Below are 144,179 nucleotides of genomic sequence, written 5' to 3' on the forward strand. Positions count from 1 at the left end.
TGTGGTGTGTGTGTATATTGTGGGGTCACAGTACGCATTAGTTGGTTGACTGTTAAGATTAAGTATTGATAAGGGAAATGGAACTCGTGACAAACCGAATCCCCGACCCCGGATTTGGGGGTGTTACATGGCTCCTCGATTTTCTCTTCTTCTTCTACTTTCTCTTCGTCCTCAAAAACTTCCCTTCGAACCACTAGATCTTCTTCCTCGGCTTGATCCAGAGTTCTCTTATGAGCCCGCGAACGCATATGTATACATGCTCACTAGCGGCGCCAAAAACTTGTTAGTCTCTAAGCACGCGCTAATAATTCACGCAAGTATACGCGATCGCAAGTAATACAGAATTATTTCTAGTTCATTCCCACAGAGACTAGTTAGATTAACTTTGTGATTTATACAATTATGCAACAATGATATAGCTATTATTCAATGCTAAGATCATAACAAATTGGGTTTTGATTATACTATGATTAACTATTGAGAATTATACTAGAGAACATTAAATAAGAGATTAAAGAGAGTTGAAAAATATATGACACAAACATGAGATTCTAACTTCATTAAATACTTCATTCAATAGCCTTGTTGTAATATCTGGAATATATCGTGTAATTATGTTATTAATAAATAATTAATATATGTGTTCAGTATCCATTATGTGAATTAATTGTTAAGTGTTAAATGCGTTTGGATGTTTGAAAATATTATTAATTGAGTATTTTAATTTTTATATGTCCAAAATAAAATATAGATAATTGTCATATCTTCCTAATTATTTTTATGTTGATTTATGGATTTATAAGGATCATATGAAATTTATAAAATCTTTTTTCTGGGTATTTAAAATCTATTTTATAAAAACGGGAACCAACCGACGTCATCCATTGCATTTTTGGAACCCGAAACTCTTCCGAGAACTCTTTCTTAACCTAATTGTAATATTCCGAGCATATTCCATGTTTCGGCTTTTTCGATCCGGCGTACGGTTTGTCCTGCGCGGGTCCCGGCGCAATATTTTCGATACAATATTCGTTTCGGTAAATCAGTAAAACTCGTATTTTCGATAAACGAGAGCTTTTTATTAAACTATCCCAATTATCACCTCGTAGTACGTGTAACCAGGCGCTGAGACCAAGACCGCAGTACAAATTGTACTGATTTGGATAATTATCCCGAAAACCGATACCGTTTGGATCAGTTTTTATAAATAAACGTACCATTTTATATCCGGAATGATCCAACGGGATACTAATTTTCCGTAAATATAAATAGCCTTTTTCTGTATTTTATTTCGTATCAAAATCATTTGCAGACAGATAATTATATAATTTTCCAGAGAAAAATCTTATATTCATATAATTTTCCAAGAATCAAACCAACTTTTGGAGGTTTTATTTATCTTTGTTTGGAAAGCTCGAGTAACCGATTTGAAGGTCTTGAAGAGCTCTATCAGATTCTGTGATCCATACAACTGCATAAATCAAGGTTTATTTTCTATATTTTTATTTATTTTCGAATTAATTTTACTAAAAATATGAATTTCTGTTCAGATGATTGTTTGTATGATTTGATGATTGAATGTTGTGTAGCTTGTTTTCCTGATGATTTTGATATATTATACGTCTGATTTGGAGTTCAATAACATGTTCAAAATTGAGTTTGATTTTCGAATTGTGAAATTAGGGTTTATAACCCGTATGAATGTTCTTAATTGAAATTTGGGGGTTTCTTATTTTGGGATAGATAGATGTTGTGGTATAGTGGGTTGTGTTCTCTGTGAAATTTGCAATCCAGTCATACAACTTTCACAAATCAACGAGGACCGTAGAGAAGGGAGTTGTCGTTTGAAGTTTACGTCGAGTTCGCCGGAAACCGGCGAACTTCTCGGCTATTTTCCGGCCTATTCAGGGGTTGTCTGTGTGATTAAAGAGTATGGTTAGATTCCTGGTAAATTGTAGATGTAATCTGGAGTTTGTGGTGGTGGGAGGATGCCGGAGTCGACTTCTCCGGCGAACCCCAACTGTTTTCCGGCGAGGGCTGGAAAAAAATTACAGTTTAGTACCCTGACTTTTGAAAACGATAAAGTTCAGTCCCTGAACTTTTCAGAGTTTGCAAAAGTTGGATTCCTGTTTTAAAAATATTCAAAAATCATATTTCCTATTTATTTTTATTATAAAAATTCGTTTTAATTTCTGAAAATTCTGAAAATTATTATTTTAATTCCAAAAATTATTTTTAATTCAAAAATAAATCTGAATTAATTAGTTAATTAATTTCAATTAATTTTTAATTGATTAATTGGTCAATTAATTCAAAATTAATTGATTAATTGATTTAATTAATTTTTAATTGATTTTAATTAATTATTTAATTAAATTTAATTATTTAAAAATTAATTAAAAATTCCGAAAAATAGTTTCGAGCTTTAAAATATTAATCTAAATTATTTCCAAGGCTCAATAATTATTATAAAATTGTTTTGAAGCCAGAATTGGCCAACCGAACCATATTTATTACGCCGAAATCGATCCAACGATCCGTTTTAATTCTGAAAAATGTTTTAAAAATCATTTTAAGTACCCGAAAGTCTATTTATGACCTGAGACTTCTTTATAAATGAGATATCATTGATTATGTGACGTGTTATGTGTTATATGTGACTTGTTGGTTGACCGTCAGTCCGTATATTCGATGTTTACATGTTTATTGCGTAACTTTCAATCCGTTAATCGGATTTGGGTAAAACGAAGGGTAAATAGGAGTATGTGTTGAATAGAATCATATGAGTTGAATATTGATAGATGCTTATGATATGTGAGTAGAAGAGGCAAGACGTAGGAAATGGAAACAGGTAGTTGAAGAGTAAGACGATTGTGATTGGAAGCGAGTGTAGTGTAGTAAGCCAATACCAGGCAAGTGTTCTGAACTTTCTCGAGATATTATAGTGATTGATAGTCCTGTTTTATATTACAAGTGATTTGAAGCACTGAACCCTAACCATGAATCCAGCTATTGATCTTGAGCCGTAAACCTGATTCTTTCTAAACCATTGATTGTTATAGATACTACTCCACAAATACATACCAACTAAATACCATACAGTGAATCGAATTACCTACATACTCAAACCATTGTATCTTATGCTTTGAAAGACCAAATCCTTGAAACCCTGAAACATTGATTCATTGTTATCCAATTCTTTCATTACCTAGCATCCAAACTTTGAAAATGCTCTTTTGATCCTTATGTTGATTAAAACCATTTCATTATTGAACGTCCAATGTTGTTAATGATTCTGGTTATTGTTTATTATTGCTTATTCTGTTATTATGTTAGAATTGGATTGTTTTTATAAAATTGTGGACCAGATTCGTGGCCAGACCATATAATGGTCAAGTTAGGCCAATGTGTGCCTTGGATCCAGTAGTTAGAGCAGTGCTGTGTGCTTTGCTCGGGGTTAGTGCGTGATTGATCAGCAGCCTAACCTTAGTTTTTAACATGAAAATATAATATACAATTCTAAATCATAATCCATTGTTCACTTGATATCATAACCATATTTACCTGATGATCATTATTCTCAGTTTTGTCATTGTGACTTGCTGAGCTAGTTAGCTCATTTGTGCGATATTGTTTATGTTCTTTTCCAGTTAAGAAGGAACCGGTTGGTACCGAGGATCCCCAGCCCAGCGCAAGAGCTAGGGGTTCAGGTTGATCGAGTTAAGCTAGTAGGCTTCTTTTGGGATAATTTGAGTTTGTAAAAGTTTGTAATACTGTTTAATACTCAGTTCTGAGTTTGGAATAGTTGGGATTTGAACGGTTTGTAATATAAGTAGATGTGTTTGACTTGTATGCATACTTTAACCTGTTGCGATCCATGGTAGTTGGTAAGTAGGGTCACTGCATATTATTATTATCTTTATTATTGTTATAAGCAGGTTATAAATAAGGTGTGTGTGTGGACCCCAAACTTCTGACCCGGGTTTGGAGGGCGCCACACTTGTTGTCCTTAACCTTAGAATGTAATGGTGATGACACTAATCAAATAACACGAAACTGCTAAACGCCAACTTTTGTTGCACGAATAACATACTGCTAGACATCCACAAAAGAGATAGAAGCTAAACAGACACAAATTATATTGAGACCCTATATGTCTATAGAATTTGACAACATAAAGGCTTAATGCACAAGTTATCTATCATGATTACATAGGGCAAGTAAGATGGTTAAAATTACCTAAGAATCATGCATAATAATAACACATGAACCTATGCTAGCATGGCAAGTTCTAAACCCTTAAATTCACTTTTGCTTCATTAAAGATTAACACGTTATCTTATAAGTTCGCGACGCTCATAAGATGAATAAGCACAACCAATACTAGATTATCATAAAATCACCACACACTAAGGCATCGAAATAAATTAAATAAGGAAATCCATAAATAAATCCGTTAGAACCCCACGATAACGATTAGCCCATAATCGGACTCATCATCAATGTGGGTTCCGATGAAAGCATGGTATAATAAACATAGTCTTTATACTGAATAAATAATAAACCAAGTACGAATGAATTGTCTAGGTTCACGAGTAAGAAAACTAGCATCCAAAGTTACAACTTAGAACAAAGAATCACAAGTATAAACTAGGTCTTCTTCGCCTTCGTTGAATTGTTCTAAAATGGTCTTCTTACGCCTTCCCCTTGTGCTCTCGTACGTCTCCTTTTGAAAAACGACCTTTATTTAGGTATATATAGCAGCCCATGCATAGTAGAAGTCCTCGAATTACAAGCCAAATAGAATCAGGATTTAAATTTCCGGACTCGGCACGGCCGCGCGCTTGATCAACGCGGCGCGCCGTGTCTCTGTGCTTTGGGCGCGACGCGCCCGCGCTGCGCTGGCCTTCTGGAGAAAATTCCATTTTCTTCTTTTCTTGCTGCAATGAGTTGGTCTTCACGAGCTTTATTCCTTGGACACCATCCTAACACCATATTAGCATCAAATCAATGCTAATTCACCTGAATTCCGGATTAATGCCTGAAATACAAAAACACTGGAAAACACATTAAAACACCAACAACTTGAGTAAAATAACACCAATTCAAAGCTTAATGGAGCATTATAAAGTGTCATAATTGCAAACGACTCTATAATTATGCACAAAAATCAGCCTTAATTATACTGAATTAAATTAAATATCAATTAAGAAGAATAAGTGTACAAAATAACAAAATACGCACAGTCAGTATTCAGCGTATCAGGAATTGGTTACCTCATCAGGATTTTATCATATCATGATTTGTCATACCTTGTCATACCTCATCAGAATAATTGCTTCTAGTAATTGCTTGGTAAAGATGTCAGCTGTAACACCCCCAAATCTGGGGTCAGGGATCCGGGTTGTCATGAGTTCCATTTCCATTAATCAACACTTAATCTTGAATCAACAGCTAACTACTGCGTACTGACCCCACAATACACACACACACCACAAGTTATAGTCTCAGAGATAAAACCAAAATTGTGCAAGTCATATGATCCACAAATTATAAGTTATTACACCTCAAAAGAATTTCTAAATAAATCTACATATTCCTTGCCATTATAACAATTCATAGGTTTACATAAGTCTGGTACATCAAAAGTTGAAAGCCTATCATATTGGTAGTTCCTACCTCAGCCACAACGGCATTAACGCCTACATGAAACCGTAGAACGTTTCCTATCCGTTCGCGAATTGGGAGCTTGGTCTTGTCCATCTACCCTAGTTGTTGTTGTGATAGATAAAATAAGCAAGGGTGAGCAACACAGCCCACCAAAATAGCATATAATTGTTCAGCAGTATATGTACATTTTTATAGTATTTATGAAAGTCCTGGTTAAACAAATATGAACCAAGTTTGATATTTTAACGCGACGAAGTCTCAAAATATTCAATATAATTACTTTTCATAAATATTTGAAATTCTCTTCCATACATAATATACACAGAGTTCCATTATATAAACTGTATAAAATAATGTTACAAGGTGATCTCATATATCTAACCTTACCTTAACGTTTTTCTAAAAATATTTACCATGCATAATGTACAATGCTTTGATATATGTTTTGAAAGATGAAGTTACGAGATACTTCAATATATTTATATATCTTTTCAGAAAACTACTTGAGATCACTACTGTTCAAAGTATTATCAGTTTTCAAAAGTTTATTATAAAGATGAATTTACAAGGTAAAACTTGTATAAAACATTTTCGCAAAGACTCTTGAGGGCTTTTATCCTCTCAAGGAAACTCAATCCTCAGGTCATTGTCAAAATATGAAGTTACGAGATACTTCATTATCAAAATACCATTTTGAACACTTGACCCTGCCAGCACTCATCGGTCACTCAGCCATACCCTTTCTATCGGGGAGCTCTGGATAATGTTGTAAAAATATCCAAACTGGATGATTAACTCATTTCAGGAGTATACCGTGCCAGGAAGTCCACCTACGATGATCAGTCACCGTCGTACAACCCACCAATTACCTATATGTAGGGGATAACAGTCGTAAGTACTTGTCTACCACACCCTGAACTCTTAAGGAATGAACCACCACAGCGGAATTTCTGAGCCATTTGGGCCAATAATAAAAATAGGGTTGGGCCCTCGTCACTAGGCCACTTATGTAATATTCGGGAAAATTATGTATCTATTTTGTGATAAATAAATAAATATTATGTATTTATATACGTTTAAAATGATTATTTCCACGATATAACATGCAGTAGTTGTTATCTATAGTCCTGTACGGACCAAGGAATTTTTTTCGATTATATTTTACGTGTTTAAAATGCATTCGTATAAAAGAATACGCGATCTGGACGCGTTTTTATTTGCATTTTTTTAGGTACTTCTTTTATCTCATTTTGTGTGTATTTGCATGCATTATATGTGTTTTCGTGGTTTATTGTTAATTTAGGAAATATTTCGGTTTCACAAAAATCAACGGACCGGGACCCTACCACGACATCAAAGGCCACAAAATTCTTATTTTTATTTTTATAAAATCATGCATATTTCAAAGATCCATTATTTTTACATTTTGGGATTATTAATAATTTTTGTGGAATTTTAGCATAAATTTTATATTTATTCGATTAAAAATTATTCCCCATAATTATCATTTTTGGGCCTAATTAATTTAATTAAGGGATAAAAACACCCTTAATTGAATTTGGGGTATTTATTTTTTAAAAAATATAAATGGCTGATTTTCTATTATTATTTTTCATAATTATCAAAATATTAAAAAAAAAATTAAAAAAAATCAGAAATTTGTTCTTGGGGGTGTGATTTGTTCTTAAACACAAATCTGATGAAATTAGGAGCTCTAGGAATTTTTTGTTGACGCTCTTATAACCAAATCGAAGCTTGAATCATCCTCTTTCGATTGGTACGAAGATCATCAACCGAGGTTAGGTAAATTGTGAATTTGTTTTTCTTCTTCTTGAGCTCAAATTGGGGTTCTTGATTTCTGTGAACTTTTGATTGTTCTTGATGTTGTAATTAGCTTTATCATGATCATTATAATCGATTTGAACATGTTTTGTTGATGTTGTAGTTCGGTATTACATTAGACGGGTTTTATGTTTTTTTTTCATTTTTAATCTTGATTTTCCGGATTATCTATGGTTTGATTGTTAGTGTTGATCATGTATATGAATTGTGTGTAGTCAGAGCTTCATTTTGGTATAAGACGCATTAATTTTATCAGAATAAATCACGTAATCACTGTTCGTAAGAAAATTGGCCAAGTTCGCCGGATTTTTTTTGCAGAGATCGTCAGAGAAGACAACATATTCATCTTTTTGCTGTTATTTCTGTGCGTACATCGTTGCTGGATTGTTGTTGAGTGTTTTGGGATAAAAATGCAAATTGAAACCATTGTTTTGGGGTTAATCGAGGTTGCAGCTTGTTCGTTGGAACCTGCCGAATTTCTCTGCAGCTCGCCAGAAACTGAAGATTTTCCGGCGGTTCTTGGTCGACCCGATCTGTTCGTGGGCAACCCATCTACCCTTTTTCAACCCGGTACACAACCCGGTTTTAATCCGAAAATTCCTAAATCCTTTTTTCGAAACTTGTTTCTACCATTTATTTTAGAAAATTAATTCAAATTCATTTTAAATTTCAAAAATTATTTTTAAATTCCAAAATTATTTAGTTAATTATTTTAAATAATTAACTAAATTATTTTAAATCCAAAAATTATTTTATTTTATTATTTTCAAAAATCCAAATTTGACTTAATTATTATAATTTATTTTAATTAATTATTTATGAATTTAATTAATTAATTAATTCATGTAATTAATTAATTTTATTTACAAATAGTTAAATATAATAAAATTATTTATAATTAAGCCAAATAATTCCTAAAAAAATTAGCTTTTATAATTATATTAAGGTATTTAATAATCAATTAATATTATTATTATTAATTTATTCTTATTTTATTAGTAATATATAGACCGTTTGTCCGTTTAATACAAAACGAACGCGTCTTGACTCAGAAAAATATTCTGCTTCGAATAAAAATACTTTTAAGACATAAATTCTTTTGTATAGAAAGGTCGCTTGTTTTGCGAGTCGTCTGACTCGGATAATTGATCGATAAATCAGTTTTTTACCCGATTCCAGTTTTAAAAGTACCGACCGTGGCTTTTGATGATTTGATTTATATGTTACATAGAATTATAGAATTATGTGTTTACGTGTTATATGAATAACATGATTATGTGCTATGTGATAGGCATACTATTTGTTTACAAATTTCGATGCCATGATTAAATATAAACGATCAGGTAGACGTGGAGACATATTGTTATGTCGATTGAGTTTCATTTTGTTAATTGAAATAACAATTTTGTTTTTAGAAGCGAGTAGCAAAGAGTGCATTTAGGTGTTAGACTAAGTTGATAGCTCGCAGTTATAAGCTAAGATTATAGTAATGAATTATTGTGCATACCATGCAAGTATCTCTACGTTATTCTAATTTTAGAATAGTTTATCGTTTTACATATCAGATTGTTTAATTATAATAATGCAAGTATTCCTTATCTATTCTAATTCCAGAACAGTTTATTGTTTTACATATTCAAAATATTAGAATTGTTTATGAATATCTCATAATGCATTACATATAGACGGTCAATGATTTATTGAAATCCTTTTATTTTAGCAATTGTTATGCTAGAATAAATCATCCATTTGATGGATAGTGAATAATAATACTATCCAGATATATTCTATACAGTGAAACTTTGTTAGTGAATACCTATTTATTCTAGTTATCTCGCCATCAGTTGTTGCGGTTACTCCGAACCTTGTGAAATAGGGAGTTGTATTGTTAAGGATATTGTTAGGAATATGTTGTGTACTTGATGATAAATTGAACAAAACACTTAGTAGATTTTATTTAAGTGAAGTTGTAGCTTTCAACGGATGATCAATGCAATATACGGTGAAGAGTAGCTTATGTAACAATAAGATTAGTAGCATATTTCTGCATACTTAAAGTAACTTAGTGAACTAAATGTTGTAGAATGTTTAAGTCATGTTGACTACTAGATTGATATGCAAGATAGGATGGTTAATTGTAAATATTAAATGCCTTGTAATCTTGTATAAATGAAATGGAGTCAAATGTCAAGAAGACAGTCTCAACGGATGATTAACAAAGTTTCAACGGATGATCAACATAAGTCTCGACGGATGATTAACCTGAATTTCAACGGATGATCAATCTGAGTTTCAACGGATGATCAAATTCAAAAGAGTAGTTGATAGTGACTTGATAGTCACATGCGTTCGTTGTATGCAAATGGAATGTGGCAGCCTAATTCAGGTTTTAGAGAACAAAAGAAACATTTCCATTTCCATGCTAAACAAAAGATATTCAAAAATACTGGAAAGAGAAGTGTAACAACATGTAATTAGACTAGATATAGTTTTTCTTATAATCTTGTCTTTTTATCATGTAACTTGGTGATATATAAACCAAGGGTAACAAGTTGAATAAAATAGAAGTTAGAAAACATTTTACCAGAGAAATAGATAAGGTAAAATATGTAAAGAATTTCTCTGTTCTTGTTGTTCAACTTGTAAGCAGCTGTGTACATTTTGTAACACAGAGTTCTCTGCTTAATATATATCTCTGGTGAAAAAGTTCAATCCACCAGAAAGTTTTTAAATACTTGTATTTATTTACTTTGTGCTTTGATTTCAACATTACTCTCATTCCGCACCATTGCTAAATCAAACAAAGTTATATATTTATAGAAGAATAGTTCTTAAAATAAAAAAAAAGCCAGAATTACATTCAACCCCCTTTTGTAATTCTTGTTTAGTTTGTTTGGGAATAACAATTGGTATCAGAGCAAGCTATAATGACTCATATATTTTATATTATTTTGAAAGTGTAATCGTTGAATAATTAGCTTAAATAAAATATGTGTATTGGTTTTGGCAGCGGTGCTGTATTTATTATTTATCTGTGATTTATTGGTGAATAGGTTGGAATGGTGTAATTTATTATTAAGTTAAATTGTTTTGTTTCGTGTTTAAAAGTGATTTTATTGCATTTTTATTTTCATAAATATTTGGATGGTCTCTAAAATTGGATTTATAATTTTATAATTTCAATAATTAGTTTTAGGATTTATAAAATTGAGAAATCAATATTTCATTAATTATTTATCTTTTAATGATTTTCTGATTACAATTATTTGTAAAATCCGTATTTAATTCCAGAATTCTTCAAAAATTACGACACTCATATTTTATGAAGATTAAAATATTCTGAAAATTTTAAAATTATCTCGGAAATTTTTGGGATTAATTTCACCCGAGCGTTGATTCGTTTAATTGTTAAAAGCGGGTACAAATTGCGTTTCAATAACTGTCTTAAAATTACGAAATTTATGTTTTAATAAACTTCGGGATATTTATGAAATTTTAAGATTATTTTGGTACGGTTTTGAGTAATATTATTCGTAGATTGTATTATCAAAATAGATTAAAATAATACGAAGCGGCTTGCAATCTTTCTCTTTTGTTTTCTTTTCTCTTCCTCTCAGTTTCTTCCTCTCCTCTTGCTTCCCGGTGATTGCCGCCGTTTGTGTTCGATTTCTCCGGCTTGTTTCTCAGTAACTTCTCCGATTTGGCTCATGTTTATGTATATATATGTATACACCTGTGTGTATATGTGTGTGTGCAAGTAGAGTTGTGTCTAGTTGCCATTTTTTTCCTATTCCCCATCGCCGCCCTTCCCCGATTCCGATGGGGTGGTGGCGCGTGGGTTGTGTGCGGTTGTGTGTTCAGTTGGGTGATGTTCGGTTCTGTGTTGTTTTTGCTCTTCCTCTCATGTTTTGCAGATTTCCAATTAGAATATTATAATAATTTTAATTGTTATTCTGCATGAAATTTATTTGAATATAATTCGTGAAATAAAACATTTCGTTGCGGAAAATTATTTTTAATCGGTGTAATTTATTCGAAAACCCGTATTATATCGGGCACCAAGAAATTGTACCCCCGTTGACGATGAACTTCGGTGAGCCAACGGTGGACGGTGATGAATTGATTCTGAGTCCTAATTTGATAAAATAAATAAAATAAATTGAATATTGGAGATGTACGTAAATAATTGCGTGATTGTGGAATTTGTTTTATGACGAGACTTGTGGATTGTTATGAATAATAACGTCGATTTTGATCGACGGGTATGCTTATAAACAAAAAAGTTGCTGCCAAAATTTTCTAAAAATTTATTTTAAATACGAGAAACGTACTTTTTTATACAAAACGTTTTATCCTTTTGTGACTACAGACTTTGTGATTATGTGTATAATTATTATACGAGTCGGGTTATCGAATTGGGTTATTAGGATTTGAGGAATCAAGCATGTTGATATAACTGATTAGGATGTTCAGTTATTGTAGATCCCAGTCGAGTATCGCCAGGACCGAAGTCAGCGTAAAAGCTACTTAGGGTTTTAGAAAGTGTTGCAAGGCAAGTACCCCTGGCCATTCTTTTATGGTTCAGTGTATATGAATATATCGTTGTTTTATTCTCGTAAAGGAACATAAATGTTTTAAGTTACATATTCCCTATAGTTATAAATCACTGTTTTAAACCTATTTTCGGGAAAAGTAACTTCGAAAGGTACCTATCTCGAATGGAAATGATTTGTGAACTGGTTTTAGGTGTGCTGTTAAAATGAATGGTTTTGAAATGAGATAGGTATAAATGTTTTGAAAAACTGGATAAAACGATCAGATATGGGATGCATAGGGGCCAAAGTAGGCCTATTGAGGTGGCATAAGAGGCTAATTCGGTTGCGCGCAATTCATAACCGATTAGTCCAGCAGGTCAGAGACCTAGCTAGTCTCTGAGTTTCGGAACAGGTATATGGGATGGCAGTTAGAGCCGTCTGGTGTTGATAGCCTGATCAGTTATCTTCACATATCTATTACGTATCTGATTTGGCTTTGTGATTCCCGTAAGGGAATAAGTAATTGATACCATGGATTTTTAAATGTGAATAGCATGCTAAAATTGGACTCTGGTACTTACACAACACACTACTGCGTTGTTTTGTTAAAAGCATGTTAGTCGGTGATATCCAGTTATCTCAGCTTTTCTTTATTTACTGTTGTTCAAAATGATCTACAGATTTCAGATTTCATGATTATAATTCTATTCCCTTAACTGTTTATATTACTATTTTTATTTTAATATTAATATGTCGGTACTGCTGAGCGATTATGCTCACCCTTGCAACCTGTTATATATAAATCGCAAATGCCTAGAAGACCAATCAGACCTTGGCAGAACCGTGTCTCCGCCCCTTCAGGACCCAGCTCCTCAGAGGTAGTTAGTATTAGACCACATGCGGTCTGATAAGTTACTGAATAAGTTAGTGTGTTAGACTTTTAAATAAATGGTTTGTAATAATGTGTGGCTTGGATAGCTCTAACTCCGAGAGGACCATGGACGTTATAGTTGAGGAGACTCATTTGCCTCCCCCACTAGTTCCTTCATTCTTACCGAGAGATATCCCTGGATCTAGTGCCCGTCCTTGCTTGGTACATAGGTTTGTGTCTTCTGTTAGAGACTTTCCTCCCGGTTGTGGTCCTAGTTCTTCCTCTTCGAGACCTCCGATTCCTCCATCTTCCCCTAGAGGTACCTCTTCCTCGATTCCCTACCATGTTCACCAAGCGATGAATAGGTCTTTCATTAGAGAGCAGAGCCCAGGGCTGGCTGCACAGCTTGACAGATACCAGTTGGACCTTTCTAGGGCATCCCTGCCCCTTCACTTGGGGTGCAGGCCCGTGTGCGATCTTTGACCCAGACTGCTGTTGAGGGGGCTAGATCCATTGACCGTTTTATTAGCTCAGAGCTCAGGGCCATTTAGTACCAGGACTTGGTGAACTGGTTGGTGTTTGAGTTAAGTTCTATCGGTGGCAGTGGCAGTTGCAGTGGTTAGACCAGCGCTGCAGCAGTGAGATACAGAGCTCAACGTTGGCTTCCAGAAGTTCTGTAGTTGTTTTCTTTATATATGTACATTATGTTGTGGTAGTTTTTAGTAGGCGGAGGCTTGTATGATAATAAGTTTTGTTGTGTATTTGAATGGTTTCTTTTCAGTTGGATTTCAGTTGTATCAGTTGGATTTCTGTTGATTGCTTTACAGTAGCTACTTTATTTTGTTGTTCAGTTTTTATATATCCTTGTGCGTTGTTATTATTGTTGTTATTATCATTGTTTCTTCTGTTTCTGGCATTTCTAGATTATGATCATTCACTCATGGTGGATCCACACTAGTAGAAAAAGTACTTTCTGCAACGTAGTTTTAACATCTGTTCTTTAAAGAACCGACGCCTAAAGGTATTTCCTGCGTCGGTTGCAAGATTGACCGACGCAAATAGGTATATGTGCACGACATTTGGTGTCGGTTATTAATTTAACCGACGCTAAAAGTGTTAATAGCGTCGGTTTTGTAAGTAACCATCGCTTAATAGTATTTATGGCGTCGCCGTTTACAACAGATGCTAAAAAGTATGCTTTGTGCTACAGGCTTCTAGTTGGCGACGCTATAAATTTCTGTTTTATGCTACGGGCTTTAATTTAACCGACGCTAAAAGTATTAGAGTAAAAAATTAATTGGACCAGGGATGTCATGACACTGAAGGTGTTCTTTTAAATTTTTTATTTTTGTATAATTATTTTTTAATCACATATTTATCTATTTATCATATGTATCTCACAATCTTTTTTAATTTGAGTTATGATATATTTGCTAAAGTTAAAAGACTTCCAAAAATAATATTTTTTTTTGTTTTTTTACATTGAAATGTTAAATAAAATAAAAGTAATAATATTTCTATATTGTTGAAATTCACACAATATTGAATTTTGTTTACTCCGTTTCAAAAATAAATGTCCACTTTTATGAAAAAAAAATATTTCAAATTAGTTGGCTACTTCAACTTTTCAATTAATTTTCAAACACTAATCTCTAGTTTTATTTTCCAAAATCTATTCCATGTCATACATCTTCAATTTATATTATTTATATTTTTAATATCAACTTTGTTTCACAAAATATATTTTTTTAGTACAATTTTTTTGATTGGGTATTTAATAAAATTAAAATTGATATAAGTATTACTTTTATATAAACATTGACTTTCTTAATATACAGAATTTTATGTAACTCAAACTTAAAAAAAATTATGAAGAAAAAAATAATGATTAATCTCAAAATAATCAAACAAAAAACATAATTAAAAGAAGAGTAAAATAAGTTTTAAAACTTATGAAAAAGAAAAAAAGAGGGTGAAATAGTGAGGATGTCCTGTGTCTGTTCAATTTCAAACTAAGAGATGTACTCCACTCTGCTCCACTCCGATAGATACCCATCTTTACGTGCCCCAGTTCTCTACTCATGTATTCACCACTCTGATAGATACCCATCTTTACGTGCCCTAGTTCTCTGTGATAGTTCCCAATTGAAGAGCTTGAAACTTCCGCACTCCTTCTCAGGTCTCTCTCTCCCGTACTTGTGACGCCCTCCAAACCCGGGGTCTAGATTTGGGGGTCACTTGCCACTAAATTATAATAAAATAATCACAGCGGAATAATATAATAAATACGACCCCTTTTCCTGCACTGGATCGATCACAGGTTATAGTATAGAACAGGCATTACTACAAATCAAGTGTTATTACAAACCATAAGTCTAATTAGTTTTACAGATTATTCAAATTTTATTACAAACCTCTAGACTATCCAAGCGTCCCAAAACAGTCTACCTGGAATACACACCACTATTTACAAGCACTCGACTTCTGACCAAACCTGGATCTCAAGCTTGCTCTGGCTTAGCTAAAAGATTAGATTGATAAACAAGTATGAGCGAAAGAAATGCTCAGCAAGCAATATAAAATGTACTTGAAATGATAAACCACATTCCAATAATAACTGAACAAAAGAATAAAAGCAGTAATATTTGATCATTAATAAAAGCTTCACAAACTATCAACAATAAACGATAACTTTTAGATTGGAATCTAACTCCGACGGACGTACTATCACATGCTGATCAGCCCGTGTGATAGCACAAGGTCATGATTCATAGAAACATGTCCCCAAAATACGAGTACTCAATTAAAAAGGCAATATACCTGCCTGTGGCAAAATGGTGTCATAGTATTTCATATAACACTTAGAAATAGCCCTCCGCTGGACCGTCCGTCCCGGTCACTTACGCATTCATCCAATCCATAAAACATTTTGATCAAAGGAGCCGAATCAAAGGACATCCTTAACCATATAACTCCCCATTTCTCATGGTCCAGAGTTATTTCAACAATCGATGGCGAAATAGCTAGAACAATTAGTTATTCGCTAATCTCAATTCAATGTTCCACTGTATAGAGTGATTTATAGCGAAATATATAAAACATTTAACTATTCTGAACTTAGAATAGTATGGAAATCGAAAGAATAAAGTTCAGAGTCAATATCAATTGAATGATAAATGAAGATAGAGGTACTTGCATAATATAATTCAAAATAAACGTCACTTGAACGATAAGTGAAGTTAGGGGTACTTGCCTGGTATGCTCAATAACCTCTTACTTTAACTCTGCTTCTAACTGATGGGTATTATCTTCGTCTAACACTTGACTGCAGTCCTTGCTACTCGATTCTATAAACAAAAGGACTATCTTAATTGATAGAACTAAACTCAATCGACGTAACTATACGTCTTGACATCTATCCGATCGTTTATAACTAGCATGGCATTTTAAAACTGAAACAGATAGCATGTATATCACGTATCACGTAATCATGGCATTTATATAACACGTACTCACATATTTTATGTAACACATAAGTCAAATCATTAAAAGATACGTCTCAGTGCATTCAGAATGAAAATTAGGTCAATATTAGCATTTACCGATTAAATACCGACTTAAACTGATACACAAATCAAATGACATTGCAATATAAAAGAAATTAGGTCTCAAAAGTATTTTTATTGGAAGCGCAATATTTTTCTGAGTCTGTACGCGTTCGTTTCGTATTAAACGGACGAACGGTTTAATTATTATGAATAAAATAAGGAATAAATAGATTTAAATCAATTAATAATAATGTTAATTGATTTTTAAATACCAAAATATAATTTTTAAAACCTAAAAATAATTTTTAGGAATTATTTGAATTAATTATAAATAATTTACATTTATTTAACTATTTATAAATAAAATTAATTGATTAATTGATTTTTAATCAATTAATTAAATTCATAAATAATTAACTAAAATTAATTATAAATAATTAAATCAAATTGTATTTTTGAAAATAATTCAAGAAAATAATTTTAGGAATTTAAAATAATTCAGAAAATAATTTTTTAGAGTTAAAAATAATAAGTAAATGATTTTTAAATATAAATTAAATGATTTTTGTAATTTAGAAAATGATTTTTAAAAATAAATTATAAAAAGTAAATGCAGAAACAGATTACAGCAATGGGATTTGGGAAATAATGGATCAAAAACGGGTCGGGTACAAAAACTAAACGGGTCGTCAAGAAACCGGTCGGGTCGCCAAGAACAACCCGCCGGATTTCTGGAAAACCCAGAAATCGGTGAGTTCTCCGGCGGCCGCGATGGAAGTCCGGCTAAACCCAGAACGGCCTCAACGCGACCGTTTCAATCGGTTTTTACATCAAATGTAACACCCCCAGATCCGGGGTCGGGGATCCGGGTCGTCACGGTCTTTCTTTCCCCAATATCACTTCACTTAATTAATAATAAATAACCTTATGCTGTGACCCCACGCTAACACACACCACAACCCGTTATAGTCTCAGAGATGAAATTTAAATAAGTACAAGTCTCTGAATCCACAATTTAAAAGTTATTACAACCCGAAATGATTACTTGATAAATTTACAGTTAATTGCCATTATCTGCCACAAGTTATAATTATACATAATTGATTCTCAAAAGTAGATGGTCTGATCTACAATAGATCTACCTCTGCAGCTATAGCAGCTACAACATCAACGGGAAGACGCGGGACGCTTCCCACGCGCTTGCGCTGGGTCTGCTGGAGTCTGGCCATCTTTCCTAACTGTTGTTGTGTGATGAAGAAATAAAGCAAGGGTGAGCAGCAAGCCCACCAAAATAATATGTATAATGATTTACAATATATGAGCCTACTCATAATACTCATGAAAGTCTTGGTCAAAAGAAATGAACCAAGTTTGATATCTTAATGCGATGAAGTCGCAAAATATTCAGTATATATACATATATACTTTTCAAAATATTGGAAGTCCTCTTCCATGCATAATATACACAAAGTCCCAGTGTATAACTGTATAAAAAAATATCGTTGCAAGGTGATCTCATATATCTAACCTTGTCTCAACGTTTTTCTGAAAATCTTTGTCATTCATAAGACAAATATTAATTAGATATAAGTTTAAAAGATGAGGTTACCAAATACCCCAATATACTTATATCTTCCCAAATCTTCCCAAATACTACTTGAACTACCACCGTTCAAGTTATAATCAGTTTCAAAAGTTCATCACATAGATGAGACTACAAGACAAGATTTGAATAGATTCAATCTTTGAAATATTATTGAATGAAATAAAGTTACGAGATACTTTATTTAGTCTCGATATATATATATCCACATATATATATCTCTTAAACATTTCCTGGAACCTCTGTTATGTAAAGTATGAACAGAGTTTGAACCATCCAATGAATTTTGGAAAGGAAAAGAATTTTGGCATAAACCCGATATCTCGCTGATCAGGCAAAGATACCAATAAGTAACCTTTTCTACTGTAGATGGATGAATTCCTCACCGGTCATCACCCTGGCCGCATTAGGACCTCGCGCTAGACCGTACCCCGGCCCCTCACGCGTTGATGGACTGCCACCCAGCCACTTACACAATAATAGACCGTACCCCGGCCTGTCGCTTATGCCGACTCAATGAGATGGGCTTACTTCCCGAACGTTGGGCAAGTAATCAATTCATTTACCAAATCCGCAACCTCGTTGCGAATATAAAATACACCACAGAGCCTGATTCCCCAGGTTTTGAGCGAGTATTTAAATCCCCTTTAAAAAGGAAGATCTTAAATATAAAAATGAGTTTTGGGATCCGCTCTGACTTTTAAAAATCATTTTGAAGACTCGAAAACACTTTAAAGAGTGTTTGGAGTAAGGCTGATTTAATGAAGTAAATCAGTCCCCAGAATATTAGAAAATATCTGAATATTATTAATTAAATAATATTCCCATAAAGAATAGTCTTTCTAAAAATAATTGAAGTAGAAGTATTAAAATTTATACTTGAAACGAGTATTAAATAACCAAAGATATACTTATATGAAAGTATTATCTTTATTTGAATAATCGAAAATAAGTTTGATTATTAACAGTTTATTCTCTAATGAAATAAAGAATATATTTCAGCAAATAATCGGAGTCATAGATCCTCAAATGAATATTCAAATAATATTCATTAAATAATATAAACTGAGTCATAAGCCCTCGAATAAATATTCAAATAATATTCAATAATAATATATAAAAGAGTCATAAGCCCTCGAATGAATATTCAAATAATATTCAATAATAATATAAAAGAGTCATAAGCCCTCGAATAATATTCGAAATAATATTCAAATAAATAAATAAAGTTAAAGTTATCGAATAAACCTTATTCGATTAATAGTTTGGAAAACTATAACCATATATATATAAATATATATATATATATCCATATCCATATATACAAAATCTACTCGGGATCCTCGACTCCCGGTTTTAGAAAATATTTTCACCTTTGGGTCCCTATACTAAGGGTATATGCAAGTTACCGCTATCCTCTAGCATAGGTATTATCAACTGAACCAACAGATATATTTCAAGAATATGAAACAGGCATGCATATATACCATATCACATGCTACAATATATCGCAAGAATTTGCTAAATAACCAATATGCATTTATCGCAAGATTATGCATATACAAATGTATACATCACAACAACAGTATAACGGATAGAATACTTGCCTGAGCGACTGGGGGTTACGAATGGCTCGGGACGAGTCTGGTAACCTATAAGCAACAAGTAAGTTGGAATTAAACCAAAGTCACTTGTAAATCTATACTTTAACTAACTTAGACTCTAACGCTTGTTTTGCGCTCACTGATTCGCTTAAGTCACTCGGGTACCCTCGGCTCCACCATTTTTAATAATTTAACCTTTACGAGTTTTAAAGCGATTCCTTCGCGAGTGTCTTACCAACTGCCTAACACACTTACCATAAATGTTTCATACATTAATTAACCCTTTTCGGTCTTTAACCTATGTTTCAAAGTAAGGCGAGGGGAAAAGTTTCGTTCGCGAAACGCCGTTACTTGAAACGGTCGTTTCTCCTAAACCGTTCATCAGAATCAAACGAACCACATATCAAAACGAAGCTCGTAACATGAACTATCTAAACATGACAATGGTCAAAACATAGCAGTGAGTTCAAGGGTTCTGATGTTAAGAACAAAAACAGTCTACGGTAAATCGGACATTACGACGGCTATGTTTACGCGATTTCCCAAATTTAAACCACTCGATACCAACCACAAATCAACCCCAAATCAATCATACAACCAATATCCATCCTTATCACATCATAACAACCCCAACAAATCCATATTAACCATTTATACTTATTCCTCACATGAACTAAAAGCTTTACTTAGGTTCTTTAACTAATTACCAAGATTTACAACTCCAACAATACAACAAAACCAGCTAATCTCTACAAACTCAACCAAACTTCAACCAATCAAGCATCATGCCTCACATATGCTATATCAAACACATTCAATCCTAATTACTCAAAACTAAAGCTAGGGTTTGTAGTTTATACCTTCCTTGGAGAGTGGAGAATCAAGAGAATGGCTTGGAATCACCCTTAAAGTCCTTATCCAAGCTTAATCTAAACAAAACTTCAAGAACACAAATTTTAGTTCTTGAAAACACTATTCACCATCTTCTTTCATGATTTATAGAAAAAGATTGGCTTGGAATTAGAAGCTTAAACTTATAGGAAGTATGTAACTATCCATGGGGAAGCTTAGATAATTACCTTGCTAAATAGTAAGTGGAGGAGCTTGGACTTCCATTTTCTAAGAAAAGCACCCGAGAGCTTCAAGGAGAAGAAGAGAGATTTTTTTTTGTGTTTTGTGATTTGTTTTGCTTGGTTGCTATATTTTTTGTTTTGTTTTAGGCCAATTACCCATTTACCCTTGATTTTGTGTGGTTAACAATCCACCACATTTCCTTCCCTTCTATGTCATGCTTGCATCACTTTGCTATGTCATCCTCCCTTCCTTGTCCTCTTCTCATTGGTTGGGTGACATCACTTCCTCTAATCCCTTTGCTTAACTTCCTAATTGTTTGCCTAATGACCGCTGATCTGTTATACGGTTCGCTTAACTTTCGTTTTCATTTATCGTTTGAAGGATCATACCCGGGATCTTATTACTTAGGTTCCCTTAACCTTTCTCAATACATTGTATTCCTTTTATGATCCTCTCTTATAATCCTTTAATTTAAATCCTTTTTATCCTGTTACCTTATACTCAATTCTCTCCGTATCTAGTGGATTTCCGGGAAAAATCAAAGTGTTCGGAATTGGATTCTGACGATCTTTACATACACTTATATCCCATATAAAGTACTAATAAAATCTCAGAATATCCATATCAGAACCCCTACATAGTGTGGCATGAAAAGTTTTCTCGATCAGCAAAAACACTATTCATAAGGGTTTCAAAATTTCTCAAAAATTGGGGTTATTACAGTCTCCCCTCCTTAAAAGGATTCCGTCCCGGAATCAGATAGAAAACAAATGGGGATACTTTCTTAGCATTACATTTTCTAACTCTCAAGTAAATTTTCCCACATTGTGGTTCTTCCATCAAACTCTGAATAGTTTGATAACCCTTCTCCTAAGCACTCGTTCCTTTTTACTCTATACCCTTCCTGGTTGCTCCATATAGGTTACGTCTGGTTGCATGTCTATGCGCTCATATGCCCCTATTTGTCTGGCATCCGAATTACACTTCCTTAACATTGATACGTGGAACACGTTACGACCTGCTACATGTTCGGGGTTAGGGCTAGCTCATATGCTAACTTCCCAAACGTCTTAATATATCCAAGGGTCCAACAAATTGTAGACTTAGCTTTCCTTCCTTTCCGAACCTCATCAATCCTTTCCAAGGGATACCTATAACATTATAGGTCCCTTATTTCATACTCTTTATCCTTTCGTGTCAAATCAACATACTTGTCATGTCCATCTTGGGCTACTACCAGCCGTCCTCTGATTAGATCTATCATACCCTTGGTCCTTTGGACTACTGCGGGTCCGAGCATCTTGCGCTCTACAACTTCATCCTAACATAAGGGAGATCGACATTGTCTTCCTCCAAGGATCTCATAAGGCGACATCTCGATAATGACATATGATCTATTGTCGTAAGATAACTCAATCCGAATTAAGTGATCATTCCAAATTCTTTCAAGTCTATTACACAGACTCTCATCATAGCTTCCAATCATTAGAGCTCTTGCTTTTCAATACCCATTCTTTTCCAGTTCGTAATCGCTATCACCTTCTGTTCCTAATATTATACTGGTTATACTTTTGCTCGTTAGCGTTCTATAACCTTTTAATAACCACGTCAACCTTAGTATCACGAACGTGTTCCCATTCCGCATACTACCACCACTTTATTACTCCTTTTTTCAGTTGTTTCTATTTTCCGGAATTTGATCAATCAAATAGAAGTAAAGGAATTTGTTGAGAGATCACTATGATCACGAACACTTGTTATATCGCATAGTTAGTACAGAAGGTGGCCAGCCTTTAGTACTTGACAAACAATTAAATAATAGATGGTATCCTACTAGGCTTCTATCACGCAGATAGATAGTCATTCGGCAATACCTCCCCTTCTGGAAGGGTTGTTCTTCTCAGCTTACATGAAATGAAAAGAAGAGAAAAGAACAAATTGAAGAGAATTGTATATATATAAAATATATATATATATATATATATATATATATATACTGCCACAAAATATCTGGCTTGGAACCTACCTCTGAATTATAGAGGTTTGTCATAGGAGAACGAATCATATGAGTATTTATATCAACATCAAGTATTATAGCATCGTATTTCCCATGCCTAAATATTTCTATTCCGTCCATCATTCTATGGACCCATGCTCTTCATCGAGCTTATACACAATCACCTTTGAAACTCCCTCGACATCGAAAATCGAATCTGGGATCTCATTCTATACATCATCGTTACTAGAATTCTATGCTCGCACCGCAACCTTCCTCGTATAATAATACGACTCTCTTATTGATAAGAAAGAATAATTATTCACTAGGTAGATACTCTACTTAATTAGTCTATCAATGATAACTTATACACTACCACGACCCGATTAGTGGTACTCAATCTCAACACCCATTCTAATACAACTCTCACGGTTGTAATCATCTCACTACTCGCAGAATCATTGCTGCCTTACTATGGTCCACCACTGACCCACTGTAGTCATTCATTTTCCATGAAGTCTTAATAGCTAACCATACGGAGTCCATACATGTCGTATCAAATCCTTCTAAGGAGGTAACATAATCACCATTCATGATTCATGGAGTACACTCCTGATTCTGACATACATACATGACATTAAGCAGATAAAATTGCAGAAGAGTTTCAATCAAAGCAACGATAGCAGGTTAATACCATTCTTAATCATATGCCTTAAATAGAAGACTTACTCAAAGGTTCGTTTAGTCCTTTTGAAATATGGTCCAGGCTCATTCTCAAGATAGTACCTTCTAAGATAGATAGCCCACTCATGGCGATTACACGAATTAAACCTTTACTAACTACTATTACGGTGGGGTATTGCACAGTCATCAGAAGGAATGACAATCTTCCAACCCAAAATACTACCATCACAACTTTAACCATCATCACTGTATTCTTTTGGCACACGCGCCTATAATTATCCACTTACCTTTAAAGTGTCGGCCACCTCTTTGGCCTTTCCTGATAGTAATAGTTCCTTACAGTCAATGTCTTTTAACCACCTTCAACTAAATTTTCTACCTCATTTCAATCACAGCTTATGTGAAAATGCTTTCCTTAAAATCTGATGAGTAAAAAAAAAATCACTATTTTTCCATAAGTTATTGCCTCAGTCTTTTAGAGATTAATCACTGTCATGACTGACTCTCAATCATAATTAGAACATCTTTTATCTTAAGTCCTAATTGCCCTGAATAATTTCGACCATTACTGGTTCGATCCATACTTTCTCGTGGTTTAACACGTGCCCCACTTGGCATCATTATAATTATGTCATATTTCCTTTATCAACATTTCTATTCTTGAGAATTTTGAATATTACCTTTCTCCTTGTAAAACCTCTAAGGTTATCCTTCAATCGTTCCTCCTGTATTCCCTAGATACAGGGCATATCACAATACCATTTACTAATAGTAGAACCATTGTCTATATACTTCTGCAAAATTTCTCCACTGATTCTTAAAGGTTGTTGTTACCTTAACCCTTTCCCAATCATACTGTCAAAACTCATACTGTCCCTATTAAGGGTGACATGCCAACCTTTATGCAGTCCCCTAGGATTCATTTTAAGTTACCAATGTTCTATCCTTAATTCCACCTTTAAAAGGTACCTGCATCCTTCCACGAATAAATCAAGTCATATTTCCTTGATAGATTATCATATTCATCATTCCCACCTCGATAGTCTATACCTAACTTCATAATAGCATCCTTATTCAAATTGAGGTCAATCCATATGGCCTCCAAAAGATAACAACGGTTATCCGCTTGTCTTGCCTAATTTGGTAACGATAACAAGGATGTTCTGGAAGATATTGGTCGTGTTCAACGTGAACTTCTTCTTAATAATTCCTTATTTACTTCTGTTGTTTATCTCAACAGTCACCTCAATGTTGGGATATCTTTCATACCTGGCGTCTCCCTTTCTGGGTATCAAGCCACCGGTCTTACATTTCCTTCTTGAAGGTCACTTCTTTTATCCAATTTTCCTAATTTCTTACTTCCTTGTCTCCTTAGTCTATCCGCGTCTCATTATTTATCCTTCGAATTATCTCAAGGTTTCCTCGAATCCTCCCAACTTAAAGGGGGTACAATATATGTATCTCTTATGCCTTCAACCATCAATTTTAACTCATGGTGGATCATCATCATCCTGACGATTACATACTTTTCTATTTCTATTGCTATGAGTCTTTAGGGTTTCCTCATACCCGACTCCCTTATCATACCTCAAACTCTTTTGCCTTTATATCCCTTTCCACTTCAGTCCCTTTTTATTTCCCTTTCTCTTATCATTAATTCATGAACCAACACAACATAAGCATAGATTTCAAACGTCCCGTCATTCTGGATTCGTGTCCTTAGAACGAATCTTGACAACTTTTTACAACTTAGATTCACAATTCATCATACTCGTCCGCCTTTGTTCTGGCTCTAAAGCTTTTACACTATCTCCATAACTTTGGGCAGTACCTTCCTGAAAACAATTGACTGAACTTTAATCAGTTTATTATAATCTCTTGCTCCGTGCCTTCCTTGGCCTTTCACCAGCGGGTGGCCTCTCTCTTAGGAGGGTAAGTGATAAAAATAGTCTTTTGTGATTCGTCAATCATTTAGAATCTCAAATGATTCCTCTATTTCCTTTAGCCAGGCTCTTGCCTCGACTGGGTCAACCTGTTCCTTGGAACTCTGAGAGCTTAGCGACTTAAAGGTCATGAAAGAATTTCCTACCGCATTGTTTCCTCAAGGTGGTGGTTGGGGATAATAGTCTAAGTTCTTTTTAGACAGGTCCATGAATTTCCGTATAGGAGTACCGTCTCGGGTCTCCTTATCTCGCTCGACTTTTGTTTTCTCAGTCTAAATATTTCTTCCTACTCCCCATACTTGGGGTTATCTTATACGTTAAAATCCTCATTTTCCACTTCATTATGTTATGGGTTCTTTCTTTCTTGATGGCAACCTCCCTGACTATCACACTTTGGGTTTGCCCTAAATCCTATTCCTCAAACTAGCTTTCATCTAAGATTTCATCTTTAAGCTCTTAAACATTTGGAACCCCAAATTCTATAGGAATACCTCATTATTCCCTTACCATCTTTCTCGATATTAATCTTTTATCTAATTGTTGGCTCTCTGCCTTCATTCATAACTTTTTCTGGCACAATATGATCTTTTCCAATAATTCGGGCTGTATTGCAATCTCAAACAGCTTTTCGGTACCGGCTCCGGTTACCTTCACTTTTATTTCCATTTTCTCAAAATCTCTTATAAACTCTCCGAAAGACATTATCATCTTGAGTCTCTCCTTTTTACTAAGGGCATCAGCCACCATATTGGCTTTCCCCGAATGATAAAGAATCTCCCAATCATTATTCTTGATTAGCTCTAACTGCCTCCTCTGGCATATATTGAGCTCTTTCTACGTAAAAAGGTACTAGAGCTCCTATGGTTTGTGTAAATCTTGCACTTCTCTCCATACAAGTAGTGCCTCCAATCTTTAGGGTAAAACTATTGCCACGAGCCTAAGCTCATGGGCGGTGATATCAAATTTCATATTACCTTAATTGTCTTGACGCAGACGCGATTATCTTGCTGTGCTAAGAAGCACCCTAATTCCTTATGCGAAGCGTCACTTACAAATCACAAAATCTCCTTTTTCCCTCCGGCAACGCCAACATAGGGGCCGTCACCAACCTTTGCTTCAGTTCTTAAAAGTTGTTCTCACATTTCTCTGCCTATTCGAACTTCTCAGTCTTATGAGTAAGCCGCGTTAAAGGGGCTACTGTCTTTACAAACTTGAACGAACCTCTGGTAGTGACCGACCAATCCTACCTCTGGTAGTCGACCTAACCATGGTCATCAATTCATCAGTGGTCCTTTATTCATTCTTGTCAGGATCCTCCACAGGATCCTCCTCAGCAACAATCCCTTCTAGGACAACATCCTCAACCGCTACATCCTCAATATCAACATCATCCGGTCCTGCATTAGGACGCTCTATTGGATCCACAATCTGATCTCCAATTAGTAATAAAACATCATCGCGTTGATGTTCCTCAACTTCAGGGTTCGGAGTCCCGCTACCATATACGATAACGAACTACGCTTCTATCGCTACATTTATAAGGGTTCCCATAAGGGTTTTAACTGTCAGTACTACGTTAGGTAGTCCGACTATGAACTTGGCAAGAGTTCTTATTATCTTAGTGAACTTATTATCTTAACGTCCCATCATCTCTGAGGTTTATAACGCTTAGCTCTGATACCATTTCTGTAACACCCCCAGATCCGGGGTCGGGGATCCGGGTCGTCACGGTCTTTCTTTCCACAATATCACTTCACTTAATTAATAATAAATAACCTTATGCTGTGACCCCACGCTAACACACACCACAACCCGTTATAGTCTCAGAGATGAAATTTAAATAAGTACAAGTCTTTGAATCCACAATTTAAAAGTTATTACAACCCGAAATGATTACTTGATAAATTTACAGTTAATTGCCATTATCTGCCACAAGTTATAATTATACATAATTGATTCTCAAAAGTAGATGGTCTGATCTACAATAGATCTACCTCTGCAGCTATAGCAGCTACAACATCAACGGGAAGACGCGGGACGCTTCCCACGCGCTTGCGCTGGGTCTGCTGGAGTCTGGCCATCTTTCCTAACCGTTGTTGTGTGATGAAGAAATAAAGCAAGGGTGAGCAGCAAGCCCACCAAAATAATATGTATAATGATTTAATGCGATGAAGTCGCAAAATATTCAGTATATATACATATATACTTTTCAAAATATTGGAAGTCCTCTTCCATGCATAATATACACAAAGTCCCAGTATATAACTGTATAAAAAAATATCGTTGCAAGGTGATCTCATATATCTAACCTTGTCTCAACGTTTTTCTGAAAATCTTTGTCATTCATAAGACAAATATTAATTAGATATAAGTTTAAAAGATGAGGTTACCAAATACCCCAATATACTTATATCTTCCCAAATACTACTTGAACTACCACCGTTCAAGTTATAATCAGTTTCAAAAGTTCATCACATAGATGAGACTACAAGACAAGATTTGAATAGATTCAATCTTTGAAATATTATTGAATGAAATAAAGTTACGAGATACTTTATTTAGTCTCGATATATATATATCCACATATATATATATATCTCTTAAACATTTCCTGGAACCTCTGTTATGTAAAGTATGAACAGAGTTTGAACCATCCAATGAATTTTGGAAAGGAAAAGAATTTTGGCATAAACCCGATATCTCGCTGATCAGGCAAAGATACCAATAAGTAACCTTTTCTACTGTAGATGGATGAATTCCTCACCGGTCATCACCCTGGCCGCATTAGGACCTCGCGCTAGACCGTACCCCGGCCCCTCACGCGTTGATGGACTGCCACCCAGCCACTTACACAATAATAGACCGTACCCCGGCCTGTCGCTTATGCCGACTGAATGAGATGGGCTTACTTCCCGAACGTTGGGCAAGTAATCAATTCATTTACCAAATCTGCAACCTCGTTGCGAATATAAAATACACCACAGAGCCGGATTCCCCAGGTTTTGAGCGAGTATTTAAATCCCCTTTAAAAAGGAAGATCTTAAATATAAAAATGAGTTTTGGGATCCGCTCTGACTTTTAAAAATCATTTTGAAGACTCGAAAACACTTTAAAGAGTGTTTGGAGTAAGGCTGATTTAATGAAGTAAATCAGTCCCCAGAATATTAGAAAATATCTGAATATTATTAATTAAATAATATTCCCATAAAGAATAGTCTTTCTAAAAATAATTGAAGTAGAAGTATTAAAATTTATACTTGAAACGAGTATTAAATAACCAAAGATATACTTATATGAAAGTATTATCTTTATTTGAATAATCGAAAATAAGTTTGATTATTAACAGTTTATTCTCTAATGAAATAAAGAATATATTTCAGCAAATAATCGGAGTCATAGATCCTCAAATGAATATTCAAATAATATTCATTAAATAATATAAACTGAGTCATAAGCCCTCGAATAAATATTCAAATAATATTCAATAATAATATATAAAAGAGTCATAAGCCCTCGAATGAATATTCAAATAATATTCAATAATAATATAAAAGAGTCATAAGCCCTCGAATAATATTCGAAATAATATTCAAATAAATAAATAAAGTTAAAGTTATCGAATAAACCTTATTCGATTAATAGTTTGGAAAACTATAACAATATATATAAATATATATATATATATATATATCCATATCCATATATACAAAATCTACTCGGGATCCTCGACTCCCGGTTTTAGAAAATATTTTCACCTTTGGGTCCCTATACTAAGGGTATATGCAAGTTACCGCTATCCTCTAGCATAGGTATTATCAACTGAACCAACAGATATATTTCAAGAATATGAAACAGGCATGCATATATACCATATCACATGCTACAATATATCGCAAGAATTTGCTAAATAACCAATATGCATTTATCGCAAGATCATGCATATACAAATGTATACATCACAACAACAGTATAACAGATAGAATACTTGCCTGAGCGACTGGGGGTTACGAATGGCTCGGGACGAGTCTGGTAACCTATAAGCAACAAGTAAGTTGGAATTAAACCAAAGTCACTTGTAAATCTATACTTTAACTAACTTAGACTCTAACGCTTGTTTTGCGCTCACTGATTCGCTTAAGTCACTCGGGTACCCTCGGCTCCACCATTTTTAATAATTTAACCTTTACGAGTTTTAAAGCGATTCCTTCGCGAGTGTCTTACCAACTGCCTAACACACTTACCATAAATGTTTCATACATTAATTAACCCTTTTCGGTCTTTAACCTATGTTTCAAAGTAAGGCGAGGGGAAAAGTTTCGTTCGCGAAACGCCGTTACTTGAAACGGTCGTTTCTCCTAAACCGTTCATCGGAATCAAACGAACCACATATCAAAACGAAGCTCGTAACATGAACTATCTAAACATGACAATGGTCAAAACCTAGCAGTGAGTTCAAGGGTTCTGATGTTAAGAACAAAAACAGTCTACGGTAAATCGGACATTACGACGGCTATGTTTACGCGATTTCCCAAATTTAAACCACTCGATACCAACCACAAATCAACCCCAAATCAATCATACAACCAATATCCATCCTTATCACATCATAACAACCCCAACAAATCCATATTAACCATTTATACTTATTCCTCACATGAACTAAAAGCTTTACTTAGGTTCTTTAACTAATTACCAAGATTTACAACTCCAACAATACAACAAAACCAACTAATCTCTACAAACTCAACCAAACTTCAACCAATCAAGCATCATGCCTCACATATGCTATATCAAACACATTCAATCCTAATTACTCAAAACTAAAGCTAGGGTTTGTAGTTTATACCTTCCTTGGAGAGTGGAGAATCAAGAGAATGGCTTGGAATCACCCTTAAAGTCCTTATCCAAGCTTAATCTAAACAAAACTTCAAGAACACAAATTTTAGTTCTTGAAAACATTATTCACCATCTTCTTTCATGATTTATAGAAAAAGATTGGCTTGGAATTAGAAGCTTAAACTTATAGGAAGTATGTAACTATCCATGGGGAAGCTTAGATAATTACCTTGCTAAATAGTAAGTGGAGGAGCTTGGACTTCCATTTTCTAAGAAAAGCACCCGAGAGCTTCAAGGAGAAGAAGAGAGATTTTTTTTTGTGTTTTGTGATTTGTTTTGCTTGGTTGCTAGATTTTTTGTTTTGTTTTAGGCCAATTACCCATTTACCCTTGATTTTGTGTGGTTAATAATCCACCACATTTCCTTCCCTTCTATGTCATGCTTGCATCACTTTGCTATGTCATCCTCCCTTCCTTGTCCTCTTCTCATTGGTTGGGTGACATCACTTCCTCTAATCCCTTTGCTTAACTTCCTAATTGTTTGCCTAATGACCGCTGATCTGTTATACGGTTCGCTTAACTTTCGTTTTCATTTATCGTTTGAAGGATCATACCCGGGATCTTATTACTTAGGTTCCCTTAACCTTTCTCAATACATTGTATTCCTTTTATGATCCTCTCTTATAATCCTTTAATTTAAATCCTTTTTATCCTGTTACCTTATACTCAATTCTCTCCGTATCTAGTGGATTTCCGGGAAAAATCAAAGTGTTCGGAATTGGATTCTGACGATCTTTACATACACTTATATCCCATATAAAGTACTAATAAAATCTCAGAATATCCATATCAGAACCCCTACATAGTGTGGCATGAAAAGTTTTCTCGATCAGCAAAAACACTATTCATAAGGGTTTCAAAATTTCTCAAAAATTGGGGTTATTACATCAAACTTAATCCAAATCACGATACAATTCACCATGTGAACCCAGAATCAACAAACAACACCGGAGTTGTGATCTCCGGTCAAAAACTCGAGTTCTCCGATGGATAAATCGGAAAAATCGAATTCGCTCGATTCTAAACCAAATCGACTGTTCTACATACCAATACGAAGCTCAGACAACATACATTCCATCTACATAACTCTAAACATTCACAACAGTCCATATAATTCCAGAAATCCAAAATTAAAATATCAAAACTCAAGGACGCGGTTTCAATAGTCCGGGACTAAAACGATGCAACTAAATACATAAATCGATCATAAACATCATTCTAAAGCTGTCTATAACATCAAAATCAACCCAGAATCATCCAAAAACAAAAACGATTTTCAAGATTAAAAAGATAAAAATCGACTTTTCGATTTACTGTACCTCAGATCAAAATATGGGTATCAATGGAAAGCTCTCTTCGAGAGGAAGATTTTGGTTACTAATATGTCTGATTTGGTTTCCAGAATCGATCAAAAACCGTGTTGGAAGTTGAGAGAAAAGATTTCACCCCCAAGAACTTGTTCTTGGTGTTTATGAATTTTCTGGATTTTTAATAAAATAAAATGAATAAATTAATCCTGTCCAGCTATTTATATTAATTCTGAAATTATATCCCCAAAATAAATTAAGGGTGTTTTTATCCCTAAATTACAATAATTAAGCCCCAAATAATAATTACGGGGAATAATTTTAAAAACGATAAAATACAATATTAATGTCAAAATTCCCCGAAAATTGCAAATAATAAAAAAAAATACAAAAATAAAGGGTATTTGAAACTCAAATAATTTTATAAAAATGAAAACACAGATTTTGTGGGGTTTGACGTCCCGGTGGGGTCCCGGTTCGATAATTTTTGAAAAACAGGAACGATCCCTAAATTACTAGAAAATCTCGAAAACACGTAATACATTGAAACAAGCGTAAAACGAAATAAAACGAGTATCTTAATAAAGACGCCAATAAATACGCGTCCCGATTGCAGATAGGTTCATATAATTGCAATTTAAACATATTTTAATCAACCGAAAAATTTTCTGGCCCGTACAGAAACATACATAACAGTTATAACATCTCATATCATAGCAACAATTACTCTAAATTTATAAAACACACAATATTTATTTATTTAACATATAATATTCACATAATTTTCCCGGATATTACATCCTCCCCCCCTTAACAGGATTCTGTCCTCAGAATCAGCCTAGGAAAATAAATGAGGATACTTGGATTACATTTCGCTTTCCAATTCCCAAGTCGACTCTTCAACCTTGGGATTCCTCCACAAGACTCGCACTAAAGATACAGATTTATTCCTAAGCACTCTTTCTTTCTTATCTAAAATCTGCACTGGTTGCTCTACAAAAGACAAATCTGGCTGGATCTCTATTGGCTCGTATTCTATCACATGATTCGAATCAGGCAAATAACGCTTCAACATTGACACGTGGAACACGTTGTGAATATGCTGCATGTGAGGGGGTAACGCTAATTCATAAGCAACCTTTCCCACACGCTTCAAAATCTCAAAAGGGCCAACATAACGCGGACTCAGCTTTCCTTTCTTTCCAAATCTTGATAAACCTTTCCAAGGAGAAACTTTTAATAACACTGCCTCTCCAACTTCAAATTCCATATCTTTTCTGGTAGGATTAGCATATTTGCGTTGACGATCTTGAGTTGCTGTTAATCTTTTCCGAATGAGTTCTATTTTCTCCTTCGTCTGTTGGATCAATTCTGGACCCAAAATCTTTCTTTCACCAACTTCTTCCCAACATATTGGAGATCTGCATCTTCTACCGTACAAAGCTTCGTAAGGCGGCATTCCAATACTGGCATGATAACTGTTATTGTAGGAGAATTCAACTAATGGCAAATGCTCGTCCCAACTCCCTTCAAAATCTAGTGTACATACCCTTAGCATATCTTCAATAGTCTGAATCGTTCTTTCACTTTGACCGTCTGTCTGCGGATGATACGCGGTACTCATGTTCAGCTTCATTCCGAGACAATCTTGAAAACTTCTCCAAAATCTTGAGTTAAATCGAGGATCTCTGTCTGAAACTATGGATACTGGAACTCCGTGTCTTGTCACAATTTCTTTAAGATATAACCGTACCAATTTATCCATTGAGAATCTCTCGTTGATAGGAAGAAAATGCGCTGACTTCGTCAGTCTGTCGATAATAACCCAAATAGCATCATGATTCGCCCTGGTCCTCGGTAATCTAACTACGAAATCCATCGCTATATGCTCCCATTTCCATTCTGGAATGTCCAATGGTTGTATCAGTCCACTGGGCCTTTGATGTTCCGCTTTGACTCGCTGGCAAGTGTAACACTTACTTACCCATTCTGCAATTTCTTTCTTCATGCTTGGCCACCAAAAGTTTTCTCTTAAGTCTCTATACATCTTCATACTCCCGGGATGAATTGAATATCTAGAGTTGTGAGCGTCTTGAAGAATTTCATCTTTCAGCTCGGCTATGTTGGGTATCCATATTCTGGAAGAAAATCTTAATATCCCTTTATCATCCTTTTGACTCCCTATCTCTTCTCCTATCAAACTGTCTCGTTCATGGCTCATTACTTCTTCCTGACATCTTCTTATTTTCTCTAATAATTCTGGTTGAAAAGACATTGCACATAACACCTCTATAGACATACTTGGAATACTGACCTCTAGTTCTAGCTTCTCAAATTCCCTGATCAATTCCTCTGATGAAATTATCATATTTAACCTTTCTTTTCTGCTCAGAGCGTCGGCCACCACATTTGCTTTGCCTGGATGATAGTTAATAGTACAGTCGTAATCCTTGATTAGTTCTAACCATCTTCTCTGCCTCATGTTCAATTCCTTCTGGGTGAAGATATACTTCAAACTCTTGTGGTCCGTGTAGATCTCGCACTTTTCCCCATAAAGATAATGCCTCCAAATCTTCAATGCAAATACTATAGCTGCCAATTCCAGATCATGCGTTGGATACTTTTCTTCATGTGGTTTCAACTGTCTTGAAGCGTAGGCTATCACCTTGTCATGCTACATCAAAACACATCCCAGTCCTTTGTACGATGCGTCACTATAAATTACAAAATTTCCTTGATCATCTGGCAAGACTAGCACTGGAGAAGATACTAATCTATTCTTTAATTCCTAGAAACTTTCTTCGCATTTCTCATCCCATTCAAATTTCTGATTCTTCCTGGTGAGCTTTGTCAATGGCGTAGCTATCTTCACAAAATCTTGCACGAATCTTCTATAGTAACCTGCCAATCCCATGAAACTTCTTACTTCCGTTGGTGTTTTTGGCCTCTCCCAGTTAATTATGGCTTCAATCTTTGCTGGATCCACTTCCACTCCTTTATTGCTGATCACGTGCCCAAGAAATCGTACTTCTTTTAACCAAAATTCACACTTGGAAAATTTTGCGTATAACTTCTCATGTCGCAGTATCTCCAGAATTATCCTCAAATGCTCTACATGCTCCTCTTCTGTTTTGGAATAGATCAAGATGTCGTCTATGAACACGATCACGAATTTATCCAAATACTTCTTAAATACTCGATTCATTAGATCCATGAAAGCTGCTGGTGCGTTGGTTAATCCAAATGCCATCACTAGAAACTCATAATGCCCATATCTGGTTCTAAATGCGGTCTTCGGAATGTCTTCAGGCTTGATCTTTAGTTGATGATATCCGGATCTTAAATCAATCTTAGAAAACCATACAGCGCCTCTCAATTGGTCAAACAAATCATCGATCCTTGGTAACGGATACTTGTTCTTAATGGTTAGTTTATTCAGTTCTCGATAGTCGATACACAGTCGCATACTCCCATCCTTCTTTTTGACAAACAGTACTGGTGCGCCCCATGGGGATACACTGGGTCTTATAACTCCTTTCTCCAAAAGATCTTGCAACTGAGATGCCAATTCTTTCATTTCCACTGGTGCCATCCGGTACGGGGCTTTAGAAACTGGTTCTGTTCCGGGTGCTAGATCAATTGCAAACTCAATTTCTCTGTCGGGAGGTAATCCTGGTAGATCGTCTGGAAAGACATCTGAAAATTCGTTGACAATTGGAATCGCTTCTAGTGTTGGAACTTCCTTGCTGGTGTCTATCACATGGGCCAAATATGCTTCGCAATTCTGACGCAATAACTTCTTCACTTGAGCGATCGTTAAGAACTTCTTCTCTTGCTTATTTCCTCGGAATATCACCTTCTTCTTATTATCCAAGGTCTGAAGTCTTACTTTCCTATTCTTACAATCAATCTGGGCGTTATTTTCTGACAACCAATCCATTCCTAAAATAACATCAAATTCTCCCAACTTAAAAGGTATTAAGTCGGCATAGAAATGATGTCCTCCTATCTTAATATCGCACTTCGGACACACTCGGTCGACGGAAACTTGATCCTTATTAGCTAACTCTATCATTAATGCTTGTTCTAACAACTTAACTTCGCAATGCAGTTTATCGACAAAACTTTGAGAAATAAATGATCTTATAGCTCCAGAATCAAATAAAACTTTAGCATCTATGGAGTTGACTGGAAGCATACCTGCAACCACGTCTGAACTCTGAACAGCATCCTTCATAGTCAAGTTAAATGTCCTGGCCTTTGGTTGGTCCTTTGCTCTTGGTCCTTCAATTCTTGGCACATTCTGAGATGGAGCACCTATAAGCCTTGGGGTGTTGCTCGTCGTACCCTGAGTTGGGCAATTCCTGGAAATATGCCCTGGCTTTCCACACTTATAACATCCAGTTCCCACATTCTGACCTTGAGTCGGATTCTGACACACATTAGCAAAGTGTCCCTTCCTGCTGCACTTGAAACACGTCACATTAGCATTACAATTCCCAAAGTGCTTCCTACCACAAAACTGACAATCTGGTATTGGTGGACGATTGGGCCTCTGCTGATTTAAATTCTGAAAACGGTTGCCTTGTCCTCCATTTCCTGATTGTGGTCTTCTGAATCCCATATTCCTATTACCCTGAAACTCTGGCCTTCTGTTGAAACGACCCGGAAAATTACTTGACTGCTGACCTCCCTCTGAGGTTTCCATTTTCCTTTTCTTCCCATCTTTTCCTTTCTGAGACATATCACTCTTACTCTCAATCACCATTGCCTTCTGAACCACTGCCACATATGAAGTCAACTCAAACATGGCCACTCTGTTCTGAATCCAAAATTTCAATCCCTGTTCAAACCTTCTGGCTTTCTTTTCATCGGTATCAACCTGGTCTGGCACGAACCTTGCTAACTCAGTAAACTTAGCCTCGTATTCGGCCACGGTAAGATCACCCTGGGTCAGGTTCAAGAACTTAATCTCCATTTGATTCTTCATATACCTCGGGAAATACTTCTCCAGGAACAACTCTGTGAATCTCTCCCAAGTTATAAACTCACCTCCTTCCAATGCTCGCGCGGATTCCCACCAATAGTTCGCCTCACCCTTCAGAAAGTAACTTGCAAACTTGGTCTTCTGCTCAGTTCCTGCTCCGACTAATTCAAAAGCCTTTTCCATTTCTTTGAGCCATGCATTAGCTTCCACAGGATCAGCACTTCCCTTGAACTCAGGTGGCTTCACTGCTTGAAACTGCTTAAAAGTCACTGCTGGTGGTGCTGTTGCTTGCTGCTGTTGTTGTTGTTGTTGCTGCTGTGTAAGATGTAACATCTGCTGCTGCATCAGTCCCAACATCTGGATAATCGCTGGATCTGTACGACTATCGGTACGATCCTCTCCTAAATTATTTCTTCTCTTTGGTGCCATTATTCTGGTAAGAAACAAGCAATATATATATAATAATCTGTCAAGCATTGTGTCAAATATGTAGCAATTCCTTAGCATATTAAAGTTCGCAAACACTATCTCTTCTCAAATATCATAAACTTGCTACCATATTAACACAAGCGACATGATTATCACATAATCCTGCTTATTATCTCGAGAATAATAACACAAAGAAAATTTACTCCGAATTATCCAAACCTTTTAAATCCTTGCTCGATATCTTAACTAAACCAACAAAATAGCAGGGCAATGACACAAGGCCTAAAGCTAAACGCAAAACAGGAAACCTAAACAACTTAACTATAACCCAGCCCAATATCCTAAATTTAATCCTATAAAAGCTAAATTACACGCGCCTATCTTATGTGATCTTCCTATGACTCATCTATGACAATCCTACGCCTGTTTCAGTGACCATAACCTGTAGCTCTGATACCAACCTGTGACGCCCTCCAAACCCGGGGTCTAGATTTGGGGGTCACTTGCCACTAAATTATAATAAAATAATCACAGCGGAATAATATAATAAATACGACCCCTTTTCCTGCACTGGATCGATCACAGGTTATAGTATGGAACAGGCATTACTACAAATCAAGTGTTATTACAAACCATAAGTCTAATTAGTTTTACAGATTATTCAAATTTTATTACAAACCTCTAGACTATCCAAGCGTCCCAAAACAGTCTACCTGGAATACACACCACTATTTACAAGCACTCGACTTCTGACCAAACCTGGATCTCAAGCTTGCTCTGGCTTAGCTGAAAGATTAGATTGATAAACAAGTATGAGCGAAAGAAATGCTCAGCAAGCAATATAAAATGTACTTGAAATGATAAACCACATTCCAATAATAACTGAACAAAAGAATAAAAGCAGTAATATTTGATCATTAATAAAAGCTTCACAAACTATCAACAATAAACGATAACTTTTAGATTGGAATCTAACTCCGACGGACGTACTATCACATGCTGATCAGCCCGTGTGATAGCACAAGGTCATGATTCATAGAAACATGTCCCCAAAATACGAGTACTCAATTAAAAAGGCAATATACCTGCCTGTGGCAAAATGGTGTCATAGTATTTCATATAACACTTAGAAATAGCCCTCCGCTGGACCGTCCGTCCCGGTCACTTACGCATTCATCCAATCCATAAAACATTTTGATCAAAGGAGCCGAATCAAAGGACATCCTTAACCATATAACTCCCCATTTCTCATGGTCCAGAGTTATTTCAACAATCGATGGCGAAATAGCTAGAACAATTAGTTATTCGCTAATCTCAATTCAATGTTCCACTGTATAGAGTGATTTATAGCGAAATATATAAAACGTTTAACTATTCTGAACTTAGAATAGTATGGAAATCGAAAGAATAAAGTTCAGAGTCAATATCAATTGAATGATAAATGAAGATAGAGGTACTTGCATAATATAATTCAAAATAAACGTCACTTGAACGATAAGTGAAGTTAGGGGTACTTGCCTGGTATGCTCAATAACCTCTTACTTTAACTCTGCTTCTAACTGATGGCTATTATCTTCGTCTAACACTTGACTGCACTCCTTGCTACTCGATTCTATAAACAAAAGGACTATCTTAATTGACAGAACTAAACTCAATCGACGTAACTATACGTCTTGACATCTATCCGATCGTTTATAACTAGCATGGCATTTTAAAACTGAAACAGATAGCATGTATATCACGTATCACGTAATCATGGCATTTATATAACACGTACTCACATATTTTATGTAACACATAAGTCAAATCATTAAAAGATACGTCTCAGTGCATTCAGAATGAAAATTAGGTCAATATTAGCATTTACCGATTAAATACCGACTTAAACTGATACACAAATCAAATGACATTGCAATATAAAAGAAATCAGGTCTCAAAAGTATTTTTATTGGAAGCGCAATATTTTTCTGAGTCTGTACGCGTTCGTTTCGTATTAAACGGACGAACGGTTTAATTATTATGAATAAAATAAGGAATAAATAGATTTAAATCAATTAATAATAATGTTAATTGATTTTTAAATACCAAAATATAATTTTTAAAACCTAAAAATAATTTTTAGGAATTATTTGAATTAATTATAAATAATTTACATTTATTTAACTATTTATAAATAAAATTAATTGATTAATTGATTTTTAATCAATTAATTAAATTCATAAATAATTAACTAAAATTAATTATAAATAATTAAATCAAATTGTATTTTTGAAAATAATTCAAGAAAATAATTTTAGGAATTTAAAATAATTCAGAAAATAATTTTTTAGAATTAAAAATAATAAGTAAATGATTTTTATATATAAATTAAATGATTTTTGTAATTTAGAAAATGATTTTTAAAAATAAATTATAAAAAGTAAATGCAGAAACAGATTACAGCAATGGGATTTGGGAAATAATGGATCAAAAACGGGTCGGGTACAAAAACTAAACGGGTCGTCAAGAAACCGGTCGGGTCGCCAAGAACAACCCGCCGGATTTCTGGAAAACCCAGAAATCGGTGAGTTCTCCGGCGGCCGCGATGGAAGTCCGGCTAAACCCAGAACGGCCTCAACGCGACCGTTTCAATCGGTTTTTACATCAAACTTAATCCAAATCACGATACAATTCACCATGTGAACCCAGAATCAACAAACAACACCGGAGTTGTGATCTCCGGTCAAAAACTCGAGTTCTCCGATGGATAAATCGGAAAAATCGAATTCGCTCGATTCTAAACCAAATCGACTGTTCTACATACCAATACGAAGCTCAGACAACATACAATCCATCTACATAACTGTAAACATTCACAACAGTCCATATAATTCCAGAAATCCAAAATTAAAATATCAAAACTCAAGGACGCGGTTTCAATAGTCCGGGACTAAAACGATGCAACTAAATACATAAATCGATCATAAACATCATTCTAAAGCTGTCTATAACATCAAAATCAACCCAGAATCATCCAAAAACAAAAACGATTTTCAAGATTAAAAAGATAAAAATCGACTTTTCGATTTACTGTACCTCAGATCAAAATATGGGTATCAATGGAAAGCTCTCTTCAAGAGGAAGATTTTGGTTACTAATATGTCCGATTTGGTTTCCAGAATCGATCAAAAACCGTGTTGGAAGTTGAGAGAAAAGATTTCACCCCCAAGAACTTGTTCTTGGTGTTTATGAATTTTCTGGATTTTTAATAAAATAAAATGAATAAATTAATCCTGTCCAGCTATTTATATTAATTCTGAAATTATATCCCCAAAATAAATTAAGGGTGTTTTTATCCCTAAATTACAATAATTAAGCCCCAAAATAATAATTACGGGGAATAATTTTAAAAACGATAAAATACAATATTAATGTCAAAATTCCCCGAAAATTGCAAATAATAAAAAAAAATACAAAAATAAAGGGTATTTGAAACTCAAATAATTTTATAAAAATGAAAACACAGATTTTGTGGGGTTTGACGTCCCGGTGGGGTCCCGGTTCGATAATTTTTGAAAAACAGGAACGATCCCTAAATTACTAGAAAATCCCGAAAACACGTAAAATACATTGAAACAAGCGTAAAACGAAATAAAACGAGTATCTTAATAAAGACGCCAATAAATACGCGTCCCGATTGCAGATAGGTTCATATAATTGCAATTTAAACATATTTTAATCAACCGAAAAATTTTCTGGCCCGTACAGAAACATACATAACAGTTATAACATCTCATATCATAGCAACAATTACTCTAAATTTATAAAACACACAATATTTATTTATTTAACATATAATATTCACATAATTTTCCCGGATATTACAGTACTCTCCCTCTCTCTCGCACTCTCCCTCTCTGGCACTCCCCTATATATACGTATATACACGTTCATATTACTTTTTTGTTCATTTTCACAACCTATTTATCTAATTGAATTCGTATCTTCTCCTGTGTTAGCCCTGCTTCACTGTAATCGGTAATCTCCTCCCTCTCTCCCGGTCTGTCTCTCCTTCTTCTCTCCCTCTCATTTTTTATTTTCATTTTTTAATTTATTTATTTTCATTAACAATATAAATTTTGAGATTTGTTATTATTTTAGTCTACAATATATATATTGTAGACTATTTGAAATTGTATTGATAACGATTTTTTAGGGCATATTTTTAGGTATAGTGTTAGGAGCAGAGATACTTATGATACGATTGCGAATACGATTTATTCGAATTTGACTACGAGTGCTTGGTTGCAGAAGTTTAATTCGTTTGATGCTAATAGAATTCCCAGTGTTGCTGTTTTGAATGTTACTGTTAATTGTTCTTGTGGTGATAAGAAGGTTTCTAAGGATTATGGATTGTTCCTTATGTATCCGCTTCGGCCCGGGGATAGTTTGGGATCTATTGTGAGTGATGTGAAATTTGGAGCAGGATCAGGGGTGGATGGTGCATATTTGTTGAGGAGGTATAATCCTGGTGTTGATTTTAATGCAGGGAGAGGAATTGTTTATATTCCTGGCAAATATGATATTTCGGTTTTTGGGAGCTTGAATTTTGTTTTATATTAATGTTGATAGAATTAAGCATCCGTTTTAGAATTATAGGGCTTTGGATTAACATATGGTTAACTTTTAATTTTTGTTGCTAATTTGTGACTAAGTTTTCTATATATAAATTTGATGATTTTCCGCATCTTAGACTTATATTTTTCGCAAATCAAGTGTTTTACCAACTCTCTTGACTAATCTATTCATTTTACTCAATTCCTCTATGTGTGTATTTGTTTAAGAGTATTATTGAACTTCTTGCTGATTTCTTTTCATATCCAGTTATTTTCCTATGATGCAGATTTTTCATTGTATTTACATCCTTGTAAGTGCAATTGTCTAGTACTATACAAGTAGCTGTAGTCTAATCTACCTTCTTCTGACTGTAGCTCCAGGTGGAACTTTGCTTAAAGGTGAAGAGAACTCAGTTGGGGCTTCTCCACGCCTGACATGCATAAGTGTAGATAAGTCGGTGGAGTTCTTATTGGAAGAGCTAGCAAAAGCTACAAATGACTTCAACATTAGTTATAAGATTGGTCAAGGTGGCTTTGGTGTTGTTTACTATGCTGAACTCAGAGGCGAGGTTTGTGAACTTCGGCTGTGATTTATGTATGATAAAAATTAATGATGTACAACTTATTTAGACTATTATTATTCATTATTTGTCATAATCAAGTTCTAATAATAGTAATTCTATATATATATATATATCTTCCGACATGATCTGCTCCATATGTCTTCCCAAATGATCTGCCACATATGTATACTCTACCTAAATAATCTGCTACTTCACTCATCGTAGCTTAAGATTTTTTTTAAACTGGCAGCTAATATATTTTTTTAGGTCTTCTATTGACATTTATTAATGTGATATATAAGTTTGCCCTGCTTGTTCCTTGTAAGTAGATTTAAAATCTATTGGGTCATGTTTAAGGGGTGCTGATCATTATATTGGAAATGTGTAATGCTCTATGATTATATATCTATGTATAATGGTATAATTTATTTATAGATTTCTAAAATCTATATTCTATAGACAAGTGTGTTTATCTTGAGCTTGGGAAGGCTGCTAAGCTAGCTAAAGTGGGTATGATATTGTGTTCTACGCCTTGTTTCGGTGAAGTTGATATATTTGCAAATTTGTAATTGCAAGTGAACTTTTTTGATAGGCGTATTTATATAATGGTAAATGAAATTTGTGGAACACTAATAGTGTTATTTATGCATAAAGCCACAATTAAGAAGATGGATATGCAAGCTTCAAAAGAATTTCTTGCTGAATTAAAGGTTTTAACGAATGTTCATCACCTGCACTTGGTAATGTCCCTCTCCATAATTTATGCTCCATCAGATTCTAATCAACCATGAACTTTTTATGCTATATTGCTACTTAATCCCTTCTCACTGCTTCATGCTGATGGTAGTGAAATACTTGCATGTGGCAGATTTTGGATTGACCAAATGAACAGAAGTTGGAAGTACATCATTGCCCACACGTCTACTTGGTACATTTGGATACATGCCACCAGAGTAATATGGTCCTTCCCTTTTTTTTAATGTTAATAATTTTATTAAGTTTAATGTTAGTAGGAATGCTGGTAGGAGGACTGATTTATAATTTGATTTCTCAGCTAATTTTCCTGGAATCTTGTTTTGCTGATAAATACATAACTAAACTTTCTTTTTCAAACTAAGACACTTTGATATAGAACTAGTAGAACTGAACTTACGCTTTAATTCAAATAGTCTACAATATATATAGATATATCCTTGTTTCTAAGATTTTTGAATTATGTACTGACATATTCCTATTACGCAGGGCATTTAAGTTGTATGTACCAGGAGGCGGAAAGAGGAATAACATAAAAGAATTTCTTTGGATTCATACGGAGGTTGAGGTATAACTTGTTTAATTCATATTTTAATTTTGTTTTTGTTATATTTATTTATATATAATCGAACTTAGTGTTTTATGTATAGTGTCCTCAATAAGAAGGAGGCACAGAGTGTGGTTTTTTTGTTATGAAGTACATGCATGACATAGTCATGCTTTGTCAAAAAGATCTTAACACGAACTGGAAAGTGGTAAGAAAAAAAATATTTGATATTGTTTTACAAACATCTAAACTCAAGATTTGTCTAAATATTTTATCATTTCCATTTGAAAGGGTCTTGGTTCAAAAAGATATACTAAGAAGGAAATCAATGAGATTCGAGAGCTTTGGGCAAAAAAATTTATTGTCGAATGTCTATAATTAGGTACGATAATAACTTTAGACAAATCTAGAAAAATGAGACATACAATCTTATATATGTTGCTAATTATGTACCAAAATATTACTAACTAATATTGTATATGTGTGACTATATTATGTAGGTGCTGGACTTTGCTGAGATTCTTGAGTGTTGGACCTCCCAAGCTAAATGATGATTTGCTGGATTTTTCAACGTCGATATTGCTAATTCGATGATGCCAAACGAACATTAATATTTTTTGGGAACACATTATCATTTATTACTTTACCAAAAATATTTTGATTGTATTTAAAATTGAATGTATCATACTTTTTGTTCAATGTGTGTATGAAAAGATAGCTTGAGACCTACTTTAATTTCAATTTGATTCCTAGTTAATTTGATTATTAGTTAATTTGATTATTCAGTTATATTTGTGGGAATGCTGGTATTTGTAAAAAGCAGGTTCAGAATATCAATAAAAACGAAAAAAGTATTTTTTTTACAGTACTTTAGGTGTCGGTTTTATTGAAAAACCGACGCCTATAACATACACATATAGCGTAGGCTTTTTCAACGACCGACGCCTTTAACATAAACATATAGTGTCGGCAATTTTAACATCCGACGCCTTTAATATTAACTTTCAGTGTCAGAAACCGGCGCATTTAATTACAACTTTCAGCGTCGGCACTTTATTGGACCGACACAATTGTCCAAGCAAGAGCGTCGGTTAAATGGAAATTTTGAGTTGGTCATCTAACCGACGCTAAAAACTTTTAGTGTCGTCTAATTACCCAACGCAAAAAGAATATACCTTTAGCGTCCCCTGCATATACCACGCTGAAAAACCGACGCTAAAGGCCTATTTTAACCGTGGCTAAAAGTCATTTTTGTACTAGTGCCAATTAAACTGAGGATGAGGATATTGTCTTAGTGGCAACACTCGCTTGATGCATATGAATAAACTGCTTGGAGCAATCCATTTTCTTATATATGACTGCTATATTTCAGGTGAATGCAACTAAAGAAGAATTCTCAACCCAATAACGGATCTACTGGGGATCCCTCCATGAGTGAATTGATAGATTTGTTGCGTCAGCAGTCTACTCAGCTGGCCCAACAACAACAACAATTCCAGCAGCAACAATAACAATTCCAGCAACAATAACAACATCAACAACAGCTCATACAACAACAACGGCAGCAAATCCAACAGCAACAGCTGCAGATCCAATAGCAGCATGAGATGAGGGGAACAAACCAAGTTGTTAGTTTTAAGTCTTTCCAGGCTGTGAAACCCCCAGAATTTAAAGGTGAAATGGATCCTGTTGCTTCCAGGATATGGTTAAAAAAAATAGAGAAGGCTTTTACACTCTCCAAGGTGAGTGAAAATTTAAAGACAGATTATGCTAGTTATTTTCTGAAAAATGATTTAAACTATTGGTGAGAGTCTACACGAGCATTAGAAGGAGAAGGTCCTATTCCATGCACCCGATTTACAGAACTGTTCTTGGAAAAATACTTTCCGGATTTTCTCCAGAGTTAGATGGAGATGAAGTACTTGGAGTTGAAGCAAGGAGATATGAGTGTCACTGAGTATGAATCCAAGTTCACGGAATTGGCCCGTATAGCACCAGAGTATGTGAGTTCGGAAGCTCAGTGAGTGAAGCGGTTTCAACAAGGGTTCAAGCAAGAGATTAGGAGTGGAGTTGTAGCTTTACAACTCAAGATGTATACTTCGGTAGTTCAGGATGCTTTAGTGATAGAAAGTGACGAGAGGTTAGCTGCTAAGGAGCAGGGCGAGAAGAAAAGAAAGTTTGAAGGTGGACCTGCTAGGTCAGAACCAGGAGGAGTAAGTCCGAAGTTTTGGCGCCGGTTTGGAAAGAATAAGGATAGGAAGTTCAGGAGACAGAGTTTCCCCCAGGCTAGGACCAGTACTACCTCAGTTAGTTCTACTCCAATAAAGTTCAATAAGCCAGTGATCGACTATAAGACATACAGAAAGAAGTACAGTGGTCAGTGCAGAGAAAATGTCAATTGTTTTAAGTGTGGCCAGAAGGGTCATTATTCCACTGAGTGCAAGTCTGAGACCCAAGGAGTAACCTGTTTTAGTTATGGAAAAGTGGGGCATATTGCTAGGAATTGCAGATCAGTCACTCAGGGTAGTGTTGGAAGAAGTGTGTCCCAATGACCAGCAACAAGTACCGCTAGAGCTAGAACCTTTAAGATGACTAACAAATCTCCGGCTCGGGATTCTGATGTAGTTGCAGGTACGCTTTCTCTTAATTTCATACCTGTTAACGTTTTATTTGATTCGACAGCGTCCAAATATTTTATATCCATGAATTGTGTGAATAAAATGCAAATAATGTTGGAAGACCTAGATGAACCTGTGACCATAGAGGTGGCTAATAAAGACAAAGTGCTCGTAAGTCAATTCTGTCCTAAGTATTTCATAAAAATTTCAGGACATACTTTCCCTGCCGACCTAATACCTTTTGAGTTAGGAGAATTCGATGTTATTCTAGGCATGGATTGGTTGTCCCTATATAAGGCAAATATTGACTGCAAGAAAAAGAAAATTATTATGTATACCACAGATAATGTAAGGATAAGCTACCAAGGACAGAGGCAGGACAAAAAGTTTCTTTTAGTATTACAAGCAAAGAAATTATTACGGCAAGGGTGTGAAGCATATTTGGCTCATATGGTGGATACGAAGAAAGAGACCCCTACCTTGGATGAGATCCCTATAGTAAGAGAATTTCCCGACATTTTTCCAGAAGAATTGCCAGGATTACCACCTGATCGAGAGATAGAGTTCTCCATTGATTTGATACCAGGAGCCGAACCAGTGTCCAAAGCTTCATATAAAATGCCTTTAATGGAAATGAAAGAATTGGCCAAGCAACTTTAGGAACTATTGGATAAGGGAGCTATTCGACCCAGTGTTTCTCTGTGGGGTGCTCCAGTGTTATTCGTAAAGAAGAAGGATGGAAGTATGAGGTTATGCTTTGGCTATAGAGAATTAAACAAGTTGACAATAAAGAACAAGTATCCTTTGCCGAGGATTGATGATTTATTTGACCAGCTAAAAGGAGCATGCTATTTTTCAAAGATTGATTTAAGGTCTGGCTACCACCAATTGAAGATTAAGCCCGAAGATATCCCCAAGACTGCATTCAGGACAAGGTATGGCCATTATGAGTTCTTAGTTATGTCATTTGGATTGACTAATGCACCAACATCTTTTATGGATTAAATGAATTGGGTGTATAAGGAGTACTTGGATAAGTTTATTATTGTATTTATTGATGACATCCTCATATATTCAAAGACTCCAGAAGATCACGCAACGCATCTATGGATTGCCGCTCAGAGGTTAAGAGAAAAATAACTATATGCGAAGTTTTCTAAGTGTGAGTTTTGGTTGTCAGAAGTACAGTTTCTTGGACACGTGGTAAGTAAGGAAGGTATCAAGGTAGACCCTGTAAAGATTGAAGCTTTGTCCAAGTGGGAGCAACCGAAGACTCCGACGGAAATAAGAAGTTTTCTTGGACTAGTAGGTTATTACCGAAGGTTTGTAAAGGATTCTCTAAGATCGCATCTCCATTAACCAAGTGAACTAGGAATAATGAGAAATTTATTAGGATGGAAAAGTGTGAAGAAAGTTTCCAGGAATTGAAGAGGAGACTAGTATCAGCTCCTGTACTAGCATTGCCAGATGAGACGGGAAACTTTATGATTTTTAGTGACGCTTCTTTGAAAGGTTTGGGTTGTGTATTGATGCAACACGATAAAGTCATCACCTACGCCTCCAGACAACTAAAGCCTCATGAGCAGAAGTATCCAGTCCATGATCTTGAGTTGGCAGCTATAGTATTTGCTTCGAAATTGTGGAGACATTACTTGTATGGAGAGAAGTGCGAGATTTACATGGATCATAAAAGCCTGAAGTACATATTCACACAGAAGGATTTGAACATGAGACAAAGAAGGTGGTTGGAATTGATCAAGGTCTTTGATTGTTCAATTAATTATCATCCAGGCAAAGCCAATGTGGTGGCTGATGTCTTGAGTAGAAAAGAGAAGCTAAATATGGTTCAGATTGTGGATGAACTAGCACGAGACTTAGAAGAGATGGATATTGAAGTTCGAGTACCAGGTGGAAGTCCGGAGCAACTGTACGAGATTACCTTCCAACCAGCATTGATGGAAAAGATCAAAACATGTCAAGAGGGAGTTATGGAACAAGAATTAGACACTATGACAGGAGAAGAATTATGTACCCAAAAGGATAGTCAAGGTATGTTGAGATTCTCTTCCAGAGTTTGGATTCCTAATGTAACGGAACTGAATAATGAAGTGTTACACAAAGCGCACAACTCTCGATTTTTTATCCACCCTGATAGCACTAAGATGTACCAAGATTTGAAGAAGAACTTTTGTTGGCCAGAAATGAAGAAGGATATTGCCAACTTGGTTAGCAAATGTCACATGTGTTAGACGGTAAAAGAGGAACATCAACGGCCAAGTGGATTATTACAACCCTTGGAGATTCCCTAGTGGAAGTGGGAAGAGATTGCAATGGATTTTGTAGTGGGATTGCCAATGACGAGGGCAAATCACGATGCCTTTGGGTAATCATTGATAGGTTGACCAAGTCAACACATTTTCTTCTGATCAACGAAAGGTATTCTTTGGAAAAGCTAGTTAAACTGTATTTGGACGAGATAGTGACCAAGCATGGAGTTCCTGTATCCATTGTGTCGGATCGAGACCCGAGATTCAATTCGAGATTTTGGACCAAGTTCCAATAATGTCTAGGAACCAAGCTGAATATGAGTACCGCCTATCATCCTCAGACGGATGGTCAAAGTGAGAGAAAAATTCAGACCATAGAGGATATGTTAAGAGTTTGTGTCTTGGCTTTTAAAGGAAATTGGGACGAACACTTACCTTTAATTGAATTTTTGTACAACAACAACTACTATGCCAGCATTGGAATGCTGCCTTACAAAGTTTTGTATGGACATAAGTGTAGATAACCGATATATATGGATGAAGTAGGAGAGAAGAAAGTGTTAGGCCCCAAGTTGGTTCAACAAACCAAAGATGCAGTGGCATTGATTCGAAAAAGGTTAGAAGCAGCCCAGGATAGGCAGAGAAAGAATGTAGATTTGCATAGAAATGATATGAACTTCGATATAGGAGCACAGGTTTTACTAAAGGTATCACCTTGGAAAGGATTAGTACGGTTTGGTTAGAAAAGTAAACTTAGCCCCATATTTATAGGACCATTCGAAATTTTGAAGAAAATAGGGAAAGTTGCCTACAAAATAGCGTTGCCACCGCAGTTACAACACATCCATAATATGTTCCACGTATCCATATTAAAGCCCTATGTTCCTGATTCAAATCAAGTTATAGAATATGAACCGATTGAGCTTCAGCCAGATTTGTCCTACGTGGAACAACCAATCCAAATATTAGACCATAAAGAGCGAGTCCTTAAGAATAAGTCGATCCCCATAGTGAAAGTTCTATGGAGAAATCCTAGAGTAGAAGAGTCTACTTGGGAATTAGAGTCAGACATGCTTGATAAATATCCTCATTTGTTTAATTAAGTCAGATTCTGGAGACAGAATCTTTTTAAGGGGGGAATGATATAACGACTCGTATATTTTATATTATTTTGAAAGTGTAATCGTTGAATAATTAGCTTAAACAAAGAAGGTGTATTGGTTTTGACAGTGGTGTGTTGTTTTTATTATTTATCTGTGATTTATTGGTGAATAGGTTGGAATGGTGTAATTTATTATTAAGTTATATTATTTTGTTTCGCGTTTAAAAGTGATTTTATTACATTTTTATTTTCATAAATATTTGGATGGTCTGTAAAATTGGTTTTATAATTTTATAATTTCAATAATTAGTCTTAGGATTTTATAAAATTGAGAAATCAATATTTCATTAAATATTTATCTTTTAATAATTTTGTGATTGTAGTTATTTGCAAAATCCTTATTTAATTCCAGAATTCTTCAAAAATTACAAAACTCATATTTTATGAAGATTATAATATTCTGAAAATTTTAAAATTATCTCGGAAATTTTTGGGATTAATTTCACCCGCGCGTTGATTCGTTTAATTGTTAATAGCGGGTACAAATTGCGTTTCAAAAATTGTCTTAAAATTACGAAATTTATGTTTTAATAAACTTTGGGATATTTATGAAATTTTAAGATTATTTTGGTATGGTTTTGAACAATATTATTCGTAGATTGTATTATCAAAATAGATTAAAATAATACGAAGCGGCTTGCAGTCAGTCAGAAAATGACACGTATCCATTTGATTTGGATACGTGCCGTGTAATTGAGTAGTAGGATGGGAGAGTCACTTGTTTTAACATCAATCTCAATCTCTCTCTCTTTCTAGTCTCTCTCGATCGTTCTCTTTCATTTTCTTTTCTCATCCTCTTGGTTTCTTCCTCTCCTCTTGCTTCCCAGTGATTGTCGTCGTTTGTGTTCGATTTCTCCTGCTTGTTTTTCGGTAACTTCTATGATTTGGCTCCTGTTTATGTATATATATGTATAAACCTGTGTGTATATATATGTGTGCAAGTAAAGTATTGTCTGTTAGCCTTCTTTTTCCCTATTCCCCATCGCCGCCCTTCCCAAATTCTGGTGGGGGTGGTGGCGCGTGGGCTGCGTGCAGTTGTGTGTTCAGTTCGGTGATGTTCGGTTTTGTGTTGTTTTTGGTGTTCCTCTCCTATTTTGCAGATTTCAAATTGGAATATTATAATAATTTTAATTGTTATTCTGTAGGAAATTTATTTGAATAATATTCGTAAAATAAAAGATTTCGTTGCGGGAAAATATTTTTAATTGGTGTAATTTATTCGGAAACCCGTATTATGTCGGGCACCAATAAAATGTACCAACGTTGACGATGAACTTCGGTGAGTCCTAATTTGATAAAATAAATAAAATAAAACGTATATTGGAGTTGTACATAAATAATTGTGTGATTGTGGAATTTGTGTTGTGATGTCGATTGTGATCGACGGGTAGGCTTATAAACAGAAAAGTTGCTGCCAAAATTTTTAAAAATTTATTTTAAATACGAGAAACGTACTTTATTATACAAAACATTGTATCCTTATGTGACTACAGACTATATGATTATGTGTATAATTATTATACGAGTCGGGTTATCGAATTGGGTTATTGGGATTCGAGGATATAAAGCATGTCGGTATAACTGATTAGGATGTTCTATTATTGTAGATCCCAGTCGAGTATCGCCAAGACGTAGTGTGAAAGCTACTTAGGGTTTCCGAAAGCATTGCAAGGCAAGTATTCCTGACCATTCTTTTAGGGTTCAGTGTATATGAATAGACTGTTGTTTTATTCTCGTAAAGGAACATAAACGTTTTAAGTTACGTATCCCCTGTAGTTATAAATCAATGTTTTAAAGCTGTTTTGGGGAAAAGTAACTTCGAAAGGTACCTATCTCGAATGGAAATGATTTGTGAACCGGTTTTACGTGTGTTGTTAAAATGAATGGTTTTGAAATGAGATAGGTACAAATGTTTTGAAAAACTGGATAAAACTGAGATAGCTGTGGATGATTTCTCAAAGTTCTCTTGGATATATTTTCTAAAATCCAAAGATGAAGCTAGTGAAATAATCATCAATCACATAAGGAAAGTCAACAATCATCTTGATTTCAAAGTTAGAAAAATCAGGAATGATAATGGAACTGAGTTTAAGAATTCTGTGATGAGATCATTTTGTGAAAAGAATGGGATCATGCATAAATTCTCAGCAGCAAGAACCCCACAATAAAATGGTGTGGTGGAAAGGGAAAACAAATTTCTTATTGAAGCTACAAGGACAATGCTAGAAGAATCAAAGTTACCAACATATTTTTGGGCTGAATCTGTAAATACTGCATGCTACACTCATAATATTTCTTTGGTTAATCAAGCAAAATGCATGACACCCTACCAATTGTTCAAAAACAAGAAGCACACACTAAACTTTCTTCATGTCTTTGGCTATAAATGCTATATCTTAAGGAATCAAACTGATCAGCATGGGAAGTTTGATGCCAAAGCAGATGAAGATATTTTTGTTGGATATGCAGTAAGAAAAGCATATAGAGTCTATAATCTCAGAACCAACATTGTTATGGAATCTGTACATGTTATGTTTGATGATAAAAAGATTAAAGGACTGCAAGATGGAGATTTCCATGAAAGCCTCAAATTTAACAATGTTGAGATGATTTGTGAAGAGAGTGATGATGAGAGTGATCAAGAACAAATATCTAAGGACAATGCAGAAAAGTCTACAATCAATGAAGTAAATAACTCAATATCTGTTGAGAGATCAAGTGCATCATCCGTTGAAAGATATAATGCATCATCCGTTGAGAGGCAAAACTCAACATCCGTTGAACCGACAATAGAAATTGAGGGCCAATACAGATCATAATCAGAAAGGACCCCAACTACAAGTCAAAGATCCACTAACTCAGGGGGAGTTTCTTCTAATCAAAACTCTATCACACATCAGGACAACAATGAGGCCTCTTTATCTAGAGCTAATCTACCTCAACAGAGAAAATGAACTAGAGATCTCCAATTTGAACTGATCATTTGTGATGCATCTTCAAGAGTGCAAACAAGAAAAGAAACTCAAGAGGAATATCTATATAGTAGCTTTCTATCTCAGGAAGAGCCTAAAAAGGTAGAAGAAGCTCTGTTGGATCCTGATTGGGTTTTAGCTATGCAGGAGGAGCTAAACCAATTTGAAAGGAATAAAGTATGGAAGTTGGTACCCAAGCCTAAAGGAAATAACTCTATTGACACTCAGTGAGTATTCAAAAACAAGATGGATGAAAATGAAATAGTAGTCAGCAACAAAGCTAGATTGGTTGCTAAGGGCTACTTTCAACAAGAAGGAATTGATTTTGATGACACCTTTGCACCTGTTGCAAGACTTGAAGCCATCAGAATCTTCTTAGCCTATGCAGCCCATGCCAATTTCAAGGTTTATCAAATGGATGTTAAAAGTGCTTTTCTAAATGGAGATTTGGAAGAGGATGTCTATGTCAGTCAGCCTCCTGGTTTTGAAGACCCAAATTTTCCAGAATATGTCTACTATATTTTGAAAGCACTTTATGGATTGAAGCAAGCACCTAGAGCCTGGTATGATACTTTTTCAAAGTTTCTATTAGAAAATCACTTCACAAGAGGTACTATTGACAAAACCCTATTCTTTAGAAATGTTAATGGCTCTAGTATACTTGTTCAAATTTATGTAGATGATATTATATTTGGTTCTACAGATGAAAAACTTTGAATTTTTTTTTTGCCAAACTAATGCAAAGTAAATATGAAATGAGTATGATGGGAGAACCAACTTACTTTCTTGGTTTACAAGTTAAGCAAGTTAGTGATGAAATATTCATTAGTCAAACCAAATATATTTATGATCTTTTGAAGAAGTTTGACTTAATAGATTGCACATCTGCAAAAACTCCCATGGCCACTACAACTAAACTTGAATTAAACACTATTAAAAAGTCTGTGGATATTTCAAGTTATAGAGGCATGGTTGGCTCACTTTTATATTTAACAGCTAGTAGGCTAGATATAATGTTTGCTACATGTCTTTGTGCTAGATTTCAGGCTGATCCTAGAGAATCTCATTTAATAGCTATTAAGAGAATTTTTAGATATCTCAAAGGAACACCAAAACTTGGCATTTGGAATCCTAGAGATTCTGGTTTTCATCTAACTGGTTATTCAGATGTAGATTATGCAGGTTGTAAAACTGATAGAAAGAGTACAACAGGAACCTGTCAATTTCTGGGAAATAAGCTAGTATCTTGGTTCAGTAAAAAGCAAAATTCAGTTTCTACTTCTACAACTGAAGATGAATATATTCCAGCTGGTAGTTGTTGTGCTCAGATTTTATGGATGAAAAATCAACTGTTGGACTATGTTCTACAGGTGAATAGGATTCCCATTTTCTGTGACAACACAAGTGTTATTGCAATTACTGAAAATCCAGTACAACATTCAAGGACCAAGCACATTGACATCAAGTACCACTTCATTAGAGAGCATATTATGAATGGTACTGTGGGACTTCATTTTGTTCCAAGTGAGAAGCAACTTGCAGACATCTTTACCAAGCCACTTGATAAATCCACCTTCACTAGGTTGGTAAGTGAGTTAGTTATGCTTAATTACTCTTAATAAATATTGATGTCTAAGCAAATTGAAATGCAGCCTGAGTAAAAGTTGATATTTCCTGTCAAAGATAAAATTTTGGCTAAGTCAAAATTTATATCTTGACGGATGTTTATTATCCATTGAAAGAGAACATTCGTTGAATTTTATTATCCGTAGAAATATCAATTATTACTCTGGGTATATTTCATTATCCGTCGAATTACACTCAATCTAAGCCGTTAATTTTAAGCATCATCCGTCGAATTTACTTACAGGCTATATGTATATTTCAACGTATAATTTTAGAATTTTGACAGTTTTCTTTATTTTTGAAACGGCTATTTTGGGCTAATATGATTGGTTACTTTATTTACTTTTTAATTTTTGACAGTTTATTTTTGAGTAAGTATAAAAGCTAATTTCATTTCTATTTTTCACTTTTATCTTTCTCAAGCAATTTATCTAACTCTCTTCTTCCCAAAAGCCAAAAATCTCTTCTGCAACTAATCACAGCAATGACACCTGTAGTCAAAATCATGTCCTCAACTGGGTTTGTTTATAAGAAGAACAACTTTGTGGCTCTGGTTAACAAGCAAATTCTGGCATCTGGAGACTATCACAAAATGATGGACTTCATCCAAAACTGCAAACTGAGTTATGCCATGCTTGAGTCTCCAACCATTTACTATGAGGTTGTCGAGGAAATTTGGTCTACAACAGTATTCAAATCAAAGGACAAAACTATTACCTTCACTCTCAAAGGTAATGAATACTGTGTTAATTGTGATACTATTGAAAAGTGCTTTAAATTACCTGAAAATAACACACTTGCTCCACACACAGACACTGATGTGAGTAACATGTTAGTCTCTATGAACTATGCTCTAACTGCCACTAAGTTAAGTGAAGTTAGTAGATTAGGCCTTAGAAAAGAATGGAGTTTCTTGTGTGATTCTTTTATCAAAGTATTTTCTGGCAAAGTCAGTAATTTTGATGTTGTCTCTTACTCACTTGTTCATATGCTTTATATGCTCCTTAATGATAAGTACTTCAATTTTAGCACATATGTTATGTATGAGTTAGGGAGTAAATTAGGGGATATTAAGAAGAGGTCTAAGAATATTTATTATGCTAGATTCTTTATGGTGCTATCTAATTTTGTTTCTTAGAATCTCTCAATCGAGAACCTAACAAACAAGTTAGCTTGTTGGGGAGAGAAGAGTTATTGCTGATCTTAATAGGTCAAATCACCACAATGATGTACCCCTTGTGTACATGTCATTCATGGAACAACCAGAGGTAAGTGAGGTAACACTTCTGTCCCTACTACTTCTCAACATATCACTTCTTTGCAATCAACTTTGGCAATGGCAACTGTGACCATGACCAAACAGATGCCTATCCAAGCCACAAAACCAAAAATCTCCAAATCCAAATCAAAGAAAGCCCCCTCTAGTTTCTTCCTAAAGAAACTAGTTGTAAAATCCACACAATGCCAATAGGGGAGTATGAAGTGAAGTGAGGCTGGTGAGGGACAGGGTGAACATCAAAGAAGCCCTAAGAATAAGGATGGAGAGGTGAGTGCATCCCAGCCTAGCCACACTACAGTTTCCCAACAAATTGTAGTGCTTAATAAGGATATTAGCTCATTGCTAGTTGCATCCTCCCAAAAGGATGTAACTATTGAACAAAGCTCACAGCCAAGAGCACAGGCCAAAAGGGTTAGGGACACAAGATCACCCCAAAATTATGTCAGAAAGAAGAAATAAAAAACCATTGGGGATACACAGGGTGCACACACTGTGCTTACTGCAGTCAAAGACTCAGTCCATGCACCTTCTCAAAGTCAGATTGATGTGGCTCCAATAAATGTGGAGGCACAACCAAAATCTTTAACTATAGAAGCACCTAACATATCAAACTCACCCATAAATTCTCTGAATGTTGATATGATTCATACATCAATTCCTGATTCTCCATCTCTAACTCTCATGGAGAAGCTAAAATCTACAGCAAGTGAGCATCATCTTTAAGATGATTTGTTGGCTCACTTGCCTTTTCTTTCTGATTTTACTGAGAATGTTGTGCAAAATCTAAAATCAATCATCATAGATTCTACAGTAGTCTTTACTCCAAACTCTGTCATTTATCTCGATGGATATTTTTCATCTGTCTACTAGTGACTGTATCTCGACGGATGTGCTTAACAGCAGTCATCCGTTGAAACTTTAAACTATTATTTCGACGGATGTTTCTCATCCGTTAAATATCACTACACCACTCCAAATTTCAAATTTAGTTACAAGTGCAAATGATCTAGTGGTTGTGCAGTTACTCTTAGGATTAAGGGAAGGAATGAACAGAGTGAGAGGCTGAGTTGCTCTCAGGAAAAAAGAAGAGGAAATTAGTGAAACTCTGCAAGCTATTTCTTCCAGCTTGGCAAAAGTGAGTGAGTGGAGTCCCACCTTAGTAGGTGAAGGTGAGGGTGTGATGGTAGGAAGTCAAGGGGAGCCCTTGATGCAAAAATAGGGAGAAAATGAGAGAAAAGCAGGTACATGAGAGATAAGGGTGGAAACAATTGCTAGTGAGTCAATGAATGTCAGTGATGCAGAAAAAGAAAAACTATCAGCAAGAATATCAAGCTGTGATGAATTCTATCTCTTTGGATGCTAAGACATTTACTCATCCTATTCCAATATATCAAATTATGGTTGGCATCTAAAGCAGCTTGCTTTTGTTATTGTTTGAGCCTCACCCTTTCTTCTTTCTTAGCTTCTTCAAACTGTGGATGTCCAACCACAACACAGATATTGGAGTTGTCTGAAAAGTTCTGATTGATCCTCATTTGTTAGATCTAGCTTTTCTTCCATCTCCTTGAGAGTTTAATTGCTTGCAATCTTTAGCTGGTCCAGTGTTAGCTATGTACTAAACTTGGTTATATTACCTTGCTAGGCCAATCTGTGCCTTGGGTGCCCCTTTGTTTAGTTGGCTATGCTTTGACATACCGGTGTTACTTCGCGGCTAATCACTGGTGGCAACACACCGTCGTTCGAGGACTCCAATCTAAAATATAAAAGTGTGTTTATCATCAAAGCTTAGATTAGCTTTTGATTTTGTTGAAACTTGATGTTCGGTTTTATTCTTTGGATATATTGTTGTTGTTGTTTCAAGCATAAGTTATATATTGCTTTCTGAGCATTTCTTTCGCTTATACTTATTTATTATTCTGATCTTTCAGCTAGGCTAGAGCAGGCCTAAGTTCCAGGTTTGATCAGGAGTCGTGTGCTTATAATTAGTTTTCGGTGTGCCTTCCAGGTAGACTGTTTTGGGATGCTTAACTAGTTTAGTGGTTTGTAATAAAATCTAAATAGTTTGTAAAATTAAATAGACTTATGAGTTGTAATAACATTTTTTTGTAGTTGTTCCTGTTCCATACTATAACCTGTGATTAATCCAGTTACATACAAGGGGTCATATTTATTATTTTATTCAGCTATGCATATTATACTATTGTTTATCAGTTAGTGACTCCCAAATCTAGACCCCGGATTTGGAGGGCATTATAGGTTGGCATTCGAGTTACATGTTATGGTCACTGAAACAGGCATATGTGTTGTCTTTGAAAGAGATGTGTCCTAAGTCCAATCATGTATGATGATTTAGGAATAACTTTTATGTAATCTGTTTTGATTTCATTGATATTAATAAAAGACTTGTTTTGGTTTTATTGCGGGCTTTATCTATTTAAGTGTTTAAATAAGATATACCATAGTTTAGAGTAAAGCTTTTTATGGATTATGATCAGATCATAATAATGAGACCTAAAAGATGATAACTCTAAACTTAAATATTTCTTGGTCATAGGATTACTAACTGGTAATTAGTAATCCGCAAAGATCGGTACATACTATGCTTGCTTCATTATGAAAGATGTCTGTTCTCATAGACATTTGTGTGGTGACACTATAGCTAGTATGTAAGTGCTTATAATAGAATAAGTTCACACTACATGACTCACACAGCTGAACAACTGATGGAGTTCACTCACGTGTCAACAGTTGTTCACATAGTGATAGTTGTACAAGTATCCTTAGACTTGAGGTCATCATAGTCATCTTGTGTACACTGAACTATGCTTTGGTTTAGTTCTTAGTCTCCAGGGACAATTATAAGGGATCTACTGGGTATAGGAATTCGTACACGAAGATAGTGTATGATCAATAAAGGATCTACCCCTTCCAGTGAAGGAAGAGAATGTTCAATGCTGATCCACTTATGCTAGTTTAGGAATCTCTGGCCAGAGTGAATGAAATTAGAAAGGAGTTTCTAATTTACATTAAATAGAACTAAGCATAGTGAACGGGAAAGCAAATGATTAAATAAGATAGGCTTGACACAAGTTCCATGCCTTGTATTTAATCGTGACATTGCAGGGTAGAAGGAATTAATTGTACGGTAACTAGTCACTGAATAGGTTCTTGGTATTCTAAGCAGTGAATTCGTATTATCCGGATAGTCGCGATATGCTGAGAAGTATCTCTCACGATGTAGAATAAATATAATTAATTTATTAAATAATCATATTTAATGAATTAGAGAATTTATATAAATAATGATAAAATAGTTTTTTTATTATTTATTTCTACTACCGACTTAATATTGAACCTACAGGGTCACACCATAAAAGAGAATGATTTAATGGTGGAGGATTTAATTAATAATGGCTGGTAATTATTTATTTATGAAATAAGTAATTAATTAGCAGATTTAATAATTGATTAAATGAGATTTAATTAATTCTTAATATTATAAATTAAGAATTTAATTTTGGAAATTAAATCAAGTGAGAGAATTATTTTTTAAAGTGTTTAGAAAAGGGATTAATGATTAAAAGGTGTTTTAATTATTAGTTAATTGGTTAATAAGAATAATCAATTAAAGGGTTAATAATAATAATATTTTATGGAAAATTTTCAGCTGAAAATTTTGCCTATAAATATACTATTATAAACCCTATTTGCCTCAACCCAAATAATTAACCCTAATTCTAAAGTAGAACAAGAGGGAGGCAACTAATTCTCTCAACCTCTTCCTCCTCCATCACATTGTACTCTTGGTGGATACCGGTGGAGTGCTTCACACTTGAGGAGCAGCTGCTAGGGATTTTCGTTCATCGTTCTTGGATCGCTATTAAAGACCTCCGTTTTTTCATTAACATAAAGCTTTTTAAGGTAAACATACTAAACTACGAATTAAATATTATTTTTCGCATGGATCCTGCGGAGGGTTTCGGTTTTTTTTTTAGGATTTAAATTTACGTTTTCATTGCATTTATGTGCTAAAAACCCTTCAATGGCATCAGAGCTACTTGCGAAAAGTTTTTAATTCGTTTATGTGTTTAACTATTTTCGATATATGAGCATGTACGTGATTCGCCATGATTTGATGTTGATATAATATGCTTATATATGTATGGTTTTGAATATATGATATTCATGTGAGTTGTATAATCATAAGATGATTATGTAATCTGTATATATACTGATATATACATGATTTATGTTTGTTCTAATTATGACAATCATATTAGATTCGGATTCTGAATTGGCTGCTGCAGATTTGCTGAAATCTGGGTCTGGTGTCCGATTTACGCAAACGAATACCCTATTCCATAGGTAAACGAGCGTCTGAACAAAACTGATAGCAAAAGCTATCAACGACTCGTTTGTAAGGCGTTTGACATCGTTTACTGCCTGTAAACAATGATTTTTGTTTTTCTGATTTGATTCTGATTTTTCTGATTTTTGTCATATTTTCTTTTTATGATTAGATCATGGATAATATGATATGTTAAGATCAGATTATGTGTTTTAACATGCTTTTATGTGTTGTATGAGCATGGTGGATGGTTATGGCCTTTCAACCTTAGTGTAATGGTTTTGGTTTTGGTTTTAAATACGACTTGCATGTCGTCAATCTTTGTTATTATAAATCTCGAATGTAACTCGAGTTATTCTTATAAGTTCATTAGATTAGTTTTACTTTCAATCTATGTGATGTAATTGAAGACTCAAGAAGGCTATCCAATAGAGGTGATGCAAAGAAGAAGACGAGGCATACAAGAAGTCTAAACAAAGAAGAAGACTTATGTAATAAGTAGTTGTATTTATTTCCATCACCATATTAGATTGACCTTGATCTTTATCATGAGCTTGATAAAGATCACAATGGATGGGGCCATAACCAAACACATCTACTTTATTGCACTTTACATTTACTTGTTTATTTAATTTTATATATGAGATATATGCCTATGTTTACCATGCGATGATAGATTTAGGTGAACTTAAATCAATATAAGGCGTGCTCTAGAAAATCTAGAATAGGAATCGTTTCTTGCCTTAACAATAATATTATGAATACAATCATGAGATTTTTGTGTTTATGAAACACGTAATTAAATATGAATTTTCAATATTAAGAGAAAGGATGATTCTGTCAAAAGCATATTTCTATCTGTAAGAAAGGGGTATTAAGTGACGCCTCTTGACAATGCTCCCCCCGATCTGGGAATCATCTGATTATCGATTATTAATTTGAAATATTTAATTTAAAAGGAAGAATCTCTTTATAATATAATTATGATTGTAACATAATATAATTCCTCTAAAATTAAATAATATCAATTAGTAATTGGCCAATGACACAACGGGCTTGTGTCGGTCATAGCCTTCCAACATGGTAGAAAGTGGTTCTTATTTTTAAATCATTGTCGTTTCATGCTACAGCCGAGGGCTTTGATTTCGAAATAAGAAATACTTGTCTATTACATAGAGATGTGTACATTGAATTAGAATCTAAAGGTCGTTACGTGCTACAACCATGGGCCGTTGGAGACTGATTCAATTGTACGAAATGTTGGGTTAGACTTGACTTAGAATATTGAGTTTATCATGCTACATCCGTGACTCAATTATTCAAGAGGCTAAAGTTTTATTAGGGAATAACATAAGATGTAATTGACAAGAGTTGTCTTCCTATTGAACATCACATGACGTTTCATGCTACAGCCGAGGTTGTGTGATGGAATGTAGGATCCCTATTCCCACTAGCATTATGAATGCTTAATTTTCACTTAGGGGTTGTATAAATTAGATAAACTAGTGGGAGCCACTTATGAATAAAGACCCGATTCATATAGTGTCTTGAAATGAAATTGAATATTTGCTAAGTGTTGTTATGTGTTCATCATTTACAGATTTACTATATTCGTTATGTCTTCTGCACTATCACTCCGGAGTATACTAGATGCTCACAAGTTGGCTGGTCCTAATTTTGCTGACTGGCTTCGAAACTTGAGAATTGTTCTCAGGGTTAAGAAGCTGGAATATGTGTTTGACTCACCTAAGCCTACTGAACCTGCTAGCGATGCACATAATGATGAACATGTTGTGTATCGTAAGTGGATAGATGATGCAAATGTTGCTCAATGCATCATGCTAGCTTCCATGAACATTGAGCTACAGAAGCAACATGAGCATATGGATGCTCACACTATCCTTATGCATCTACAAGAGTTGTATGATGTGGCAGGGAGGACAGCTCGATATGAGATATCGAAAGAGTTGTTCGGTTGTAGGATGTCTGAGGGATCATCTGTGAATGACCATGTACTTAAGATGATCAATTTGATTGAACATCTTGGACAACTTGGTTTTACCATGGATGGGGAGCTGAGCCAAGACTTGGTCTTGCAATCACTTCCGAGTTCGTTCTCGCAGTTTGTTGTGAACTTTCACATAAATAAGCTGGATGTTAGCCTGCCTGAACTCCACAACATGTTGAAGACTGCAGAATCGAATTTCCCCCCTAAGAAGAGTTCTGTTCTTCTAATTGATGAAGGTTCCAATTCTAAGAAAAGAAAGAAGAACCCTTCCAAGAAGAAGAAAGTAGGTGAAAAAAAAGTCGGTTCCACCAAAAGCTGAAGACCCCAAGAGCACAGCTGTTTGCTTTCACTGTAACAAGGTGGGGCACTGGAAGAGGAACTGCAAGGTTTACCTTGCAGAATTGAAGAAGAAGAAGGGTAGTGAGACTACCGCTTCTGATTCAGGTATGTTCATGATCGAAGTTAATATGTCACTAAGTCAAATTTCTACTTGGGTATTAGATACCGCATGTGATTCTCATATTTGCAATTCGTTGCAGGGACTAAGGAGAAGTAGGACTCTTGAAGAAGATGAGGTGATTCTACGAATGGGAAACGGAGCAAGAGTTGCTGCTGAAGCTGTAGGATCATTTCATTTACATATGCCTACGGGCAAGACTATTATTTTAAATAATTGTTATTTTGTTCCCTCGATTGTGAGGAATATTATTTCTATTCCCTTGTTAGACTTGGCTGGATTTTCGTTTGTTATTTAGAATAATAAATGTTCAATTCTTAGTGATAACGTTCTTTATGGAAGTGGTATTTTAAATAATGGTCTGTATGTATGTGACGTAGAGCATAATTTACTACAAATTGAACATACTAATAAAAGAAAAGGGGATGATGAAAATCTCACGTTCTTGTGGCACTGCAGACTTGGTCATATCAGTAAAAATAGACTGCAGACATTGCATAAGGAAGGGTTACTTGACCCCTTTGATTTTGAATCATATCCTACATGCGAGTCTTGTCTATTGGGTAAAATGACCAAATATTCATTTAGTGGACATGGAGAGAGGGCTGCAGATTTGCTAGGATTGGTACACACAGATGTATGTGGACCAATGTCTACGCAAACCATGGGTGGATTTTCATACTTCATTACTTTCATAGATAATCGATCTAGATTCGGATATGTGTATTTGATGAAACACAAGTCTGATCCTTTGAAAAGTTCAAAGAATATAAGTATGAAGTGGAGAAACAAACCAAACATAGTATTATAACTCTTCGATCAGATCGAGTTGGTGGATACTTGAATGGAGAGTTTCTAGCTTATCTCAAAAAAAATAGTATAGTCTCCCAGTGGACTCCTCCATATACTCCACAGTTGAATGGGGTATCTGAAAGGAGAAATCGAACTTTGTTAGACATGGTTCGGTCCATGATGAGCTATGCGAATATTCTAGTATTCCTGTGGGGTTATGCATTGGAAACCTCAGCATATTTACTGAATAAGGTGCCTTCCAAATATGTTCCTCAAACTCCATATGAGATATGGAAAGAATTGAAACTGAGTCTTAAATACGTTAAGATTTGGGGATGTCCAGCTTATGTCAAGAAAGGTTACCCAGATAAGCTGGAATCTCGATCCGTAAAATGTAATTTTGTGGGATATCCTAAAGAGACTTTAAGGTATTATTTACACCGATCATAGGGTGTTTCTCTCCAGACATGCCACCTTCTTGAAAAAATAGTTTATCCTTGAAGGAAACAATGGAAGCAAGATTGAACTTAATGAAGTTCAAGAAGCACATACTACTACGGTTCAAGTGGAAATACCTATTTAGACTGAACAACCTTCTGTAGAACAGCCCATTCGTAGGACATGGAGAGTGTCTCGCCAACCTGAGAGGTATTATGGACTTGTCATTGAGAATGACAATGAGTTGTCAATCATTGATGATGACGACCCTATGACCTATAATGAGGCTATGAGTAGTGTTGACTCAGAGAAATGGCATAGTGCCATGAAATTCGAAATGGAATCTATGTATACCAACCAAGTATGGACTCTGGTTGAGGCGCCTGAAGGTGTTAAGCCTATTGGGTGCAAATGGGTATACAAAAGAAAGATTGGAGCAGATGGGCAGGTGGAGACCTATAAGGCCAGGCTCGTGGCAAAAAGATTCAGACAAAGGCAAGGAATTGACTTTGATGAAACATTTTTGCATGTGGCAAGGATTCGGATTTTGCTTGCGATTGCTGCTTACTACGACTATGAGATCTGGCAAATGGACGTGAAAACGGCCTTCCTCAATGGGAAACTTGAAGAGGAAGTGTATATAACACAGCTAGAGGGTTTTCTTTCCAAGGGAAATGAACACCTAGTGTGTAAGCTGCTGCAAACCATATATGGTTTAAAGCAAGCTTCTCGTAGATGGAACATCAATTTTGATGAGACAATCAAAGAGTTTGGTTTTATCAAAAACATAGATGAACCATGTTTCTACAAAAAGGTTAGTGGGAGCGTGGTAACATTTCTTGTATTGTATTGAAAGAGGAGACGTCAAGAGAGTTGACACACATAACAACGTAGCAGACCCACTCACAAAGCCACTTTCTCAAAGTCACTTTGATCGTCATAAAGACAAGATGGGTATTAGATACCAGAGTGATTTGCTTTAGTACAAGTGGGAGATTGAAAGAGATGTATCCTAAGTCCAATCATGTATGATGATTTAGGAATAACTTTTATGTAATCTGTTTTGATTTCATTGATATTAATAAAAGACTTGTTTTGGTTTTATTGCGGGCTTTATCTATTTAAGTGTTTAAATAAGATATACCATAGTTTAGAGTAAAGCTTTTTATGGATTATGATCAGATCATAATAATGAGACCTAAAAGATGATAACTCTAAACTTAAATATTTCCTAGTCGTAGGATTACTAACTGGTAATTAGTAATCCGCAAAGATCGGTACATACTATGCTTGCTTCATTATGAAGGATGTCTGTTCTCATAGACATTTGTGTGGTGACACTATAGCTAGTATGTAGGTGCTTATTATAGAATAAGTTCACTGAACATGACTCACACAGCTGAACAATTGATGGAGTTCACTCACGTGTCAGCGGTTGTTCACATAGTGATAGTTGTACAAGTATCCTTAGACTTGAGGTCATCATAGTCATCTTGTGTACACTGAACTATGCTTTGGTTTAGTTCTTAGTCTCCAGGGACAATTATAAGGGCTCTACTGGGTATAGGAATTTGTACATGAAGATAATGTATGATCAATAAAGGATCTACCCCTTCCAGTGAAGGAAGAGAATGTTCAATGCTGATCCACTTATGCTAGTTCAGGAATCTCTGGCCAGAGTGAATGAAATTAGAAAGGAGTTTCTAATTTACATTAAATAGAACTAAGCATAGTGAATGGGAAAGCAAATGATAAAATAAGATAGGCTTGACACAAGTTCCATGCCTTGTATTTAATCGTGACATTGTAGGGTAGAAGGAATTGATTGTACGGTAACTACTCACTGAATAGGTTCTTGGTATTTTAAGCAGTGAATTCGTATTATCCGGATAGTCGCGATATGCTGAGAAGTATCCCTCACGATGTAGAATAAATATGATTAATTTATTAATTAATCATATTTAATGAATTAGGGAATTTATATAAATAATGATAAAATAGTTTTATTATTATTTATTTCTACTACCGGCTTAATATTGAACCAACAGGGTCACACCATAAAAGAGAATGATTTAATGGTGGAGGAATTAATTAATAATGGCTGATAATTATTTATTTGTGAAATAAATAATTAATTAGCAAATTTAATAATTGATTAAATGAGATTTAATTAATTCTTAATATTATTAATTAAGAATTTAATTTTGGAAATTAAATCAAGTGAGAGAATTATTTTTCTAAAGTGTTTAGAAAAGGGATTAATGATTAAAAGGTGTTTTAATTATTAGTTAATTGGTTAATAAGAATAATCAATTAAAGGGTTAATAATAATAATATTTTATGGAAAATTTTCAGCTGAAATTTTTTCCTATAAATATACTATTATAAACCCTAGTTGCATCAACCCAAATAATTAACCCTAATTCTAAAGTAGAACAAGAGGGAGGCAACTAATTCTCTCAACCTCTTCCTCCTCCATCACATTGTACTCTTGATGGATACCGGTGGAGTGCTTCACACTTGAGGAGCAGCTGCTAGGGATTTTCGTTCGTTGTTCTTGGATCGCTATTAAAGACCTCCATCTTTCCATTAACATAAAGCTTCTTCAGGTAAACATATTGAACTACGAATTAAATATTATTTTTCGCATGGATCCTGCGGAGGGTTTCGTTTTTTTTTTAAGATTTAAATTTATGTTTTCCTTGCGTTTATGTGCTAAAAACCCTTCAGTCTTAAGTAAGTCTTAGGGAGATCACATGAGATAAGCATGCGTTGTTCAACTCTTATTGAGTTTAGTTCAGGTTGTTGGGTCGGCCTATAGTTAAGTTGTTTTGGTTTCTTGTTTTGCGTTCAACAATAGGCCTTTGTGCTGTCATTTTACTGTTATTGAGTTCCCGAGGTTAGTAAGAAGTGTTGAAAGAGGTTGGAAGGTTGTGTTGCAACCCTATCCACCATTTGTTGGTTTATTTGAGATTGTTGAAAAGGGTTGGAAGATTTTGATAATTCCTTGTTATTTTTTTGTGTTACTATATTTTGAGACAATAAGCAAGAGTATATGATAATCATGTCGCATGTGTTAAAATGTTAGCAAGTTTATAAGAATTTTGGAAGGAGTTCATGCATGAGAATTTTGACATGCTAAGGGATTGCTACATATTTGATACCATGTTTGACGAATTGTTATATAAGTTGCTTGTTTTGTTACGAGAATAATGGCTCCAAAGAAAAAGAGTAATTCAAGAGTGGGTCGTACCGAAAATCGTACAGATCCAGCGATTGTCCAGATATTGGGACTGATGCAAGAACATGTGTTGCATCTTACGCAGCAGCAATAGGAGCAGCAGCAACCAGCAGCTCCACCTGCGGTAACTTTTAAGAATTTTCAAACTATAAATCCACATGAGTTTAAGGGAACTGCTGATCCAGTGGAAGCCAATGCATGGCTTAAAGAGATTGAGAAAGATTTTAACTTAGTCAGAGCAGGAATTGTATAGTAGACCAAATTTACCAGTTACTTTCTGATGGATAAGACAAACTATTGGTGGGAATCCAAGCGAGCGTTGGAAGGAGATGGGTTTCTGACCTAAGAGAGATTTACAAAATTGTTTTTGGAGAATTATTTCTTAAGGCATATGAAAAATCAGATGGAGATCAAGCTTTTGAGTCTGACTCAGGGTAATCTTACTGTCACTGAGTGTAAGGCTAAGTTTACTGAATTAACAAGGTTTTTTCGAGATCAAGTTGATACAGATAAAAAGAGAGCAAAAAGATTTGAAAAAGGGTTAAAATCTTGGATTCAGAATAGAGTGGCTATGTTTGAGTTGACTTCATATATGGAAGTGGTTCATAAAGCAATGGTGATAGAAAGTAGGAGTGAAACATCTCAGAGAGAAAGGGGTGGGAAGAAAAGGAAAATTGAAACCTCAGGAGGAAGTCGGCAGCAAAATAATTTCCAGGGCTGTTTCAATGAAAAGCCAGAGTTTCAGGGTAATAAAAATGTGGGATTCTGGAGGACAAGGAAATCATCTTGAGAATTCAAATCAGCAAAGGTCCAGTTGTTCACCAATGCCTGATTGTAAGTTTTTTGTATAAGGCACTTTGGGGTTTGTAAGGCTAATGTGTTGTGTTTCAAGTGTAATCAGAAGGGGTACTATGCTAATGAGTGTCGGAATCTGACTTTAGCTCAAAAGTCGGGGACTGTATGTTTTAAATGTGGAAATATAGGGCATATTTTCGGGGACTGCCAGGCGACAGATCCAGTAACTAATGTGGCAAGGATTGAAGGACGACCAGTAAGAACCATCCAAAGGCCAGGACGTTCAATATGACTATGAAAGATGTTGTTCATAATTCTGATATGGTTGTAGGTACGCTTTCAGTCAACTCCTTAGATGCTAAAGTTTTAATTGATTATGGAGCTACCAGGTCATTTATTTCTAAAGATTTTGTCGATAAACTGTATTGTGATGTTGAATTGTTAGAACAAACGTTAATGATATAATTAGATAATAAGAATCAAGTTCCCGTTGGCCGAGTGCGTTCGAGGTGTGATATTGAGATAATAGGACATCATTTTTATGCCAACTTGATACCTTTTAAGTTGGGAGAATTTGATGTTATATTAGGAATGGATTAGTTTTCAGAAAATAACACACAAATTGATTGTAAAAATAGAAAAGTGAGACTTCAGACATTGGATAGTAAGAAGAAGGTGATATTTGAAGGGAGTAAGTAGGAAACGAAGATCTAACGATAGCTCAAGCGAAGAAGTTATTGCGTCAGAATTGTGAGACGTAATTGGATAATGTGATATAAACCAGTAATGAAGTTTCCACGCTTGAAGAAATTCCAATTGTCAACAAATTTCCAGATGTCTTTCCAGAAGATCTTCCAGGGTTAACTTCCGATAGAGAGATTGAATATGTTATTGATTTGGTATAACAACTCGTGTATTTTTGAATTATTTAATTATGTAATTATGGAAATTATTAAATAAATAAAATATGTGTGTTGGTTTTGACCGCTATGCGTTGTTTAAATATTATCCATATGTGATTTATGGTGTACCGGGTTGTCCGCGCGATAAATTATGGGATCGTATTGAATTGTTTTTACTTTCAAAAGTGGATTAAGTACAAATTTAATTGCATAAATATTGGGAATGTTTCTAAAATTGTTTTTTATGATTTTATAATTACAATAATTATTTTTAGGATTTTATAAAATTGAGAAATCAATATTTTATTAATTATTTATCTTTAAATGATTTTCTGAATGCTTTTATTTGTAAAATCCATATTTAATTCTAGAATTGTTCAAAAATTATGAAACTCATATTTATTTAAGTTTGGAATATTCCTGGAATTTTAAAAATTATTTTGGAAATTTTCGGGATTAATTTCACCCGCGTGTTGTTTCGGTTATTTATTAAAAGCGGGTATAAATTGCATTTCAGAAATTGTTTTTAAATTTTTGAAAAGTATGTTTTTATACACTTCGGGATATTTCTAACATTTTAAGATTGTTTCCGTGATTTTCTGAAATTCTTTTAACTGCAGCTCGGATCGTTAATTGTTAAATGCGGGTACGAGTTACGTTTTAAATATACTTTGAAAATTAGGAAAAAAAATTATTTTTAATAATTATGAATTATTTGTGATATTTTAAAACTATTTTGGTAATTTTAGGGTAAAATTTTACCAATAAAGTTGTTCGTTATTTTGCAAAACGCGAACAAAATCGGGGATTATAGTACAAATCAAGACACGTGGCAGTGCCCTGTTACCCTGTTGATACGTGTCAATTGCTGAAATTACAGAAAGAAAAAAAAGGGGGAACACACAAACCCAACACACAATTTACAGTTTCCCTCTTTCATTTTTTTCATTCTCCACTCTCATCCATCTCGCCCTCTCTATTTCATCTTTTTCCTTCCTGTTTTTTTCTCTCTGCTTCGGGAATCTCCAGCCGCCGCTCTATTTTTCTAGTGTGATTCCGGTGGGTTCCTGTACTGCTTTTCTTGTTGATGGCTATATATATATCCACGTATGTATATATACACTGTTGTGTGTGTGTAATGGTGTGCTGTATGTGTGAGTAATCTGTGTGTGTTGGTGTCCCCTGTTCTTGTTCCTGTTGGCTTTGTCTGGTTGGCTGTTGCCATCGTGAGTCCCTGGTTTCCGGCTTTTCTCCGGTTATAAATGTGTTATTTCCGGTGGTGTTATGTTACTGTGTATAATTCGAGGCCTAAACTATTTGGGTTATTCGAATTTATTGTTGAATTACGAATTCCTCGAATGAACTTTTATGATTTCTTTCGGAGTTTGATTCTTATTTATTCCGTAATCGGCGAAGTTTCGCGTTGGAAACCCGAGAAATTATCGGGTACCCGCGAAATTTTGCCGCCGTTCGCGATGACTTGTTACGAGCGGACGGTGGGCTGTGATGAATTAATTCTGAGTCCTAATATTTTAAAATAAATAAAATTAGTTTTATATTTTTAATCTGGATCAAATTAGTTAATTGTAAATATTGTAATGAAACGGTTACAGTGATTGTGATTATTAAGAGTGTATCAAGATTGTGATTGGGATTTATGAAATTTGACGGAGATTGTTGTTGAGTGATTTGGATTATAAACAGTGGATGTTGAATTAACTGTCTGATTGATTGGTTATTGTGGACTTCGATTGTATTCGACGGGTAGTCCGATAAACGAAGGAAACGCTGCCCGATTTCCGGGAAACTGAATTACGTAAATACGGGAACGTATCCGATGATTATCGGGACGTCGAGTGACTATATATATATGTGTGTGTGTTTTATATGAACTTGGTTATATGATGTGATGAAATATTTTGCCAAATCGATAACCCTGATTTCATAAAATAAAGAGTATATGTATTTTCCGAAAATGAACACCGAACCGATCTTTGAGATTGTGAACCCTATTTGTTGCGTATGTTATTATAATATTCATAATTACGAGTCGGGTTTAAATATCGTTGGGTAAGAATTAGTATCGAGGATATGTCAAGCATACCTAGACGTCAAACGTAGGGTATTTCGACCCTGTAGGTTATAATCGGGAACCTGAAAGTGGATGATGGACTAGAGATGACCAAGTAGTCAGTCGACGAGCTCAATAGAGTTTCAACAGAAAAAAACTTGAGTATCAAAGTCAAATCCAATGGGATCTAGTGATTGGACGTTAAATCCTGAGCGGCAAAGTCGGCTCAGAATTAATCAGTAATAGTTGTAAAGCCCTGTAAGGCAAGTACTTCCAAACTTTTCTTCAAGATATATCGCAATTATTTTTGAACTATTTCATAACGTGTCGCTCTTATTCAAAATAACTCTTGTTCGTATTGCAACTGCTTTAAACTATTTACCCTTGAACCCTGATTTTTCTTGATCTTGAGCCGTAAGCCTTATTCTTTGTAAACCATCTTTTGTTGATCCTCAGATACCAAATCACAAAATATGATACTACTCCCCAAATGTATAACTACCAAACACTGAAAAAAAATTGTTTGAAAACACAGAAAATTTTATACTCCAACCATTCTTTATAACATCAAAGAACTATACCTTGAAAAACAATTATTTGTCTAATACCTGATCCTTTTACAGGCTGAAAATTGTTTCTCGTACATACCTTGATATACCCTTATGATACTCATGAATCGCATTACGCTTTTGTACGAATGTTTTATCAATGTTGATTATGATCTTGATTATTGAATTACATTGTTTATTACACTGAATTGTTTTAGAATTGGATAGTTTTCTTATATGGAGCAGATTCGTGGTCAGACCAGATTCGTGGTGGAATTTGGCCAATGTGTGCCTTGGATCCAGTAATTAGAGCAGTGGTGTGTACTTTGCTCGGGGTTAGTGTGTGACTGATCAGCAACCTAACCTTGGTTTTAAAACTTAAAATGATTATCCAATTCTAATGATTAGTTAAAAAGAAACTTGATTCATCTGAATTATCTCACTTGATCATTGTTTAACCTCAGTTATCGTTATTATGACTTGCTGAGCTAGTTAGCTCACTCTTGCGAATATTTTTTATGTATTCTACAGTTAAGAAGGATACGGTTGATAGTGAGGTTTCCCAGTTCAATGTACGAGCTAGGGTTCCAGATTGAGTTGGATCGAGCTAGTAGGAGCTTATTGCGGTAGTGAGATAGTAAGATTTTAATAATAATTTTATTATCAGTTGTAAGTTAAATTAGTTGGGATTTGGTACGTTGCAATAAAATGTAATAACCCCAAAAATTTTGGACTTTTTGTAACCCTTATGAATAGTGATTTTGTTGATTAAGGAAATTTTTCATGCCACACTATATAGGAGTACTGTTATAGAAATTCTAAGATCTTATTAGTACTTTATATAGGATATAAGTGTATATAAAGATCGTCAGAATCCAAATTCGAACACTTTGATTTTTCCCGAAAATCCACCAGATACCGAAAGAATTGAGTATAAGGTAACATGATTAAAAGGATTTAAATTCAAAGATTTTAAGAGAGGATCATAAAAGGAATATAAAATATTGAGAAAGGTTTAGGGGAACCCAAGTAATAAGATCCCGTATATGATCCCTCGAACGATCACCGAGAACGAGAGTGAAGCGAACCGCAAAACAAATAAGCGACCAAGGATCAAGCTTATATAAGTAACTAAAGGATTAACCAAATAATTAAGCACTAATAAAAGAGATTAGAGGAGGATGACATCATCAAACCATAAGGGAAGGACATGTGGCAAAGCAATGATGCAAGCAATGACATGTGTGAGTGATGTCATCACTTTATCAAGATATTTGTTCAAAAATCTCCTCCACCAAGCATTTTTTTCTCATTTCCCAAGGATAAACAAGCAAGCAAAAGCTCTCCCCCATTTCTTTCTTCTTCCATTCGGCCTTTTCAAGAAATGAAGAAATAGATTTTCAAAACTCAAGTTCTAGGCCATGGAAAATTACAAGGTTTGTTTCCTTGGATCCTATATTTCATAACTTAGTTATACCATGAGTTTAAGATCAAGATTCCATGGTTTGCTTAGCTAACCCACTCATCAAAGACGATGATGAATAGTAGTGAATAGTAACTTACTTTGATTTTCTTGATTTTCATGAAAGCTTAAGGTTGATTAAGCATAGATCATGGTTCCTAGAGGCTTGTTAGTGACTACCCACTCTCCAAGGAAGGTATAAATTCTTGAACCCTTAGTATTAAGTTTGGTTTGTTTGGATGATAATGGTGCTTAGATGAATGGGTTTAGTTTGATGTTGATGGATGTTGGATTTTTGTTGAATTGGTGATGATTTGGTATAGTTTAAACTTTGGAAATCGTTAGGTTATAGCCGTCGTAATGCCCGATTTTCTATAAACTGTTTTGTGATTAACTGTTGGACCCCAACACCCACTTCTATAAACTAACCACTTCCATTATTAGATAGGTTATGTTTCAAGCTTCGTTTTGATATGTGGTTCGTTTGAATCCGATGTACGGTTTAGGAGAAACGACCGTTTTAAGTAACGGCGTTTCGCGATCGAACCATTACCCCTCTTACTTTGAAACATAGGTTAAAGACCTTAAAGGGCTAATTGGAGTATGAATCATTTATGTAAAGTGTATTAGGCAGTTGGTAAGGCACTCGCGAAAGAATCGCCTTAAAACCCTTTATGGTTAATTTATTAAAAATGGTGGAGCCGAGGGTACTCGAGCGACTTAAGTGAATCGGTAAGCGCAAAAGCGAACGTTAGGGTCTAATTGGTTAAATTATAGATTCATAAGCGACTTTGGTTTAATTCCAACTTATATATTGTTTATAGGTTACCAGACTCGTCCCAAGCCATTTATCACCCCCAGTCGCTCAGGCAAGTTTTCTACCCGTTATACTGTTGCTGTGATGTATACATATGTATATGCATTATCTTGTGATAGATGCATGATGGTTAATTAGCAAATCTTGCGATATATTGGAGCATGTGATATGGTATATATGCATGTCTGCTTCCTAATCTTGATACATATCTGTTTATTCAAATGCTTATAGTTGCATAATACATATGCTAGAGATAAGCAGTAGTTGCGTATAGCCTTAGTATAGGGGACCCAAAGGTGGACCTTTTTCTAAAACCGGGAGTCGATGTTCCCGAGTATATTATATATATTTATATATATATAGATATAGTTTTCAAAACTATGAATCGAATAAGGTTTATTCGATAACTTTATTTTATTAATGAATATTATTTTGAATATTCATTCGAGGGCTTATGACTCCATTTATTTTATTAATGAATATTATTTTGAATATTCATTCGAGGGCTTATGACTCCATTTATTTTATTAATGAATATTATTTTGAATATTCATTCGAGGGATTATGACTCCATTTATTTTATTAATGAATACTATTTTGAATATTCATTCGAGGGCTTATGACTCCGTTTATTTTATTAATGAATATTATTTTGAATATTCATTCGAGGGCTTATGACTCCATTTATTTTATTAATGAATACTATTTTGAATATTCATTCGAGGGCTTATGACTCCGTTTATTTTATTAATGAATATTATTTTGAATATTCATTCGAGGACTTATGACTCCGATTATTTACTAATTAATATTCTTTATTTTATTAAAGAATAATGTGTCGATAATCAAACTCACTTTTGATTATTCAAATAAAGATATTACTTTCGTATAAGTATATCTTTGGTTATTTAATATTCATTTCAAGTATAAGTTTTAAAACTTCTACTTCAATTATTTTTATAAAGATTATTCTTTATGGGAATATTATTTAAATAATAATATTCAGATATTTTCTAATATATTGGGACTGATTTGTTTCATTAAATCAGCATTACTCCAAACATTCTTAAAAATGTTTTCGAGTCTTCAAAATGATTTTAAAAGTTAGAGCGGATCCCAAAACTCATTTTTATATTTAAGATCTTCCTTTTAAAGGGGATTTAAATACTCGCTCAAAACCTGAGGGATCCGACTCTGTGGTGTATTTTATATTCGCAACGAGGTTGCTGTTTTGATAAATGAATTGATTACTTACCCAACGTTTGGGAAGTAAGTCCATCTATTGAGTCGGCATAAGCAACATGGGCTTAGTGGGCGTCCATGAAAGTGTAAGTGGCTCAGTGGGAGTCCATCAAATGCGTAAGTGGCTGAGTGGCAGTCCAGCATAAGGTCCTATTGCGGCCAGGGTGATGACCAGTGGGGAATTCGTTCATCTACTAGTAGAAAATGTTACTTATTGGTATCTCTGCCTGATCAGCAAGATATCAGGTTTATGCCAAGGTTTTCTCCTTTCCAAATTCATTGGATATTCGGAAAAGATATAAGTATATTGGAGTATCTTGTAACTTCATCTTTTCAACTTATATCTGGTTAATGATTATCTTATGCATGACAAAGATTTTCACAAAAACGTTGAGACAAGGTTAGATATATGAGATCACCTTGCAACGATATTTTTATACAGTTATAAACTGGAACTCTATGTATATTATGCATGGAAGAGGACTTCCAAGATTTTGAAAAGTATATATATACATATATACTGAATATTTTGCGACTTGGTCGCGTTAAAATAACAAACTTGGTTCATTACTTTTTGACCAAGACTTTCATGAGTACTGTGAGAATGCTCATATATTGTTAATTATTATACACATTATTTCGGTGGGCTTGTTGCTCACCCTTGCTTTCTTCTTTCATCACACAACAACAGATATACAAGATGAACAGGACTAAGCTCCCAATTTGCGAGCGGATAGGAAACGTTCCGCAGTTTCCTGTAGGCGTTGATGCCGCTGTAGCTGAGGCATAAATTACCAATAGGCTAGGCTTTCAACTTTTGTTGTACCAGACTTATGTATATTTATGAATTGTAATAATGGCAAGGAAATGTAAATTTATTCAGAAACCCTTTTTATGGTGAAATGGTTTATAATTGTGGAATAAAATGACTTGTGTTATTTTTGGTATTCATCTCTGAGACTATAACTTGTGGTGTGTGTGTGTATATTGTGGGGTCACAGTACGCAGTAGTTGGTTGACTGTTAAGATTAAGTATTGATAAGGGAAATGAAACTCGTGACAACTCGAATCCCCGACCCCGGATTTGGGGGTGTTACAGAAATGGTATCAGAGCTAAGCGTTATAAACCTCAGAGATGATATGACGTTAAGATAATATGTTCACTAAGATAATAAGAACTCTTTCCAAGTTCATAGTCGGGCCACCTAACATAGTACTGACAGTTAAAACCCTTATGGGAACCCTTATAAATATCGTGATAGAGGCGTAGTTCGTTATCGTATATAGTAGCGGGACTCCGAACCTTGAGGTTGAGGAGCAACATCGTGATGATGTTTTATTACTAATTGGAGATCGGATTGTGGATCTGATAGAGCGTCCTAACGCAGGACCGGATGATGTTCATATTGAGGATGTAGCGGTTGAGGATGTTGTCCTAGAAGGGATTGTTGCTGAGGAGGATCCCGTGGAGGATCCTAACATGAATGAATAAAGGACCACTGAGGAATTGATGACCATGGTTAGGGGAACTACCAGAGGTAGGATTGGTCGGTCACTACCGGAGGTTCGTTCAAGGTTGTAAAGATAGTAGCCCTTTAACGCGGCTTACCCGTAAGACTGAGAAGTTTGAATGGACAGAGAAATGCGAGAAAAGCTTTAAGAACTAAAGCAAAGGTTGGTAACGGCCCCTATGTTGGTGTTGCCGGATGGAAAATGAGATTTTGTGTAGTGTAGTGACGCTTCGCATAAGGAATTAGGGTGCTTCTTATACAGCACAACAAGGTAATCGCGTACGCGTCAAGACAATTAAGGGAATATAAAATTCGATATCCCCACCCATGAGCTTGGGCTCGTGGCAATAGTTTTGCCCTAAATATTGGAGGCACTACTTGTATGGAGAGAAGTGCGAGATTTACACAAGCCATAAGTGCTCTAGTACATTTTCACGCAGAAAGAGCTCAACATGCGCCAAATGAGGTGGTTAGAGCTAATCAAGGATTACGATTATGAGATTATTTATCATCTAGGGAAAGCCAAAATGTTGGCTAATGCCCTTAGTAGAAAGGAGAAACTCAAGATGATATTGTCTCTAAGAGAGTTGATAAGAGATTTTGAGAAAATGGAAATAGAAGTGAACGTAATCGGAGCCGGTACCGAAAAGTTGTTTGAGATTGCAATACAACCCGAAATATTGGAAAAGAACATATTGTGCCAGAAAAAGTAATGAATGAAGGCAGAGAGCCAACAAATAGATAAGAGATTAATACCGAGAACGATGATAAGGGAATAATGAGGTATTCCTACAGAATTTGGGTTCCAAATGTTCAAGAGCTTAAAGATGAGATCTTAGATGAAAGCTAGTTTGAGGAATAAGATTTAGAGCAAACCCTGAACGTGATAGTCAGGGAGCTCGCCATCAAGATAGAAGGAACCCATAACATAATGGAGTGGAAAATGAGGATTTAAAACATGTAGGATGACCCCGATTATGGGGAGAAGGAGTCAGACTAAGGAAACGGAATTCGAGTAAGGAAAGCAGACCCGAGACGGTACTCCTATACGAAAATTTATGGACCTTTTTAGACAGAACTTAGACTATTATCCCCAACCACCACCCTGAGGAAACAATGCGGTGAGAAATTCTTTCAGGTTCTTTAAGTCGCTAAGCTCTCAGAGTTCCAAGGGACAAGCTGACCCAGTGGAGGCAAGAGCCTGGCTAAAGGAAATATAGGAATCATTTGAGATTCTAAAGGATTGACGAATCATAAAAGGCTGTTTTTGTCACTTACCCTCCTAAGAGAGAGACCACCCACTGGTGAAAGACCAAGAAAGGCACGGAGCAAGAGGTTATGATAAACTGATTAGAGTTCAGTCAATTGTTTTCGAGAAAGTAAATCCCAAGTTTATGGAGATAGTGTAAAAGCTTTAGAGCCAGAACAAAGGCAGACGAGTATGATGAATTATGAATCTAAGTTGTAAAAGTTGTCAAGATTCGTTCTGAGGTCACGAATCCAGAATGACGGGATGTTTGAAATCAATTTTTATGTTGTGTTGGTTCATATAATGGTTGTAATAGAAATGAAAATAAAAGACTAAAAAGGGAAGGAGTATAAAGGGATATAAAGGCAATAGAGTTTGAGGAATGATTAGGGAGTTGGGTATGAGGAAACCCTAAAGACTCATAGTAATAGAAATAGAAAAGTATATGATCGTCAGGATGAGGGTGATTTACCATGAGTTAAAGTTGACGGTTGAAGGCATAAGAGATACATATATTTTATCCCCTTAAAGTTGGGAGGATTCGAGGAAACTTTGAGATAGTTTGAAGGATAAATAATGAGACGCGGATAGACTGAGGAGACAAGAAAGTAAGAAATTAGGAAAATTGGATGAAGGAAGTGACCTTCAAGAATGTGAAGTGTAAGACCGATGGCATGATACCCAGAAAGGGAGATGTCAGGTATGAGAGATATCCAACATTGAGATGACTGTTGAGATAAACAACAAGAGTAAATAAGGAATTATTAAGAAGAAGTTCACGTTGAACACGACCAATATCTTCCAGGACATCCCTGTTGTCATTACCAAATTAGGAAAGAAAAGCGGATAACCGTTGTTATCTTTTGAAGGCCATATTGATTGACCCCATTTTGAATACAGATGTTATTGTAAAATTAGGCATATACTATCGAGGTGGGAATGATTGAATAAGACACCCTCATCAGGGATATATGACTTGATTTATCCATGGAAGGATGCATGTACTTTTTCTAAAGGTGGAATTAAGGATAGAACATCGGTAACTTAAAATGAATCCTAGGGGAATGCATAAAGGTTGGCATTTCACCCTTAATAGGGATAGTATGAGTTTGACAGTATGAATTGGAAAGGATTAAGGTAACAACAACCTTTAAGGATCAGTGGAGAAATTTTTCAGAAGTATATAGACAATGATTCTGGTATTAGTAAATGGTATTTTGATATGCCCTGTATCTAGGGAATACAGGGGGAGCGATTCAAGAATAACCTAAGAGGTTTTACAAGGAAAAAAAGTAATATTCAAAGTTTTCAAGAATAGAAATTTTGATAAAGGAAATATGACATAATTATAATGATGTCAGGTGGGCACGTGTTGAACCATAAGAAAGTATAGATCGACCCAATAAAGGTCGAGATTGGTGAAAACATGTAGGACCCAAGATAAGAGACGTCCTAAGTATGCTCGAGAGTCAGTTGTGACAATGTTAACCTCTGAAAGACCGAGGCCATAACTTATGGAAAAATGGTGATATATTTTTTTCACCAAAGCGTAAGGAAGAGTATTTTCACGCAAGTAGTGATTGGAAATGAGGTAGAAAATTTAGTTGAAGATCATTTAAAAGACATTGATTGTAAGGAAATTTTACTATCAGGAAAGGCCAAAGAGGTGGCCAACACTTTAAGTGTAAAAGGACAATCATAGGCGCTCGTGCCAGAGGAATATAGTGATAATGGTTGAAGCCGTGAAGGTTGTATTATGGTTTGGAAGATTGACGTTCCTTCTGATGACTGTGCAATACCCAACCGTAATAGTAGTTTGGTAAAGGTTTAATTCGTGTAATCGCCATGAGCGGACTATCTATCTTTGAAGGTCCTATTTTGAGGATAATCCAGGACCATGTTTCAAAAAGGACTAAATGAACCTTTAAGTTAAGTCTTCTATTGAAGGCATATGATTAGGAATGGTATTAACCTGCTATCATTGCTTTGACTGAAACTCTTCTGCAATTTTATCCGCTTCATGTCATGAAAGTACGTCAGGATCTGGAGTGTTCTTCATGAATTATGAATGGTGATTATGTTAACTCCTTAGAAGAATTTGATACGACAGGTATGGACTCCGTATGGTTAACTATTAAGATCCAAGGAAAACGAATGACTACAGTGGGTCAGCGATGGACCATAGTAATGCAGCAATGATTCTACGAGTAATGAGTCGATTACAACCGTAAGAGTTGTATTTGAATGGATGTTCAGATTGAGTACCACTAATCGGGTTGAGGTGATGTATAAGTTATCATTGATAGACTAATTAAGTCGATTATCTACCTATTGAATATTTATTCCTTCTTAGGAATAGAGAGTCGTATTACTATACGAAGAAGGTTGCGGTGCAAGCATAGAATTCTAGTAACGATGATGTCTAGAATGAAATCCTAGATTCGATTTTCGATGTCAAGGGAGTTTCAAAGGTAATTGTGTATAAGCTCGAGGAAGAGCATGGGTCCATAGAATGATGGACGGAATATCAAAAATAATTAGGCATGTGAAATACGATGCTATAATGCTTAATGTTGATTTATATATGTATATGTTTTGTTCTCATATGATAAACCTCTATAGTTCAGAGGTAGATTCCAAGCCAGATATTTTGTGGCAGTATATTTTATATATATACAATTCTCTTCAATTCGTTCTTTTCTCTCCTTTTCATTTCATATAAGCTGAGAAGAACAACCCTTCCAGAAGGGGAGGTATTGCCGAATGACTATCTATCTGTGTGATAGAAGCCTAGTAGGATACCACATGTTGTTTAATTGCTTGTCAAGTACTAAAGGCTGGCCACCTTCTGTACTAACTATGCAATAGAACAAGTGTTCATGATCATAGTGATCTCTCAACAAATTCCTTTACTTCTATATGATGGATCAAGCTTTCGAAGATAAAAGCAGCTAGAAAGGAGTAGTATGAGTATGGTGGTATTCGGAATGGAAACACATTCGTGATACTAACATTGACGCGTGTAGTAAAAGGTTATAGAACGCTAACGAGCAAAAGTGTAACCAGTATAGTATTATGAACGGAAGATAGTAGCGATTACGAACTGGAAAAGAATGGGTATTGAGAAGCAAAAGCTATAATGCTAGAAGCTATGATGAGAGTCTATACAATAGACTTGAAAGAAATTTGGAATGATCACGTAACGCGGATTGAGTTTTCTCATGACAATAGATCGTATGTCAGGTATCGAGATATCGCCTTATGAGATCCTTGAGGGGAGACAATGTCGATCTCCCTTATGTTAGGATAAAGTTGTAGAACGCAAGATGCTCGGACCCGCAGTAGTCCAAAGGACCAAGGATATAATAGATCTAATCAGAGGACGGCTGGTAGTAGCCCAAGATGGACACACGAGGTATGTTGATTTGACACGAAATGACAAAGAGTAGGAAGTAGGGGACCTAGTGATGTTATAGGTATTCCCTTGGAAAGGATGGATGAGGTTCAAAAAGAAAGGAAAGCTAAGCCTACGAATTGTTGGACCCTTTGAGGTATTAAGACGTATTGGGAAGTTAGCATATGAGCTAGCCCTACCCCCGAACATGTAGCAAGTTCATAACATGTTCCACGTATCAATGTTAAGGAAGTATAATTCGGATGCCAGACAAATAAGGGCATATGAGTGCATAGACATGTAACCAGACGTAACTTATATGGAGCAACCAGAAAGGGTTATAGATTAAAAAGGAACAAGTGCTTAGGAGAACGGTTATCAAACTAGTCAGAGTTTGATGGTAGAACCACAATGTGGGAAAATTTACTCGAGAGTTAGAAAGTGCAATGCTAAGAGAGTATCCCTATTCATTTTCTATCTGATTCCGGGACGAAATCCTTTTAAGGAGGGGAGACTGTAATAAACCCAAAAATTTTGGACTTTTTGTAACCCTTATGAATAGTGATTTTGCTGATTAAGGAAATTTTTCATGCCACACTATATAGGAGTACTATTATAGAAATTCTAAGATCTTATTAGTACTTTATATGGGATATAAGTGTATGTAAAGATCGTCAGAATCCAAATTCGAACACTTTGATTTTTCCCGAAAATCCACCAGATACCGAAAGAATTGAGTATAAGGTAACATGATTAAAAGGATTTAAATTCAAGGATTTTAAGAGAGGATCATAAAAGAAATATAAAATATTGAGAAAGGTTTAGGGGAACCCAAGTAATAAGATCCCGTATATGATCCCTCGAACGATCACCGAGAACGAGAGTGAAGCGAACCGTAAAACAAATAAGCGACCAAGGATCAAGCTTAAATAAGTAACCAAAGGATTAACCAAATAATTAAGCACTAATAAAAGAGATTAGAGGAGGATGACATCATCCAACCATAAGGGAAGGACATGTGGCAAAGGAATGATGCAAGCAATGACATGTGTGAGTGATGTCATCACTTTATCAAGATATTTGTTCAAAAATCTCCTCCACCAAGCATTTCTTTCTCATTTCCCAACGATAAACAAGCAAGCAAAATCTCTCCCCCATTTATTTATTCTTCCATTCGGCCTTTTCAAGAAATGAAGAAATAGATTTTCAAAACTCAAGTTCTAGGCCATGGAAAATTACAAGGTTTGTTTCCTTGGATCCTATATTTCATAACTTAGTTATACCATGAGTTTAAGATCAAGATTCCATGGTTTGCTTAGCTAATCCACTCATCAAAGATGATGATGAATAGTAGTGAATAGTAACTTACTTTGATTTTCTTGATTTTCATGAAAGCTTAAGGTTGATTAAGCATAGATCAAGGTTCCTAGAGGCTTGTTAGTGACTACCCACTCTCCAAGGAAGGTATAAATTCTTGAACCCTTAGTTTTAAGTTTGGTTTGTTTGGATGATAATGGTTCTTAGATAAATGGTTTTAGTTTGATGTTGATGGATGTTGGATCTTTGTTGAATTGGTGATTATTTGGTATAGTTTAAACTTTGGAAATCGTTAGGTTATAGCCGTCGTAATGCCCAATTTTCTATAAACTGTTTTGTGATTAACTGTTGGATCCGAACACCCACTTCTATAAACTAACCACTTCCATTATTAGATAGGTTATATTTCAAGCTTCGTTTTGATATGTGGTTCGTTTGAATCCGATGTACGGTTTAGGAGAAACGACCGTTTTAAGTAACGGCGTTTCGCGACCGAACCATTACCCCTCGTCTTACTTTGAAACATAGGTTAAAGACCTTAAAGGGCTAATTGGAGTACGAATCATTTATGTAAAGTGTATTAGGCAGTTGGTAAGGCACTCGCGAAATAATCGCCTTAAAACCCTTAATGGTTAATTTATTAAAAATGGTGGAGCCGAGGGTACTCGATCGACTTAAGTGAATCGTTAAGCGCAAAAGCGAACGTTAGGGTCTAATTGGTTAAAGTATAGATTCATAAGCGACTTTGGTTTAATTCCAACTTATATATTGTTTATAGGTTACCAGACTCGTCCCAAGCCATTTATCACCCCCAGTCACTCAGGCAAGTTTTCTACCCGTTATACTGTTATTGTGGTGTATACATATGTATATGCATTATCTTGTGATAGATGCATGATGGTTAATTAGCAAATCTTGCGATATATTGGAGCATGTGATATGGTATATATGCATGTCTGTTTCGTAATCTTGATATATATCTGTTGATTCAAATGCTTATAGTTGCATAATACATATGCTAGAGATAAGCAGTAGTTGCGTATACCCTTAGTATAGGGGACCCAAAGGTGGACCTTTTTCTAAAACCGGGAGTCGATGTTCCCGAGTATATTATATATATTTATATATATATAGATATAGTTTTCAAAACTATGAATCGAATAAGGTTTATTCGATAACTTTATTTTATTAATGAATATTATTTTGAATATTCATTCGAGGGCTTATGACTCCGTTTATTTTATTAATGAATATTATTTTGAATATTCATTCGAGGGCTTATGACTCCATTTATTTTATTAATGAATATTATTTTGAATATTCATTCGAGGGCTTATGACTCCGTTTATTTTATTAATGAATATTATTTTAAATATTCATTCGAGGGCTTATGACTCCATTTATTTTATTAATGAATACTATTTTGAATATTCATTCGAGGGCTTATGACTCCGTTTATTTTATTAATGAATATTATTTTAAATATTCATTCGAGGGCTTATGACTCCGTTTATTTTATTAATGAATATAATTTTGAATATTCATTCGAGGACTTATGACTCTGATTATTTACTAATTAATATTCTTTATTTTATTAAAGAATAATGTGTCGATAATCAAACTCACTTTTGATTATTCAAATAAAGATATTACTTTCGTATAATTATATCTGTGGTTATTTAATATTCATTTCAAGTATAAGTTTTAAAACTTCTACTTCAATTATTTTTATAAAGATTATTCTTTATGGGAATATTATTTAAATAATAATATTCAGATATTTTCTAATATATTGGGACTAATTTATTTCATTAAATCAGCATTACTCTAAACATTCTTAAAAATGTTTTCGAGTCTTCAAAATGATTTTAAAAGTTAGAGCGGATCCCAAAACTCATTTTTATATTTAAGATCTTCCTTTTAAAGGGGATTTAAATACTCGCTCAAAACCTGAGGGATCCGGCTCTGTGGTGTATTTTATATTCGCAACGAGGTTGCTGTTTTGATAAATGAATTGATTACTTACCCAACGTTCGGGAAGTAAGTCCATCTATTGAGTCGGCATAAGGAACATGGGCTCAGTGGGCGTCCATGAAAGTGTAAGTGTCTCAGTGGGAGTCCATCAAATGCGTAAGTGGGTGAGTGGCAGTCCAACATAAGGTCCCATTGCGGCCATGGTGATGACCAGTGGGGAATTCGTCCATCTACTAGTAGAAAAGGTTACTTATTGGTATCTCTGCCTGATCAGCAAGATATCAGGTTTATGCCAAGGTTTTCTCCTTTTCAAATTCATTGGATATTGCAACTCTGTTTATAATTTTCATTACAGAGGTTTCCAAGGAGTGTATGAAATATATATATATAGGTGTATATATATATCGGGACTTAATGAAGTATCTCGTAACTTCATCATTTATAATGATATTCAAATGTTGAATCTATTCAAATCTTGTCTTGTAGTCTCATCTATGTGATGAACTTTTGAAACTAATTATAACTTGAATGGTGGTAGTTCAAGTAGTATTCGGAAAAGATATAAGTATATTGGAGTATCTTGTAACTTCATCTTTTCAACTTATATCTGGTTAATGATTATCTTATGCATGACAAAGATTTTCACAAAAACGTTGAGACAAGGTTAGATATATGAGATCACCTTGCAACGATATTTTTATACAGTTATAAACTGGAACTCTATGTATATTATGCATGGAAGAGGACTTCCAAGATTTTGAAAAGTATATATATACATATATACTGAATATTTTGCGACTTGGTCGCGTTAAAATAACAAACTTGGTTCATTACTTTTTGACCAAGACTTTCATGAGTACTATGAGAATGCTCATATATTGTTAATTATTATACACATTATTTCGGTGGGCTTGTTGCTCACCCTTGCTTTCTTCTTTCATCACACAACAACAGATAGACAAGATGAACAGGACTAAGCTCCCAATTTGCGAGCGGATAGGAAACGTTCCGCAGTTTTCTGTAGGCGTTGATGCCGCTGTAGCTGAGGCAGAAATTACCAATAGGCTAGGCTTTCAACTTTTGTTGTACCAGACTTATGTATATTTATGAATTGTAATAATGGCAAGGAAATGTAAATTTATTCAGAAACCCTTTTTATGGTGAAATGGTTTATAATTGTGGAATAAAATGACTTGTGTTATTGATAAGTGGCATTTTAAACCATTTAGAACGTCTTAAAATGGCTTAAATTGGTGTCTTGAAATCAAGTATTTTGTGTATTTGATGCGTTTTTCTAGTGTTTATGCATTTCAGGGTTTTAGTTACATTTCGGGGGAGGAATTATCAAGCATAAGCCTTGGCATGTGTCCACCATTGCGAGAGGAAAGAAATGGGCAGATTACGGCGAAGAAACGGAGGAAATCAGAATTTTTCCAGTAGAGGTCTGAGCGCCCGCTCAGTATTGCTGAGCGGACGCGCAGCAAGCTGAGCGCCCGCTCAGCTATGCTGAGCGGCCGGGCAGGGTTGGGAAAAAAAACAAATTATTTTAGGACTTCTACTTCTGTTTGGTTTCCACTTCTATGTAATATGAGTTTTATGGGACTATTATATAAGTAGATTTGAGACGTTTTCACAAGTGTGGATTGAAGAAGATTGTGTTTTTACGTAAGGAGCGAAGGAGATAAGGAAGAAGACCGATTTAGCACACCGCAACGAAGAGGAAGCATATTTTCTTGTGGTTCTTGTTTCGTTGTAACCTTGGATGCTAGTTTTCTTGCTTTGAACTTATTTACTCTTGTGACGTACTCTGTTTTAATATAATTAGTTTAGTTATTATTTTCTTGTGTTGTTTATCATGATTTCATATGAACCCATGATGACGATAAGTGCTATTATGGGCTAATCGTGATCATGGGGTTGCAATGGATTTATTATGGAATTCTTTAGTTAATTGTTTAATACTTTAGTGTGTGATGATTGCATGATATCTAGTATTGGTTGTGCGTATTCGTCTTATGTGCGTCGCGAACATATAAGATAGGGTGTTAATCTCTTGTGAAGCGACGGTGGATCTTGAGATTTAGAACTTGCCATGCTAGCATAGGTTCATGTATGTTGTGCATGATTAGTGGGTAACTCTAACAGTTTTATTTGCCCTATGTAATCAAAAGGAATAACTTGTGCTTAAATCGTTGTGTTGTCAATTTCTGTAGACATATAGGAACTCAACATAATTGATGACTATTCAACTTCTATCTTAATTGTGGATGCTTGGTAGAATGGTATTAGTATAATGAAAGTTGGCTTTTATCAGTTTCGTGTTATTCGATTAATATCATCACTGTCACATGCTAAAGGTAATAACAATGGCTATAGAAGGAAGTAATAATGAAGTTATGATCTCATGAGTGTTTTATTATTGATAGATTGAAGTGTTAGTTAAGTGGTTAATTAAGTAGTTAATTGTAGTTAATATTTAATCAACAATTTTAAGTGTTATTATCTTAACATTGAGAAGTAATCATACATTGGTGAGTGAGTTAAATTAGACAATAATTTAGTCTGAGTCTCTGTGGGAACGAACTAGAAAGTATTCTATATTACTTGCGAACGCGTATACTTGCGTGAATATTAGCGCGTGTTTTCGCCCTAACAAGTTTTTGGCGCCGCTGCCGGGGACTCGGCGTATTTGTTTAGTTTATGTACTTACCATCATTGGTCATTAGGACTCAGTGATTAGGACGTAGTAGTTACTTATTTTTTTCCGGTTGTGTTTCAGGTACTTTAGCAAGCGTTTATGCAAACTCGTTCTCGTGCTCGCAAGAGGACTTTAGATACAGCTGAGGAGACAGACGAAGTTCTTGATATTCCGGAGAAGTTAGATTTTGAGGATTCGGATTCAGGAACTGAGCAGAAAGAACCAGTAAACATGGGAGATCGTATTGTTCAAGCTGATCCAGCTCTTATGGATTTTTCTCGGCCTAAAATTGATGACATTCAGTCAAGCATCCTTCATCCGGCTATTCAAGCTAACACCTTTGAAATCAAGCCGGGCACTATTCAGATGGTGCAGAATTCTGTTTCTTTTGGAGGAGCGGCAACTGAAGACCCCAACATGCACATAAGGAATTTTGTCGAGATCTGCAGCACTTTTAAGTATAATGGCGTGACTGATGAGGCTATCAAGTTGAGGCTTTTCCCATTCTCACTGAGGGACGAGGCTAAAGACTGGTTACATTCTGAACCAGCTGGGTCCATCACTACGTGGCAAGATCTTGCGCAAAAGTTTCTGGTGAAGTTTTATCCGATGGCAAAGACTGCTGCTATGAGGAGTGCTCTTACTCAGTTTGCGCAGCAACCTACAGAGTCTATGTGCGAGGCTTGGGAACGCTACAAGGAAATGTTGAGAAAATGTCCACATCATGGAATGCCGGATTGGATGGTGATCACTGGTTTCTATAATGGTTTGGGGGCCCAATCTCGGCCCATGCTCGATGCAGCGGCGGGAGGCGCCTTATGGGCTAAAAGCTATACTGAGGCGTATAATCTTATAGAGACGATGGCTGCAAATGAGCATCAAAACCCAACTCAGAGGACGACGTCAGGCAAGGTAGCAGGTATTCTGGAAGTTGATGCAGCCACTGCTATTGCAGCCCAGCTCCAAATGCTATCAATAAAGGTTGATTCTCTGGCTACATATGGAGTTAATCAAATAGCTATGGTTTGTGAGCTTTGTGCAGGTTCTCATGCTACGGATCAGTGTTCTCTTGTCAACGAATCTGTTCAGTATGTGAATAACTATCAGCGACAACAGCAGCCTGTACCAGCGACCTATAATCCTAATAACAGAAATCATCCAAATTTCAGCTGGGGGAATAATCAGAATGCTATTCAGCCACCATATCAGCAAGGAGTGAGTAAATAGTTTAACCCACCTGGATTCCAGCAACCACAGCAGTATGCTACAAGGCAATCATATCCTCAACAGGGAAGTATAGCTACACCTACTAGTGCTGATTTTGAGGAACTTAAGCTGTTGTGCAAGAGTCAGGCGGTTTCCATCAAGACCTTGGAAAATCAAATCGGTCAATTAGCCAATGCAGTGCTCAATCATCAACCTGGCACTCTTCCCAGTGACACGGAAGTACCAGGCACGAAGGAAGCTAAAGAGCAAGTCAAGGCTATTACCTTAAGGTCTGGAAAAGTGGCTGATGCTGAAAAGGCAAAAGAAGTAGAAGCGGAAATTAGAGATGAAGAATCTAAGCAAAAGGATAAAGCGGCGGAACCAAGGAAGACTACTGTTGAACACACTCTGCTTGAGGCTAATACAGGGGAGAAACAGCTCTATCCTCCACCACCTTTTCCTAAGAGATTGCAGCAACAAAAGCTGGATACACAGTTCGGGAAGTTTCTGGAGGTGTTCAAGAAACTTCACATCAATATACCTTTCGTTGAGGCTCTGGAACAAATGCCTAGTTATGCGAAGTTTATGAAGACTATTCTTTCAAGGAAGGTGAAACTGGATGACCTTGAAACCGTTGCTCTCACGGAAGAATGCAGCGCTGTTCTGCAGCAAAAGTTACCGCCAAAACTGAAAGATCCAGGAAGCTTCACCATTCCTTGCACCATTGGCAATCTGACTTTTGACAAGTGCCTTTGTGATTTGGGAGCAAGCATTAATCTAATGCCATTGTCGATCTTTAAAAAGCTGGATCTGCCTGATCCAAAACCCACATACATGTCGCTACAATTGGCTGACCGTTCCATTACTTACCCAAGGGGCATAGTTGAGGATGTGCTCGTCAAGGTGGATAAGCTCTTCTTTCCTGCAGATTTTGTTATTCTGGATTTTGAGGAAGATAAGAAGATTCCCATAATCTTGGGAAGGCCTTTCTTGGCTACTGGCCATACCTTGATAGATGTGCAAAAAGGTGAACTTACTATGCGGGTCCAAGATCAGGATGTGACCTTCAACGTATTCAAGGCAATGAAATTCCCTACAGAAGATGAGGAGTGCTTAAAATTGGATGTGATTGATTCTGCGGTTACTTCGGAACTCGATCACATGCTAATGTCTGATGCATTGGAAAAGGCCTTAGTGGGGGATTTTGATAGCGATGATGAAGATGGCAACGAGCAATTACAATATCTGAATGCTTCTCCCTGGAAGCGAAAGCTGGACATACCATTTGAATCTCTTGGTACTTCTGACCTTAAGAATGCTGAAGGGAAGCTCAAACCATCAATAGAGGAAGCACCTACCTTGGAGCTCAAGCCATTACCTGAACACTTGAGGTATGCTTTTTTAGGTGATTCATCCACGTTACCTGTTATTATTTCATCTGACCTTTCAGGTAGTGAGGAAGACAAGCTCTTAAGGATTTTGAGAGAATTCAAATCGGCTATAGGATGGACCATAGCAGACATCAAGGGGATAAGTCCTTCATATTGTATGCATAAAATTCTGCTAGAGGAAGGTAGTAAGCCAACTGTGGAACAGCAGCGAAGACTGAATCCCATCATGAAGGAAGTGGTGAAGAAAGAAATTCTGAAATGGCTGGATGCAGGCATCATTTATCCTATTTCTGACAGCTCGTGGGTGAGCCCCGTACAATGTGTACCTAAGAAAGGAGGTATCACTGTGGTCGCAAATGAAAAGAATGAGCTCATCCCTACTCGAACAGTTACAGGATGGAGAGTATGCATGGATTATAGAAAATTGAACAAAGCCACAAGGAAGGATCACTTCCCTCTTCCATTTATTGATCAGATGCTTGACAGATTGGCGGGTCATGAGTATTTTTGTCTTCTGGATGGTTATTCCGGGTATAATCAGATTTGTATTGCACCAGAGGATCAGGAAAAGACTACCTTCACTTGTCCATTTGGCACGTTTGCTTTTCGCAGAGTTTCGTTTGGGTTATGTGGCGCCCCGACCACTTTTCAGAGATGTATGATGGCTATATTCTCTGACATGATTGGAAATAACGTCGAAGTGTTCATGGATGACTTCTCCGTCTTTGGACATTCATATGATGAATGTTTGAATAATCTGCGCGCCGTACTCAAAAGATGCGTGGAAACTAATTTGGTGCTCAATTGGGAGAAATGTCATTTTATGGTGCGTGAAGGCATTATCCTTGGGCATAAGGTCTCTAGCAAAGGTCTGGAGGTGGACAAGGCCAAGGTGGGAGTCATTGAAAATCTTCCCCCACCTAATTCTGTGAAAGAAATCCGTAGTTTTCTTGGTCATGCGGGTTTTTATCGGTGATTCATTAAGGACTTTTCAAAGATATCTAAGTCGTTGTGCAATTTGCTTGAGAAAGATGTGCCTTTCAAATTTGATGATGAATGTTTGGCAGCATTCGAGACTCTCAAGAAGAGTTTGATCACTGCACCAGTTATTATAGCACCAGATTGGACAGAACCGTTTGAGATGATGTATAATGCGAGTGATTATGCGGTAGGTGCAGTTCTGGGACAGCGCAAGAAAAACCTCTTCCATGTGGTCTACTATGCGAGTAAGACTTTAAATGGTGCCCAATTGAACTACACCACTACTGAGAAGGAGCTTTTGGCTATAGTCTTTGGTTTTGAGAAATTTTGATCATATATACTTGGTACGAAAGTAACAGTATTCACTGATCATGCGGCTATTCGCTATCTGGTTTCCAAGAAGGATTCAAAGTCGAGACTCATTCGTTGGGTGCTTTTACTTCAGGAATTTGAGTTAGAGATCAAAGATAGAAAATGTACTGAGAATCAAGTAGCTGACCATCTCTCTAGATTGGAGAATCCCGATTCTACTTCACAGGATAGGACGTTAATCAATCAATCTTTTCCGGATGAGCAGTTGTTTGTAATTCAGGAGGAAGAACCATGGTTTGCAGATATTGTAAACTATCTCGTCAACAATATAATGCCTCCTAATTTGACATCCGCTCAAAAGAAGAAGTTTCTGCATGAGGTGAAGTGGTATATGTGGGATGAACCATATTTGTTTAGACAGGGAGCTGACCAGATCATCAGGAGATGTATCTCGTTCTGTGAGACGGAGGGGATATTACGAGACTGCCATTCCACGGTTTATGGTGGACACTATGGTGGTGAGAAGACGGCAGCTCGTATTCTGCAAGCAGGTTTTTTTTGGCCTACTTTGTTCAAGGATGCTCATCAGTTTGTTTTAAGGTGTGATCGTTGCCAAAGAGTGGGAAATTTGTCAAGGAAGGATGAGATGCCATTAAATGTGATGCTTGAAGTCGAGGTCTTTGATGTGTGGGGAATCGATTTCATGGGGCCTTTTATCTCGTCTTGCAATAATCAGTACATCTTGCTGGCAGTCGATTATGTCTCAAAATGGGTCGAAGTTAAAGCTTTACCGACAAATGATGCAAAGGCAGTGCTAAATTTTCTTCATAAGCAAATTTTCACAAGGTTTGGAACACCTCGGGTAATCATAAGTGATGAAGGATCGCATTTTTGCAACCATAAGTTCACTTCTATGATGCAGCGTTATAATGTGAATCATCGAGTAGCCACTGCCTATCATCCGCAAACAAATGGTCAAGCGGAAGTGTCTAACAGAGAGATAAAGCGCATTCTAGAGAAGGTTGTTTGTCCGTCAAGGAAGGATTGGTCTTTAACGCTCGATGAAGCTGTTTGGGCTTACAGAACAGCATACAAAACTCCACTTGGGATGTCACCGTTTCAGTTGGTGTACGGTAAGGGATGTCATCTACCTGCGGAGCTTGAGCATAAGGCCTACTGGGCATTGAAGAAGTTGAACCTGGATTTAGATGCAGCTGGTAAGAAAAGAATGCTTCAGCTTAATGAACTTTATGAATTTCGACTTCAAGCGTACGAAAATAACAAAATGTATAAGGAAAAGGTGAAGAGGTGGCACGATAGGAAGCTACATCCAAAGTTATTTGTGCTAGGGCAACAAGTTCTCTTATTCAACTCTCGGCTCCGACTTTTCCTGGGAAGTTGAAATCAAGGTGGTCTGGACCTTTTATTGTCAAAACTGTGTTTCCGCATGGAGCGGTGGAAATTTTTGAGAATGATCTGGACCAAGCATTCAAGGTTAACGGTCAGCGGTTGAAGCACTACTATGGGGACATGGCAAACCGAGAAGTGGTTAGTGCCATTTTGTTGACTACTTGAGAAGGGTACGAAACGTCAAGCTAATGACGAAAAAGAAGCGCTGCGTGGGAGGCAACCCATGAATTGTTGTTACAGGAACCCTTAGAAGTTAATAACCTATCCAAAAACACAAAAAAATCAGAAAACAGGGGCTGAAAAAAAAAATTCCAGTGACCCCCTGAGCGCCCGCTCAGCTTTGCCGCACAGCAAGCTGAGCGCCCGCTCAGCTTTGCTAAGCGACCGCTCAGGGGTCGAGTACCAGAATTTTTTTTCAGTTCAGAAAAAAAAAAGAAACACAAAAACAGTTTTAGCCCATAAACCCACGATTGTTATCACTACCCCATCATTTTACCCCTTAATTCCCAAACCCTAATCTAATCCACACCCTATATATACATACACCTATCCTACATATCGCCCACAAACTTCCTACACTTAAACCCTCTCACAAACATCAAAAATCAGTTTTTACATACTTTTATTCACGAATCAATGGCACCCAAGAGAGCACGCACTATTGACAGCAGCAGCACAGTTCCTACTGCTGATTCATCGAGGGGTACTGCTGCAAGGCCTCGGTTAACTGACAGAGCCGCGGAGGAGGAGTACACTAGGCTGTTGGGGAAGCCGATTCTGAAGGAGAGGGGGTTTTTACCATCGGGGAGGGATGGTGAGTTGCTGCCCATGATTGCAGAGAAGGGGTGGATAGCTTTTTGTGAGTCACCCGAAGTGGTACCGATGAGCGTTGTTCGCGAATTCTATGTGAACACGAAGGCCGAAAAGAATAGGTTTTCTGTGGTCCGAGGGCTGACGGTTGATTATCATTCTGCGGTGATTCGCCGTGTGATTGGACAGCGAGAGAGGAAGCCCGATGAGGAGAACTGGAATGAAAAGACTGCTGAGGATTTTGACTTGGATTTGATTTGTGCGACTCTCTGTCGATCGGGCACAGTTTGGACCTGCAGGACCGGCACTAATGAGTATCGTCACTTTCCGGCAATCGCCATGAACAGGTATGCCCGTGCATGGAATGCATTTATTTGTGCTAATATTTTGCCTTCTTCGCATGCACACGAGGTCACAGTTGAGAGAGCACAGTTGTTGTGGGGAATTCTGAATGAGGAATACTATGTGGACCTTGGTGAGTTTATCTACCAAGGAATTCTAAAGTTTTTGAGGGGAGCGAAGCATATGAACATCCCTTATGCATCTACGGTTACGAAGCTATGCCGAGCAGTGGGAGTGAACTGGCCGGCTCATGAGCAGTTGCAGTTGCCAGCAGCTCCGATTAATTCTGGCACTCTGAATGGGATGCAGGAGTGGACCGGTGGTGAGCCTGAGGAGCATGGGATGGGTTATCATCTTCCAGGAGGGCGTCCAGCACGAGGTGCTACTATGGCTAGGCCAGGGTGTGATGAGGCTGGTTCTTTGAGAGCTCAGGAGGGTGCTGGGATGGGTGATGCCCAGTATAGGAGGCTTTCACGTCGGATGGATGCCATGTATGAGACGCAGAGCAGGTTTGCTTAGGAGCTCACCCTTGCGTTAGGAACTGCTTTTCAAGGCCTTGGAGCTGATATCCAGTGGCCATTTTTTGGTGAGGACTCTGCATACCCGCCGCCTGATACTCCACCCACTGAGGGTGATGATGATGATGACTCCGAGTAGGTATACCCTGTGTTCCTTTCTACTACTTTCACTGAGGACAGTGAAGATTTTTAGTTTGGGGGTGGTAGTTAAGGAATATTGTGTGTGTGTCATATAGTTGCATATTCATGATAGTTTAGTTCATATAGTTGCATAATTTATGCCATATAGTTTTTTTTGTTATGAATGTCATGTAGCTCATGCATTTACCATGATCCCTTTTGTAATGATTTATCGACTGAATTGTGATATTGATGCGAGTGTAGTGATAGCATTAAAGTGATGTTAAGTTGTGTAGGTTGATATGCATGCTAGAAACAATTGTAAGTCCACTAAGTCTTAGAGAATGCATAAGGGCTAGATTGTTGTTATGATTTGGTTGTTTTCAAGGTCAATCTACTTATTATGTTTAGAATTCGATTATAGGTTCTTAGTGATAAAGGCATGAAAAAGAAAAATTTTTTGGAGAGAAAAAATATATGGAAGTTGTTGCTAGTTGTGGCTAGGCGTCAAATGGCTAGTAGCCGGCTCGCATATGGTGCGAGTAGTCTAGGGTTGAGCAAGATGGAGCGAAACGCACTTGCTCAGAAGTTATAAAAAAAAATTAATTAATTTATGCATAATTGATCAAGAGTGTGCTCTTTGGTTTTCGAGTTATTAAGTTCTTAGGGGACTTTGTGCCTAGTGACCTAAGGCTTTTAGAGTCTGGGATCCGCTAACCTAACGCTCGTTACATGGATACCATTGTATAAGTCTTTTGTGGACCTCACTCATTGCACGGTCAAATAAGCATTTGAGTTGTAAATAAAAAGCACGATTCCGTAATAAGCTCCAGAGTTCTTGTAGTGTTGTATATCACTTTGTGCCTAGAATTTTTATTCTTTGTATAATCGTAGGATTGCCTTGAGGATAGTCTAGTCATAGTAATTGGTCTAGTTCCGACGCATATCTGTTAAGCATTTGCACACACCACGTTTCTGGCTGTATGTCCGTTTGCATGAGTTTATTGATCTTTAGTTGTCTAACTGCATTCATTGAGATGTGGCAATTTGGTTGGTTAATTGTAGTAAGGGGGATCGCTGCATTTTCATATAGATTGCATTCATGCATGTTTTTATTTGTTTTTGAGTCTGTGACGCTTGAGGACAAGCATCGATTTAAGTTTGGGGGTGTGATAAGTGGCATTTTATACCACTTAGAACGTCTTAAAATGGCTTAAATTGGTGTCTTGAAATCAAGTATTTTGTGTATTTGATGCGTTTTTCTAGTGTTTATGCATTTCAGGGTTTTAGTTGCATTTCGGGGGAGGAATCATCAAGAATAAGCCTTGGCATGTGTCCACCATTGCGAGAGGAAATAAACGGGCAGATTACGGCGAAGAAACGGAGCAAAATCAGAATTTTTCCAGTAGAGGTCTGAGCGCCCGCTCAGCATTGCTGAGCGGCCGCGCAGCAAGCTGAGCGCCCGCTCAGCTATGTTGAGCGGCCGCGCAGGGTCGGGAAAAAAAACAAATTATTTTAGGACTTCTACTCCTGTTTGGTTTCCACTTCTATGTAATCTGAGTTTTATGGGACTATTATATAAGTAGATTTGAGACGTTTTCACAAGTGTGGATTGAAGAAGATTGTGTTTTTATGCAAGGAGCGAAGGAGATAAGGAAGAAGACCGATTTAGCACACCGCAACGAAGAGGAAGCATATTTTCTTGTGATTCTTGTTTCGTTGTAACATTGGATGCTAGTTTTCTTGCTTTGAACTTATTTACTCTTGTGACGTACTCTGTTTTAATATAATTAGTTTAGTTATTATTTTCTTGTGTTGTTTATCATGATTTCATATGAACCCATGATGACGATAAGTGCTATTATGGGCTAATCGTGATCATGGGGTTGCAATGGATTTATTATGGAATTCTTTAGTTAATTGTTTAATACTTTAGTGTGTGATGATTGCATGATATCTAGTATTGGTTGTGCGTATTCGTCTTATGTGCGTCGCGAACATATAAGATAGGGTGTTAATCTCTTGTGAAGCGACGGTGGATCTTGAGATTTAGAACTTGCCATGCTAGCATAGGTTCATGTATGTTGTGCATGATTAGTGGGTAACTCTAACAGTTTTATTTGCCCTATGTAATCAAAAGGAATAACTTGTGCTTAAATCGTTGTGTTGTCAATTTCTGTAGACATATAGGAACTCAACATAATTGATGACTATTCAACTTCTATCTTAATTGTGGATGCTTGGTAGAATGGTATTAGTACAATGAAAGTTGGCGTTTATCAGTTTCGTGTTATTCGATTAATATCATCACTGTCACATGCTAAAGGTAATAACAATGGCTATAGAAGGAAGTAATAATGAAGTTGTGATCTCATGAGTGTTTTATTATTGATAGATTGAAGTGTTAGTTAAGTGGTTAATTAAGTAGTTAATTGTAGTTAATATTTAATCAACAATTTTAAGTGTTATTATCTTAACATTGAGAAGTAATCATACATTGGTGAGTGAGTTAAATTAGACAATAATTTAGTCTGAGTCTCTGTGGGAACGAACTAGAAAGTATTCTATATTACTTGCGAACGCGTATACTTGCGTGAATATTAGCGCGTGTTTTCGCCCTAACAGTTATTTTTGGTATTCATCTCTGAGACTATAACTTGTGGTGTGTGTGTGTATATTGTGGGGTCACAGTACGCAGTAGTTGGTTGACTATTAAGATTAAGTATTGATAAGGGAAATGAAACTCGTGACAACCCGAATCCCCGACCCCGGATTTGGGGGTGTTACATAAAAGTTAAGGTTGTGGCTTGTTTTCATACTTTAACCTATTGCGATCCATGGTTATATAGAGCAGGGTCATTGTAATTAATATTTCATATACAGGTTGATATATTATGTTTGTGTTGTGGACCCCAAACTTCTGACCCGGGTTTGGAGGGCGCCAAATTTGGCACCCGGAACGGAACCAGTTTCTAAAGCTCCGTATCGTATGGCACTAGTGGAGATAAAAGAATTGGAAACTCAGTTGAAAGATCTTTGGAGAAAGGAGTTATAAGACTAAGTGTATCCCCATGGGGCACACAGAAGTAAAATGGAAGTATGCAACTGTGTATTGACTATCGAGAATTGAATAAGCTGACCATTAAGAATAAGTATTAGTTTCCAAGAATTGATGATTTGTTTGACAAACTAAAAGCCACTATATGGTTTTCTAAGATTGATTTAAGATCTGGATATCATCAACTGAAGATCAAGCTAGAAGAAAATCTGAAGACAACATTCAGAACCAGATATAAGAACTATGAGTTTTTGGTTATGGAATTTGGATTAACAAACACACCAGTAGCTTTTATGGATCTGATGAATCAAGTATTCAAGAAGTATTTGGATAAATTCGTGATTGTGTTTATAGATGACATTTTGATCTATTCCAAGATATAAGAACATGCTGAACATTTAAGGATAGTTTGGGAGATACTGCGACTGAAGAAATTGTATGCAATGTTTTTGAAGTGTGAATTTTGGTTAAAAGAAGTATGATTCCTTGGGCACATAATTAGAAATAAAGGAGTGGAAGTGGATCCATCAAAGATTGAAGCTATAATATTAACTGGGATAGACCAAAGACACCAATAGAAGGAAGAAGCTTTATGAGATTAGCAGTTTACTATAGAAGGTTTGTGCAAGACTTCGCGAAGATTGCTACGCCACTAACAAAGCTCACCCAAAAGAATCAGAAATTTGAATGGAATAAGAAGTGCGAGGAGAGTTTTCAGGAATTAAAGAAAATATTAGTATCTTCTCCAATGCTAGTCTTACCAGATGATCAGGGAAATTTTGTTATCTACAGTGACACATCGTATAAAGGATTGGGATGTGTTTTGATGCAACATGGAAAATTGATAGCCTACACTTCAAGACAGTTTAAGGTACATGAAGAGAAGTATCCAACCCATGATCTTGAATTGGTAGCTATAATGTTTGCATTGAAGATATGGAGGCATTATCTTTATGGGGAGAAGTGTGAAATTTATACGGATCATAAGAGTTTGAAGTATACTTTCACCCAAAAAGAGCTGAACATGAGGCAGAGAAGATGGTTGGAGTTGATCAGGGATTATGATTGTACAATCAACTATCATCCAGGTAAAGCAAATGTGGTGGTAGATGCTTTAAGCAGAAAAGAAAGGTTAAACATGATCACTTCATCTGAGGAATTGATCAAGGAATTTGAGAAACTTGAAATAAAGGTCAGTAGTTCAAGTATGTCTACAGATATGTTGTGTGCAATATCTTTTCAACCAGAATTATTGGAGAAAATAAGAAGATGGCAAGAAGAAGTAATGAGCTATGAACAAGTCAAGTTAATAGGGGAAAAGAAATGGAATTAAAAGGATGATAAAGGAATCTTAAGATTTTTTTCAAGAATATGGATACCTAACATGGCCGAGTTAAAAGATGAAATTCTTCGAGACGCTCACAACTTCAGATATTCAGTTCATCCCAGAAGTACGAAGATGTACAGAGACTTCAGAGAAAACTTTTGGTGGCCAAGTACGAAGAGAGAAATTGTTGAATGGGTGAATAAGTGTTACACTTTCCAAATAGTTAAGGCGGAACATCAAAGGCCCAGTGGATTGATATAGCCATTGGACATTCCAGAATGGAAGAGGGAACATCTTGCGATGGATTTTGTAGTTAGATTACCAAGGACCAAGGTGAATCATGATGCTATTTGGGTTATTATTGATAGATTGACTAAGTCAACACATTTCCTTCCCATCAATGAGAGATTCTCATTGGATAAACTGGTTCAAATTAATTTGAAGGAGATGGTAGTTCGACATGGAGTTTCAGTGTCCATAGTTTCAGATAGAGATCCTCGATTTAATTTAAGATTTTGGAGAAGTTTTCAAGTTTGTCTCGGATCGAAGTTGAATATGATTACCGCGTATCATCCGTAAATAGATGATCAAAGTGAAAGGACAATTCAGACTATCCAATATATGATAAGAGTATGTGTGTTAGATTTTGAAGGAAGTTGGGACGAGCATTTACCATTGGTTTAATTCTCCTACAACAATAGTTATCATGCCAGTATTGGAATACCGCCATATGAAGCTTGTATGGTCGAAGATATAGATCTCCAATTTGTTGGGATGAAGTTGGTGAAAAAAAGATTTTGGGTCCAGAATTGATCCAGCAGATAAAAAAGAAAGTAGAACTCATTCGGAAAAGGTTAGTGGTAGCTCAAGATGGTCAATGCAAATATGCTGATCCTGCAAGAAAGGATATGGAATTTAAAGTTGGAGAAGCAGTATTACTAAAGATTTCACCTTGGAAAGGTTTGTCCAGATTCGGGAAGAAAAGAAAGCTAAGTCCGCGTTATGTTGGCCCTTCTGAGATTTTGAGGCGTGTGGGAAAGGTCGCTTACGAGCTAGCCTTACCACCACACATGCAACATATTCACAATGTGTTCCATGTGTCAATATTGAAGCATTATTTTCCTAATTCAAATCATGTGATAGAATATAAGCCAATCGAGATCCAGCCAAACTTGTCTTTTGTAGAACGACCAGTGCAGATTTTAGATAGACAGGAAAGAGTGCTTAGGAATAAGTCTGTGTCCTTATTACAAGTCTTGTGAAGGAATCCCAAGGTTGAAGAGTCGACCTGGGAATTAGAAAGGTAAATGATATCCAAGTATTCTCAGTTGTTTTCTTAAGCTGATTTTGAGGACAAAATCTTGTTAAGGGGGGAAGGATGTAATATCCGGGAAAATTCTATAACTATTTTATGATAAATAAATAAATATTATGTGTTTATATAAGTTTAAAATGATAATTTCCATGATATGACATGCGGTAGTTGTTATATGTGGTCCCGTACAGACCAAGATATTTTTTTGATTATTTGTTACGTGTTTAAAATGCAATCATATAAAAGCATAGACAATCTGGACGCGTGTTTACTTGCGTTTTTACCGAGATACTTATTTTATCTCTTTTTGTGTGTATTTTAATACATTATATGTGTTTTAGGGGTTTACTATTAATTTAGGAAATATTTCGATTTCTCAAAAATCGACGGACCGGGACCCTACCGGGACGTCAAAGGCCACAAAATTCATATTTTTATAAAATCATGCATATTTCAAAGATCCATTATTTGTACATTTTTGGATTATTCATAACTTTTGGGGAATTTTAGCATAAATTTTATATTTATTCAATTAGAAATTATTTCCCATAATTATTATTTTTGGGCCTAATTATTTTAATTAAGGGATAAAACACCCATACTTAATTTTGGGGTATTTATTTTTTCAAAAAATATAAATAGCTGATTTTCTATTATTATTTTTCATAATTATCAAAATTTTAGAAAAAATATATAAAAAATAAGAAATTTATTCTTGGGGGTCTGATTTGTTCTTGAACACAAATATGATGATTTTAGGAGCTCTAGGAATCCGTTGTTGACGCTCTTATAACCAAATTGAAGCTTGAATCATACTCTTTCTATTGGTACGTAGATCATCAATTAAGGTTGAGTAAATTGTGATTTTTTTTCTTGTTCTTGACCTCGAATTGGGGTTCTTGATTTATGTAAACTTTTGATTGTTCTTGATGCTGTAAATAGCTTTATCATAATCATTAAAATGAACAGGTTTTGTGAAAGGAATATGTCCTAAGTCCAATCATGTATTAGGATTTAGGAATAACTTTTATGTAATCTGTTTTGATTTCATTGATATTAATAAAGACTTGTTTTGTTTTTATTACGGGCTTTATCTATTTAAGTGTTTAAATAAGATATACCATAGTTTAGAGTAAAGCTTTTTATGGATTATGATGAGATCATAATAGTGAGACCTAAAAAGATGATAACTCTAAACTTAAATAGTTCCTGGTCATAAGATTACTAACTGGTAATTAATAATCCGCAAAGATCGGTACATACTATGCTTGCTTCATTATGAAGGATGTCTGTTCTCATAGACATTTGTGTGGTGACACTATAGCTAGTATGTAGGTGCTTATTATAGAATAAGTTCACTGAACATGACTCGCCTAGCTGAACAACTGATGGAGTTCACTCACGTGTCAGCAGTTGTTCGCTTAGTGATAGTTGTACAAGTATCCTTAGACTTGAGGTCATCATAGTCATCTTGTGTACACTGAACTATGCTTTGGTTTAGTTCTTAGTCTCCAGGGACAATTATTAGGGCTCTTCTGGGTATAGGAATTTGTACACGAAGATAGTGTATGATCAATAAAGGATCTACCCCTTCCAGTGAAGGAAGCGAATGTTCAAGGCTGATCCACTTATGTTAGTTCAGGAATCTCTAACCAGAGTGAATGAAATTAGAAAGGAGTTTCTAATTTGCATAGAACTACGCATAGTAAATGGTAAGCAAGTGATTGAATTAGATAGGCTTGACACGAGATCCATGCCTTGTATTTAATCGGGACATTGTAGGGTAGAAGGAGTTTATTGTACAGAACTATTCACTGACAGGTTCTTGGTATTCTAAGCAGTGAATTCATATTATCCGGATAGTCGCGATATGTTGAGAAGCATCACTCACGATGTAGAATAAATGTGATTAATTAATTAATCATATTTAATAAATTAGAGAATTTATATAAATAATGATAAAATAGTTTTATTATTATTTATTTCTACTACCGGCTTAATATTGAACCTACAGGGTCACACCATAAAAAGAGAATGATTTAATGGTGGAGGAATTAATTAATAATGGCTAATAATTATTTATTTGTGAAATAAATAATTAATTGGAAAATTTAATAATTGATTAAATGAGATTTAATTGATTATAAATTAATTAATAAAAGTTCTTAATATTATTAATTAAAGGATTTAATTTTTGGAAATTAAATCAAGAGAGAGAATTATTTCTAAAGTGTTTAGGAAAAGGATTAATAATTAAAAGGTGTTTTAATTATTAATGAGAATAATAAATGGGATAATAATAATAATATTTATGGGAAAATTTCAGCTGAAAATTTTTCCTATAAATACACTATTATAGACCCTATTTTATTCTAACCCCAGAAACCCAAAAGTTTCAGAAAACCAAATTCTCTCCACCTCCTCCTCCTCCTAAAAGTCGTTTTCTTGGTGGATACCGGTGGAGTGCTTCACACTTGAGGAGCAACTGCTAAGGATCTCTGATCGTTGTCTCTGAATTATTTTTAAAGGTTAGATTCGATCCCTCGAATTTTTATTCACGATTTATATGCTTTTATTTGGATTTTGTATGTGTAAAAGTGTTTTTCCACGCCCCCGCTGCGTTTAAAATCCAACAATGGTATCAGAGCATAGGTTGTATGCATATAGATCTGTGGTAAAAATTTCAGAATTTTATGTGCTTGTATGAATTAATTATGATTTTTACAAGTTATATTATGGATTAATTTTGCCTGATGAGAAATCGTTTCTCAGAATATTTTTGAATGTTGATCTGGGTTCTACAAGTGTTGTAGATCGTCTGGGTATTTTTTTCATAATTTTAGGATGTATAGATTTTTTATTATGAATTTTTGAAGTTGTTTCAATTAAAAATCGTAATTAAATATGTATATATATATAAATTGATTGTAAGTATGTATATATATATCTGTACATCTGCATATTTGTGTCTGCTTTTTGTCTACTGTTACTGTTGCACGGAAGACAAAGAAGACAGAGGTGTCAGGCGCGCAAATCGAGGAAAAAGTTGTCGGCTGCTGCAGAGAAAAAAATAAATATAGGGGTGTACCGCATTTCGGGAATGCGTTACACACCTGTGGCGCATTCCCGGAATGCGTTACACCCTTGTAACGCATCACCGGAATGCGTTACAGGGTTTGTAACGCGTTCCTGTAATGCGTTACAGCCCGTCTGTTGATATTAAAATTGATTTTCTGGGAGTTTCGTAACTCCGTTTTGGGCGTGCAATATACCGTTGGATTCGTTTTTCCGAGACGGATCTAATGGAGGGATCAATTTTAGTTTATATAAAAGTTTTTAACTGTTTATATTTCCATGAAGTGTTTTAAAGCTGTTTTTGATTGTTTTAATTGATTTTAAATGCTTCATGTGATACATAGAGATGTATAATGCTTAGACTAATGTGCTAGATGATGTAACATGCCTACCTTGATGTTTGTTCATGTTGATATATGTGATATATGCTTAGTTTATCATGCGATGATAGATTTAGGTGAACTTAAATAAACATAAGGCGTTTGTTAGACAACCTAGTATAGTGAAATTGTTTCATAACCTTAATAACAATATTATGAATATAATCATGAGATTCTTGTGTTTGTGAAATACGTAATTGAATATGAATTTTCGATATGAGAGAAAGGATGATTCTGTTAACAACAGATTTCTATCTGTAAGAAAGGGTTATTAAGTGACGCCTCTTGACAATGCTCCACCCGATCTGGGAATCATCTGATTATTGATTATTGATTTGAAATATTTAATTTAAAAGGAAGAATCTCTTTATAATATGATTATGATTGTAACGTAATATAATCCCTCTAAAATTAAATAATATCAAGTAGTAATTGGCCAATGAAACAACGGGCTTGTGTCGGTCATAGCCTTCCAACATGGTAGAAAGTAGTTCTTATTTTTGAATCATTGTCGTTTCGTGCCACAGCCGAGGGCTTTGATTTCGAAATAAGAAATACTTGTCTATTACATAGAGATGTGTACATTGAATAAGAACCTAAAGGTCGTTACGTGCCACAGCCTTGGGCCTTTGGGGACTGATTCAATTGTACGGAATGTTGGGTTAGACTTGACTTAGAATATTGAGTTTGCCGTTCCACAGCCGTGACTCAATTATTCAAGAGGCTAAAGTTTGATTAGGGAATAACATTAGATGTAATTGACAAGAGTTGTCTGCCTATTGAACATTACATGGCGTTTCGTGCCACAGCCGGGGTTGTATAATGGAATGTAGGATCCCTATTCCCACTAGCATTATGAATTCTTAATTTTTCATGTAGGGGGTTGAATAAATTAGGAAAACTAGTGGGAGCCACTTATGAATAAAGACCCGATTCATATAGTGTTTTGAAATGAAATCGAATATTTGCTAAGTGTTGTTATGTGTTTATCATTTACAGATTTACTTTATACGTTACGTCTTCTGCACTATCACTTAGGAGCATACTGGATGCTCACAAATTGACTGGTCCTAATTATGCTGACTGGCTTCGAAACTTGAGAATTGTTCTCAGGATTGAGAAGCTGGAATACGTGATTGACTCACCTAAGCCTACTGAACCTGCTAGTGATGCACATAATGATGAACATGTTGTGTATCGTAGGTGGATAGATGATGCAAATGTTGCTCAATGCATCATGCTAGCTTCCATGAACATTGAGCTACAGAAGCAACATGAGCATATGGATGCTCACACTATCCTCATGCATCTACAAGAGTTGTATGATGTGGCGGGGAGGACAGCTCGATATGAGATATCGAAGGAGCTGTTCGGTTGTAGGATGTCTGAGGGATCATCTGTGAATGACCATGTACTTAAGATGATCAATTTGATTGAACATCTTGGACAACTTGGTTTTGCCATGGATGGGGAGCTGAGCCAAGACTTGGTCTTGCAATCGCTTCCGAGTTCATTCTCGCAGTTTGTTGTGAACTTTCACATGAATAAGTTAGATGTCAGCCTGCCTGAACTCCACAACATGTTGAAGACTGCGGAATCGAATTTTCCCCCTAAGAAGAGTTCTGTTCTTCTAATTGGTGAAGGTTCCAATCCTAAGAAAAGGAAGAGGAACTCTTCCAAGAAGAAGAAAGTAGGTGAGAAAATGCCGGTTCCACCAAAAGCTGAAGACCCCAAGAGCAAAGTTGTTTGCTTTTACTGTAACAAGGTGGGGCACTGGAAGAGGAACTACAAGGTTTACCTTGCAGAATTGAAGAAGAAGGGTAGTGAGACTACCGCTTCTGATTCAGGTATGTTCATGATAGAAGTGAATATGTCATTATATCAAATTTCTACTTGGGTATTAGATACCGCCTGTGGTTCTCAAATCTGCAATTTGTTGCAGGGACCAAGGAGAAGTAGGACTCTTGAGGAAGAGGAGGTGATTCTACTGATGGAAATGGAGCAAGAGTTGCTGCTGAAGATGTAGAATCATTTCATTTACATAGGCCTACGGGCAAGACTATTGTTTGAAATAATTGTTATTTTGTTCCCTCGATTGTGAGGAATATTATTCCCATGTTAGACTTGGCTGGATTTTCATTTATTATTGAGAATAATGAATGTTCTATTCTTAGAGATAATATTCTTTATGGATGTGGTGCTTTAAATAATGGTCTGTATGTATGTGACATAATTTATTTCAGATTGAACAAACTAATAAAAGAAAAGGGATGATGAAAATCTCACTTTATAGTGGCATTGCAGTCTCCATTTAGTAGATATGGAGATAGGGCTGCAAATTTGCTAGGAATGGTACACACAGTTGTATGTGGACCAATGTCTACGCAAGCCATGGGTGGATTTTCATACTTCATTACTTTCATAGATGATAGATCTAGATTCAGATATGTGTTTGATGAAACACAAGTCTGAGGCCTTTGAAAAGTTCAAAGAATATAAGTATGAAGTGGAGAAACAACCAAACATAGTATTATAACTCTTCGATCAGATCGAGGTGGTGAATACTTTAATGGAGTGTTTCTAGATTATCTCAAAGTAAATGGTATAGTCTCCCAGTGGACTCCTCCAGATTGGTATCTGAAAGGAGAAATCGAACTTTGTTAGACATAGTTCGGTCCATGATGAGCTATGCAAATCTTCCAGTATTCCTATGGGGTTATGCATTGGAAACCTCAGCATATTTAATGAATAAGGTGCCTTCCAAAATCTGTTCCTCAAACTTCGTATGAGATATGGAAAGAAAGGAAACTGAGTCTTAAACACGTTAAGATTTGGGGATGTCCAGCTTATGTCAAGTAAGTTGACCCAGACAAGCTGGAATATCGATCCGAAAATGTAGTATTGTGGGATATCCTAAAGAGACTTTAGGGTATTACTTTTACACCGATCATCGGGTGTTTGTCTCCAGACATGCTACCTTCTTGGAAAAGGAGTTTATCCTTGAAGGAAACAGTGGGAGCAAAATTGAACTTAATGAAGTTCAAGAAGCACAAACTACTACAGATCGAGTGGAAACACCTGTTCTGACTGAACAACCTTTTATGGAACAGCCCATTCATAGATCAGGGAGAGTGTCTCGCCAACCTGAGAGGTAATATGGCCTTGTCATTGAGAATGACAATGAGTTGTCAATCATTTGATGATGACGACCCTGTGACCTATAATGAGGCTATGAGTAATGTTGACTCAGAGAAATGGCATAGTGCCATGAAATCCAGAATGGAATCTATGTATACGGTATACAAAAGATAGATTATAGTAGATGGCCAGGTGGAGACCTATAAGTCCAGGCTTGTGGCAAAAGAATTCAAACAAAGGCAATGGATTGACTTTGATGAAGCCTTTTACCTGTAGCCCTGTTATAATCAGTTCGGATTTTGCTTGCGAATGCTGCTTACTATGACTATGAGATCTGGAAAATAGCCAGATGGTTTTCTTTCCAAGGGAAATGAAAACCTAGTGTGTAAGCTGCTGCGAACCATATGTGGTTTAAAGCAAGCTTCTCGTAGATGGAACATCCGTTTTGATGAGACAATCAAAGAGTTTGATTTTATCAAAAACGTGGATGAACCATGCGTCTACAAAAGGGTTAGTGGGAGCGCGATAACATTTCTTGTATTGTATTGAATTAGAGTTGACACACATAACAACATAGCAGACCCACTCACAAAGCTACTTTTTGAAAGTCACTTTGATCGTCATAAAGATGAGATGAGTATTAGATACCAGAGTGATTGGCTTTAGTACAAGTGGGAGATTGAAAGGAATATGTCCTAAGTCCAATCATGTATTAGGATTTAGGAATAACTTTTATGTAATCTGTTTTGATTTCATTGATATTAATAAAGACTTGTTTTGTTTTTATTACGGGCTTTATCTATTTAAGTGTTTAAATAAGATATACCATAGTTTAGAGTAAAGCTTTTTATGGATTATGCTGAGATCATAATAGTGAGACCTAAAAAGATGATAACTCTAAACTTAAATAGTTCCTGGTCATAGGATTACTAACTGGTAATTAATAATCCGTAAAGATCGGTACATACTATGCTTGCTTCATTATGAAGGATGTCTGTTCTCATAGACATTTGTGTGGTGACACTATAGCTAGTATGTAGGTGCTTATTATAGAATAAGTTCACTGAACATGACTCGCCTAGCTGAACAACTGATGGAGTTCACTCACGTGTCAACAGTTGTTCGCTTAGTGATAGTTGTACAAGTATCCTTAGACTTGAGGTCATCATAGTCATCTTGTGTACACTGAACTATGCTTTGGTTTAGTTCTTAGTCTCCAGGGACAATTATTAGGGCTCTTCTGGCTATAGGAATTTGTACACGAAGATAGTGTATGATCAATAAAGGATCTACCCCTTCCAGTGAAGGAAGCGAATGTTCAAGGCTGATCCACTTATGCTAGTTCAGGAATCTCTGGCCAGAGTGAATGAAATTAGAAAGGAGTTTCTAATTTGCATAGAAATACGCATAGTAAATGGTAAGCAAGCGATTGAATTAGATAGGCTTGACACGAGATCCATGCCTTGTATTTAATCGGGACATTGTAGGGTAGAAGGAGTTTATTGTACGGTAACTATTCAGTGACAGGTTCTTGGTATTCTAAGCAGTGAATTCATATTATCCGGATAGTCGCGATATATTGAGAAGCATCACTCACGATGTAGAATAAATGTGATTAATTAATTAATCATATTTAATAAATTAGAGAATTTATATAAATAATGATAAAATAGTTTTATTATTATTTATTTCTACTACCGGCTTAATATTGAACCTACAGGGTCACACCATAAAAAGAGAATGATTTAATGGTGGAGGAATTAATTAATATTGGCTAATAATTATTTATTTGTGAAATAAATAATTAATTGGCAAATTTAATAATTGATTAAATGAGATTTAATTGATTATAAATTAATTAAGAAAAGTTCTTAATATTATTAATTAAAGGATTTAATTTTTGGAAATTAAATCAAGAGAGAGAATTATTTCTAAAGTGTTTAGGAAAAGGATTAATAATTAAAAGGTGTTTTAATTATTAATGAGAATAATAAATGGGATAATAATAATAATATTTATGGGAAAATTTCAGCTGAAAATTTTTCCTATAAATACACTATTATAGACCCTATTTTATTCTAACCCCAGAAACCCAAAAGTTTCAGAAAACCAAATTCTCTCCACCTCCTCCTCCTCCTAAAAGTCGTTTTCTTGGTGGATACCGGTGGAGTGCTTCACACTTGAGGAGCAACTTCTAAGGATCTCTGATCGTTGTTTCCGAATTATTTTTAAAGGTTAGATTTGATCCCTCGAATTTTTATTCACGATTTATATGCTTTTATTTGGATTTTGTATGTGTAAAAGTGTTTTTCCACGCCCCCGCTGCGTTTAAAATCCAACATTTTGTTGATGTTGTTGTTCGGTATTAATATAAGGTGGGTTTCATGTTTTTTTTTCATTTTTAATCTTGACTTTCTAGATTATTTATGTTTTGATTCTTAATTCTGATCATGTATATGAATTGTGTGTAGTCAGAGCTTCATTTTGGTATGAGACTCGTTAATTTTGGTAGAATAAATCGTGTAACCATTGTTCGCTGGAAAATTGGCCAAGGTCGTCGGATTTTTTGCTGAGATCGTCGGAGAAGACGACTTGTTATTTCTGTGCATACATCGTTGCTGGATTGTTGTTGAGTGTTTTCGTACAAAAAGCCAGACTGAAACCCGTTATTTTGGGGTTAATCGGGGTTGCAGCGGGTTCTTCGGAACCTGCCGCATTTTTCTGCAGCTCGCCAGAAACTGCAGATTTTCCGGCGGTTCTTGGCCGACCCGATCTGTTCTTGGGTGATCCATCTACCCCTTTTCAACCTGGTTTTAATCCGAAAATTCACAAATCCTTTTTCCAAAACTTATTTCTGCCAATTATTTTAGAAAATTATTTCAAAATTCATTTTAAATTTTAAAAATTATTTTTAAATTCCAAAATTGGTTTAGCTAATTATTTTAAATAATTAACTAATTTATTTTAACTAATTGTTTATAAATTTAATTAATTGATCAATTCATTTAATTAATTAATTTTATTTACAAATAGTTAAATTAAACATTAATATTTATAATTAAGCCAAAAATTTCCTAAAAATTACTTTTAGCTTTTAAAATTATATTAATGTATTTAATAACCAATTATTATTATTATTTTATTCTTATTTTATTCGTAATAAATAGATCGTTTGTCCGTTTAATATAAAACAAACGCGTCTAGACTCAGAAAAATATTTCGCTTCAAATAAAAATACTTTCGAGACATAAATTATTTTGTTTTGAAAGGTCGCTTGTTTTGCGAGTCGTCTGAGTCGGATAACTGATCAATAAATCATATTTTTGACCCGATTCCAGTTTTAAAAGTACTAAGCCCTGTCTTTTGATGATTTGATTTATGTATTTCATGAATTATGTGTTTACTTGTTATATGAGTAATATGATTACGTGCTATGTGACCCGCATGCTATCTGTTTATAGTTTTCAATGCCATGATTAATCTCAACGATCAGGTAGATGTCGAGATATATTGTTACGTCGATTTAGTTTTGTTTTGTTAATTGAAATAGTATTTTTAGTTTTAAAAGCGAGTATCAAGGAACGCAGTTAGGTGCTAGATTGAGTTTAGCCAGCAGTTATAAGCTGAGGTTATAGTGAGGAATTATTGTGCATACCAGAAAAGTATCTATACACTATTCTAATTTCAGAATAGTTTATTTTTTTACATATTCAAAATATTAGAATTGTGTATGAATATTCTCGTAATGCATTACATACAGACAGTCAATGATTTATTGAAATCCTTTTATTTTAGTAATTGTTTTGCTAGAATGAATCTTCCATTTGATAGATAGTGAATAACTATACTATTAAGGTATATTCTATATGGTGAAACTTTGTTATGAGATTAGCAAATAAATATGTATTCTAGTTATCTCGCCATCAGTTATTGTGGTTACTCCGAACCATGTAAAATGGGGAGTTGTATTGTTAATGATGTCGTTTGATTCGACTCCTTTAATTAAAAATGTTTTTATTGATTGGATGGTTGCGTAAGAGGCCATGGCGGCGGTCCAGTGTGAGCTATGTATTATACTTGTTATTCCCAAGGAACTAACAATGAGATTTACAGAAGGGGGTTGAATGTAAATCTCAAAACTTTTTCAAGTTTTGAGCAGTTTCAAAAGCTAAGTGTATGATGAACAGATGTGTGTGAATTGCTTTGAGCAGGTGCAGACAGATGTATATTCAAGACACAAATGTAAAGAACACAAAGGCTTTAAAAACTTTTCTGGTGGATTTGGTGAATACAAAGAATTGTTCACAGCTGCTTCCTAGTACAAACTAGATGATTTTTTCTCTATGTTTTTCTAAACAGCTCTGGAAAATTCACACCTAATTACTAGCTGCAACTTGGTTTATATATCACCAACTTTACAAGTGAAGACCAAGATAAAATACAATTATAAAATAGTTCTTCACATGTTTCTTCTTCATTTCTCTATCCAATGCAATCTAGGATAATCTTTGAATCTTGGAATACTTCCTTGTTTGCACCAGAATGGAAATGCTGCTTTTTCTTGATTCCTCCAAGAGGCTACCACATTCCAATTATCTCTGTCAACCCATGTGCCTCTGTCAGCTTGTGAATTGTCACTATCAACTGCTATGGAACTGAGCATCCTTGATGGCTTTATCCGTTGATGCTTTAGTGACATCCGTTGATGCTTTAACAGTTGAAGCTTTATCCGTTGATGCACTCATCCGTTGATGCACTCATCCGTTGATGGATATTATCCGTTGAAGCTTTGGAGACATCCGTTGAAGCTTTGTTTCTCATCTATTGAAGGCCTTTAATCAATCAGTTGATACTACTTCATTTATACAAAATTACATGGCTTGAAATATTTACAATTAGCCCTCCTATTTGCATATCCACTAGTAGTCAACATGACTTATAATTTCCCATAACTTCTAAGAATTATAACTTAAATACAGAGACTGAAATGTGCTACAATACTAAACTTATTTCTAAGTAAAGCTACTCCATCAATGGATAGCCAAAGTGGTCTTATCCGTTGAGGCTATAACCACTAGATTTCTACTTAAGTGTTTTGTTTAACTTATCATCAAACTAATACATATATTCCTAACAATACTTGGTTATAATACCTTGCTAGGGCAATATATACCTTGGGTGCCCCTTTGTTTAGTTAGATATGCTTCGACATACCGGTGTTGCTCCGCGGCTGATCACCGGCGGCAACACACCATCGTTCGATGATTCCAATCTAAAATATAAAAGTGTGTTTATCATCAAAGCTTAGATTAGGTTTTGATTTTGTTGAAATTTTGATGTTTAGTTTTATTCTTTGGATATATTGTTGTTGTTGTTTCAAGCATAAGTTATATACTGCTTGCTGAGCATTTTTTCACTTATACTTATTTATTATTATGTTCTTTCAGCTAGGCTAGAGCAGGCCTAAGTTCCAGGTTTGATCAGGAGTCGTGTGCTTGTAATTAGTTTTCGTGTGCCTTCCAGGTAGACTGTTTTGGGATGCTTGACTAGTCTAGTGGTTTGTAATAAAATCTGAATAGTTTGTAAAACTAAATAGACTTATGAGTTGTAATAGCATTTGTTTTGTACTTGTGCCTGTTCTATACTATAACCTGTGATCAATCCAGTTACATGCAAGGGGTCATATTTATTATTTTATTCAGCTGTGCATATTATAATATTATTTATCAGTTACTGACTCCCAAATCTAGATCCCGGATTTATAGGGCGTTACAACTTACGCCACTCTTAGTTCAGATGAAATCCATGACTCTGAAATGTAATATCCGGGATATATTGTGTAATTATTTTTATCAATAAATATTTATTATGAGATTATTATCTGAATTTTGGTGAATTATCTGATAAGTGGTATTGATATTTAGATGCTTATATGTGATAAAATTTGAGTGTTTAAATTTTTATATGTCCAGAATAAAGTATAGAGAATTTTGGTATTTTTCTGGTAATTTTTAGATTGTTATATAATTTTATAAAGGATTTATAGATTTAATAAATTATTTTTCCGAGTAATTATAAACTATTTTATAAACCCGAGAATCGGCTAACTTCAACCGTTTTTACATTTTTACAACCCAAAAGTCTTCGGAAAACTCCTTCCTAATTTCATATGATCATTCTAAACATTTTCCGTGTTATAACGTTTTCGATCCGAAGTACGGTTTGACCTGTACGAGTTACAGCGCAAAATTTTGGAAACGATAGTCATTTCGATAGATCAATAAAACCTGTTTTATCGAGAGACGGGATATTTTGATTAAATTATTACATTATCTTCTCGTAGGGTGTATTATAAGAAGCCCGATTTTCATAATTATCCCAAACTGGTACTGAATTGGATTTTTTTTATAGTTACTTAGCGGCTAAGTAATCTATTTTCGGATCCGATATGATCTAACAGGATACTAATATTCTGTAAGTATAAATAACCTTTTTCTTATTTTATTTTGTACGGATAATCATAAGCAAAAAGTTAAAACATATAATTTATAGAGAAAAACTCGAATATTCGTCTCGTTCTTCAGAATCAAACCTAAAAACGAAGGCGTTATCGAAATCGAAATAAAGCGTGTGAATAACCGAATCGAAGCTCGTGAAAAGTACTTTCCGAATCAACAATTTGTTTTACTGCAGAAATCAAAGGTATTTTTGTATTTATTTATTTTAATTCAAATTTAATTATGATTTAAATATGAATTTTTGATTATGATGTTTGTATGATTTTATGATTGTATCTTGTAGGTAATTTTATCCTGATCATTTTGGTATTATATGTTGAATTTGGAGTTCAATAACATATAGAAAAGTGAGCTTGATTTTCGAAATAATCAAATTAGGGTTTATATAGTATGAATGTTCTTAATTGATTTTTGGGCGTTTTTGCTGTGAGGGTTATTGATTTAAATTGATTACACCATTAAAAAGATCGTGTAATAAGATATCGAATGGTGTAAGTTTCATGAATAGAGGGTAAGTATTCGAGCTCGCCGGAGTATTGAAACTCGATGGCGGCGAAGTTTTGGTTGGATTTTCCAGCCAAACTATGTGTTGTTTGCTAAAAGTAACCCTGCAGATGTGTTTCTAGAACAACAGAGAACTTGTCCTGAACTTTTGATTAGTTTTTGGGCTGTTTTCAGGCCTGCCGGAAAAGCTCCATGGCGGCGGCCATGGCGTTCCGGCCGGCAACAGGAAGAAGACATGGGGTGGTAAAATTACCTCTTTACCCCTGCAGTTGTGAAGATTTTACAAATTAGTCCCTGCAGATTTAAAAATTTACAAAGATTATATTTTTGTTTCCAAAATTTATAAAAATTATATTTTATGATTATTTTATTTTCAGAAATTGTGTTTAATTATTTAAAATTCCAAAAATCAATATTTATTATTCTGAAAATTATTTTTAATTCAAAAATAAATCTAAATTATTTATTTAATTAATTTTAGTTGATATTTAAATATTTAATTAGTCAATTAATTTAAATATTAATTGATTAATTGATTTAATTAGTTATTAATTAATTTTAATTGATTATTTCATTAGAATTAATTATTTCTTTTGATTTAAAAATTCTGAAAAAATATTATTTTCAAGGCTCAATAATTATTATTAAATGATTTTAAAGTCAGATTCAGGTGTTCGAACCTTGTTATTTAATTATAAAATGATTCATTAATCCGTTTTAATTCCGCAAAATGTTCAAAAATTCGTATAAAATACCCGGAAAATTATTTTAACCCGAAATATCTTTGAAAAATTATTTTGATCGAATATTTTACGTGTTATGTGCTATATGGGATCTGACTGATGTGTAATCAACTTGTGTGTGCACTATTTGACGGTTTTTATCGTAACTTTCAATCCGTAAGTCGGATTTTGGTGAAATGAAGGGTAGATAGAAGCTTGGAACGAATAGGATGAGTTGAAAATAAGTTTTGATAAATACTTATAATGTTTAGAAGAGGAAGAGAGACGCAGAAAGAGAAAGCAAGTGGTCAGTGAGTGAGAATCAACATACATGTGCAAGTGAAGTGAAAGCGGATTGAGATAAGGCGAGTATCCCTGAACTTTCTTGTGATATGTATTCAGAATACTTCTATTTTATATTGCAAGTTCTTTGAATTGCTTAACCTTGCACCCTGATGTTTCTTATTGATCTTTGAGCCTAAGCCTTATTCTTTGTAAACCATTGATTGTTAGATTCCCACATACGAACTACATATATACGATACTACTCCATAAATACATATATCTCATACTTAGATCACTGAAATGGAATTGTTTAACATACCAACCTTCATACCTTGTACAACAGAAGACTAATCCTTTTAACCATTAAAACTTTGTTCTTCAATTATTTGATTCTTTCCCAGGCTAGAAGTCAATCTTTATATTTATCTGGTTATACCTTCATGGTACTATGAATCACTCTATGCTTCGAGATAAATATTGCATATGATTCTTCTTATTGATTTACATTATTTATCATGTTGTTATTATAGAATTGGATTCTTTTTAAATGTGGACCAGATTCGTGGTCAGACCAGATTCGTGGTCAGACCAGATTCGTGGTCATATTAGGCCAATGTGTGCCTTGGATCCAGTATATAGAGCAGAGTTATTTGCCTTGCTCGAGCTTAGTGCATGACTGATCAGCAGCCTAACCTTGGTTTTTAAAATAAAAGTGAATATTCAATTATAATCATTGTTTATTAAGAAACTTGATTCCTTATATCATTTTAGTTGACCATTGTTAAATCTTAGTGTTGTCATTATGACTTGCTGAGCTAGTTAGCTCACTCTTGCGAATCTGTTTATGTTTTTTTCCAGTTAAAAAGGAAACTGGTGGTAGCGAGGATCCCTAGAAAAGTGTGGGAGCTAGGTTTCAAGGTTTAAATGGAATAAGCTAACAGAGGATGTTTGTCTTAATTTAAGTTAAAAGTTTGTAAGACTATTTTATTTTTAGTTGTAAGATAGATAAATTGGGATTTTGTACGTCTTATTATAAATAAGGTTGTGGCTGGTGGGCATACTTTAACCTGTTGCGATCCGTGGTTATGGTAAGTAGGGTCATTGTATATATTATTTTCATAAACATGTTTATATATGGTTTTTGTGTGTGTGTTCTGAACCCCAAACTTCTGACCCGGTTTGGAGGGCTTCACAGGTTTAGTATCAGAGCTACAGGTTAAAAGCCACTGCCACAAGCCTAGATTGTCGGGAATGGGTTGAGGGTTAGGATTAAGAGTAAAAAATAGAAAGATAGGACGTCGAGAGGTTGAGTGTGACTATATGGTAGGTTTTGGTATAATTTGTAATGAGATTCAAGATTCTTATCTAGCAGGGTAATTTTTAGATAGCAGCGACGGTAGAATCTTTATCTCGATATCATCTGATCATTCAGAGCCTTCTGTTCGAGAACCATCATCTGATCCACGCCCTACTCTTCCAACAATGTCAGCCATATTACCCCCTGTTATGACGGCTGCACCACTACGAGCTATTCCACCTCCTGGTGTGAGACCACCTATTCGAGGACCCCCGCCTGTTGATTCTAACTCTACCGGACATTCGGTTGCGGGTGCATCTTTTTAGGTTACTCCATATCATGTTCCATACCATAAGTATGAGGCTCTTCTTTTAGAGCGAGAGGCCCTGTTGGCTCAGATTCAGGAGCTACAACATATTTTGAGGACTATAGATGTTGACAGGAGTGCGAGGGAACTTCGAGATGAGATTCATGTGACCCGAAGAATACTTGAGGCTAGACTTCGTGGAGCTACTTGTGAGTGTACAGCCCCATATGCTCTTATGGGGTGGGGCAGAGAGGTATTAGAGGATCTTGAAAGGTTTGGTGGACTAGAGTTTCCCTGTAGTTAGACGACAGAGATGATGAACAACTGTTGTTTGTATATCAGTGTAATGTGTATCACCAGACTTTTGGTTGATATATATAGACTAGACTTACTAACTAGCGGATAGGCCTATAGTACCCTTTTGCCTTCGTTGAAACATTTTTATGCTTGTACTACCAAACTTTGATATATATATATATATATATATATATATATATATATATATATATCGGTCTCTTTCCTTTTCTAGCATTGTTATTACTGTACTTATTTCCTCTTACTTACTACACTAGTTATAAACTCTTGTGATAACAAGTACCCTTTTTCCTTAACTGTCTACATTCTGTAAAGAAGCATGCCATTTACTTAGTTCAACTATTAAATTTTTTTTCAAAAAGAGATATTTCTATTTTACAAAAACTTTTCATAAAAAAGGATTTGATTTAAAGGCTAAATAAGTTGTTTGATTCTTTAAAGAAAATGCCTCCCTAGAAGAAATAACTGTTCCACCAACCAGAATGAAGAAACCAAGAGCAACAACCAAGACAACAATAACCATAATGCAAATCCATGTCCTATAGACCCAACTGTAGCCCAGATTCTTCAGATCTTGGCCCAACAAACAGTCCACCTGACTCAATAACAACAGTGGCAGGTCAATCCTTAGGTAACTGTTAGGGAGAAAACACGCTCTAAAATTCACGCAAGTAGAATAAGATATAAATCAGATTCATTCCCATAGAGACTGTTTTAGGTTAAGTTCAATTTATGCACCTATGCAACTATGTATGATTATCACTCAATGCTAAGTCAAATAACAAATTGGGTTTTGATTAAACTAAGAGAATATACTAAATAGCATTACCTAAGAGAATTGAGGGTGAATTACTTGTATGAGATAAACATGGGATTTTAATTTCATTACTACTCCATTCAAAGTCATTGTTCTTAACCTTGGCATGCAATCGTGATGACAACTAATCAGATAACACGAAACTAGTAATCTCCAACTTTCATTGTACGAATACCCTACTACCAGACATCCACAAAAGAGATAGAAGCTGAATAGATACCAATTATGTTGAGACGCTATATGTCTATAGAATTTGACAACATAAAGGTTTAATGAACAAGTTATCTATCGCGATTACATAGGGCAATTAAGATGGCTAAAATTACCTACGAATCATGCATAACAATTATACATGAACCTATGCTAGCATGGCAAGTTCTAAATCTCTATATTCACTGTCGCTTCAATAGAGATTAACACGCTATCTTATATGTTAGCTATGCACATAAGACGAATAAGCACAACCAATACTGGGATATTAATCAATCACCACACACCAAGATATTGAAATAAATTAACTATAGAAATCCATAAGTAAATCCGTTAGAACCCCACGATAACGATTAGTTCATAACCGAACTCATCGTCACCATGGGTTCTAATGAAAGCATGATAATAAACAATATATGAGTATTAGGATTCAAAACAAATCGAAAACAAGCATCCAAGTATCAACTATATTAAGAGGCATCTTGTGACGCCCTCCAAACCCGAGTCAGAAGTTTGGGGTTCACAACACACACCCAATATATAAACCATTATATAAGATATTATATGCATTGACACTTCTTTATACAACCATAAATCGCACCAGGTTAAAGTATGAAAATAAGCCACAAACTTAACTTTTATTACATCGTACCAAATCCCAACTAGTTCAACTTACAATTGATAATGATATCATTCTTACAATCTTGCATAACTCCTCTACAATATAAAACTCCTACTAGCTCGATCCAACTTAACCTGGAATCCTAGCTCGCACACTGAACTGAGAATCCTTGTTACCAATAATTTCCTTTTCAACTGTTGAAAACATAAAAAGGTTTGTAAGAGTGAGCTAACTAGCTCAGCAAGTTATAATAGCAATAACTGAGGTTAAACAATAACCAATTGAAATGATTAAGAAGAATCAAGTTTCTGAATAAGCAATGATTAGAATTGGATATTCACTTTTCATTTTAAAAACCAAGGTTAGGCTGCTGATCAGTCACGCACTAACCCCGAACAAGGCTCTCAGCTTTGCTCTATATATTGGATCCAAGGCACGCATTTTCCTATTATGACCACGAATCTGGTCCGATCACGAATCTGGTCCACATTTATAAAACCATCCAATTCTAAAACAATTCAATATGATAACCAATGTAATTCAATAAGCTGAATCATAAATAACATTTATCTTGAAGCATAAGGTGATTCACAATATGACAAGGAATTCAAAAAATTGGCTTTCAGTCAAGGAAAGAATCAGAAAATAGAAGACCAAGTGTTCAAAGGTTATACAGATTGGTATTCTGTTAAACAAGGAATAAGGGTTGGTATGTTAAACAATTTCAATATCAGAAATCAGTATGTGGTAGATATGTATTTGTGGAGTAGTATCGTATATGTTTGAATCGTATCTGAAAATTCAACAATCAATGGTTTATGAAGAATAAGGCTTATGGCTCAAGATCAATCAGAATCAGGATTTAAGGTTAAATAGTTTAAAGCGCTTGCAATATAAAATATGAGTTATTTTGAATAATAGCAACATGTTATGAGAAAGTTCAAAAATATTTGCAATATATCTTTAAGAAGGTTCAAAAGTACTTGCCTTATCACCGATGATTTCCAACTTTACTTGTACCCATCTAATAGTTTTACTTTTCCTTTATTTTCCTTCTTTTTCTATTCCTTGCTTCTATTCATCGATCATTTGCTTTCTTTTTCTACACTTCTGTTCTATTTACTAATCACTGGCTTTCTTTTCTATGCCTCGTTTACTCTGATAGGCATCATAAGTATCTATCAATATTCAACTCATATTATTCTAATCGTCACATATACGTTATAAGCTTTTATCTACCCTTCGTTTCACCCAAATCCGATTTACGGATTGAAAGTTATGACTAAAACAGTCAAACAATAACCACATAGGTATATAACACATAAATCAGATAGCACGTAGCACATAGCATATATGATATTTGATCAAAATAATTTTTCAAAGAAGATTCGGGAAAATGGCCCTTCGAATTATTTTATAATTAAATAATAGGGTTCGAACACTCGAATCTGAATTTAAAATAATTTTATAATAATTATCGAGCCTTGAAAATAATTTAAAATAATACTTTAAAGCTCGAAACTATTTTTCAGAATTTTTAAATCTAATTAAATAATTAAATCTTATTAAATAATTAATGAAAATTAATTAATAATTAGTTAAATTAATAATCAATTACTATTTAGATTATTTGACAAATTAAATTATTAATTATCAACTAAATTTAATTAAATAAATAATTCATATTTAGTTTTGAATTAAAAAAATCAGAATTAAATTTAATGATTTTTAGAAATAAAAATGAATTTTTGAAATTAAAAGTAGAATTTTTGAATTATTTATAAAAGGAAAATTCAGAAACATGTTCCTTGTTTTGATTTAGGGGAAAATTGGATCGAAGGGCGGGGAACAGGCGGGAGGCTGACCGGACGGGTGAAGAACACCGCCGGAAACTGGTACCAACCCAGAATCCGACGACGTCCCACCGGAATCCGGTGACCTTGAAACTCGCCTAAATCGCCCCGAAAAACTTCGCTTTTCAGCCTGGATAGTCTGTAAAACATCACAACAATCAATTAGCACCCCAACACTAGCCAACAACATCAGAATCGTTGATTCCGATCACAAACACCACAGTCGCCGGTCGGGTTCGAAGAAAGTCCGGCCAAAACACAAGTTTCCTGATTTTTAAACCAAATTCGACAAGTTTGGTATCAAAATGAAGCTGATTCTACATACAATCCATTCGTATGATCCAAACAAACACCCACTTCATGTATTATACAGAAAATCGAATCAAATTTTGAAAAACAATCTTGAACTCGATTAGTAAATCCAACAATAAAACATAATAATTCTATACTCAAATCGATTATAAACGATATGATAAAGCTATTCACAGCCACAGAGTTCATCAAAGATCATTACAAAGAAGAGCCCCAAATCCGAAGTATAAAACCTAAAGATGAAATTAAAATTTACCAATCTTCTGATGGATTTGATTGCATAATCAGATAAAGCATGAAAACCCGAGTGTTTTGGTTAGTCATACTCCACGAACTGAAATCCCCATCACTTCCAAATTTGCATTTGATTCTCAAGAACACGAAGAACGCGAAGAAAACGGTTCATTTCCCCGGATAATTACAGAATTTTACTGACTAATTATGATTATATGAATAAAATGAAATAATAAAAGGGCTATATATATTTATGGAATATTGGTTCATTTTGGATCATTTTGGATCGATAAATTAGTTACTTAGCCGCTAAGTAACTGCAAAAACGATGCGGTTTGGTACCCGTATTGGATAATTATTCAAACCAGGCTTTTTATAAAATACTTTATACGAAAATAATGTAATAATATCCCATCTTTCGAGAGTACGGGTTTTGTTGATTCACCGAAATGATTATCGTATCTAAAATCTTGCGACGGGCCGCGCACGGGTTAAACCATAATCCGGATTGAAAAAGTCAAAACACGCAAAATGTCCGGAATTACCAGATTAGGTTAGGAAGGAGTTTTCAGAAGAGTTTCGGGTTGTAAAAATGTAAAAACGGTTGAAGTCGGACGATTCCCGGCTTTATAAAATAATTTTGTAATTATTCAGAAAATTATTAAAAAATTTATAAATCAATACAAAATCATATAACACTCCAAAAATTACCAAAAAAATACCTTAATTATCTGTATTTAATTCTGGACATTATAAAACTAACATACTTATACATTACCACATTTAAGCATCCACATATCCACACCAATCATCCAATAATTTACCAAAAATCACATAATAATCATTTAATAATCATTTATTGTTAAAAATAATTACATGCTAAATCCCAGATATTACATTATTCTCCCCTTAAAAGGATTCTGTCCTCAGAATCACTCTAAGGATCAGATAATGATACATTCAAGTATCTCACTTTCATTTTCTCGGGTTGATCCCTCACCCTTACAACTTTTCATAAACTTTTACTCACAGCATCACTCATTACTTAACAGCCTTTTGCTGACATCATATTTTATCTATTGCTTATATAATTCAACTTAAGTCCCCATTTTATATATACGATGGAGCTTAATTACTTTTCCTGAATATATACACACATAACACTCTATGAACCAGCTATATATGTGGCGGTAAAGCCAACCCACTTACACTTATCTTGCCTATTTACTGTTTCAAAAGGACCGGCATAATGCCTATTTATCCTCTATTCTTTTTAATTCTAGTAATTCGTGCACATGAACATTTGCAATAGTTACTGGTTATTGAACCCCATTCCCACATGTTTCTCTATTCAATTAACTTAGTTTATAATCGCTTACAATCGCATTCGAGGCTCTTTAATCTTTCTCTTAATCTTCTCATCCCTCTGCGAATGATATACTAAACCCATGGCGTATTCGATTTCAAATGTTCTCGAAATTACTCCAGAGTTAAGAATTAACGAGAAAATCTCGACTGAATATGACTGACGCACAAACTTATCACCATATCTTATTTTCCTTGAATCATAATCGAGTATATTTATTGAGCGAAAATCTCTTACTATTTAGAAGAAGATATACTAACCCGGAGGCATCACCGGTATATGCTAACCCTATCATTTATTTTGGTTATAAGAAGTTTTCATATGAAACTGACTGCAATGCTCTCCTTGACGTCTAGTCACATGTAACATTTATTCTTTCTTTGTGGCATACTACCAGAAAGTCTTCTTTGACACCTATGTCTCGTATCATATTCTCGGAGTAGTTTGAATCTCTTTGAGTTATCGTAGACAAATTCCTATCTTTTAGTTTTGCCTTACGTAATGCCCGTTCATCTAGGAGTGATATATACTATTCTGGTTCGACATAATTCATTGTAATTTGAATACTCCTGTCAAATCTCACATCAAACAATATTGATCATTTACAATAAATTTATGGATCTGATGATGTACCACCATTTCTTTAAGCAACAACTAACCCACTTATTGGATAAATTGTTTATTAATAATAGAGAATGATTTGGTTTGGATAACCTATCAATAATGATGCAATTAATGCTTTCCTCACCTTGGGTTCTCAGGTGAAATCACTACGACGTTTCTTGGAGAAATATATTCATCTAGTCTTTGATGTCCCGCTTTAACTTCTTGACACGTGTAACATTTGCTAATCTATTTCACAATTTTTCTCTTCATATCTGGCCACCAATAATTTTCCTTTAAATCTCTATACATATTGGTACTCCATGGTTGGATTGAATATCTTGAGTTGTGAGCTTCTTGTATAATTCCATTCTTCAATTCTGTCACTGGTGGAATCCCAATTCTGAAATAAAATTTGGGAATGCCTTGATCATCCTTTTGAGTATATATATTTATATATTTTAATGATTAATATCTTGGTCTACAATTTCCCCTTGACATTTATTTACCTTCTCTAGCAATTTTGGCTGAAAAGTCATACTATACATCTTGCATTGTTAGGCTTGAAAACTCTGACTTTCAATTCTAACTTAAGAAATTTCTTGTATAATTCTTTTGATACTGTCAACATGTTCAGTCCTTACTTTCTGCTTAATGCATCTATTACTACGTTTGTTTTTCATAGCATCTTATGAAGTTTCTTTATCACCCTTTTGATTCCACTTCCTTTTCTATCTCCGTTCTTCATTCTCGTAGCTTATTCAAAACCGAACTCTTGACATTAATACTCATTTTTTGTCATATCAAATTAGATATTAATACGAACTTTGATGCTCACCACATCCCATTCTGAAGTAAACATCAATCATCTGTATTAATACCACTTTCGATATTTAACAACAACCTAAGTATCAACATCAATCGGAAACTGAATTAAAACTGTATCTCACACTTTATCCAAAACAGAAATACTTGACAAATTATTTATTGTATGATTATCACAATAATTTAGAAATAAGACATCTTTTGATAAAACTTTGTTGCAGATAATAACATCTCCTTTGACTGTCTAATGAAATCCATATTGGTGTAGTTATTAATCTCTGCTTTATTCCATCTCCTTTCTTCCTTTCCTTCCCGTTACTTCATCTTAAATCTTTAGCTCTTGAAAACATTCTTTTCTCTTGTCCCTACAAATGACTTTTTATTTCTCTTGTCCATTATGAAAGGCATATTCACCCAAGCAAAAACTCACACATTTACAGCGATTTCCGAATTCTACCAGCGTCCTTACTTCTCCACAATTCCTCATTGTTTTGATTTCGGATTTGAAAGTCACATATAAATTTGACTTAATCTAATTGGAATCTATCTTCATGTAACGGACCATTAATTGGTACAATTAGCCAATTAACTCACTTAATTGATCAATTGCACCAAGTGATGACTAGCTAAATGAAATCAAAGACCAATTATATATAGTCAAATTGAATGTAACAACCTCTTTCGAGAACCAAGATCACACTTAATTGGAGTATCGACGTGAATATCTATAACATACGAAAGTATACTTTCCATCTTTAAGAGTAGGGTATATTCCGGAAAATTTGGGCAACATTTCCTTTATATTATTGACTACAAATCGGACTCAAGCCGACACCAACAATCAACCCTCAAATATACTAGTCCACTTTCACTTTCTAAACTCACCATTTTACTACCTCTTGTATTATTAGTCAGTACAACCCATGTCTCTAATTCAACTAAAAATTATAGCGAACAATTCTTATTATACCATACCATTTTCTCATATATTCTGATTATAACAGAATATCACTACTGAGTACAATTATAAATTATTCTAAAAATCTTCTAGTTCATATTTCAATTCAAGCTCTCTACTTAACAATTCGTCAATCCTTGGAAATACACACTTGTTCTTATTAATTAACTTGTTCAACTTCTGATGACCAACATCTGGTCTCAACCAATACTCTTATAATCCTGCGAATGAGTTCATTTGGTTTTAAAGTTTCAGATCTTAAAAATTGTTTCAGTCAAACCACCATACCTTCCTTATTGAACCTTCTTTTCCGACCCAGCTACAAGCATCAATTTTACCACAACTCACTTACTTGAGTGGAAAAGCCCAACCATCCCTTGATGAACACACTTAAAGTTTATTCATAACTAGCATTTCTTCGATCTTGAATCTTCATGACAAACATCTCCCACATGATTGAGGTATGCTTTATTTTCACAATGTGTTAATCAATTATCTGGTTATTATTAAGGATTTCTTCATTCGTCTCCGTTGTCCAATCGATTATTTGCCTCACCTGATACATGCAGCTTTACTTTCTTGTTTTCTCTAGTTAATTTACCTCATACAATTTGCTAATTACTCCAATTCACGCCAAAATCTCATACTCGAAACGTATCATGCATATAGATTTCCGCCTCTGATTTGATGTCCTCGTACAACCACGTCATTGGCATAATGATTCTTCTTTGTTCGTATATGTCCATCATTTATTGGCTTGCAGTTGTCCACATAACTCCTTCTACTATACGGGTTCATTTCACTTCCTTTTAAGATATTCAAAGAATAGATCTTACATAAGAACGAATTTGTGTATATGATTCTGATTGGGAACTTTTTGGTAAGGGATAAGAGTACAAGTAAACAATTGGAAAGATCCATGAATCAAGAAATCATGATTGAAGAAGAAAGAATGAGTAATGATTTAGATAGGAATAAGACAACCATATTTGTACTTAAGATGGCCAGTCTCTTATACTATATGGCACACAACATATGATTCAGGTGGCGTCCCACCAGACTCTTTGTCATTTCGGCAAAGCGTCACACCATAACACTGCTTGTCCCAATCAAAAAACAATATTTTGAAGGTGGAATGATTTGAAAGGGATTCGACAATTTTCTTATCACCTTTATAGAGCTCATCATGAAAGAAGTTCATACTTCACTCGAGATTCATAAAAATATTTAGGATTATAGGAAAGAATGATAACATTGGTCGCCATCCATATTTCATCTATTTACAGCTTCAACGCTGATTCAATCAATATATTACAATCAATAGATCCCATTCCGACTCATATATCAACTTTAGAAAGTTCTCAGAAATGCTTTCTTGAATCGATCATTAGAATAATTTCCCATTTATTAGGTATTGTATCTTTAGCGCCATGCTTTCACGCTCAATATTTCTATAATTTGACCCTATTTGCACTCTTTATGAGATTTACAATCACAACTTCAATTCCGATTACACTACTGATCATTCAAAATATCCACTCTTTTGCCAATAACATTCTTCCTTTAGAAAGTTTGGAGATTTCCTTAATTTTCTTTGCTCGTACTAGGCTTCTCGTGAATCGACATAGTTTTCGAACTCTAATTGTCTCAGAAATTGGATGAACGGTTTCTCCGTACATTTGTTATGTCATTAAATTAACCAAGCAATAATTGTACTCCTGTTAGGAACAATCAAATCTTCTCCATAATAGCGGGTCCACTTGGCCTTCTTAAACAAACCATACTAACTTCTAGAACAAGTATTCTTCTAGATAATCTGAATCTTATAACAAACAAGAAACTCAAATAGTAGTTTAACAACCACGTTTTTAAAACTTGTTTTGTTCCAAGGAATTTTAGAAAACTTTTGTGAAGAAAATCTCTTTTGAAAACTGTTTAAAATTTTGAAAATAATACACCTGGTCGTCATTACCATATGAGTTGGTTGTTTCCCTTTTTAATAATTTCAAGGTATCACATCAGGGAAGTGAAAGTGTTTGTCCTAAATCCAATCATGTATGATGAGTTAGGAAGAACTTTCTTGTATCCCTATTTGATTTCATTAAAATTATTAAAAGACTTGTTTTGTTTTTATTATGGGCTCTATCTATTTAAAGTGTTTTAAATAAGATGCTCCTTAGTTTAGAGTAAAGCTTATAGAATTATAATGAGATTATAATAGTGAGATCTAGAAGATGATAACTCTTGACTTAAACAGTTCTTGATCATAGGATAACTAATCGGATGTTAGTGGATCCGCAAAGATTGGTACATACTATGCTTGCTCCCTTCAGGAGGAGGTCTGTTCTCATAGGCATTTGTGAGATGACACTATAGCTAGTATGTGGGTGCTTATTAGGAAATAAGTTCACTAAACATGACTCGATAAGTTGAACAACTAATGGAGATTACTCACGTGTCAATAGTGGTTCACTGAGTGATAGTTGTACAAGTGTCCTTAGACTTGAGATCGTTAAAGTTATCTTGTATATAATGAACTGTGCTTTGGTTTAGTCCTTTGTCTCAAGGACATCCATTAGGTCTATTCTGGGCATAGGGATTTGTGTACAGAGATAGTTAACGTCAATAGAGGATCTACCCCTTCCAGTATAGGAAGAGAATATCCTATGTTATTCTTAGTATGTGAGTTCTGGAATCTCTGCCAGAGTGTATGAAATTAGAAAGGAGTTTCTAATTTGCATTAATATGAACTTTGCATTATGAATAAGAAATCATATGATTAAATTTGATAGGCCTGACACAAGATCCATGCCTTGTATTTAATCGGGATATTATAAGGGTAGAAGGAATTCATTGTACGGTAACTAGTCACTGACAGGTTCTTGGTATTCTAAGCAGTGAATTCATATTATCCGGATAGTCGCGATATGTTGAGAAGCATCACACACGATGTAGAATAAATATATTTAATCAATTAATTATATTTAGTGAATTTTAGTATTCATATAAATAAATAATAAAAGTTTATTATTATTTATTTCTACTACCTGAATAATATTGAACCTACAGGGTCACACCATAAAAGAATATTTTCTTTGATGAAATAATGAGAGAGAGAATTATTTTCTAAATAGTTTAGAAAAAGAAATAATGATTAAAATAGTTTTAATTATTATTAAAGCATTTTATAAAGATAAAATGTGGGGCTAATATATATATGTTGATATATTATGGAAAAACCCTAGGAGAGCCCTATAAATAGAATGAGATGGCTCATTCTATTTACACAATTTTTTTGGTATTGTGAAAACCCTAGCCTCCATCTTCTTCCTCTCTCTCTCTCTCCCAAAAACTCCATTTTTATAAAAGCTCGGTTTTATAAAAAGGTTCATCGAAGAGGATTGTTCTTGGTGGATACCGGTAGAGTGCTTCACACACTGAGGAGCAACTGCTAGCACTCCATTTTTATAAAGCTTCGATTCACAAGGTATGGTTATGATTCCTCAGTTTTTCCTTTTTATACATTTTTCTATATGTTCGGTATATGGTTTTTACGGAATAAATGTTATATCTCACTTCCGCTCATCCGTAAATTCCTTCAGGAAGTAATCAGATAAAAGCTGATTCATTTCTATATATCCTCTATCCCTCGTTGGGTCTACTTTACCTTCATTGGTCGACAAAATTCCAATTACCGTTGCGTATTATTTTATTCGTAACTTCACTTCTAGTCTTTCATATCGGTAATACTCCCATCATCATTTCTTATGATTACTCAGTATAACAAGTCTATCCAGTAATCATTAAATTCATTTTATAAAACAAGGTTGACTAATATCACATCACATTACTATTATACGTATTATGTTTGACCATAATATCATCATCTAATTTTCAAGAAAACTCTCGATTTCCAATCCTCTCAAATTTCTATAAAGATCCATCTAGCTCACTCCACAAGATAATCGTGGGTGGTATACTCATTAGTAGCTCCATATAACCTGGTAGCAACTATCCTTTGGAATAACTAAATTATTTCTCTAGGTTCCTTCCCACATTTTTCTTAATAACTCGTATACTCACCATATGTTGTAGCTCTCGAATCCATCCTCATAGGTGTTGTTACTTCATAAGACGAGTTTTAAATGGATGTTATAGAACAGGGTGTAGAGTAGACAAAAAAGATGCACGCACAGCTGAATATCCGGTAGAACCAGAATCAGCATGTGGGGGATTCTCGAATAGGTACTCTCGCATCAGGGGATGAGATAATAACGTGAAAAGGTGCAACCGCCGCAACAGGATGTGACATGGATAACACCGATGGAAAAGCAGGGCGCGAATTAGATGAGGGTCATCCTCCCGAACGCTCTGAATGATCAGACGATCCCGGGATAAAAGAATCTGCCATCGCCGCTATCTGGAAATTGTATCGCTAGATAAGAATCTTGAATCTCATCACGAATCATACCGAAACCTACTATTTAATCGCATTCAACCTCTTGACGTTCTATCTTTCTATTTTCTAATGCTAATCCTAACCCTCTATCCATTCCCGACAATCTAAGCTTGTTTTAGTGACTTATAAGCTGTAGCTCTGATACCAAACTGTGACGCCCTCCAAACCCGGATCAGAAGTTTAGGGTTCATAACACACACCCAATATATAAACCTTTATATAAGATATTATATGCATTGACCCTTCTTTACACAACCACGGATCGCAACAGGTTAAAGTATGAAAACAAGCCACAAACTTAACTTTTATTACATCTTACCAAATCCCAACTAGTTCAACTTATAATTGATAATGATATCGTTCTTATAATCTTGCATAACTCCTCTACAATATAAAACTCCTGCTAGCTCGATCCAACTTAACCTGGAATCCTAGCTCGCACACTAGACTTGGAATCCTTGTTACCAACAATTTCCTTTTCAACTATTGAAAACATAAAAAGGTTTGCAAGAGTGAGCTAACTAGCTCATCAAGTTATATTAGCAATTACTGAGGTTAAACAATAACCAATTGAAATGATTCAGAATAATCAAGTTTCTGAATAAGTAATGATTAGAATTGGATATTCACTTTTCATTTTAAAAACCAAGGTTAGGCTGCTGATCAGTCACGGACTAACCCCGAGCAAGGCTCCCAGCTTTGCTCTATATACTGAATCCAAGGAACGCATTGTCCTATTATGACCACGAATTTGGTCTGACCACGAATCTGGTCCACATTTATAAAATCGTCCAATTCTAAAACAATTCAATATGATAACCAATGTAATTCAATAAGCTAAATCATAAAAAACATTTATCTTGAAGCATAGGGTGATTCACAATACCATGAAGGTATGACAAGAAATTCAAAAAGATTGGATTTCAATCAAGGAAAGAATCAGAAAGTAGAAGACCAAGGGTTCAAGGGTTATAAGGATTGGTATTCTGTTAAACAAGGAATAAGGGTTGGTATGTCAAGCAATTCAATATCAGAAATCGGTATATGGTAGATATGTATTTATGGAGTAGTATCGTATGTGTTTGGCTCGTATCTGAAAATTCAACAATCAATGGTTTATGAAGAATAAGGCTTATGGCTCAAGATCAATCAGAATCAGGGTTCAAGGTTAAATAGTTTAAAGCGCTTACAATATAAAACATGAGTTATTTTGAATAATAGCAACATGTTATGGGAAAGTTCAAAAATATTTGCAATATATCTTGAAGAAGGTTCAGAAGTACTTGCCTTATCACCGATGATTTCCAACTTTACTTGTACACATCTAACAGTTTTACTTTTTCATCATTTTCCTACTTTTTCTATGCCTTGCTTCTATTCATCGATCATTTGCTTTCTTTTTCTACACTTCAGTTCTATTTACTAATCATTGGCTTTCTTTTTTATGCCTTATTTACTCTGCTAGGCATCACAAGTATCTATCAATATTCAACTCATATTATTCTAATCGTCACATAGACGTCATAAGCTTTTATCTACCTTCGTTTCACCCAAATCCGATTTACGGATTGAAAGTTATGACTAAAACAGTCAAACAATAACCACATAGATATATAACACATAAATCAGATAGCACGTAGCACATAACATACAGGATATTCGATCAAAATAATTTTTCACAGAAGATTCGGGGTCAAAATGATTTTCCAGGTATTTATTATGAATTGTTGAACATTTTTCATCATTAAAATGGCCCTCCAAATCATTTTATAATTAAATAATAGGGTTCGAACACCCGAATCAGACTTTAAATAATTTTATAATAATTATCGAGCCTTGAAAATAATTTAAAATAAAATTTTAAAGCTCAAAACTATTTTTCGGAATTTTTAAATCCAATTAAATAATTAAATCTAATTAAATAATTAATTAAAATTAATTAATAATTAGTTAAATTAATTAATCAATTAAAATTTAAATTTATTGACTAATTAAATTATTAATTATCAACTTAAATTAATTAAATAAATAATTCAGATTTAGTTTTGAATTAAAAAAATAAAATTCATAATTAAAATTAGTGATTTTTAGAAATAAAAATGAATTTTTGAAATTAAAAATAGAATTTTTGAATTATTTATAAAAGGAAATTCCAGAAACATGTTCCAGGTTTTGATTTAGTGGAAAATTGGATTAAAGGGCGGGGAACATGCGGGAGGCTGACCGGACGGGTGAAGAACACCGCCGAAAACTGGTACCAACCCAGAATTGCCTAAATCGCCCCAAAAAACTTCGCTTTTCGGCCTGGATAATCTGTAAAATATCACAGCAATCAATTAGCACCCCAACACCAGCAAACAACATCGGAATCGTTGATTCCGATCACAAACACCACAGTCGCCGGTCGGGTTCGAAGAAAGTCCGGCCAAAACACAAGTTTCCTGATTTTTAAACCAAATTCGACAAGTTTGGTATCAAAATGAAGCTGATTCAACATACAATCCATTCGTATGATCCAAACAAACACTCACTTCATGTATTATCCAGAAAATTGATTCAAATTTTGAAAAAAAATGTTGAACTCGATTAGTAAATCCAGCAATAAAACATAATAATTATATACTCAAATCGATTATAAACAATATGATAAAGCTATTCACAGCCACAGAGTTCATCAAAAATCATTTCAAAGAAAAGCCCCAAATCCGAAGTATAAACCCTAAAAGATGAAATTAAAATTTACAAATCTTCTGATGGATTTGATTGCATAATCAGATAGAGCATGAAAACCCGAGTGTTTTGGTTACTCATACTCCACGAACTGAAATCCCCATCACTTCCAATTTGCATTTGATTCTCAAGAACACGAAGAATGCAAAGAACACAGTTCGCTTCCCCGGATAATTACGGAATTTTACTGACTAATAATGATTATACGAATAAAATGAAATAATAAAAGGGCTATATATATTTATGGAATATTGATTCGTTATGGATCATTTTGGATCGATAAATTAGTTACTTAGCCGCTAAGTAACTGCAAAAACGATCCGATTTGGTACCCGTATTGGATAATTATCCAAACCAGGCTTTTTATAAAACACTTTATATGAAAATAATGTAATAATATCCCATCTTTTGAGAGTACGGGTTTTGTTGATTCACCGAAATGATTATCGTATCAAAAATCTTGCGTCGGGCCGCGCACGGGTCAAATCGTAATCCGGATTGAAAAAATCAAAACACGCACAATGTCTGGAATTACCAGATTAGGTTAGGAAGGAGTTTTCGGAAGAGTTTCGGGTTGTAAAAATGGTTGAAGTCGGACGATTCCCGGCTTTGTAAAATAATTTTGTAATTATTCAGAAAATTATTAAAAAATTCATAAATCAATATGAAATCATATAACACTTCAAAATTACCAGAAAAATACCTTAATTATCTGTATTTTATTCTGGACATAATAAAATTAGCATACTTATACCTTACCACATTTAAGCATCCACATATCCACACCAATCATCCAATAATTCACCAAAAATCACATAATAATCACATAATAATCATTTAATAATCATTTATTGATAAAAATAATTACATGCTAAATCCCGGATATTACACATCTCATCCCTCTTAGACATAATACCCACACGTTGACATCGATCATATTTCAAAACGAACTGATGAGCATCATTAAACGAAGTCGGCCAAAAGAAACCTGTTTGAAGAATAGGAGCTACTGTCTTTTCTCCACCATAGTATCCTCCATAAGCCGTTGAGTGGCAATCTCGCAAGATCCCCCCCCCCTCGTTTCACTGTAAGGAATACATCTCCTGATGATTTGGTCAGCTCCTTGTCGAAAAAGAAATGGCTCATCCCACATATACCACTTCACTTCATGCATAAACTTCTTCCTTTGAGCGTACGTCAAGTCGGGAGGCATGATATTACTCACAAGGTAGTTCACAATGTCTGTAAACCACGATTCTTCCTCTTGCACTCCAAACAACTGCTCATTGGGAAAAGACTCATTAATCAATGTCTTATCCAATGAAGTTGCACTTGGATCCTCTAAACGAGAGAGATGATCAACGACTTGATTCTCGGTACCTTTCCTGTCCTTGATCTCTAACTCAAATTTGTGAAGCAAAAGAACCCATCTAATCAATCTAGGCTTCGAGTCCTTCTTTGAGACGAGCTATCGAATTGCAGCGTGATCAGTGATAACTGTCACCTTCGTCCCAAGCAGATAAGATCGAAATTTCTCAAAACCATAGACAATAGCCAAAAGTTCTTTCTCTGTAGTAGTATAATTCAGTTGAGCACCATTTAAGCTCTTACTAGCATAGTAGACCACATGAAATATGTTGTTCTTTCTCTACCCAAGAACTGCTCCAACTGCATAGTCACTTGCATCGCAGATCATCTCAAAAGGTTCACTCCAATCAGGTGTAGTTATGACAGGTGTCGTGATTAAACTCTTCTGTAAGAACTCAAAAGCAGCCAAATACTCGTCATCAAACTTAAACGGGACATCCTTCTCCAGAAGATTGCACAAAGTTTTAGAAATTTTTGAGAAGTCCTTGATGAACCTCCTATAGAAGCCCGCATGACCAAGAAAACTGCAAACTCCCTTAACAGAAATTGGTGGGGGAAGATTTTCGATGACCCCCACTTTGGCTTTGTCCACCTCAAGACCCTTACTAGAGATGTTGTGCCAGGAATAATGCAATGTCGCACCATAAAGTGACATTTCTCCTAATTGAAAACTAGATTGGTCTCAACACACCTCTTTAGAACGTAGCCTAGATTCTGCAAGCACTCATCAAATGAATCGCCAAACACAGAGAAATCATCCATGAACACCTCTAAATATCAGAGAAGATAGCCATCATGCATCTCTAAAATGTGGCCGGTGCTCCACATAACCCAAAAGAAACCCTTCGAAAGGCGAAATTACCAAATGGACAAGTGAAAGTAGTCTTCTCCTGATCTTCTAGAGCAATGCAAATTTGATTATAGCCCGAATAGCCATCCAGAAGATAGTAGTACTCTTGCCCAGCCAATCTGTCAAGCATCTGATCAATAAATGGTAGAGGGAAGTGATCTTTTCTCGTGGCTTTGTTCAGCTTCCTGTAATCCATACAAACTCTCCACCTCATGACTATTCGAGTAGGAATGAGCTCATTCTTCTCATTAGCAACGACTGTGATACCTCCTTTCTTTGGTACACACTGAACTGGACTCACCCAAGAACTATCAGAAATGGGATAAATGATCCCTGCATCCAGCCACTTAAGAATTTCCTTCTTCATGACTTCCTTCATGATAGGGTTTAACCTTCTTTGTTGCTCAACAGTAGGCTTGCTACCTTCCTCTAGCAGAATTTTATGCATACAAAAAGAAGGGTTGATTCCCTTGATATCTGCTATCGTCCATCCAATTGCCGATTTGAATTCTCTCATAATTCTCAAGAGTTTTTCCTCGTCGCTACCTGAAAGGTCAGATGCAATAATAACAGGCAAAGTAGATGCATCACCTAAAAATGCATACCTCAAATATTCAGGTAAAGGCTTAAGCTCAAGAGTAGGAGATTCCTCAATAGATGGCTTGAGGCGCTTAGGAGTTTTGTTCAGGTCCTCCATTCCAAGAGATTCAAAAGGCATATCAATCTTCCTTTTCCAGGGAGAAGCAATCAGAAAGTTTAACTGCTCGTCCCCTTCATCATCTTCACTATCAGAATTCCCCAACAAGGCCTTTTCTAAGGCATCAGACCTTAGCAATTGATCAAGTTTTGAGGTAACCACAGGATCAACCAACTCCACCTTTAAGCACTCCTCATTTTCCGTAGGGAACTTCATCGCATTGAACACATTAAAAGTGACATCCTGATCCAAGACTCGCATGGTGAGCTCACCTTTCTGCACATCAATCAAGGTTCGGCCAGTCGCCCAGAAAGGTCTTCCCAAGATTATGGGAATCTTCTTATCCTCATCGAAATCAAGAATTACAAAATCAGCAGGAAAGATGAGTTTATCCACCTTAACCAAAACATCCACAACAATGCCTTGAGGATAAGTAATAGAACGATCGACCAACTGCAAAGTCATATAAGTAGGCTTTGGATCCGGCAAGTCCAACTTCTTGAAGATTGACAAAGGCATCAAATTGATGCTAGCTCCCTAGTCACATAAGCATTTGTCAAATGACACCTTTCTAATGGTGCATGGAATAGTGAAGCTTCCAGGATCTTTAAGCTTCGGAGACAACTTCTGTTGCAGCATAGCACTGCATTCCTCCGTGAGAGCAATGGTCTCTAAGTCATCAAGCTTCACCTTCCGAGAGAGAATACCTTTAATAAACTTAACTTCGCATAACTAGGCATTTGTTTAAGAGCTTCAACGAAAGGTATGTTAATTTGAAGTTTCTTGAACACCTCCAGAAACTTCATAAACTGCTTATCCAGGTTTTTCTTCTGCAGGCATTTAGGAAAAGGAGGCGGAGGATAGATCTGTTTCTCCCCTGTTGTAATAACCCCAAAAATTTTGAACTTTTTGTAACCCTTATGAATAGTGATTTTGCTGATTATGCTGAATAAGAAAACTTTTCATGCCACACTTTGTAGATGTTCTTTTATTGTTATTCTGAGATCTTATCAGTACTCTATGTGGTATATAAGTATATGTAAAGATCGTCGGAATCCAAATTCGAACACTTTGATTTTTCCCGAAAATCCACCAGATACCAAAAGAATTGAGTATAAGGTAACAGGATAAAAAGGATTTAAATTCAAGGATTATAAGAGAGGATCATAAAAGGAATATAATATATTGAGAAAGGTTAAGGGAACCCAAGTAATAAGATCCCGGGTATGATCCCTCAAACGATAAACGAGAACGAAAGTTAAGCGAACCTATAACAGATCAACAATCATTAGCCAAGTAGTTAGGAGTTAATCAAAGGGGTTAATGGAGGATGATGTCATCACACCAACAAGAAGTGGACAAGTGTGGGAAGATGACATAGGAGGATGACATAAGCATGACCAAAAGGGAAGGAATTGTTGGTTGATTACAAGCCACACAAATTTTACCATGGTTAAAAGGTAATTAAGCAAAACAAAAGGAAACAACCAAGCAAAACAAATCAAAAACACAAAACACAAGTTGACTTTCCCCATCTCATGAAGAAGCTCTCGGCCTTTTCCATTTCAAGGAAGAAGAAAATTCAAAAACCAAGTTCCAAACCTTGTTAATGAGTGAGGTAATTATCTAAGGTTCCTTGTACATAGATATAGATATCCAATGAATCTAAGCTTCCAATTCCTTCACAATTTCTTCCAATAATTCAATGAAGAAGAGAGTGAATAGTGTTTTTCAAGAACTTGAAATTTGATCTTGTGTTTTTGTTTAGATAAAGCTTTAGTAAGGATTTTCCAAGGTTGTTCCAAGCTCATTACTTACTCCTACTCACAAGGAAGGTATAATCTCTTAACCTAGCATAGTTATTGAATGTTAAGAGCTTGTTATGAGTAGTATAGTTCATGAGAAGCATGGTTATTGAATATTTAGAGATTGGTTGGTTTTGTAAAGTTTTTGGAATGGTAAATCTTGATTATTAGTTAATGAACTTAAGTAAGCTCTTAGTTCATAATTGAGAAGTAGTATAAATTGGAAATCTTGAGTTGTTGGGGCTGTTGTAGTAAAGAATGGATGAAGTTTGGTTGTAGTGGTGATTGTGGGTTGAATTTTGAATTGATTGGAATGGTTTAAATTTGGTAATCGCGTAAATATAGCCGTCGTAATGCCCGATTTACTTTAGACTGTTTTTGTTCTTAACATCAGGACCAGTGAACTCACTGTTATGTTTTGACCATTGCCATGATTAGATAGTTCATGTTACGAGCTTCGTTTTGATATGTGGTTCGTATGAATCCGATGTACGGTTTAGGAGAAACGACCGTTTTAAGTAACGGGGTTTCGCGACCGAACCATTACCCCTCGCCTTACTTTGAAACCTTGGTTAAGGCCCTTAAATGACTAATTGGAGTATAAAAAAATTATGTAAAGGGGATTAGGAAGTTGGTAGGGTACTCGCGAAAGAATCGCCTTAAAAACCTTAATGGTTAATTTATTAAAAATGGTGGAGCCGAGGGTACTCGAACGACTTATGTGATTTGTTAAGCGTAGAAGTGACCATAAGCGAACATTAAGGTTCAATTGGTTAAAGTCTAGTTTATTAAGCGACCGAGGTTTAATTCCGACTTATGTTGTTGTTCATAGGTTATCGGACCCACTCTAAGCTTAAGTCTATCCGGGAGCACTCAGGCAAGTTTTCTACCCGTTCTACTGTTGTTGTGATGTAAATATATGTATATGCATTATCTTGATATAGATGCATGATTGTTATTAGCAAATCTTGCGATATATTGGAGCATGTTGATATGGTATGTATGCATGCTTGTTTCGTAATCTTGATATCTAAGTGTTGATTCAATTGCTTATAAGTTGCATAATACCTATGCAAGAGATAAGCAGTAGTTGCGTATACCCTTAGTATAGGGGACCCAAAGGCGAACATTTTCTAAAATCAGGAGTCGGTGTTCCCGAGTATATTATATATATTTATATATATATATATAGATATAGTTTTCAAAACTATTAATCGAATAAGGTTTATTCGATAACTTTATTTTTATTAATGAATATTACTTTGAATATTCATTCGAGGACTTATGACTCGGTTTATTTTATTTCATGAATATTATTTTGAATATTCATTTGAGGACTTATGACTCCGCTTATTTATTAAATAATATTCTTTATTTTATTAAAGAATAATGTTTCGGTAATCAAACTTATTTTCGATTATTCAAATAAAGATCTTACTTTCGTATAAGTATATCTTTGGTTATTTATTATTCATTTCAAGTATGAGTTTTAAAACTTCTACTTCGATTATTTTTATAAGGATTATCCTTATGGGAATATTATTTAAATAATAATATTCAAATATTTTCTAATATATCGGGACTGATTTATTTTATTAAATCAGCATTACTCCAAACATTCTTAAAAATGTTTTCGAGTCTTCAAAATGATTTTAAAAGTTAGAGCGGATCCCAAAACTCGTTTTCAAATTTAAGATCTTCCTTTCGAAGGGGATTTAAATACTCGCTCAAAAAAATCTGAGGGATCCGGCTCCGTGATGTATTCTTATATTCGCAACAAGGTTTTTGTTCTGATAAAAGAGTTTTTGATTACTGACCCAACACTCGGGAAGTAAAATTCTTGGAATAAGTTAATCCATTAACAAGCATCGCCTAGGAAATATCGGTGAGTTTTTCTTTCCAACTAGATGCGACTTCTTGGTGGAGTCGTATCAACAAGTTCTTACTTGGGGAAAGAGGATACGAGCTTTACGTTTCAGAGTCATGGATTTCATCTGAACTAGGAGTGGCATAAGTGGTCGAGTGCCGCCGGCCCAGCCTTATTTATTGGCCCAAATGGCCCGGAAGTTCCGCTAAGACGGTCCATTCCTTAGGAGTCCAAGGTTCGGTTGACAAGTAAATCCGACTGTTCTCCTCTACAAGTAGAAAATGGTGGGGTTGCACTACTGCGACTGATCATCGTAAGTGGTCTTCCTGGTGCGGCAAACTCCTGTAATGAGTTCATCTTCCAATTAGATATTTCTACAACACTACCCAGAGCCCTTCGATAGAAAGGCTACGGCTGGGCGATTGTTCAGTGTTGGCAGGGTCGAGTTTTTAAATTGATGTTTACATCAAATGAAGTATCTCGTAACTTCATTTCATTTTGATGATATTCCAAAGATTGATTCTATACAAGTTTTGTCTTGTAGCTTCATCTATGGGATGAACTAATTATAAATTGAATGGTGGTAGTTCAAGTAGTATTCGGAAAAGGTATAAGTACATTGGAGTATCTTGTAACTTCATCTTTTCAACTTATATCTAGTAAATGATTATCTTATGTATGACAAAGATTTTCATAAAAATGTTGAGACAAGGTTAGATATATGAGATCACCTTGCATTGATATTTTTATACAGTTATAAACTGGAACTCTGTGTACATTATACATGTCAGAGGATTTCAAAGATTTTGAGTAGTATATATGTATATATATACTGAATATTTTGTGACTTGTCGCGTTAAGATATCAACTTGGTTCAATTCTTCTTGAACAAGACTTTCATGAGTACTATGAGAATGCTCATATATTGTTAATTATTATACATATTATTTTGGTGGGCTTGTTGTTCACCCTTGCTTTCTTCTTTCATCACACAACAACAGATAGACAAGATGAACATGACCAAGCTCCCAATTCGTGAGCGGATAGGAAACATTCCTCAATTTCCTGTAGGCATTGATGTCGTTGTAGCTGAGGTAGGATCTACCAATAGGCTAGGCTTTCAACTTTTGATGTACCAGACATATGTATATTTATGAATTGTAATAATAGCAAAGAATATGTAAATTATTCAGAAACCCTTTTTAAGGTGAAATGGTTTATAATTGTGGAATAAAATGACTTGTGTTATTTTGGTATTCATCCCTGAGACTATAATTTGTGGTGTTTGTGTGTATATTGTGGGGTCACAGTACGCAGTAGTTGGTTGTTTATTAAGATTAAGTGTTATTTAGGGAAATGGAACTCGTGACAACCCAGATTACCGACCCCAGATTTAGGGGTGTTATAAAAATGGTATCAGAGCTAAGAGTTATAAACCTCAGAGATGATGTGACGTTAAGATAAGAAGTTTAATAAGATAATAAGAACTCTTGCCAAGTTCATAGTCAGACTACCTAACATAGTACTGACAGTTAAAACCCTTATGGAAACCCTTATAAATATCGTGACAGAAGCGTAGTTCGTTATCGTATATGGTAGTGGGACTCCGAACCCTGAGGTTGAGGAGCAACAGTGTGATGATGTTTTATTACTTATTGGAGATTAGATTGTGGATCCGATAGAGCGTCCTAACAAGGGACCGGATGATGTTCATATTGAGGATATATCGGTTGAGGATTTTATCCTAGAAGTGATTGTTGCTGAGGAGGATCCCGTGGAAGATCCTGACAAGAATGAATAAAGGACCACTAAGGAATTGATAACCATGGTTAGGGCGACTACCAGAGGTAGGATTGGCCGGTCACTACCGGAGGTTCGTTGAAGTTTGTAAAGATAGTAGCCCCTTTAACGCGGCTTACTCGTAAGACTAAGAAGTTCGAATGGACAGAGAAATGCGAGAATAACTTTTAAGAACTAAAGCAAAGGTTGGTGACGACCTCTATGTTGGCGTTGCCGGATGAAAAAGGAGATTTTGTGATTTGTAGTGACGCTTCGCATAAGGAATTAGGGTGCTTCTTATACAGCACAACAAGGTAATCGCGTACGCGTCAAGACAATTAATGGAATATAAAAATTCGATATCCCCACCTATGAGCTTGGGCTCGTGGTAATAGTTTTGCCCTAAAGATTTGAGGCACTACTTATATGGAGAGAAGTTCCAGATTTACATAAGCCATGAGTGCTCTAGTACATTTTCACGCAGGAAGAGCTCAACATGTCCCAGAGGAGGTGGTTAGAGCTAATCAAGGATTACGATTATGAGATTCTTTATCATCCATGGAAAGCCAAAATGGTGGCTAATGCCCTTAGTGTAAAGGAGAGACTCAAGATGATAATGTCTTTGGGAGAGTTGATAAGAGATTTTGAGAAAATGGAAATAGAAGTGAAGGTAACCGGAGCCGGTACCGAAAAGCTGTTTGAGATTGTAATGCAACCCGAATTATTGGAAAAGATCATATTGTGCCAATAAAAGTGATGAATGAAGGCAGAGAGCCAATGAATGGAGAAGAAATTAATACTGAGAAAGATGATAAGGGAATAGTGAGGTGTTCCTACAGAATTTGGGTTCCAAATGTTCAAGAGCTTAATGATGAGATCTTAGATGAAAGCCCTAGTTTGAGGAATAAGATTTACAGCAAACCCTGAACGTGATAGTCAGGGAGGTCGCCATCAAGATAGAAGGAACCCATAACATAATGAAGTGGAAAATGAGGATTTAAAACATGTAGGTTGACCCCGATTATGGGAAGGAGGAGGGAACATTCAGACTAAGGAAACAGAAGTTGAGTAAGGAAAGGAGACCCGAGACGGTACTCCTATACGATAATTCATGGACCTTTCTAAACAGAACTTAAACTATTATCCCCAACCACCACCCTAAGGAAACAATGCGGTGATAAATTTTTTTCAGGACCTTTAAGTCGCTAAGCTCGCAGAGTTCCAAGGAACATGCTGACCCAGTCGAGGCAAGGGCCTGGCTAAAAGAAATAGAGGAATCATTCGAGATTCTAAATGATTGACGAAGCGCAAAAGACTATTTTTATTACTTACCTTCCTAAGGGAGAGGCCACCCGCTGGTGAAAGACCAAGAAAGGCACGGAGCCAGAGGTTAGAATAAACTGATTAAAGTTCAGTCAATTGTTTTCGGAAAGTAATTCCCAAGGTTTTCGGGAAAGTGTAAAAGCTTTAGAGCCAGAACAAAGGCGAACGAGTATGATGAATTATGAAACTAAGTTGTAAAAGTTGTCAAGATTTGTTCTGATGACAAGAATCCCCGAACAACGTGATGTTTGAAGTCAATGATTAGTGGGTTCGTGAAATGATTGTAAGAGAGAGGTAAATAAAAAGAAACTAAAGTGGAAAGGAATATAAAGGCAATAGAGTTTGAGGAATGATAAGGGAGTTGGGTATGAGGAAACCCTAAAGACTTGTAGCAATAGAAATAGAAAAGTATGTAATCATCAGGATGAGGGTGATTCACCATGAGTTAAAATTGATGATTGAAGGAATAAGAGATACATATATTTTATCCCCTTTAAGTTAGGAGGATTCGAGGAAACCTTGAGATAGTTCGAAGGATAAATAATGAGACGCGGATAGACGGAAGAGACAAGAAAGTAAGAAATTAGGAAATTGGATGAAGGAAGTAACCTTCAAAAATGGAAAGTGTATGTAACACCTGTGACTTGATACCCAAAAGGGAGATACCAAGTACAAAAGATATCCCAACATTGAGATGACTGTTGAGATAAACAATAAAAGTAAATAAGGATTTATTAAGAAGAAGTTCACGTTGAACACGACCAATATCTTCCAGAACATCCATGTGATCATTACCAAATTAGGAAGAAAAAGTGGATAACCATTTTTTTATCTTTTGGAGGCCATATGGATTGACCTCAACTTGAATAAGGATGCTATTGTGAAATATGGTATAGATTATCGAGGTGGAAATGATTGAATAAGATACCCTTATCAGGGATATATGACTTTATTTATCCATGGAAGGATGCATGTACCTTTTTAAAGGTGGAATTAAGGATAGAACCTCGATAACTTGAGATGAATCCTAGGGGAATGCATAAAGGTTGGCATTTCTCCCTTAATAGGGACAGCGTGAGTTTTGACAGTATGAATTGGAAAGGATTAAGGTAACAACAACCTTTAAGGATCAGTGGAGAAATTTTTTAGAAGTGTATAGACAATGATTCTAATATTAGTAAATGATATTTTGATATGCCCTGTATCTAGGGAATACAGGAAGAACGATTTAAGGATAACCTTAGAGGTTTTATAAGGAGAAAGGAAATATTCGAAGTTCTCAAGAATAGAAATTTGATAAAGGAAATGTGACGTAATTATAATAATGCCAGGTGGGGCACGTGTTGAACCATAAGAAAGTATAGATTGACCCAATAAGGGTCGAGATTGGTGAAATCAAGAAGGACCCAAAATAAGAGACGTCCTAAGTATGATCAAGAGTCAATCGTGACAATGTTAACCTCTAAATGACCGATGCAATAACTTATGGAAAAATGGTGATATACTTTTTTCACCAAAGCGTAGGGAAGAGCATTTTCACACAAGCAGTGATTGGAAATGAGGTAGAAAATTTAGTTGAAGATCATTTAAAAGACATTGATTGTAAGGAAATTTTACTATCAGGAAAGGCCAAAGATATAACGACTCGTGTATTTTATTTCATTTTATTTCTAATATTTGGAAGTGTAATAAAGGTTTACGTAAATAAATAAAATGTGTGTATTGGTTTTGGCAGCAGTTATGGATTTTTGTTTAATTATTTATGATTTGTTGATATGTGGGATTTGAATTATGTGATTTATTGGTGAGACATATGATTTTATCTCGCTTGTAAAAGTGACTTTATTGTAGTTTTAATTCCATAAATAGTTGGGTTGTCTTTAAAATTGGTTTTCTAATTTTATAGTTTAAAAAATTATTTTTAGGACTTTATAAAATTGAGAAATCAATATTTCGTTAATTACTCATTTTTAAATGATTTTCTGAGTGTGTTAAATGCTAAAATCCATATTTAGTTATGGGAATCTTTAAAAATTATGAAACTTATATTTTATTAAGTTCGTATTATTCTGAGAATTTTAAAATTATTTTGAAAGTTTTCGGAAATCATTTTACCCGCGCGTTATTTCGTTATTCGTTAAAAAGCGGGTATAAACCGTACCTTAAAAATTGTTTAAAAATTTCGAAATTTAAGTTTTTATTCTCTTTAGGATATTTATAATATATTAATATGATTTTCATAATTTTCTGAAATCGTTTTAAGTGCACCCCGATCTGTTAATTTTGAGATTCAGAGCAATCGGGCCTTAAAGGTTCGTAAAATAATTAAAAATACATACTCCCCAAACCCACCCCTGTTCCTCGCCTCCTGCCTCGATCTCTCTATTTCTTCTCTCACGAATCCCTCTTGGATTTTTCTCTCTCGCTTCTAATCTTTCTCCTCTCTTTCTCTTTCCGGTCTCTCTTCCTTCTTTCTTTCTCGGCTCCGTCGCCGCTCTGTTTTCCGATAATTATTTTCCGGCCGCCTTTCTTATCCCGGTTGTCTGATTTCGATTTATTCATGCGGTATATACATATATATCTCCATATATATTTGTGTGCTGTGTATGTTAGTGACTGTGGGTGTGTTTTTGTGTTGTGTCGACGGGTGGATGTGTTTGTGCTTGAGGCAGTGGTTCGCTTGTGTTGCTGCTTTGTTCTTCTCTGTTTGCGCGTGTGGCGCGTGGCTGTTGGGTTAATTTGACATTATTTAATTAATTTTCTGCAGGATTCTACATGAGTAATTTTGTGATATAAATTATCGTATGTGCGGGAAATTTTTTTATTAATCGGCGAGGTTTCGAGTTGGAAACCCGAGAATTTATCGGGTACCCGTGAAATTTTGCCGCCGTCCGCGATGACTTTTACGAGCGGACGGTGGACGGTGATGACGATGTTCTGAGTCCTAAATTTTATAAATAAATAAAATGATTATGTAAAATATTTTCCGGACTTAAATAATTAATTTTGATTGGTATTGGAATGTACGTTGTATAAATGATGGCGTAATATTGTGGATTATTTTGATTATGGATGTCGATCGTAATCGACGGGTAGTCTTATAAATAAATAAGATGCTGCCAAAATTTCCTAAAAATATGTTCAAAAATATATGTATTTATACGTGTTACCCCTAACAATATTTCTGACTACGTGACTATGTGATTACGGATTTATGTGTATAATAATAATACAAGTCGGGTTATCGGATTAAGTTGTTAGAATTTGAGGATATCAAGCATGTCGGTGTAACTGATTAGGGTATTCTGTATTTGTAGATTCCGATCGAGTTTTCCCAAGATTAAAGTCAGAGTGAAAGCTACTTAAGGTTTTGTAAATCGTTCCAAGGCAAGTACCCCTGACCATTCTTTTATGGTTCAGTATATGTGAATAACTAAATGTTTTACTTTCGTAATGGAACAAAAACGTTTTAAGTTACGTATCCCCTGTGTTTAAAAATGTTGTTTAAAATTATGTTTTTGGGGAAAAGTGACTTC

General features: G+C 35.3%; 1 non-coding gene across 1 annotated transcript; it reads right to left on the reverse strand.

The window, feature by feature from the left end:
- Positions 1 to 87,258: 87,258 nt before the first annotated feature.
- Positions 87,259 to 87,365, reverse strand: LOC141675771 (small nucleolar RNA R71). Its single transcript, XR_012556406.1, has one exon. It is a non-coding gene; the product is annotated as a small nucleolar RNA R71 (small nucleolar RNA).
- Positions 87,366 to 144,179: the final 56,814 nt, after the last annotated feature.

Source organism: Apium graveolens, chromosome 7, assembly GCF_009905375.1.
Source record: "Apium graveolens cultivar Ventura chromosome 7, ASM990537v1, whole genome shotgun sequence".
In the NCBI taxonomy this organism is placed as follows: domain Eukaryota; kingdom Viridiplantae; phylum Streptophyta; class Magnoliopsida; order Apiales; family Apiaceae; genus Apium; species Apium graveolens.